This window comes from Micrasema longulum, unplaced genomic scaffold (genome assembly GCF_059751315.1).
Source record: "Micrasema longulum isolate JH-2025_06_02 unplaced genomic scaffold, ASM5975131v1 h1tg000501l, whole genome shotgun sequence".
Lineage (NCBI taxonomy): Eukaryota > Metazoa > Arthropoda > Insecta > Trichoptera > Brachycentridae > Micrasema > Micrasema longulum.
The window spans coordinates 1,089,247-1,211,142 of record NW_028277698.1 but is presented as its reverse complement, the minus strand read 5'-3'; the positions used below and the strand labels follow the sequence as shown (position 1 = coordinate 1,211,142).

The 121,896-nt window shown below is 30.8% G+C and overlaps 2 protein-coding genes across 12 annotated transcripts; both read left to right on the top strand.

The window, feature by feature from the left end:
• Nucleotides 1–272: 272 nt before the first annotated feature.
• On the top strand, nt 273–2,616 carry DCTN6-p27 (dynactin subunit 6). The gene is made up of 4 exons (XM_088227350.1): nt 273–428; nt 515–685; nt 763–944; nt 2,173–2,616. The coding sequence occupies exons 1-4, from the start codon at nt 418–420 to the stop codon at nt 2,379–2,381; spliced, it is 573 nt and encodes a 190-aa protein (XP_088083476.1). The 5' UTR covers nt 273–417; the 3' UTR covers nt 2,382–2,616.
• Nucleotides 2,617–8,326: 5,710 nt separating this feature from the next.
• Nucleotides 8,327–100,204, top strand: LOC148281053 (uncharacterized). 11 transcript variants are annotated; one of them, XM_088227393.1, is made up of 6 exons: nt 8,327–8,554; nt 18,652–18,965; nt 80,399–80,459; nt 82,718–82,789; nt 89,986–90,252; nt 99,604–100,204. In XM_088227393.1, the coding sequence occupies exons 2-6, from the start codon at nt 18,854–18,856 to the stop codon at nt 99,728–99,730; spliced, it is 639 nt and encodes a 212-aa protein (XP_088083519.1). In that variant the 5' UTR covers nt 8,327–8,554; nt 18,652–18,853; the 3' UTR covers nt 99,731–100,204. The 11 variants fall into 11 exon arrangements, with proteins under 11 accessions (XP_088083519.1, XP_088083524.1, XP_088083522.1 ...); XM_088227398.1 differs by having other exon boundaries at nt 8,339–8,457; nt 18,636–18,965; XM_088227396.1 differs by having other exon boundaries at nt 8,344–8,471; nt 18,636–18,965.
• The last annotated feature ends 21,692 nt before the right edge of the window (nt 100,205–121,896 follow it).

The following is a 121,896-nucleotide window of genomic DNA, read 5'->3' as shown; positions in this document are numbered from 1 at the left end:
ACAACATAAAATTTCTAATGTAACCCTAACGGGGTTTTTAAAATTGTAAATAAATAAAAAATAAATATTTTGACAAAAAATATTTTTTTGAAAAACATTTGTAACCAGCTCTTTACATTATTTAAAAAAAATAGCTGATAAAAAACATTACTTATTACGGAATAATAACGCAGATGTGTCAGATTGTGTGTGTAAATGAATAACTTTACATTTTTAATTGAGCCATAGACAATTTTTATTTACCATGACGTTCTCCATAGAAATACAATGTGTGTCGCTTGTCACTTCGTCACTTGTCATTTTTGTGTTTTGTGTAACTTGTCATTCTCATTTGTCATTTACCATTTTTTGTTTGCTATCATTTTGCTTTTGTTTTGGTGTTTTTTATTAACTAGTATATATTTCTGTAATCTCAATATGTCTTCGGGGTCAGTAATATTTTTAGTATTACATTATAATCCTACTTAATTTTGTTATTCAAGTATGTTCAAAATATTTTTTCTTTCTGTTTTAGAGTAAAAATTATGCCCGGTGCCACTGTTTGTGAAGATTGCGTTTTAAAAGGAGACATTACGATAGCCGGAGGAACTGTTATTCACCCCAGAGCAACAATTATTGCTGAAGGCGGTCCAATAATAATTTCGGAGTACTGCATCGTTGAAGAATACGCCACTATTGTGCACTTGTAAGAAACGTCAACATTATAATCATTATACAATTGCAATTTCGTTTCGAGCCTAATTCTGACTTTTATTATTTTAGAACTAATCCTGATGCTGAAGAGAAAGTCGGAATACACAAGCCTCTGATAATAGGAGCACATAATGTGTTTGAAGTTGGTTGTAGAGTTGAGTCGTACTCTGGTCATATTGGAGAAAGTAATGTCTTCGAATGCAAATCTTTCCTGGGCCCTAAAGTTATTGTTGGGAGTGGATGTGTCATAGGTAATTATCGCCCAAAATAATATTAAATTAAAATAATATCGGACCCCATTTTTTCGAAAATTATCGAAGGCAAGTCATTACTGTGAACGGTGTTTTTTATTGGCGCATGCTTAACGATTATTTTCTGCCAAAAATGAGAGAGTTCCAGCAAGATGGCGCCACGCCTCACCTGCTACAGAGACGATGGAGCTTCTTCGTGATTTCTTCCCTAACAAATTGATAAGTCATTTCGGTGACATCCCCTTGCCACCCAGGTCGCTGGATCTCACCCTCATGGACTTTTTTCTGTGGGGATACCTCAAAAGCAAAGTCTACGAAACAGACCTCGCAACCATCTCAGCACTAAAAGAAAATATCGTTCGCGAGGTTAATGGCATCTCAACCTCACTTCTCCGATGAGTGGCATGGAATACTGAGGCCAGATTCCAAGAATGTGTCCGACGTGACTGTCAACATTTGGACAAAATAATTTTTAAGAAATAAAAACTGCACTTTTTTTCTTTGTAATAATTATTAAAATATTCTTTATCTAGTGTAGTTTTTTTTTTATTTAAGTCTGTAAACCTAATTCTGCCACCGGACACCTTTATATTATTTTTCTATTGGTTTTCAAGATACTATTATTTTGTATATTTGATTATGTATGAATCTTTTTATTATTTATGTTTTAATATTTATATCTGATTTTTTTACATTGTATTCTTTGGAATTTTATTATTTATACCTGGTTTTTCTGGATTGTTATTATATTGCATCACGTGTTATTATAATTTAATCTAATTAATTTTTGCTATGTATTTTTTATTTTTAATTGTTATGGCTTGACACGGGTACAGCCTAAAAAGCCTTAATAAGTTAGTTAATATTTAAACGAGTGTAATTTTAAATGAATAAATAAATAAATAAAATTAATGTAAGCCTTTTACATAAAAAGCAAGGCAAAAAATAAGAAACGCCTATCTAAAAAACACCAATTCTTTCTAATATTTGTAAAATTAATTAAAGTTATTTTGAGTAAATATTTTTATGAAAAATTTCTGGGTTGGTAATTTTTATGTTTTGTATTAGTGTGCATGCATTACAGCTACCATTTAAATAGAGAGTAAGTCTAAATGTAAGGAGTGTGCAGATTAACCACAATAGCCCAGCAGGGGTCGCCAAAGCAAAGCAATTTTTCTTATACAATGTATAAACATTGAAGGGTTAAGTGATATATTTTTTCTTGTAGGTGCCGCTTGTAAATTAGAAGACGCTACATTAGCAGACAATACAATAATATACGGAAGTGACCACATCATGAGAGAAGCAATGGAAAAACAACCATCTCAAATGTTACAGTTAGATTTCCTAAGCAAGATTCTTCCCAATTATCACAAACTGCGCAAACCCAATGTACAAGTAAAGAGACATCCCCCCAAACCATCTCCAGATAGTTAAAGAGTTTAATTATTGTTTATTTAAAAAAAATCTCTGAATCTGTCATAAAATAAACATGCTTTTAATTATGTATAAGCTTAAGTTTTATATAAATCTATTAATATATATAATATTAACAATGAAGTATTATAATTAAAAACTGCTGTTTAATTATCAACACATTAATATCAGCATACTGCGAAGTTTCTCAAAAATGTACAAAAAAGTGAATAAAAATAAACTAATTTGAAGCATCGCAGGTCTTGTAAACAATAACCAATCAATTATAGCATTATGTGTTGTGATGGATTTCCATTTTATGGGGAGCCATTTTTTTCAACATTTAGTGTATTTTGACAGCTACGGGGTTTCACTTTGAAATGGCAGCACAACTTACCGACGACAACTTGCGATGTCATGAGCGGAGTAATTTAAAAATTACAAAACTGAAAAACATTGGCAATGATACAAAAAATTTGGCTTTTAAAAAAAAATATTTATTATATAAATAAAAAATGAAATGAAATATTTTTTTTTTATATATATACAGCCTAAGTCAATTACAACATGAAGTAACATACAACAAACTGAACAAAAATAAAACTATGCGGCACAGACAAACAGGGGAAATAAAATAATGGTATACAATATATTCATAAAAAACGATAAACACACAAGACTTCGAGCTAAACCATGCCAATCCATCTTCGTCCCACACTGTTTTAGTGGTGAAGAGATCTTACGAAAAGCCAGAAAATCTATCCCAAAGAATCACAAGTTATGTGACGAATCGACTAATCTCCACATTCCGGACATTGGGGCATAAAAACGGTTGCTCTTAAAATATTTAATAAATAGCAGATTTTGACTTCTGGTGACATGGTTGGGAACGTATTTTTTTTTTATTGCAACAGAGATGAGACATCACTTATAGCATTAAGTATTTTGAAAATGCATAAAGACAGGTTAAGATATTGCTCTATTTCAAAATATGAATAATTACCTCTTTGCAATCCGAGCAACCATGCCACTTTTCTTATAAAACGGTGTTGGACAGACTTGATATAGTCAATATGAGTCTTATAGAATGGAGACCAAATTAAAGAAGCATATTCTAGATGGGATTGGCTTAGTTTGAGTCTATTATAAAAATCCAGTGAATTTTCATTAGAAGATTATTATTGGATGACGTCAAAGTTCAAGAAGCATTTATGTTGCAAAGTTCACCTACATATTTATAACAATGATTTGATTTAGTTAATAATATTTTCAGGGAGGGAGAAACAATAATTAAAAAAAATGTATTCCTACTACAGTCAGTAGGTAGATACTAGTACCTTTTTCGCCTATATAACAATCTCTGAGTAGATATGTTTAATTTTTGTATGAAATAATGAATAAATAATGCTTAACGCATTAAACATATAAATATACATGTACGCTGTATATAATATCATTATATAGCTGTACAGTTACATATTATGTAATTCATATTTCCATTTCATGACAAATCTGTGTTGATAAGGTAAAGAAAGTTAATTTAATAAATATATTTATTTATTTATTTTATTTTATTTGGGAAATCAACAGTTCTACATACATATTTTTAGTAAACAAACAGATATAATGTATAAACTCAGAACTAATAACATATTTCCACATAGTATACAAAGTTAGTAAAGAAAATATATTACATATCAAATAAATGCATACAATTTTTACATTTAAAAATGTTATATTCATGTACTCAATAATCAAAGATTTTTTAAATATTTATTTTAAGAACATTAAGTTACTGTAAATTGGGCGGGATAAGGACAAAAATGCTTGAAGAGAGGATAAGGAGGGGAGGGGAGATGTACATATTTATTATTATAATGTCTACTAAGTTACATAATACATTTTTTGTGTAAATTTTAAATCTGACAGAGTGATGTTTGTGTAATCTATATTTTTAAATTTTGTATTGTACATTGAAAAAGTCCTACGAAAAAAAGCATTTTTAACATACGATGTTTTACTTATTGGTACATGAAACGGCTGGCACATGTATTGTTATTAAACCAAGCAGCTCTGTACAGTCAACCATTCCTGTCATAATTTTGTAAAGCAGTAGTTGGTCCGCACACACTCTGCGGTATTGTAGAGAAATGATTCCATGGAAGGTGGAGGCAGTGAGAGTAGATACATAAGAAATACCGGTTTTGTATTTAAGGTACTTTATAAATTTGTTTTGAATATTTTCTATTCTACTTATATATATGGCATACTGGGGATTCCATATCTGAGAGGCGTATTCCAAATGGCTTCTGACAAATGTATAATATAATGAAATAAGGGCCTTTGGATTATCAAAGTGTTTACTCATTCGAATTATGAAACCTAACATGCTCAATGCTTTGGAGGTAATTTTATTGATATTTATTTATTTTTATTTTATTTTATTTTATTTAGAAAACATACAGTCATACAAAATCAGTATTAAAAACAACAATTTTTTAACATAAAAAGACCAATTAAGTTTTCATAAATTAAAAAGATATAAACATGCGATATGCGATTCAAAAAGTAGTTTTGAGTCTAAAACAATCCCAAGATCATTAATTTCGTGCTTTCTCATTTGTACATATTATAGTATATTTGTAAATGACGTTTTACGCCGGGATTCCGTTCCGAGAGACACCGGCGTAAAATGTTAGGTTCTAAGAACAATCAAAATGTTTATTTAATGCATATCCTATATATATATTAAAAAATAATTATAAATGTATTTAATAAATAAAGTTTAAATTCGTTTACACAATAAATAATGATTTTTTTAATAATAAATACTAACTCGCCAGTTCGTCGGTACTAAATCAAATTCTCACAATTAAAAAAAAAAAAATCCAATTTCATTTGCTTTGATTGTTGCTTCCTTTCTTGTAGGATTATCGCATAAACTAAAAATATTTGAATATTCTTTTAATTTTAATAATAATCAAATAAAAAATATAAATACCTTTTTATTTTTCTTAAAAACAAGACAAAAAATAACCCGGAAACAATTCCACACACACAATAGGCTGCTCGCGTCTCGCGTACACGGTAATACAATAAAACTACGCGTAAAAGTGTGTCTGCTATTAGAATCGCGGCGCCTACTATCGTGTGGTGTCGGCCGAACCGGGAAATCCCACGCCGGCACCAACCGGCGTAATTGTAAATCGAACCGGCACAAAATGAGTTTTACCTGTATTCATTGACTTATCTCCCTTTTCCTTATCAACACAGAAATATACATTCATATTATATGACCTTACATTTACATACTATTATGTAATTCATATTTCCATTGCATAATGAATATACATTCATATTATTTGGCCTACGTATCTTTATGTCATTCATATATCCATTTTATAACGAATATGCATTCATATTATTCAAAGCGAAAAATACCACTTGAAACAGCTTTCCAGTTATTTTAATATTTTATTTACAAGCATTTGGCTAAACACAGTTTCATTTCCTTTTAACCAAGAAACAAAGTCAATATGATATTTTATTCTACCTCCAATGTATGCATTGTTATCTTAATTAAGGTAAGAGGTAAATTGTTTGTATTTAGAGATGAACTCGATGAAAATGGCCCCAAATATATAAATATTCGGGTTGATCATAAAAATGCAAATACTTTTTTTATTAAAAAAAAAATTGTGTGCTAAAATAGGTAGTAACGCATTATTAAAAAATAATTAAAAACAACGTGTTGTAACAGAAAAATAATATTTAAGAGAAAGGAATATAGAATTTGGTAATATATCCAAAATAAAACAAGTTTATTGAATTATAATTCGACTTTTTTTTTTTTACAAAACGAAATCAACAAGACGAAACGCGTCACAATATACTCTTTGTATATTAAAAAAAAAGTAGAATTATAATCCAATAAACTTATTTTATTTTAGATACATAACAAAATTTTATATGGAATTCTACTAATTGTCTGCATACACAATAAATAGGAATATAGAAGTCTAGACAAACTCAAAATACCGTTAATTCAATGTTTTTTTTCATAAAACGAAATTATGTTTCAGGATTGTTCCGGGTATCTAATTTAGCATTTTCCGATAGTTTAGAAAAAATCTCTAACCGTCTTTCAGTTTTATTGTATTTGTTGCCGATCGTTATCATTTTCATGCCAAACATATTTACTTAACCGATTTTAATCGAAAAATTCAGTTATTAAAAAAATCAAATAATTTATGTTGTGACCAACTCAATAAACTTGAACGACTTAAAAATACACGCATTGGAAATCCCTTCCCCCAAGACTTATTTTCTAGGAAGAGAAAGAAAAAAGAAGGCTGTGGGCTTGCAAAGTGCACCCCCCTGATGGTTGCGCTTCTGACAGTCGCCCGCATGACCAACCCCTAGGTAGGACGTTGTTCATAGTCCTAACGCACCTATATACCTCTGTGAAAATGTCAAGGCTTATCAGTTCATGGTTTATCTTTTCGTTCTCATTCTCAACGCGCCATCTTAATACCCACCCACAATTTCTCTTTCTTCTCTAACTCATAAAGTGTCTATGCGGCTCGACTGTGGAATCATCTCCCACCCACTCTCCAAGATCTCTGTTTAGATCACGTCTGAAGAAACGTCTCCTTTCTCTTCCTTACTCTCTCCTCCTTTCCTCTTTATTCCCTGTTTCCATTGAGAAATAGTATTGATTTAGGTTAATTTACATACAAATATTGTATTTCTATTTATGTGTATTTGTAGCTTTTTATTTGATTATAGATTGAATACGTTTTGTAGCTTAAATTATATGAATGAAACTTTAAATTTAGTGGTTGGTTGGAAGAAATTGCAATTTGGCAATAAGGCCGCCAATGCGCAATTTATATAATGCTCGAAAAGTTCCGTGAATAAATAAAAATTATCACCTTGTTTAATTTGTCAAATAAAATAGAGAAGCCGATAAATTATCTTATACATTTGTTGTATTTAAGTAACTTAATTAAAATTATTGTCTTAAGTGTAAATAATTTTTTTGGTGTGTACATGAGTGTTCTACACTAATATACAAAACAATGATAACGTTTATGTACATACTATTTGTTTACCCAATAAAATAAATAAATAAAACACATATTAATATATTACACCAGAGATGAAGAACATTTGAGAGAAGGTAATATAGAAGTCTAGGCATCTACAGGGCTTATGGCTGGTTAATGGCTGGTTTAAGTGGCCACTTTACACATTGTGTAACATTCACCATTCTGACCATATTCGAAAATCTATATTCCTTCAATTCTTTCATCTGTTGATGTTTGTGAAGTTAAAGAGCTGAAACCTTTATTTATACGGGTGAGATTCATCTAATTAAATTATTTCACCTACTTAGTAGGCAACGCCTGAAAATCTTTTTTTTTTTTTACATCTATATTACCTTCTCTTAAATGTTCTTCATCTCTGTTGTAATATGTTAATATAAACAGCTCCCCAGAGAGTTGAATCCAGTCCTTGTCTACAAAAATTTGGACAAACTAAAAATATTGTTGAAAATACATATTTCAAATAAATCGTAGAAAAGTGTGTTAGTAGGTACTGGTTTAAAAATATGCAAATGCGTATGACAGATTTATGATTTTATTGCAAAACTAATCATTTTTTTAATACGAATGATTTAAATGAAATTAAAATGGTACTATAAAATACTTAAGCGCCACTGATATTATTCGGTTCTCGTTTATATGGAAACTATTTGCGCACGCATCGTTTCTGAAAAAAGTGAGACATCGTTTAAATCGATGCACAGCGCGAAAAGCTCTTACCGGAAATACTGTCCTCAATGCTGGCACAACGTTTAGTACATGCTTTTTTGGATTGACGACGCGTTTACAGCTAGTAAAGTTAAGTGTGAAATTTTCCAAGGAAAGCTTTTCCGTTCGTAATGTGCCAGATTTGTATTCAGTACATTTTCATGCGAGCAGCAGGGCGGTCCTCGCTGTGATAATTTGTTACATTTGGCGGGAAACGCGAAAAATTTCGTCTGCGTCTAACTAAAAAAAAACTTGTCAGCATGGTACCTACGTTTATAGTGGTGAATATTTGATAGTAAATCGTCAGTTGAAAATATTAGGCATAAATTAACAGTGTGTGATTAATATTCTTGCATGAATAGTAAAAAAATAAAACATGTAGGTAATTTTGATAATATTTATATACATATGTGATTTTTAAACTTTTTTACGTTTTCGTAGGTAGGTATTTAAAAGTTACATATACAAAAAATATTTGAAATCATCATCATCATCATAATTCCATTTCCTCACCTAATGGTGCATAGGGAATTGCATTGGTACACCAATCGCAGCGTATCTTGATCATTTTTGTTACATAAATGTAAGATGATCAGTCTTACGCTTCAGGTACCAGCCCAGCGACTATAAAATATTCTAGTGTTAAAACACCCTTTTAAATCAAAATATTTTTTCATTTTTTTTTTATATCCATATTTATATATTTTAATGGTTTTTACCATGTTTTCACTGCATTTATTACTTTGTTTTTATTATGTTTTTGCTACGTTTTTTTACTACATTTTTACTATGTTTTTACTACATTTTAATTATGTTTTTACTCCATTTTTTACTTTGTTTTTCACTTTGTCCTGTATCTTTATAACTGTTTCTATATATTGATTATTTTTTAAAATATTTTTTTGACTGTCTTAGAACGGGGTAAATAACCCTAGTTAGACAGTCAAAGCAACTTTGCATAAATTATAATTTTGTGTTTGTAATATAAGGATAATAAATAAATATTTCGTATAAACCATGTCAGGAATCGAACCCGAGACCTCTTGCATGGTAGGCAAACGCACTGAGCATTACACTACGAGGCTGACTATTTAAAATCACCGTAGGAGTATATCTGTACCTTCAAAGACAAACCACGGTAGTCACATTGCACGAAATGTTCAGGAAACAAGATTTTGTTGTTGCGCGATTTCTAAAACTTTTAAACCGAATGAGATAATTTCAACAATGTTTAAGCATGTCCAAATGTTTTCTGACTGCCTGGACTTCCTCCCAAGGATTCATATCTAAATAGCAAGAATTTGGACGTACTCAAACGTCGTTGAATTAACTAACTGGCAAAAGAAGAAGTATAAAAATTGGAGAATTGTTTTCAGGCGTTGCCCTAGTAGGTGAATTGGTTCAGCCGGATGAATCTCACCCACATGATAAAGGTTTCAGCTCTTTTACTTTACTTAAGTCAACAGATGGAAGAGTCGAGGAAATTGGGATGTTTAAACATAAGCAGAATGGTGGATGTCAAACCGTGTGTAAAGTGGCCATTAAACCAGCCAATGACAGGTCATAAGGCCTGTAAATGCCTTAAGTTCCATATTCTATTCCCAAAAATGTTTTACCTCTCTGTTGCAACTTGTTGCAACAAATTTACTGCTGACATGTTTAAGTAATAGTACTATTGCAGTTTATTTACGTTAATGAGGAAGTTCAGTACTACGGGAAATTGGTAAGAAAAAGTGTTTTCTTACAAGCGATAAAAATTAGAGCATTTAATGGTACGGCGAAATTTCTCTAAAATGTATGAAAAACCTCAATAAAAATTATTTGTATAAATACGAACTACTTTGAACGACGTCACAAGTTTTTCTAAATTAACCAATGATGATAGATTTCCGGTTTCCGGCAAGCCAACCCACCAATCAGGACAACTCACCTAAGACAACTAGTGATGTCACGCGCGGAGTAATAAAAAAATGCGAAACTAAAAAAAATCATCATCATCATTCCATTTCCGTACTTAATGGTGCATAGGGCACTGCATTGGTACACCAATCGCCACGTATCTCGATCATTTACTTGACTATGAAATATTCTAGAATAAAAACACATTTTTAAATAAATATTTCATGTCAGCCATGTCAGGAATCGAATCCGAGACCTCTTGCATGGTAGACAAACTTTCTGAACACTACACTACGAGGCTGCCAAAAAAATCGTAGCGATGAAAATATGATTCTTTGAGAAAATTAAAAAAAAAACAACTAAAACCACTTAACTTCTTCGTTAAAATTTGGGCAAATGTGAAACATAAAAATAATAATGGTGAGGGGAGGATACGAAGAGAAAGAAAGAAAAAGAAAAAGGAATCAAGGGCTCTTTATTTTTTTTTAAAACACAATTTAAATCTACCCACGTAATGAGGAAGCTTGTTGGCTTGGCTTCTCTGATCGTTTGAACACATCTTTGTAATTGAAGACACGAGTGGGTAAAGATGTCATGTGACAAAAAGGAGAGATATCTGGGGTTAACTTTTTGAACACCTGTACAACTGTTGAGAAAATAATACCTTCGCTCGCTTTCAAAATCGTTTTTCTGCTAAATTTTGATGGTGTAGTTGCTTTATGAGAAAAAAAATGCGACATAACGCCTTCATCCACTCATGTCTTCAAAATAAATAATATTCAATTTATCCACTAATAGGTGTTGCTTTTAGCGCACCGGAATAGGTCTTGCTCCTAGGTTCGATTTCACAGTGAAGATTCTAAATAATAAGACTTTAAAATTACATTTTTTTTTCTCCATTTGTCAGAAGTAACTACGCTTGAAACTGGGATTTATGTTGAAAGAGAGGGGTGTTCAAACCTCTGATTATGATTCAAACCTATAATTTAATCAAATTTTTAAATTTGGGGTAATTTTAAACTAGCTGCAAATAATATTTTTTTAAATATTTATTTTATTTATAATGGATCACAAACAATAAACAATACATACGAAATTGGTATAAGATTCACATGTTATGTTTAGATATTGATCATCAGTTATTTAAAACTTCAAGTACAAAAAATAAGTACTTTGGCAGACTTATTGCTGAAAGCAAACTCTTTCAGCCAACCAAAAAACAGACTTGTCAAAAGAAGAGATTGCTCAAAATTTTGTACTAAAAAAACATAAACATAAACACCATAAACATCAAAAGATACAAACATAAGTTATTCGCAATAAGTTAATCGAATAGCAGCTTGGATGGAAAAGAAATGGGTAAAAATTACCGTGCTATGTCGTGTGTTATATGTAGACACAACATGCGTAAATTTTGTGGTAGAAAATTAAATCAAGTCATAATAAAGGCGAGCTCAAATCTCAGATCTCTGACTCATGAATCCCGATATTTTTTATGTTTACTAAAAAAAAAGTAGTTTGCACTGCTGCATTCCACAATTTCCTTAACTAAAGCTACTGAAGCGTGACATCTGGCTTTCATGTAATAAATGATCTGCTGGTATTTAGATACGCTGTAATTGGTGTACCAGTTCGGTGCCCTGTGCACCTTTAAGTCGCATTACTACCAGTAGTAAAAAGTGAAACCTTTTAACCTTTCCGAGCTTGAAGGTGAAAAAAATCCTCGAGTGCCCGAGGGAGGTACCGCGAATATCCCAGCTAAAATGCTATAGACACACTTTAAAAAACGTACATAATATATACAGGGTGTTCTTTAAACCCTGTCACATCCGAAACCACGATGATCAGTATGAGCAAGAAGACATATTGGCACATCAAAATATTTTTTTTGAACGAATAAATCTTACAAAAATGAAATATTCAAAAAACAAATGGTTGCTTACTTCTGCAGGGGAGAAACGAGGAGGGGGAGGGGAGAGTCTGATAAACAGTCAACAGCGCGGCCGCGCTCCCCTCGCTTCTCTCCTTCAGAAGTAAGCAACCATTTGTTTTTTCGAATATTCTATTTTTTTTAATTTTCTTCTTTCTAAATATTTTTTTTAATGTGCTTATATGTATTCTTGCCCATACTGATCATTATGGTTTCGGATGTGACGGGGTTTAAAGAACACCTTGTATATATATTGTTATGATTGTCATAGTAGGGTTTAAATTGTAAAACTGGTTCATAATGTTTCCAGTTTTCTTCGAAATTAGTACATTTTTTCATAAAACACTGTTGCGAGAGTATTCTATATGAAAGCGCGCTCCTCTCGCTGCTAAGTTTGGAATAACACTAATTTGTCACGCCATCAGTTAGCGGGGTGGTTCGGCGGGGGGTTGGGAGTGAAGAGGCACACGTGCAAACTAACCGAAGTATCGAAGATGACTAAATTGTGGAGTAAATGAATCGTAATGCTTGCTGTTTGCGCAGGGGAAAAGCAAAGACAAACGTGAGTTATTATTGAAACAATTCGGCTGAAAAATATTGAAACATTTACGATACATTCTTAACATTATGCGGTAGGACAAGGAAAAAAAATCAATATGATGATTTAAAAAAAGTATTGAACAAATATGCTACCTGGGGACCCTAGATACCCCTAAAGCAAGGGAGAGTTAAATATCGTGGTATTTTTATAATAATAAGAGGAAATACGATCTCACTTTTATTCATACAAACGTAGTCTCGTATTTTCTCCCTGGAAATTATCTAGTGTCATAACACTAGAGCAATGATTTTTTTACTCACTATACATATTTACCATTGGCGCTTCTCTATTGTTTTGATTTTTCGATCAATTGTTTTTTATGAAAGCTAGGACCATACAAAAATCCAAAATAGCGCCCAGTTTTATCTGCCGTCTTCAAACGTAGGATAAAAAAAAATAAAACAGATTTTTGGAAATTCTATAACTCTTTCTAAAAAAACATCAAAATCGAATCAGTTTTTATGTGCGGAAAACGGGACAGTGAAACATCGATTTTGTCGATTTCAGTTGGCCAAAATCAGGCCGCCGCGCTATGCAGTTATTTTTTTCCCACTATATCAAGTACCTATTCGTCAAAATTCTTACCTACCGCATAACCTCTTAAGCTAGGGTTTCCTAGGACAGCGGTGCCCGTATTTTAACGGCCGTAGTGAACGGTGATGCGGTGGATAACCGTCGTAACGGTGACTAGAGTGTGGTTTCCTAGGAAAACGGTGTTATCAACACCATTTAACACCGTTTCCCTAGGAAACCACTCTCTAGTCGACGTTACGACGGCTATCCACCGCATCACCGTTCTTTACGGCCGTTAAAATACGGGCACCACTGTCCTAGAAAACCCTAGCTTTATCAAGAAGTAAATGTCGACGCTGGAAAGAAAATGTTACAAAGCGACATCTAGCAACTTTTCAGAAAAAAATGATAAAGACTCTCGTGTTTAAAATTTTCATTTAAATTATGTAAGAATCACGCCAAAATAATGCATTTGTATGTTTTTTTTATTAATTAACCAATGTATTTTTTTTAATTAATAAAAAAATTCATACAAATGATTCCTACATAATTTTAATGAAAATTTTAAACACGAGAGTCGTTATCATTTTTTTAAACTCTTCTGTAAAGTTGCTACATGTCGCTTGGTAACTTTTCCCTTTCCAGCGTTGATATATTGAAAGATGCGGAAGGAACATGTTATCCAAAAACTTATCGTCAGAAATCGATAAAATTATTGTGAATAATAGGTATGTAAATTTCTTAATGTCGAAGTGTTATTGAAACTCGTCGCATCGGAAAAATTGAGATAAATCTAGTTCATGGTCAATCGAAAATACACAGGCGAGTACCTACATATATATATATGTATGTATTTTTATAATATATAAAAATGAATAGCGTGTTTAAAAAGTAATTGGCTAATACATATTGTAACAGATGAATATTTGTTTATATAAATTTATGAACTGCGGTTTTCTTTTTGATAGGTTTTAATAATTTTGATAAATGTCTGAATCAAGGTCTCTTTGAAACAGGCAACAAAAACGTGAAAAGGTTTCTCTGTATGAACTGTTACATAAAGGCCGGTGGATAGCTGGAGACGGCTCTGGTTTTCCCGATCGGACTTGTTATTGCGGTTTACTAACAAGCTAATGAACTAACATACTCTGTTGGCCTTAGAATTGGGAAATTTAGATTGAAGGGGACAGACACATTGACTATATGTATATACAGAGGTGATAGCGGTACTGAAAGCGGTAAATATTCTAAAAAACGCGAATCTTTTACATACAAATAATATCTCAAAGATAAAATTCAACGGTCAAATATGTTTTTGTAATGAGCGGATATAAAAAGAGGACACAAGATCTTTAAAATAGATCCGTGTAAGTGGTAAAGGCTCTAGATGTTTAATTGTTTAGTTAGCTAAATTTTTTGAACCTCTATTTAGGATCAACCAACAACTTTCTCAAATATATTAAAAAATATTTGAAGAGATTTTTATTTTTTTGAATATGAACATTAGGGAGAGATGTCTAAAAACTTGCCTTCTGGATTACTCGGAAAGCAAAATATATTAAAAAAAATAATTTTATACTACTTTTGCCCCTCAACCAGAGCTTGAAGTTTTTTGATTTATTGCGCTAAATCATTTTGTATTGTAAAAAAATCAGTCCAATTAAATTTTATAAGGTGCATTAAATCTTATAGAATAAGCATCTAAGGGCGTGAGTTGCACTTTGTTTTGTAATAAATGGGTAGCATTGTTTTAATGAGCCATTGTTTTCGTCAATATTAGCCAGGCGCTCGACGGAATCAGTTCCGCGGAGTGTAAATTTTTGCATTTCGGTAGTTTTAAAACGTGTTTGATTTGTGATGGGATTGAGTTATATCTTTACTACTAAAAAAATAAATTATCAATATCGATAATTAACAAAATATTCAGACGGTTATAAACTTCAAACCTCGGTTGAGGGCCAAAAGTAGTATGGAATATTATTTTAAATAATGTTTATGTTTAATGTGCTCCAAAATGCAAATTTTTAGATCTCTTTCACTTTGATGTCTAAATAAAAAACTTGATACATCATCGGCTTACTCTAATGTAACAAGTAGGTACTGACCATGTCCTTGAATCGTAATATAGGATTTGGCGACATTACAGGCACTTTAAAAAAAGTGGTGTATCAGCAATAAAAGGCGGCTCCTTGATGAAATGTAAGACGTTTATTGTGGGAAGAAAGGGTCATAATAATGAGGGTTTTTGTGTCCTATCTCACAAACCAACGTATGAAATCGGTTTTTGTATCTAAAATCTAATCAAAATCAAGATACCGAATTCAAGAAGAATAATCAAACTATTGATTTAGTTTCGAACAACTACAATGAAGTGATGATAGATTTCCAAATGAATTTCGTTGAAAAAATCTGTCAAATTCAATTTTCCGTAATCAAAAATATATATCCGATTGGTTAATGCTTTCCTAATGCGCAGTTAATCTGCAGAGTTCAATGAGCTGTGAGCGAATTAGAACTTACATGATTTATGTGAATGTGAATGTACCAAAAATATTTCGAAGTGCTTTCTTTTATAAGAAATTCACAGGGAAACAAACACGTATCAAATACGAGTGGGTACATAATTTATTGTGTTTCTTTATACGTTTTAGACGCTTTTACAATAATTTATCGATGGCTGGAATAAATAATTAATAAAAACAGTAAACATGTATAATAAACAAAACCAGAACACATTAAATATATCCATTCATACGTTAAAATACTTGCATAATTTTATGTATTATATTATGGGAACTTAAAGAGTTGAAATGATTTTAAATAACTGTATTTAGATTATTTAATAATATTTAACTAAAACATCTCTCCATACTTATTACAAAGTCGGTGTAATCTAAAATTAGACTCTAAAGTATAGGTACGCTATGTATAGGTATTTGTATATTGTTTATACTTAATACTCATATTGTTTTTTTTTTACCAAATAATAATGTGAAGTATTTCGCGCCAGACTATAATTTTGATATTATAGTTTAGAATGCCGATTAGATGACTTAAAAATATAAAGATAACAACAGAAAATTATCTATCAAGTTAACTGGAGTTTTAGAATGTTTCATAAACTAGACAGTTTATGAAACGTACCAATATTATAATAATACATAAAATTAGAAACAATTTTTTTACTTGAACGGGTTGCCAAATCGTCAAATTATCAGTGTTCTTCGACGAAATCGCGACCAGCAACAAATGAAATTAACAATGTTTTAATAATGTTAACATATTTGTAAACAAACGCTGAATTTCATGTTGCAGCAATCAATATAAACATATTTTAGACAGCCGATGAAGAAATATTGAATGAAAGTTTATATTTAGAGGGATTATATTCTGTTACTGACCCGTTTACATTGTGTAATGTAGGCAGGTTGTCAACCTGAAAAGCCGACGCCAAGAATTTCTGCGCCTTTATTTTTAAAAATATTTGTTTGACCTTATGTGACAAGAAAACGAATTGATTTGTTTTTCTAAACGTTGAATTTATCCTCATCTTGTTGAGAGAATCGTCGGTACCGTTAATTTAGTCTGTGTCCAATGTCCAAAACGATATTTTTAGTTTCTTAAGCGGCGCTGACCATGTTTCTATTTTTACTATGTATGTAGGTATTTCTGATACGTACGTTGATTACACTGTACCTACACATAAATGTAAATATGTATTACTAAAGCCGAATTCGATAATTGAATTAGTCATTAAAAAATACTGCGGTAATGACAAAAAAACAAACATTCAAAAACATATCTAGACATTAACAAATTACAACAGGGATGGAGGATACCTTAAAAAAGGGAATATGGCAGTCTAGGCATTTACAGGCCGTATGAACTGTCATTGGCTGGTTTAAGTGGCCACTTTACACTGTGGAAAATTCACCATTCTGCCTTTGTTTGAACATCCATATTTCTTCAATTCTTCCATTTGCTGATTTTAGGGAAGTTAAAGAGCTGAAACTTGTTTGTATTGTTGTATTGTTGTGAAGAGATTCAACTGGCTGAATTATTTCACATACTAGGCAACGCCTGTAAACAATTTTCCAATTTTTAAACTTCTTCTTGGACCAGTTGGTTTCATTACAATATTTGAGTTTGTCTGAATGTTCGTAGACAAAATACTGGATTTCACCCCCTCGGGAGTCATTAAGATTAACAAATTACAACAGGGATGGAGAATACCTAAAAAAAGGGAATATGGCAGTTTAGGCATTTACAGGGCTTATGACCTGTCATTGGCTGGTTTACGTGGCCATTTGTGGGGGTGAAATCCAGTCTTTAGTCTACGAACATTTGGACAAACTCAAATATTGTAATGTCTAGACATCATTATGAGACAAAAAAAAAATCTTAGTTCAACTAAATTTGAATATTGTTTTTCCGTCACTTTCTCGTAAAACAAAAAGTTGTTATACAAAAACAAACTAAATATCTCGTATTCAAGAAATATTTTAATGTAATTGGAAATTTGTGGAAAAGGGTGTACCACAAGGTAGTATTTAAGGACCTCTACTATTTATAATTTACATTAATGAACTACCTAAAATTGTTGAAACACGCTGTAATATTTTTGCGGATGATATATCATTATTTTTTGACTTCAGAGGGGATTTGAATAATATTTCCATAGATATAAGTGAAAAATGTCTTCCAGGTTTGCATCTATAAACCTATCTATACAGAGAAAACAAGAATTAACATTTTTCGGTCAAACCAAGCATCCCCATCAAATAAAAATATAATGATTAATTTTAAAATAGTAAAAACCAGATTCACACTGTTTTCTTTAAGGTATTAAATTAGATAACCACTTAAACTGGAAAGAACACGTGAAGACTGTTGTCGCTAAAAAAGGAAACCGGAAATCTATCACAACACGTAGCAATGCTGATTGGTTTTATTGTTCAAAAGAACCTGTGACGTTTCAAATTATATCTTTGTTATTAATTTTTTCATGTATTTTTGAGAAACTCCGCATACAATTAAATGCCCTAATCTTTACCGCGTGTAAGAAAATATTTTTTATACTCAATTTCTCGTAGTAATGAACTTCCTTATTGTGAAAAAATCTTTCTTGGATTTTTTCTTGCAGTTGTCAGGAGTCAAACCCTCGGTAACCAGTTTCACAGTTGGCCGTCTTATCAACTGCGCCACGGCGCCTGTCAACAATACTGTCCACTTATCTACAACAATATGCACATACAATATTGTTAATTGATTCGTTTTCCTCGTGCAATAAAATTTTATGTATATCCTGTGATCACACATTTATTTATCATCACACTTATTTTTTGTGAGAATTCTATGATTAGCATTATATATGTATAGCATAGACTATCTAGCAACCAAAAGGTTTCCAATCCTTGGGCTAATAGTTATTTACCTGTAACATACATGTATACGAGCATATACCTACATTTTTCATGTAATATTTTTCTCGTGACATAAAAATATTACCATAAAAGTGATTAAATAAATAAGTGCAGTGGCGTCATTTAAATTATTAAAACAATCAAAAAACGTTGAAGTGAAATATATTGTTGAAAAAATAGTGCGTTTGATAAAATTTTAATTAGTGTAAATAATTAGTGTTGCATTGGATCATTAAACTGGGAGAGTAACAGTTTAAAAGTTCAAAATGGCGGAGATTTCTAAACGTCAAATGCTACGATAAACGCCAACCATGGAGGGAAAATCACGCTCAAACTTTGGGAGATATGGCGACAGCGCTTGTCCCACGTTCTGGGAGCTTCTAAAACCTTTCACACGCGTCTGGGGAGTCGCAACGTCAGTTGGTAAGTACTCTAATACCAGGATTATGATAAATAATATAATGTTATTCATGCAGTTAATAAAGGACGGGGCTTTGTCGCTTTGTTCTTGTTCCCTCCGCGAATGTACATCTAACTTTAAACATTACCAAATTGTTTCCCCTAAAGTCAAATATCACTGGGTTTTGATTTATGAAAGCAGTTTAGTTGACCTGCCTAAATGTATTGTTTTTAAATCTTAGCTTTGCTATCCTTTTCCACAGTGGGTTTGTATGGGTATTTTTATTTACAGTTTTGGAATATTCACGAGACATTTACAATGTTTTTACTTGGCATTGACATAATATTATGACTTATTTGGTGCAATGAAATTGGTAGATTTTATTTGCGATAGCGAAGAGTTGTTTTTTTTTTACCGACACATAAATAGAAATCATACTTAAATATATTAACCTCTTTCATGTTTTTATATGACGTTGGTATTCAAAACACAAAGCATTATTGCGAGGATAGGTTGTTTAGTTTAGAAAATGTATTCAAGACTCTACGTGATCCATTTAAAATTTCAAAGCTAAAAGTTACTTGCATGATTTAGGAAACTAAAAATAACGACTTAATATAAACACATATTGTTTTATGCTTAAGTTTAACAATTCTATCTAGTAAATATAGTTTAGTAAATTAGGTAAGTAGTAAAGCATTGAAAAATGTATTGTGTAATATGCCTTTTTATGTCAAAATATTATAAAATCAAGGAAAAATGTGTGTTTTCGAGTTGAATGACACCACGTAACCTTTTCCTTTCACATTCATCACAATCAATTAAAATAAATTAAATAAATAAAAAAAATTAAAAAAACAGAAATATAATATTATGTAGGTATGTAATACTTCTAAGAACAGGTTTCCCGAGTGACGATGACTCAAATTTATTTTGTATAAATAATATTTTATACAGCAGGGGTGTACTTTTCACTATCAAGAGTTCATGCAAACTACCAATGATTTATTAAGAATTTTACCGTAAACTTTGCCAAACATTTAATCAAAAAAAATATTTTTTAATACATGCAATACGATCAACCAAATATGATTTTGATAGGGTAGCAATATTGATTAAAAAATATATCGCAGCGCGGAGTAAGAATTTTATTTTCCACTAAAATACGAATCATTTGAAAAATCTAGGCAAATTATTCTGACATTATTGAACTAATCACAAAAAATGCATTTTAAATAATTTCGTCTAGGATTTACATAAACGAGTATACTACCATAAAATGGAGGGTATTGCTAACATCTGTTACAAGTTGTTACTCATGTTTTTATTTATGAAAGAATGTAAAAAAATATTATATACGTTGAAAATATTGTAAACGATTTATCACTCCTAAGTATAATTACTCAGGCGAAAGGGCTTATTGGTCAAATAAAACAAAATAAACCAATTAAAAAAATGATATTTTTTAAAATTAATAAAAAAAATCTAGTTTAGGGTATTATTTTGTACTAATTCTAAAACATAGTGTTGGATAAATAATAGGTAACACTTTTTTTACTTTCCATGATGTTATATAAATAATATATGTTGCCGTTAATTTTATTTTGAATATTCAGAAGTTTATTTGTTACGTTTATTCATTTTTTTATATAAATCTGAAAATATTCTGACAAATATTAAAAACATGAAAATTTATATTAATTTTCATTAAAGTAATAGGTTTAAAGTTTATATTTGAAGCACTAACTTTGTGGTTATTCATTATAATAAAATAAATAAAAACAACTTTGTTTTTAACCACTAATTTTTATTTTCCACCGACCGGTTTCAAAGCAAACAAGTTGTTTTATTTATTTTATTAAAAAAATAGGTATTGGTAATTTGACTTGAGCTCTGTTCCTACAAAGAAATTTCCTCTTTGCCCAAAATTAACAGACGACACAATATTCTAATGAATGAAATACATAATTTTAAACATCGACAAAATGGTGAATAATGTTACACGTTGTTAATCATTTGAACTAACCAACGAAAGATCACAAGCCCCGGCAACGTCTACACTTCGTATTTCCTTCTTAAAAAAGTTCTCTATCTTTGTTAAAATATACGTCTAACATAGTGAAGAGTTTTAAAAATATCCAAGCATTTTAGTAATCAATTTCAAGCAAGCCATATTAATATTTAAGGTATCAATAAATGTAATGCTTTAAAAATATTGTTTTCAGTGAAGCCTTATGGAAAATTATTGGAAAAGGATTACACCGGAAGTCAAACTAAGTTCTACGATTTTCATTTAGATCAATTGGGAGTTCCACAAATGAAATTTCCGGGAAAGGTTTTCAACAATTATGATCAATGCGGAAATTTGAGGATATCAGCGGTTGCTTGTTGATTTCCAATTAGGGAGAAAGACGACCTTCTATATGAATTTTATTCGAGTAGAATGATTGAAAAAAAATCAGATTATTTTATTTCGGATTTAATAACAAGTTTATAAATAAATCCATTTAGTTTTGTGTCAACTTTACCATTTTAAAAATGACAAGAAACTGTGTTGTTATTAGAGAGCAAAACTATGAGCGCAAAATTTTATTCGATTGAAATTTATGTCCAAATGTTTGCAGACAAGGCTGGATTACACTCCTTAGGGAGTTTATCAAGATTGATGTATACTGCAACAGAGAGGGAAAATGATTTTGAGAAGGAAATATGGCATATGACCTTGCATAAATCCGCCAATGATAGGCCATAAGTCCTAATGTCTAGACTTCCATATTCCCCTCTAGAAAGATTTTTGCGTCTCTGTTGCAATAAATTTCAATCTTGATTACTCCCTAAGGGGTAAAATCCAGCTTTGTCTGCAAAAATATCAACAAACTCAAGGTTTGATTAGTTTGTAAATCAATTAAGTCATCGAGCCAAAAATAATTGTCCAGGTTTCTGGTTTGATTTTACAAACAGAATTGCATTTTCCATTTTGACCATTCACTGGAAATTCTATTATATATTATACTGATAGTTTCTTATTCGAGTAAGTTCCCGTCAAACCCGGTAATCTTGTTCTAAAAAAAAAGTTCTCGAGCTCTGACACCATTCTTGCTGATTCTTATGTTAAATGACTTCCTGAATCAGAATATACCACGTAAGAAGGATGATTTTAGTTGCAAAGAATAATAAATAAAATGTTAAATGATAAAAATGAAAATCAAGAAAATAAATGTAAAGAATAATAAATACAATAAATAAGAAAAGTAACTTCATTTGGTGCTCGTTTTCGATGGTCCAGGCTGTGGCTCAAAGAGTGATAAAAATAGGAAGGGGAAGGCCATACTGAAAGCGGTGGACGATGGAGGAAAACGGATTCAGAACATTTTACACAAGAATTAGCAGAAATGGTGTCAGGGCCGATTTTCATGCAGACCAGTGTAATTAATCAGTATTCTTTTGATCGCTTAAAAACAAATTACCACTCAAATCAATTAAAAAAATAATGATGGCGTTGAAACCGACTTCTATGGTCAATAAAATATACCTTAGTTTTGTATTTAAGGGCTTAGGGGGCGGTTCGCCACACAACCTTCATTATTTATTATGTAAGTAAGGTTGGAGGTTCCGGTTGGCAGTTGGAAGAGGTAACTAGTGTTGCCACCTTAATATATAATTCAGAGTAGTTAAATAAAGTCGTTAGACTAAAACTACGATCCGCTTGAGTAGTGCTAAACACACGGTTTTACGCTGATTCGGAGTGATGAATAGCAGTGTAGTATTCGTGGAAACGAAGTGTGGAATTAGGAAGTTCAGTTTATTTTTTTATCTAGGCTATTAAACTAAGCCAAAAATTTGTAAAAAAAATATGTTTTTGTGCATTGTATTATCAGCGGTATGGTTTTTTAAAGTTTTGTGATTTTGAAATTACTCCGCGTGTGACGTCATAAGTTCTCTTCCGAGAGTTCTGCTGATTGATAAATTGGCTTCCCTTTAACCGGAAACCTATCACAACACTATAATTTGTTGATTTGGAAGAACCGTTGACGTCGTTCAAGAGATTTTTTTATATTAAAATAATTTTTATTATATTTTACATAAACAATGTTTTGAGTTTGTCCAAATTTTTGTAGACAAGGGCTGGATTCAACCCCCTAGGGAGCTGTCAATTTCAACTTATACAACAGACATAAATAACATTTTACAGAAGGGAATATAGAAGTCTAGGCATTCACAGGGTTTATGACCTGTCAAAGACTTCTATGCTCCCTTCTGTAAAATGTTCTCCATGTCTGTTGTAATATGATAATATTTTACAAACATTTTCAAAAAACTACACTTTGCTATGTAAAAAAACATTTTTTATATTTCATTTCCCGTAGCACTGAACTTTTTCATTGGAAAAGCATGGATGAAAGTAGGTTGGATGCTGTCGATATGCGATCTCTCCAAATGGGTGGTAAAATTATGTATGTTAGGTGCGCAAACGTCAAGATCCGTGCATCATGTAAGAATGAGATTAGTATCTATTATCACCAAAATCAAGAGAACAGTTTTGCGTTAGTTTGGCCATGTAGAGCAACTGGACGGCAAAAGAACGGCTTAAATGTTTTATTGATGCAGGAAGCGAAGAAGACCAAAAATGTAACGGCATGACCAAATCGACCAAATACTTGGAGATGGATACGTCAAAAGTTGAAGTAATCGCGGGGCATGCATGATAAGATGACATGTATTACTGTAGAGAGAACGCTTTCAGATTATTTTTTTTCAGATTTCAGAAAATTCATATGTGTAAAAAATATTTTTTCGATCAGCTAAGATAAGGATTAAATGGTGGCGTAGATATTCACGGCCACTGTTATCAAAATGTATCGTTTGTTTTTAGTGATCTCTAGTAGGTTGGATTCGTTCTGACGTTTCAGCTACGTTGTTATTAACCATGAAAACAGCTTCTGCCATGGTAGTCGTAACGTCATCACCCAAAAAATACGATATATTTTGAGAATCGTACCATTATCCGCATGGACACATACTCCAACCCAAGTAACACCACCAAATTTAAATGTGTATTTGTTTTTGTCTGAAATAAACGCAAGACGAATAAATTAATTATTAAGAAATAAATTGAGAAAATATGCGGGAAGTTTTACAAATTAATATGGCCAAGTGAATTTTAGCTTTTTCCTCACGTGACGAAATTTCTTTTGCATAGTTATGTAACCTAATAAGTTGTGTTTATTTAGAAATGATTTTCTGACCCAAATTACAAAATAAGGTGACTTGTTTTAACAAAATAATTTTTTTTATTGTTGTATTTTATTTATTCACACAAATACATATATATTACAAAAATATAATTAATATAGTTTAATAAAATAAATCGTCTAATTTACATTAAAGTCTATATTTTTGTAGGCTTAAACAGAGAGCCAATAATAATTATTTAAAAAAATACAGAAGTTAATTGTTCAATAAATGTTATTATGGTAAATATTTGTATGTAACCATATAATGACTTTTCCATGTCTACAGGTATCGTCAAGACATTTATTACACTTACATGCAAATCCTACTATACACACCTTAACCGTCATAGTTGTACAAAAATATAAAACCGATGGGCTGATAGGACGCATGCTACTAGAAGCTAGCACCAACGTGTACTGATTATACTAAAAATGTTAAATCTTGTGGGAGCAACAGTTAAAATAGGCCAGAGGAAAAGGGCGGCATGTGAGGTAAAAGTCGACGATGAACTTTAGCCCTACGGGAAATTGGACACAAAATTGTTTTCTAAAACGCGGTAAAAATTAGAGCATTAAATTGTACGGTAAAGTTTCTTGAAAATGTTGATTTCCTCTATCATAATCCACTAGTTCACATTGTCAGTTTGGAGAAATTAATTTATCGTCAGTTATCGCAAATTTATTTCATACGCAAAAGGTGAATTCTATTTACACGTTTCACCGGTAGGTATGAGGTATTAAGTTCAATTTGCGATTAGAAAAGATATCAAATAGTACCTACGAAAATTGTAAGAAATCGAAAAAGATGAAACCCTTTTTTTGTATTTCCGTTCACCTAACGTAGCATTTTTTTCAATCACCTGCAATAAAATTTTATGTTAGTGTTTTAACTTTTCCAATATGCCGGTGTTGGAATGAAACAGGCTATAAAAATCTTTGGATTCTACCTTTTTCATCGAGTGGTGGATAAAATTGATTAGATCCCTTTTGAAATAATTATTTATTAATTGTACACTTTCAATCTGGATCTATCAATGATAAATCCTTCGTTTCTGTTGAGATATCAGTCCACTAGTCTATTACGTTGCTCTTACTTTTATTTATTTGTAACTAAGTACTAAATCAACTGGTATTTTAATAATCATACGATTTTTGTAAGGGGCTGTTATTTAAATCTTTAGTTTGGTTATTCATTATTAGTGACCGGCCAAAACAAAATTTTTATCCGAAACTGAAACAAAATTTCGGCTTTTGTTCTAGTTTTAGCCAAAATCGAAACCGAAACTCATTTGAATAAGTTAAAAGTGACTTCAAAACGCCCAAAATTATGCGTTTTTATTGTTAAACATTACGAGTTTATTAAAAGAAGTGTTAAATAAATGCGAAGTGAAATAAATGGTTCGATTCCCGGCGAGAACACAAAAATTTAAATGAGATTTTTCTCAAGCCTAGGTGTTCTGTGATGTAATTTGTCACTGTAATTAGGCCTCCTGGTCTGTTGTGATGCAAAAAAAATTAAAAAATGAATTGGTAAATTTGTTTATTTTAAGCGGGTTTTGGTTCGTTTCTGTGTTATACATATAACTTATATGTAACAGTTTCTCAATGTACGCTATAGGAATTTTAAATTATAAATTATAAAGGAGTTACAAAAATATAAATGTAAAACAAAGATCTTAGAACTACTAACTTTAGTCAACAAATCAATACAATAACTTATTATTTAAATGGACAACAATCCAATATCTCCAATTGTGCTATTTTTTTATATTTAAATAGTAATGTGAAAGCCGATACAAAATAAAGGTCACAGATTGCAGGTCACGCGGCCAAGGCACAAGCCATAAGATGCACCCGAGTACAACCAAACGTAATCCGACATATCCCGACTGCAGGCCCGACATATTTCTTTTTTGAGAATCTGTGGTCTAGACATAAAAGAACGATCACATGTTAATGTATGTATAAGTTTTCGCATAAAAAGTGATCAAAATTGAAAGTAAAAGTAAAAAAGAAATACATTACAAAATTATAAGGTCCTGCCTAAACACAGGAAATTCCTAGCCAGTCGGAACCTCAAATGAAGAATCTCTGTAAGTTAAAAAACAATGAAATAAATAAAAAAACAAATACCCACTTATAATTTACTTTAGTAAGATAAAAAAAAATAGTTAGTTTATTTTAAAGCCTTGACAAAGCAACAGTTGTGTTCTGAAACCGGTTAGAACATGAGTCAATAAATCAGTGATTTTACGCAAACTAAATACCTAGATGTTGAATTGTTTATAGATAGACTGATGTGATTGAAAATGGAAAATAACTTGTGGCGTTAAGGAGTCTAATTCTGTTATATGCAAAGTGAATTTATAAAATTTAATCCCGCCGGATAGGGCTACGTATTATTAAAATTTACAGAACATAAATTTATACGGGAGGACGCAATGCTCTCACATAAAACATAAGTTCCTAAGACAGGCTGTCACTGTACATTAAATCGGAGACTATCTCGCCTTAACAAGATCCGTGGGGTGTTTGGGGATGTCGTAATTCGGAAGATTTAGAATTTAAATTTATCTTTCTGGCAGTTTAGAATGGAAAGAAAGATTTGTTTTTTATTGCGAATTCTTTGTAGGAAACCAAATTGAATGTGGTATAATTGTGTATGCGTATAAATGTTTTTTTGTTGTTGTGTACTTCCTAAGATTAGGCGTAAACGACTATCAATCCAACCAGCTCACAGTTCGGCCATCAGTCCCGGCCCTGTGCACTGGGGAGCAAATCTTCAGCACTCTGCTATGCTGTCCACAGGCGCATATTTATCAGCCACGGAAGATTTTTTCGGCCAATACTTCTTTTCCTTCAAAATTCAATTAGCAATCGAAAGTTTTTATATTTATTTCCCCGTACAATGTGCGGTCAATTAACCTACTTATTAATTGTTTAAGTCATGTTTTTTTTCTGAGATTTTTAAAACTGCTCTTTATATGATGGATGGAATGGATGATCTAGATATTCTATTTTAATTTTTAAATTTATTTTTTTTAATTTTAAATTTTGTTTATTCAGAAAAACAACAGCAATACAAAAAAATATATACAACATTATTTAAAAAAAACATAAAATAAAGCCAAATCAGTTTTCCACACAAATACAATTATAAAAATCCAGTTCAGTTAGATATTAATTCATAGAAGTGCATGTGTGCGAGTTTTTTTGGGTGAGGATGCGTGTGTAAAAAAGTGGAGTGAGGTTTTGGTAGGTATGTGAATATGTGTGTGAGTGTATATGGGTATGAGGGTTGGTTTATGGACAGGGCGAGTGTGTGTTTGATATGAGTGAATAGAAAAAACTTAAATTTATGATGTAAAAATATTTATTTTTTTATAACGAAACATTTTTTTTTTCATTTCGTTTTTTAATTTTTGTTTTAAAAGTGAGTTAATTGCAGTTAAATATGTCTACGTTATTGAAAAATACAATATAATTACGCGCCAAGCGAATCAGAGGAGAGTTCTGTGCATAGTTGGTGCGAACTGTAGGTACATGGAAAAGAGATAGATTTGTGTGACGGGTGCGGTAGCCAGGTACATTAAAGGCCAACTCAGAAACCAGAACAGGACTATCAAGACGTCCAGGAAAATCCCCATATCTAATACCAAACGACGATCCTCAAGACTAAGTATATTATGTTTATGACAAGAAGTTTTATAGTTAAGGTCCGTAAATCTGGATAAAGGCCATAAACTGCGGATGCCTCCTGAGAGCCTTAACTACGCTTACCTACTTTACAAGGCATCAGATTTTTGACGTCCTGGGCGTCCACTGCTGACTGTTTGTGGGCAGTTATTGTCAAAATTTCGGGACAAGAACCTGACTTGGACGCAAAAAAGTTGGCAGCCGAAAGAGGTGCATGAAGTATCTTTAAGGATACCCTATGCTCCAACTAGGGAGAGGACATAGCATGATGATGACGATGTTTTATGTTTTCTTTTCTTTTAACCATATTATGTATATCTTGTTAGTTAAATACTCTTTTCATACCAATCTAAAAGAGTTCATTTAATAAACCTGTCGATTGGTTTAAAAAATTAAAAAACTTTCATGTTGATTATCTTTCCTGTCCAAAAGATTTTACAATTTATTTATTTTTAAATCTTTTAAGTTTGTAAGTGAAAATTCTTGATGGAAGTTCATTGTCATTTATAGTTCATTATTATTATAAAAATAAAACACGAGTGATACTTTAATCCACAAATTTGGAATATCCAGTGACCGGTTTCATCGCTTTCGCGACATCTTCGAGACTGGTATCTTTATTTAAGAGTTAAAGACCTAACCTAACCTCACCTAACCTAACTCTTTAATAAAGATACCAGTCTCGAAGATGTCGCGAAAACGATGAAACCGGTCATTGGATATTCCAAATTTGTAGATTAAAGTATCACTCGTGTTTTTTTTATATAATATTTATTTTTACACTAAAGACTGACCTCTTATAAGATACTTAGAATAAAGTGGTATATACATAGGTATACTACCAGGTTTAAGGTATTTATTATATCATATTTAGAATTAATAATAAGTCTTATATCATAAGAGCATCGCATTCAGTCTTCCACGCAGATTTTTAAAAATGCAATATGTTTATTATCTTAAAAAATAACATATTTTTTAAGGTTTCCTAGTCAACACAAAATATGTGTCCTATAAAGGGTTAGAGCTTACTTAGATTTATAAACTACCATTTCTTAATTATTTCTTATTACTAAGTTCTTACATTTACTGTACCTTTCGGATACTTATGTTTTTCTGAGTTATTTTGCCGTAAATACAGAAGCGCAAATGGCACTGCGGTTTGATACAAATTCCTAAGAAGACTAGCACGTTATTATGTTTGAAAGCACATCAGCTGAAACAGCTTATAATGAACGCTGCGCTGTTGGAAATATCGCCGAGATGGACGAATGACGCACTTAATAATAAGTAGGAATAAATGAACTTTAAATATTCACAGTTTAATGTAAAGCCAAACAGCACAAGTCAATTACTTGTATTTTGTCGTGTACACAACACTATTGATTTAGAACATGTGCCGAGGAATACATTACCTGATGATTACTGCAATGAGTGTAATCATAAATTAAATTCTATTGATATTAATAACGTGTCTTTAACTTCATTAAACAACAAAATTTTTAAAGAAAAAAACAAGCTATGATGTTGAGCTTGCAGGTTATGTGGAATAAGTGGACACTGTATGGTCAACTATAGTTGTAATTTATATTATAACTAGCGGACCTGACAGACGTTGTCCTGCCCGAACGTTAGCTTACCTGCTATTAGCTAGTAAAAATACTTTTCATTGATAAGTAGGTACCTAGGTACTTGTTTATAATTGAATTCCAAAAGTAAAAATTATTGATATTTAAATATTGAATTTAAGTAGGTACCTAGGTACTTGTTTATGGTTGAGTTCCAAAACATAAAAGAATTCACTTTTAAATATATAATTCTTTTTGCAAATGTCAAACTCGGCTGTTCTCAACAACAGGGGTGCACTTTATTCATGAATGCGATTTTCAAAAATGTATTGAATGTCAGTTAATATTATTTTAGTACTTCCAAAAATCCAGTTAAAAGAAATAAATGGGAAGAAAATATAAGGAATGTAAGGAAATAATCTGATTGGGATATATAAAAACCGAACGTTTATGTAAACATTCAAAAACAAACTTTTTTTAAACACAAAAAAACAACATCCTTCCATTTTTTTTGTATGTGCATTCTCGTCGAATTCAACCCTGGTCGGTCGATGAAAAAAAGATTTATGCTTCTAATTTTTTTTTTACCGGTTCGATTGAAAATTTTAATAATCGTATCTACGAACACTCACAGCGTAAAGATCTACATTTCTCTGAAAACCGCAGATAAATCGGTTGAGTCGTTTAGGAGAAGTTCAGTGACATCACACGTACGGATGAATATTATTTATAAAGATTGTATCTTTATAAATGTCTGAACATTTATAAATGTCTGTTGACTTTCCAATGAAATAAAATAAAAATTACTTGATTTAGAGACGCTATTTTGCAAAAAATATTATTATGTACTTCGCGTTGCATCGAATGAAATAAAATTAGCGATCCGTAACATTTGACATCCGATTAAGATCAGTAATTATGACTGGCAAACTAATTAGTGGACACATCTAATATCGACGAAGACCGTTTCTTTGAGAAGTGGAAAAGTTAAAACAATTTATATAACATTACAATATTTGAAAAATATTTTATTTTTTTTATTGAAAAATTGTTTTTAGGCGTTGCCTAGTATGTGAAATAATTCAGTCAGATGAATCTCTTCACAACATTAAAGGTTTCAGCTCTTTAACTTCACTAAAATCAACAAATGGAAGAATTGAAGAAATATGGATGGTAAAATGGCGAATGTTACACAGTGTGTAAAGTGGCCACTTAAACCAGCCAATGACAGGTCATAAGCCCTGTAAATGCCTAGACTTCCATATTCTTTTATTTAAGGTATTCTCCATCCCTGTTGTAATTTGTTAATTTTTATAACGTTTTGGTGCATTTTTGAGAAATTTATATTAAATTAAATCTTCGATTTTTTATAATGACCAAGAAAAATACATAAATTCCAATTTCGGATGACACCAAACTCGTTCAATTTATTATCGACCCTTAACTTAAAAACTCTTTTCATCCTTTATTTGCCATAGTTTATTGACAGTTCAATAGGTGTCGGCCTTTCGTCACACTTAATAAACATAAATTTATTCATTTATCACAAAGCTGTGATATGACGTACACGTATACTCGTATACGTCACATAACGTAATACGGTGGGATGATATATATTTCGCTGGCAAAAAATAAAGCACCGTTATTCGTAACTGTCAAGAACACATCTACGATATATTTATGCGGAGAATAATTTTGAAGTGGGATCAAACAATGAATAAAAAATATCCCCTTAGAAGATAAACCACGGAAACCTGAATTTTAATCATTGTTACAAAAAAGCTTGAAGCAATTTCTAACGATGGACAAAGGGTTCAAACTGGTAATTAGGTAGATTTTTTTAATCAATTTATTTACAGTGTATCATGAACAGTTTTTTCTGGGTATTTAGAGTGATATTGCAGCGTCCATAATCGGAGTTAATATATATTAATTTTATTTTATTTTATTGAAATAAACGGCACTTAGTGCCTTTTACATATGATTTACAAATACAATTGAATATACATACATGTAAGCATAATTATAAGTAATACAGATTATTTAAAACAATATTATTAATTAACAAATTAAGAAAGTCTAAAACAGATAAACCATATAAAATAATAAAATATTACTAGTTATAGAATTATCGATAAAAAAAAGATAATTTGTTATAAGAAATACTTTGAACCAGTTAAAATTAATGAATAAATTAATGCTTTACTCTTAAAAAAACTGCGAACAGTGATGTAACGTCGTGTTATAACGTCGGCTTCGAGTTCGATTCCCGACATGTTCAACACAAAATATCTATTTAAAAAGGTTTTTTTTATACTAGAATATTTCGTAGACCCTGGACTGGCACCTAAAGTGATCAAGATACGTCGCGGTACCAATGCAGTACCCTATGCACCATTGAGTTGCACAACAGTGGATGGTCGAATAATTTTACCTTTTTTTATTGGAACAAACATTTTTGTTTTATTATTTTTTAGTATTTTTATTTTATTTTTCAATACGCCCAGGGGGCATTTACAAAAACAATACAGGTAAGTACTTTTTTTAAAAATCATGTTAAAAACCAAAAAAGCATAGTCCAATGCAAAATCAAAAGTAAAAACTTTGCGTAGCAAAAAAGAGAAAAATATCGATATAATATAACATTAATAGTTAGGTATAAAAACATGCATTAAAAAAATATAATAACAATGAAAAACAGTAGGTATATAAAGTGAGCAACAAAAATTAAAAAGCATATTGAAAATAATCACTTCCTCTTTTTTCCCTTTTAAATAAAAAAAAAATGGTATTAAGAAATACCAGTGAGTGTATTAGATAATAATGGTACACATTAAAAATATTTGAAAAAATAATTTTAGATTGAGTATAAGACAATAATAATACACATCAAGAACAGAGAAAAAAAGTATGAAAAAGAAAGTTTTATATCGACTTCAATATTTTATATTTTTTGAAAAAAGAAAAAAAGCGTTCTTATAATTTACCTAATTATTTAAATTTTGGTGGCCATTATCAAAGAGTTGTAAATAAGACTTTTATAAAATTGAAATCAAGTTGGGGTAGAATGTGGGGTTTCAACCTTGGACCTCTGATCCGTGAGTCCGGAACACTAGCCACGGGACCACAACCCGATTAGCTTTAAATTGTCCATGTAAGAACTTCTAAATGAATAATTATTGCCGTATGAAAAATATCTATACCACAAGTAAATTTGTTGCCTAAGGAATGTAAACGCGGAATCTTTTTTTATTTTATATTTTATTATGTTTTTATTATTTTATAGCGTAATATTATTTTTCTAATTTAAAAATTATGATTATAAAAATGGTAGGCATTGTATCATTATAACATTCCAAAAATAGTTAAGTGCAACGTTTTAAGTACAATAAATACATAATTATTTTTATTACAATCAAACTGCTTGAGAACGTCGCAAACACGAAAAACTGACTGTGAAGTGGCATGGTTCACATTAGTATAAACAAATCGTCTTTAAAACCTATTGGCTAAGTTTTTAACGAATCAAATTTGAAATCCAAAAAGAGTCGCCCTAAGCAAAATACGAGATATTTTGAAATTCATATATTTCAAAACAAAAAAAAAAGGAAGTATACTGTTCAATAATCTCTTTTCCATAATTTATAAAAAATATCATATAATTTTGGCCGGTTATCGCAAAATAAGACTTCATTAATATACTATTGTTTATTTTGCAAAAAAATGTCTGCCTTAAAACAGGTTGTACCTAGTTAGGCAGACTAGACATGATCCAGAGGAATCTATTACCTAACTTTGTATGCAGTAGATAAAGTGATTGTTATTTTTGTTAATAAACCATTATTATTATTATTATTTAAGACAAATATGAGAGATCTAGTAAAACTGAAATTATACGTATTAAAGAGTGCTAATTTTATCGCTTTTGAAATAATACAGCGAATTAGAATCACATAAAAAATTTACTTAAATATGTCCAGCAATTTTATTAAAATTAACATTAAAAAATTCTTTATTTTTTTCCTGATAACGATTTAGATATTTGGCGATCTGAATGACTGGAGTTCGGATAAACGGAGTTCCACTGTATATCAAGTCTTGTATTCTATGTAGACTTACGTGCATGTCGTCTTAGGCCATTCAGGTACCTTTGGACACATCATCAGGCCAGTAGCCCTAGGCTCGTGCCGCACGAATATTTTTTTTAATTTTTAAAGGAATAACCCGCTAAGCCTCTATTTAGAGGCTTGTCATCAGGTGAAATAAAAGGGATATGGAAGGAGGTAATGGAAAATAAACCACAACACCCAGACCAATTGAGAAAAAATCTTGTAGAAAATACTTCCCTGCTTATGTGACATCATAGACAAGAGTTAAGATTTTCAGTGTCGCAATCATTAGTCATTATATGCAGCTTATTAACCTGGAATCTATGTTGTAATATGGTCTATTTTTTTTATTCTTATATTAATTATCTACTAACCAGTAAATTAAGAGTTTTGATTTTACTTGTTGATAGGTACTTGTATTGTTATTGGTGTGTCAAAGCAGTGGCCTATGCAGTATTAGAAACGGAAAGGAGATGATAATATTATTAGTGATAAAATCTAATGGAATTAATGCGACTATTCTAAAAAGTGAGAACCCTATTTTAAAAAATAATCCAATTAGTTAGAACACGGAAACTAAATTACCTATTCAAATACCCTGGGTCCCTTAATTAGGGCCTTTTCGGCACAAAAAATGAAGATTTATTTGTGTAATGGCTAGGACAATGTATGCAAATTAATTAAATATAAAACCATTGCGATTAAAGAAAATAAAACCACGGTCGAAGTGGAAAAGCGAGCGAAGACAAAACGGTGTACTTGTGCTTTAATAAAATCTGTTTTCATACGGAATGGACGCAAAACTTTCTGAAATGTCCCCGTAGGCTATCCGTGGCACATATATTAGGGAAAACTGGGGCAAGTTGATTAAAATATCATGCTACCATTTTAAATCTTAAATTAACTTAAAAATATTTTGAGTACGTACAAATCTTTGTCGATATACAGTGGATTTTATCTTCTAAGGAGAGATATTTCAACAGATATAATTTTTTTATTTTCACTTTGTTTATTTTATTTTATTTATTTTTTCTAATGTCTTTTTTGCTTTTGCACCACAACAGGCCAAGAGGCCCAATTATAGCTTGCCCACAACATACCGCACACCGCATCTGAGGACATCAGTCTCCATGGCGGTGCCCACATATACGGAAAATTTGCTCGTTGTAACACGAGAAAAGCTGCCCGAAGGAGCTTTTTGAAATCTGGTAGCCTTAGCATCTTTATACTGAAATAATGTAATCCAAAAGTACATATTATGTACTTCATTGGATAGAGAAAAGAGGTAAGTGAATTCTTCACTGACTGGGATTAAATTGATTGGACATGATCAATTTGCCGAAATGATTAGAAAACTTTTTAAAAGCCTTGAAATTCTTTTTGGAAGCCATCAGATTTGTAAATCCAACAAGACCTATAACAGGACCACGGATAGTAGCGAGAAGCTCCATTCGGTAATCACAGAGAAGGGAAAAGGGACAAGAACACAGGATGTGTTCAGAAGATTGGTTAGGATATCCACAGCAGCACGAAGGGGAGTCAACAATATTAAATACAAATATTTTTTTATTAAACGTACCATGATCTGATAAAAACTGCGTAGTCCAGTGATCGGGGATAACCCAAGAGGCCCAATTACAATGGTTAATTGCAGCACAGAGACCCAGGCTAGAGAAAAATTACGTTGAATTTTTGTGGTTTCGCTGGGAATCAAACCCGGAACCTTCTGTTCGTGAGTCAAATGTTCTAATAACTACATAATGGAGGTGATGATCTTAAAGTTCAGTATTATAAACCGGCTAGAGGCTTTCGAAATGTGGTTGCATCCTAGAATGCTACGCATTCCATGGACCGATATGATCACCAAAGCAACAGTAGATAAACAGTTGCTGACTGATATAAGTCCGGAAGGTGTTCCAGCTAGGGCATGTGCTTCAAGGTGTGGGCAGAAGGAAAATCTCCTGGCTCCGGAATATACGGGACTGGACTGGGATTAGGACAGTCGAGGCGCAGCACTGTTTAGAGCTTCTGAAGTCAGGGACACCTACTCTTAAGTGATAGTCGACGTCAGGGGGACCTGAAATGACACATAAAGAAGGAAAAGCTTTCATATAATATTGTTAGATAAAACTAATTCCTAAGCAAAAATTCGCATGAATTGGGAAAGAAACGTGAAGTAAGCAGACGCGCTGACCATTAGATCACAAGGCGGAATCATAGCATGGCTTCAAATATTCTCTAATACAAACTTTAATAACAACTGTCGTAATATGAAGACATAAAAAGTTGAGGTATTCACATTTACATCCTACACTAGACAGGGTAAAAAATGTGTCAATTTACCCTACGTATTTGCTATACCGGTTCTTCTGTGCGTAATTTTTCCTAGACCTAAAGTGCGTAGAGTTTTTTTATCTGAACGTTCTAGTTTCCCCCGGTTCAGTAATGAGGTGAGACTGACATTAAGCCCTTCGCCCTGAGTTTGGATAGGTATTTTCCTCAATTATTAATAAAAAACAAGCAGTTACGTTTGTTTACGAAGATAAATGTTTTTTACAGGCATCCGCAACGGCTTTATGTTTACTGTTACACGCTTGGTTTATCCTTTAATCCTGTAAAGTACGCTTACTTTTATGTTAATGCGAAATAGGGTCTTAAAATAATTTGTTTTATTTTTTACAAAAAAGTGTTCCTGTAAGAAACAACATGATTGCGTATCTAAATTAAGCAATAAACCAATACATTTATTTAAAATTTATTTTGATTTATTTATTGTTACACATGCTTGTTTTTTTATTTAAAACTGAAAAAGTATATCAAATCAGTACAATTTCCAGTAGTTATCCAAAATAGAGAAAACTTTTGCTTAAAAATAATAATTTTATAATATTGTTATTTTTTTAATCCGTTTCAGTCGGATGAATCTCACCCACATAATAAAGGTTTCAGTTCTTTTACTTCACAAAAGTCAACAGATGAAAGAGTTGAAGAAATGTGGATGAATTAACATAGGCAGAATGGTGAATGTTACACAGTTTGCAAAGTGGCCACTTAAACCAGCCAATGACAGGTCATAAGCCCTGTGAATGCCTAGACTTCCATATTCCCTTCTCAATAATGTTTTCCCTCTCTGTTGCAATTAATTTAAATATGAATAACTCCCTAGGGAGGAAATCCAGCCAGTCTGCAAGCATTTGGACATACATAGAAAATAGGTAATAATTAAAATGTATAAAATGATTTAATTTTTTATGGATTATTAATATGCAGAAAAAGTACTAAGCGTGTTAGCAAAGTACCTGTCGAATGAATTTTTTTAATGAATTTAATCTAATATTGATCTGTCTTCTTAAAAGCGCTTTTAAAAAATGTTTGTCGTTACAATTTTTACGATTTAATTCATCAAAATCACCTGGTGCGAGTACATGCAAAATAATGCATTACTTTACCTTGAAATATAAAACAAAACGTAAATTTAGATATAAATTACCTTTTCAGTTTGAAAATATGAATCGTAATAAAATTCCCTCTGGGACTCTGTATAATTTATTGTCAGAGGCGGTGGGTGGTCGTATAACAAGTGAACGGAAGAAATCCTTTTGTTTATTTTCGCAAAACACGAAGGAATGAAAGGATTCTTGTGTTATTATATTATGAATATCCAAGAGGATACGTTTTCAAATAGGGTAATGATTTCTGGATTTTATTTTGCGATTTCCCACAATTTTTAAAGCCAAAAGTAAATTGATTTTATTTATCTTTTTGGATAGATAAACTCGTATAATCTGGTATCTTGTGACAAATAAATAAAAACGTTCGTAAATAAATTGTAACAAGTATCTGCTTAAGATATACGTGGCTGTTTTGTTGGCATTATTTATTATTACTAGAGTCAGTTAATCTTAAATGGTACTTTATTTCCACAATTAATGTTTTTGTTCAATTTTTATCTAATTATATAATATTTTTATTAACTTTTCGCACCTAATGGTGCATAGGGCCATACATTGGTACATCAATCGCAGTGTATCTTGATCATTTTTGTTACACGAAGGTAAGATAATCAGTCTTACTTTTCAGGTACAAGTCTAGGGACTATGAAATATTCCAATGTAAAAACACATTTTTAAATCGATATTTCATGTCAACCGTGTCGGGAATCGAACCTGAGACCTCTTACACGGCAGGTAAATACGCTGACCACTACACCAGGAGGCAACGAGGAATTTTCAAGAATACACATATTTTATTCTTTGTAATTTCTACTTTGTACTGATTGGGTATTGCACAACCCACTTAATATAGCTGTAATAAAAAAGTGTATCATTATTATATACAATATACTCGTACACATCATATTGCTTTAATTAATATGAAAATTTACTTTTTTTATTTTATTTATAAATTGCGATACAAAAAATCATTTTTATTGGGTAAATATGATAAAATTATAGTAAAAGTACATTAAATTAATTTTTAAAAAGGTATTCACATCTGCTTTTTTTTATCCATAATTTCAACAATAAATATTTTTTAAATATAATTTCAGCAACAAATTCAAATAATTAATCTCTATAATAAACATTGTCCTTATAAAATGCATTGAACAGTTTTGGTTCTATAAAAATGAGCGCCTTTGCCCGAGTCTGGATTTTCAGTAAACTATTCAATCTTTGGTTAGAACTATAAAAAGTGTTATTAATAATTCACTCATAAATAAAAAATACTAAAATTTGCATAATTGTTATTACTTTGTACTTAAAGTCTTTAAATTTAAACTCGTTTATTCCATCATCATTATCATCATCATTCTATGTCCGCTCCCTAGTTGGAGCATATGGTGTCCACGAAGATCCTCCAGGCATCTTTGTCGGCTGCCAGCTCCTGAGTTTCGTAGTTCTGACATAACGAACAGTCAGCAGTGGACGTCCAGAACGTCAAGAACCTGATGCCTTGTAAAGTGAGCAAACGTGGTTCTCATGAGGCATCCGCAGTACATGGCCAAGCTAACCATATCGCCTTCTCTTGATTACAGTTGTCACTGGAGTCAAACCACCGCACGCCCAAGATTCTTCTGAGACACCTATTCTCAAAACTCAGTATCTACGGTGAAAAATGTTGAAGTCAACGGAATATAATTTAAAGATAAATGTATTCGATAAAACCTTGCACATAACAAAAGCAAGGTACAAATAATTTGCAACTACAAAAAAAAAAAAAAAAACTCAGTATTTTGCTGTTTTGGGCACTACCAAGGTGGCACGATTCGCATCCATAGAAGAGAATAGGTGTTATTCAGGCGTTATATAGGCGGTCCAATAAGTATATAATACCATGGTTGACAACCCTTGCTTAAATTTGTATATAATATAAGAGTTTGTATAGTCTTCCACCTGTCTGACGCGGTTAAGATGAAACCCGGCCACTGGTAATCATTGTAAATAAAAGTGGAAGAAAACTATATCCGTATTTTTATTATTATAATGTAAATTAATTCGTAAATAATAAAAACGCATTTAAATATGTTTTAATTTATTTCTAGCTGTAAATTTAGCTCAGTTGCTGTAATATGGCAATCAGTATGAGAACAAGGCTGATATATTTGATTCTGGACTTGATAGTTATAAAACGAGTCTGATTTCTTTTTTTCTCTCGCAATATTATTCTTAAACTTTTCTTTTTATTTAAAAATGTTTTTCCTTTTTTGTTTTTTCATATTTATGTATTTATTTCGTTAATATTTTTGGTTGCTTATGTGTATTTTCCTACTTGTTACTATTGTTATAGTTATGCAATTTTATAATCTTTTGTTATGTTTTTATATATGTATTTTTTTTTCATATTTATGTTCAATATATGTTAAAGGCAATTTATGCCGTTTATGTAAAATAAATAAATAAAATAAAATAAATAGAGTCCAGTATTATTTAAAGGTATCTGGGTACGTAGTCTGATGGGAAGTTGAAATTTATGTTCAATTTTGTTTACAAAGTAGAATTATATTTTTTGTACCTATATGAAATATAGAATATGTTTATATTTTTTTTCTAAACACGATGACAATTTCGATTTTCGTACAAATATACTCACGGATCAGAGATCCAAGGTTCTTCTTTCTAATACTGAGTTATTTATAACTCTTTGAAAATGCCCCCGAAAATTTAAATATTTGGGTAAATTATGAGAAATTTATTTCAACAGAGAGGGAAAACATTTTTGAGAAGGCAATATGGAAGTCTAGGCATTTATAGGGCTTATGACCTGTCATTGGCTGGTTAAGGTGGCCACTTTACACACTGTGTAACATTCACCATTTTGCCCATGTTTGAACATCCACATTTCCTCAACTCTTCCATCTGTTGACTTTTGTGAAGTAAAAGAGCTGAAACCTTTATCGCGTGGGTGAGATTCATCCGGCTGAACCAAATCACCTACTAGGCAACGCCTGAAAACAATTTTCCAATTTTTATACTTCTTCTTTTACCAGGTAGTAGGACATACTCAAACATTTTTAAATTATAAGAACGCTAATAAAAAAATAATAATGTATTTTTGATTCAATCCTTTGATTAATTTAACACGTTAGTTGACTGTCTTAAGTTTGCTTGCCTTACCTTACAAAGCAAATACAGGCTTGGCCTCTTCTCTGGATCATTTATCCTGCAACTCGGATTCCGCTGAAATATGAGGCGAATTAATAATGCAGATAAGCCAAAAGGGTGAGAGTTATTATAAGACAGAAGTCATTCATATTAATGAAATAACCAAGTCGTTAAATAAATCTTTAGACAAAACATTTGATAATTCAACTCCGTTTACTAATTATTGTCACCCGAAAATTGTCTTAATTTGTTTACTCTACCAAAATAGATAAGAAACGTTATTTTCAACAATGTTTTAAATGCGTCCAAATGCTTGCAGACTGACTGAATTTTCTCCCTAGAGAATTATTTAAATTAGTTTCGATGAATAAATAAAATAACATTTAAATTAGTTGCAACAGAAAGGGAAAATATTTTTGAAGGGAATTTAGGAAAAACTTAGGCAGAATGGTGAATGTTACACAATGTGTAAAGTGGCCCCTTAAACTAGCCATTGATAGGTCATAAGCCCTGTAAATGCCTAAACTTCCATATTCCTTTCTCAAAATTATGATTCCTTCATGTCGCAATGAATTTAAATGTTATTTTATTCTTTTATTGAAACTAACAACCATACGAAACTAAACAATACATAAAATTCACAACAAAAACTATATATACTAATATAACGTATTCCACAAATGATTAATCACATAAAATATAACATACGGTTTCCCAGAAGCAAATTAAACCAGAAAAAGGGGAAGGAAGACATAATAAAATTTGTAGTAAAAAGTTAACATAAAAAAATATAAAAAAATATCCAGTAAAAAGTAAAAAAACTAACCATTACAAATTTTGCTTGTGCAGTGTCTCTATAGCTATTATTACACGTTTTTGCTGAGATTCGTAATTCTAGTGTTAAAACAATTTAGTGACGTAAACGTTTTATTTATATTTATTCATATAAAGATACACGTTACAAAAAAAACGTATCCCTAACTCTGAGGCCAAGAGCCCGGTGTTAATGTTATATTATTCATACGTCTAAAGTCTGCTTGTATTCGGTTCAATAATACTCTATTTATGATTACTATTCCAAAAGAATTGAAAATAAATTTATCATTTCCAAAATAAGTAGCTACACAAAAATACTACGGAATAAGAAGAACGTGTCACATTTATCTAAGCCGTTTCTCTGCAAGATTTTGGAGCATTGAGTTATCCAAGAGTTGTTTGGTCTTCCTAAGGATGACTGTCGACGAAAATCCACAGACATTGCCTGATTTATCGCATGTTCAGAAACAAACTGAATGAGGAAGTTCAGCCCTGCGGAAAATTGGATATAAACATGTTTTCATAAGTGCGGTAAAAAATAGAACATTAAACTGTGCGGCCAAATTTCTTGAAAATGTATAAAAAAATAATAAAAATACTTTAATGAAAACGTACTACTTTGAACGGCGTTACTAATTCTTATGAATCAACCAATAATACTCAGTTGTCTATACAATATTGAGGTGACAGGTTCAGTTAACAGAAATAAAACTCTTAACTACCTACAATCTAAAATGAAGCGCAATAAATGTAAAGGCGATATGCCAAACAAAAACTCAAAAGTGCTTCAGTGCAAGGAACCATGTGGAATTTTCTTGGACCTGGGAGGGAATCGACTTTTCGGATACAAAGGGACACCTGGATATGTAACAATTGCAGGGAATCCACGTCCAGCGCAAGCTCCAGTGTAACCGCCAGCACAGCTCCAGGGAAGGAGAATAGTGATGGTGAAATTGACCCTAAAACTTGCAAAAAATGAAATTATTTGAAGTGCAGAAGGAACCAGAGGAGATGAAGAAGGCAAGGGACTTTATATGTGATCAGCATGACTTAATGTGTGCGAAACTTGAAAATTGTACCAAAGTGTTAAAAGAAAACCAAAGGACCTGGTAAAGGTCGGTTCTGACAAAAAAAGTGCAAAGAAAAAGATAAGGTGATTGATAAATTAAACCTTCAAATCGCAACCATCGAGCAAGACAACCGTTCTAAAAATGTGGAAATTTATGGCGTAAAAGTTTCGGAATTTGAGCTACTAGCTCAGCTTCGGGCGTTCAAGCTATAACTGATACTCAATCGGTAAATCCATTGATTGTAGATATTAAGAGAAAAAATTAAGCATCTAAAAATAAGAGAGATGATCATTCAAATATGCTGGATAAGAGGACATGCTGGTATCGTAGGAAATGAGAGAGCGGATGAACGAGCAAGAGCCGCAACTTGTAAAAGAATGGCACCTTTCTATTCAGAATTTCCCCTTAGCTTTGCTAAACGCTGTATAAAACCAAATATGCAACAGCGTCGGGAGGATTATTACCACGCTTCTTCTACAGGTAAAATCACTAAAAAAAAATTCCCAACGCTGGCTGATGCAGCAAACTTCAGTCGTCATCACTAAAGTACTTTCGAAACGACCCAAATTTTTACCGGACACGGAGCTATGTGAAGTTATTTATATAGGTTTAAATTAACAAATGATGAATATTGTCCATGCGTTGATATTTCTTCACAGAGTATCGAACATCTGTTATTTCAGTGCTCATTTTTTAGTTTACCGCGCCATAATCTCGAAGCAGTTTAGTTATCACGCGCCATTGTTCTTGAACTTTGCAACAATGATGATTGGACTAATAAAGGTAATAAACCAAAATCAGTGATCGAACATCCCATTTCCAAGACAAACAAAAACTATTTTTTCCAAGTACCTTAGCCTTGTACATGACACGTAAGGCTACTAAATACAAGGGTCTAAATATATATGTATATATAAAACTAGCTCAGCAAATCCTAGAAAAAATCTGCAATAGTCTTGATTGACGTTAGTAACTCTGTCGATTATATTTACCGTAACAAATCCAAAAATCCTAAAAAGGATGGCACTATAATGTTTTATTGTTTTAATGTTTTATTTTTCGTTTTAATACTAGTATTTTACACGTATCTTAATTTTTAAAAATTATAAATGGTTTATTCCGTAATTTATTTTTGTTCTTCAATTTTTAATTACTAACGATATATTTTCAAATTTGTATTTAAGCTTTAATTTTTATTATTATCGGTATGTTTTCCAATTTATATTTTTGTTTAATTTCTTTATTACTAATTTTATATTTTATAATGTGTATATGTGGTTCAATTTTTATTATTATCGGTATATTTATAATAATTATGTCTCATTTATTTATTATTAATGGCGTATTTTCTAATTTATTTTTATGATTCAATTTTTATTATTATTACTTGCATGTTTTTCAATTTATATTCATATTGATTTTTTCTAATGTTATTATTATTCTTTGAATTTATTTAGCATCATTTGATGATATTAAAAATATTAAAAAAACACATGAAAAAAATAAGGTCCTTCCTAAACACAGGAATTTCCTAGCTAGTTGGGACCTGAAACAAATAAACTCTGTACATTTTAAAACTGTGAAATACATAAATAAATAAATAAATAAAATAAATAAATAATAGTTCAATTTAGTGATAAAAAAGTGCGAGATATGCTCATAAATAAGAAGAAAACTACAAATGAGATATTCAATTATTTTTTTAATTTTATTTTTATTTTATTTTTGCACCACAACAGGCCAGGAGGCCCAATTACAGCGGTGAATTACATCACAGAACACCCAGGCTTGAGAAAAATCACATTTAATTTTTGTGTTCTCACCGGGAATCGAACCCGGAACCTTCCGTCTGCGAGTCAAGCGTCTTGACCACTACACCACGGAGGCCGCCGCAGTTAATAAACACGCAGATCCTATCTGATAAAGGAACATATGACTCTATTTTTTAAGGATTTACTCTAGAAAACGAAGAAGAAACTGCCTACCTTTAAATTTTTACGGTTTCGTGGAGGTAAAATACTCGCCAGAAAAAATGGAAACGACAAAAACATATTTCGAATTCAATCAGATAATGATATAAATATGTTAAAACCCTAATTTTTAGGAAATCCCACCGAAGTGCAGCTTAATAAAAAATTGTATACCATTCACGATGGAAGGACTAGGATCAAAAAATATGTTTAGATGACGACGAACAGACCCGTGTGTGCGTTACAGTGTCGGAATATTTCGATCAACTAAATAAGAGTTATGAAAAATGTCCATACTGTCGGTTTATTTACCAGTCAGCGGACCGATCGGCAGAACTGACCGAGAAGAAGCGGAAGAGAACTGGAGACACTGATTGAAAACGCTGATTATGCGATATTAGCGTAGCGATGCTTAGTTTAATAGTCTATTAACAAATAAAAAAAAACACCAAACTTCCTCATTCAAAATATACCTGGTCTTTGAAAATTCGTTCTTCTTATTCCGTAGTATTTTGCTGTAGCTACTTATTTTGGAAATGATAAATTTATTTTCAATTCTTTTGGAATAGTAATCATAAATAGAGTATTATTGAACCGAATACAAGCAGACTTTAGACGTATGAATAATATAACATATACACCGGGCTCTTGGCCTCAGAGTTAGGGATACGTTTTTTTTTGTAACGTGTATCTTTATATGAATAAATATAAATAAAACGTTTACGTCACTAAATTGTTTTAACACTAGAATTACGAATCTCAGCATTTTATAATATTTATATGCTCTTACACAATACAATATGGGTTACAAAATTCAATTTCTCGTTCAATATTAATCCCAAATTCCTGAATTTGTGCACATTATTTATTTAACATGATATGAATACGTACTATCGTTACATTTACGAGTGAAAGAATAATTGATTATCGTTACAGTAAACATATATTAAAATGCTCTTGATCGTTTTGTAAATCTGAAGCATCTTGCGGAAAAGTAATTTCAAAAAACGATTTAAATAATAATTGAGAATATTATACAATCACCATATATTTATGTACATAATATTATATCAGGGGCAAATTGTCTGCATAAGTGATTACGCGCAGTTTACCATTATATTTGACTATCAAAAATAATATTTTAAAGTAGTAATTTGTAGGATAATAAATGTTATTTATTAGAAATTACTGTCAGAGTATATACATTCCTCCAAAAATAAATATTAATATCAGCACCCAGCGCTTAGCCCGTTCCCAGTGAACGTACAAACTAGCCGATTACATCAGCTTATTTCTACGTACAAATATGTATACTGTGTTTAAATTCTTAAAACCAAGTTGGTGTTTTTCCTTCTTGAGTAAGCTTTTTTACAGATACTATTTGAAGATTGTATATTTGAAAAATAGTATTTCGAACATGATTTTCTATGGCTTATTTTTTAAATATTATACAGTTGATATATGACAAAGGTCATGTGGCGCTCGAAGCGACCCCTTTTGGCATTATTCATTAGTAGAAGGACTCGGCGCGGTGCTTTGTGTTGGCATTTCAATCATAATGAAAATAATACGCACAGAAAGTCATTGTAGTATTTTTTAATAAACTTTTGTACGAATGTTGTATTAAAATAGTAAAAAATATAGCTACATACATATATCATACATACTAATAATACTGTTTGAGTTGCTTTGATAGATAATTGGTAATAATCTTCTGTTGTCAACAGCTTAAGCAGAAAGATGATGTTGACAGAACCACAGAAAAAAACCGCTTACATATTACCTATAATATGTACCTATCAGGCGCGTTCCACACCCCCTGAATATTTGAAAATAATATGTATTTTATTATTACAAATAATAAATAAGAAAAAAAAATCTAGAGATATTCCTAAAACGGTCGCAAAAATGTTCGAGCGCACGTGATTGACAAATTCAAACAATATTTTCAGTATTCATTCCTACCCACGTACCTTTGAATCTGGATACTACTCTTCATTTTGAGTCCAGTCCTATTATGAATCTTCGTATTTCCGCGCACGCGCATTAAAATTCATAGCGTTGTCATATTGTTCTTCTAGACTCGTAGAGATAACAGCATCCAACTCGTGTAATGCAAAGAAATAACTACTCTTATAACTTAATATATCATAAATATTAAAATAGCGTATAATCGTAGTAACATCTCGAGTTTAAGGTACTGTCCTAATGTTTATTCTCCTGTGTAATTAAATATTTAGAAGTAAATTTATGGACGATGAACTGTTAATTATTATTATTATAATGGAAATTATATATCATAATTTTCGTAATGTAATACCTCGAGAGCACTTTACAAAAGTGATTCTATGCCATATTGTTTTTAATTAGATATTTTATTTTATTTTTTATTTTATTCAGAAAACAAACAGTCATACATAATTAGTATTCAAAACAACATTTTTTTAACATAAAAAGACCAATTAAGTTTTAATAAAATATGCAAAAGATATAAACATTAAATGTGACAAAAAAATTTAAATAAGCAAGAAATTCAAGTAAGAAAAAAATAATTGTGAACATTTGTAATAAATTAGAATAAATAAAAATACCGAATGCACACTACGAGCCATTCACGCACCTACCTACTAAAATTAAGACCATGATTATTTTTCGTCAGCATCCCTACTGATGATATTCACCGCACGCGCCTGGTATGTAAGTACAAATTAATGATCATTTTTTGCAGATTACCATTAAAAAAATCACTGCTCGCCACTGATATATTATATATATATATATCATGCGCGGTCCGTTCATAGAACGCATGGAACCATTGGTTCCCCTATATTTTGGCAAATAATGTTTATAAAATAACATATTTAATAAATTCATTATCTGTCATAATACCTAACATAAAGATAACTGTAAACAAATTATGTAATAATAATTTGATTAATTTGAATTTTACTATCGCCTTAAAAAAATATGTTAAAAAGCAACGTAGCCTCCGGCGCACCCATTTACCAGCGCTGTCAAGCGCGTACTGATCGGCAAGTACTTGCTACTGGCTGGCTGGGTATCGATTTAAAGAACGATCGCGATGGAAGCAAATTCGAAATTCCGTTCCAGCGCTGTACTGAACGCGCAGTCCGGGCGCGGGCGGAGACTTAAATTCTCACTAGGCAATGGAAGCAATCGAAGAATAACAATACATTATTTTCCATGTGATCCGAACGCAATACCACGCCGCGCCACACAGCACAGAGATGCAATTTTGGTATTTTGGCGCTGGACATACTAGTTTAATAATTATTTTGTAGTAGAGTAGAGTAGAGGAATACAAAATTAAATCTAGAATTCAATTCAAACATAACATGCATATAATGTTGATTTGTTATAAGAAAAAAGTTTATAATCTACTACATACAAATACTGACCAATCAATTCTCGTTGAAAAGCCATGTTTTTTAACAAGATAATATTTATTTTGGTTTCACTGCATTTTAGTCAAATAAAATATAATTTCACAAAATACTTCGCTGTTTTTTGTGATAGTATTATAGTGAAATTGGTTAATTTGTTATTACAATTTATTACTAGATATGTAAAATTAATGTTTTTATTTCTAATCATATGTATGAAGTATTTAGTTTGTCTTTATTTTTTTAAGGGCAGTGTGTATTATTATGTACCAATTACTTATATATTAATTGCTTCCCTAATCAAAAACCCCACCGCACGCCTCTGATATATATATACACACCTATATATAGGTATATATATTTATGACATTGGTGATTGTATATGACATACAAAGGTTAGTGGTATTGGCACGGAGAAGTTTTGCATATCATAGTTTGTGACCATTGGTCCTTGAGCACTGTATTGTGGCTTGTTTGTTGTTAACGCAGGAACACAGGCGTGAATTTTAGGGCAATTTAAGGGCTATTCAACACAATATTATTGCTAAGAAGTTATATGAATTATTTGGTGACCTTCTGTATTCTATAATATTATTTCTCCTTACTTTATAGGTGTTATGGTGTCTTGATAAGAATTCAGTCACGTCCCTAAATCACCTCATTTCCGCAATTCCATACACAACTTATTTATCTCTGACGGGTTCCATATTTCGTTTTTCCTAAGTAAATATTGAACAGTAAAGACAGAGTGTTTATATTTCCTTTGGCATTTTCACATGCATCTCCTATTATTTCGCCGGAAACTTCTGGACAAAACAAGAAAAATAGAAATGAATTGCGCGAATCTCTGTTTTTATCAGTATATCATTTGCTTTGTGTACTAATGGAAAACACTTTCTGTGAAGCTTTGTTAGGAAAATAACAATCATGATTTTCCTGTATTGAGGCACAGCAATTGGGGTTTTAATTTTTACTGATATTTTTAATTGATTGCGGATAATTTAAGGAGAATAACAAAACTTGAAAGTTTGATAAAAAAATAGAGGGAATTTCAGTAAAAAAAAAAACTTTAACTAATGCCGTCGAATGGCCAGTATGAATATTATTTTTTTTCTCAAATAAATTGTAGTAATTACATATTCTTGAGAAAAAAAAACATACAGCATTCCATTGAAAACCGCGAGAACTTTTTTTTTGTGGATCATATACGGCTTAATTTGAACTATAATTTAGGAAAAATACCAAAAATTACGTTAATCGGTTGCTCTGTTGAGACGTAAAGGAAAATATACACCTAAGCATTAATAATATAAGTATGGATTCATGCAATGAAACGATTACCCTTAAATGAGATTATTGTTTGTATTAGAGAAGCGAGGGTTTCGATATTAAAAAATACATTTAAACTTGCAAATCATGCAAATAAAGAAACTAACCTATTTTCTTCCGGAAACAAAAGGCTTTTTTCAGAAGAAAAACAATGTAAATGATAATAAGATTACTTTTCATTGCGCCATTTCGCGAAAAACAAAAACATTTTTTACTTTTTTTGATCGCGTGATATACGCAATCTTCTATTTTTAATTTGACAATAATTTCTCATGCCTTTCACTAGTGCGATGTTATTTTCACAATTGTTTTTTGACATTTAATTTTACCAAGCAAGTACGCAGGTTTGGTATGTTTCGTGGTTATTATTATTAAAAAAATAAAATATTTTTATAAAGCCATTTTTGGAAAATCCCCCGAAGGGCCCAGTACAATAAATATGAACAGAGCCCATGAATGGTTGTCATTGGAGTTTCCCGTCTCGGATTATGGTAGCAGGCATCATGCTATTTTTTAATAAACTTTTGTATTTTGTATTGTAAAATAGTGTAACGCAAAATAAATGATAATTGCTGCTTAAGTTGATTTGATAGATTATTGGTAATAACCTTTTGTTGCCAACAGCTGGAGCAGAGATATGATGTTCATAGAACCACAGAAAAATAGCTATTTACATATAACTTACATGTACCTATATGTTGGTATACATTAGTGAACATTTTTAGCAGATTACCTATAAAAAAATCACTGCTGGAATTATACAACTGTTGAATAATCTGTATTTCATTTTGACCTAGTATAGATTAAAGTTCCAGACAGCACGCATTGTGTTAAAAGTTTCTCCGGAAAATTAGGCGGATTTCAAGATCTTTGTGGATAACACCGTCCTCAGTTATGTGAACTCCCAAGTTAACTTTCTCGATCCTCTGCCCATTATTATGATCAGAGAGTGATCAGAGTCAGAACAAGATTTGTTGCACATAATCTAGGACTTTTTGGTATTAATATTAAGACCCAGACAAGCGGATTTTTCCTGAAGTATGTTAATCGTTTCCTGAAGATCATCAATAGGTTACGCAAATCAATTCCACTCGACCAAGGTACAGAAATGAACTTTTCCTTAAAGTTGTGCGACTTGGAGTACGCAGTGGATGCGCTAAATAAATTGCTATTACATGCTGATCTATTTGAAAGAATAATATTAAGGAAGATATTTGGCACTGTCAACCAAAACGAAGTGAGAAGGAGACGGTTTAATCATGAATTAAAGACACTGTATGACGACTCCAACATTGCACAATTCATCAAAATAAGAAGATTACAATGATTGGGCCATGTGCACAGAATGAATGATAACCGCACCCCAAAAAATATTATTTATACCACTCCGAAAGGCAGACGAAGCAGAGGCAGGCCAAAATTAAGATGGCTGGATAATGTGGGAAGTGACATTAGAGCGATTGGCCTGACGAACTAGAGAAGAGCCGCGGGGTGCAGGGACGAATGGAGACAAATTCTGGAGGAGGCCAGGGCCCACAACGGCCTGTAGCGCTACTGATGATGATAACATGCTGATCTCATATTATGGTAACATAATATATTTTATGACGTGTAAGTTAGTGAAGCGAGAACAAAGTACGCGTAGGTATTGTTAACTTAAGCTGCTGAACATTACTTTATCGTCTTGGTTTTATATTTGAAGAAGCTTTTGATAGAAGCTAGCACTCAAAAGTATTCAGACATTTTATAAGTATTTTAATTAAGTATGAACTTGTAAGACCAGAATATATTTTATTACAAAATTCAACTGATAGAAAGTTTTATTTTAAAATTACGGATTTTTTTTTATTTATTGAGTTCGTGTTTATTTTTTTAACTCCATATAATAATTATAATATTAAAACCGAATGATGATTTAAATCTATTAATTAATTTATTTCTAAAAATATATCATTATTACTTAAGTATCTAGACTTGTATAACTGTATGTAAGAGCCATCAGTCAACTTAATCTTCATATTGGTTTAAAAATGCCCTCACAAGGTGAAACAATTGTCCGATTTTATGGTTATTGCTTTTACAAAAAAATTGTATACAAAATTAGAAAACTCAGATTTTAATATTCAAGTTATATATTATTAAATTTCAGTGATAAATTTGCTCAATGAATAACTGATGAATTATGAATGACAATGAAAAGGAGGATCAAGCCTTTTTTGTACGTAAAAAAATAAATTATAGCAACATCTAAAATACCGATTACCTAGCACGGATGCTAAATTGGTGACAGCAAGGAAAACAGAGGATGACCTCAATTCCTCACTTGGAAGTAAAGAGATCCGTATGGGCAACTACTAGAAAAGCAGTGTTACTACACCCATAGGTACTATCAGTGTGGTAGTTCAGTAAACTTCAGTTCATCAGTTCGGATAGATCTATTACCAATATTTTTCAACACGCAATAAAAAAAAAGCATTCCAACAGGCCAGGCAATAACAGTGATGAGTTACAGCATAAAACAGGCTTAAAAAACCTTTTTTTTGTGTTCTCACCGGGAACCGAACCTGAAGCTTTTCGTGCGTGAAAGTCTTGAGCGTCATGACCTCTACATCGTTGAGGCCGCCCACATCTATATAAACAGAATAAATACACATCAAAGCATCAACATAGTTTATTTCTGTTATCTAAAACTGGTGTAAGACCTTTCATTATTAACAAACAAGCATATATCCCTGAAAGGTTTCTTTTACTTCCCAAAAATTAACAGACTATGGACCGCCACACACGCCTATATTAAGATACATCCATAGCCTCTTTCAGATTTATACATTTTGTCATAAAAGACATTTTTGTTTTTGACCCCGGTTGTGTCAGCTTTTGACATGATTAGATTTGAGATTTTGGTTTATCTGATCAGGCCACGTATTTCTTTGTCGTCCTCGTCCTCGTCCTACCTTACCATTTATTCTCGACATATACATTGTTTTTATCGCTCTTTTGTTATCCATTCATAACATATGACCAAACCATCTCAGTGACCCTTTTTTAATCCTATCAACTATGCCTGTCGATTTCCACTCTCGCCCAATTTCATCATTCGTCTGCGAGATCTCATTTCGACCACGTTCACTCTGCTTTCACCCTTCCTTTGCAAGTTCCATGTTACATTTTCATTTGATAATTAGTCTAATTTAATCAAATGAAAATGTAATAATTTACACCATCCGAATAAATTGGAATTTTCAAAGTCGTTGTTATTTGGATGAGAAAATTTGGAAATCGAAATCACAAGATTTTGAAGTCAAGTTGTAATTACGAAACTCCCTGTCTATCGTACCAAACACAAGCCTTTTAGGTTGTCATATAATTTGTATTACGGGGTACTTCATGGCTCCCTTTGTTTTATTAAATTAATATTTTACCAGAAATCGAATTTGAAATTAAAGTTATTTTCGGAAAATACCCTTAGAAAGACAAATCAATTTGTTAATATTTAATGTAATAAAAATTCCCCTATAATCGCAATTTATAGTCTAATACACGAGTATATGGCAGGAGTGCTTTTGACTCGCTCCTGCTTTCAACTTCTTTATTATAATTCTTCTTTTACCAGATAGATTCAATAATGTTTTGAGTATGTCCAAATGTTTGCAGACAGGCTGGATTTCCTCCGTAGGGAGTTATTCCGATCTAAACTCGTTGCAACAGAGAGGGAAAACATTTTTGAGAAGGAAATATGCCTAGACTTCCATATTTCCTTCTCAAAAACTGATAAAAGAAGAAGTAAAAAAAAGGAAAATTGTTTGCAGGCGTTGCCTAGTAGGTGATTTGGTTCAGCTGGATGAATCTCACCCACATGATAAAGGTTTCAGCTCTAATGCGTAGACTTATTATTTTGAGAATTAATTGAATACTCTGTAATGTTCTCAATGTAACTAAAAATAAATAAATGAAATATTCCCTTCTAAAAAATGTTTTCCCTCTCTGTTGCAACAAATTTAAATTATATGCTCGTTATCGAAATAATTTCTAAACCACTATTCATGAATCTGAATAAAATAAAACAAGTTACATTCATATTAAAATAATTGAATGGTAAAAGGATTAACGAAAAATATCAATGAATTCATTATTAAGAAGGTATACTTAATAAGAGTAAATATTAAAATGCACAAGAACAATTCAAATACGAGTTAGTGTAACCTTTTCAAACATTTTTTTTATAAATTTAAAATGTTGTCATGTCTGACATGATCTTTTATGTGTTAACATAAGTTGCGTCCATTTTTTTATAAATATTAAAATGAGCACCAAAATCAAAAGTAAGAAGAGGTAATTCGAAGTTATTGTGTTTGCTTTATTAGGGATAAATTGATAGCCTAATAGTCTTCCCGTTTAAAAAATGTTTGAACTATTTTTAGACCAAATAAAAGAAACCATTAAAACACTTTTTCCAATAAGCTGTTTTTTTCAACGAAATATCAAAGTGAAACAATCGTCAATCCTGTTTAAAACCTATGCTCGTAAAATAGGTTTCAAAAATAAAAGAAAAACATTATTTTGGAGTATTGTTATCTTCGAGCAAAAGAGGACTAATAGATGTCGGTCATGCGAACGTTTCAAAATGAAAAAAATAATGAAAATGTAAGCACAGCAGTGCGTGTACAGTCTAAAAACATCCCCTTTTACCATCCCTTCCTTTACTATACTTTTACCCCTTGTTTTCAGACAAATACGAGCACATAATGACGAGGTAGTGATATTTTTAATGCGCTCGGCCGGAAACATTATTTTTGAAGGATTTTTAGAAAAGTGCTTTTTGTTATTGTGTGCAAACAATAATGTAAATGCATATTAATAATTTGTACTAATAACCAAATATCACATTACTCTTGACATTTATTTCAAATTTCAAGTATAAATAAAAAGTACTTTAGCGGGACTTATTTCTAAAAGCAATATCTTCCAGCTAACCAAAAAACAGACTGGTCAAAAGAAGAGTTGGTCAAAAATTCGAACAAAAAAACTAAAATATGAACTAAAAGATGCATAGAAAAAAAACATAGTTAATAAAAAACAACAGCTGTTTTTTTTATATTTTTTTTATAAGACTTGCATATATTACCTTTAAAATGTGTTAGAGGATGAGGAATGTGGAATCAGAAAGTGAGTTTTTAAGGAGAGATAAAGAGGAACCAAGGAAAAAATAGGGGTAAAAATATGTATTTTAAAAAACTATAAAATACAGGGAATCGAGGAGTCTAAGGATATACAGTAATGTTTCGGTGTTTTTTGAAGATGGCTAGAGAAAGTGCATGTTTTATATGAAGAAGTAGCTTATTCCAAAGTCTAGCACCTTGAAAAGAAAAGGAATAGCTAAAAAATTATGTGCTATGTCGAGGAATGAAAATTGTTATCTCCTGAGAAGAGCGAAGCGAATGACCACGATCAGAAAGGTAAATGAAATTCTCAGCAAGATATTTTGGAGCGCAAGGGTTGTGAAGAATAATTTAAAGAAGTGTAAAATGTAAATACTAACCATAATGAGAAAGTTTAGTAGTTTTAAACAACATATTTGTCAATAGACTATAAAAATAATTAAAATAATTATTTTTATGTATCGTATTATTATCGCTAAGATTTTTTGATGTATTGTAATTTTGAAATTACTACGCCCATGAATGACGCCACAAGTTGTCGTTCATAAGTTATCTTGACAAAAGGTGAACCCCGTACGTATGAAAACACGCGAAACATGGCTTCCTAGAAACCGGAAATATATTGAAACAAATAATTGAATGACGTTTTAAAGTAGTTCATTTTTATTAAAACGTATTTTAATTATTTTTTCATACATTTTCCAGAAACTTCGCTGCGTGTAATTTCCCGTACCACTGAACATCCTCATAGAATCCAAATGAATATTTGAAGCAATAGACAGAACACAGAATATATAAAACAAAAAATTAGAAAACTTTCTCATATCTTTAAGTCAATACGTAACATCTTATCCCTAATAAAACTCAAGCAACTATATTTTATTTTATGTAATTCAATTATAACTTATGGCATAATAGGATGGGGAGGCACTAATAAATCGAGAATAAAACCTCTCAAATCGATCACTAATATAATTTTAAATAAGCCCTTTCAGGTACCCCAGCGTCAAGTTATTTGAGGAATTCGAGATCTTAGCTTTTTCTTAAACAAGCAGAATAAATATATAAATAACTTCCTGGGGAGGAAATCCAGCCTGTCTACACACATTTGGACATTATCAAAACATTATTTATTTCATATTCAGTCAGTTCAAGTCATTTGACTACGATTGTTTCATTGTCAAGGCTTAAAATTATGTTAAATAAATAATTCAAAACTTATGTAAAAAAAAAAACTAATAAATTAATATGAAATTGATTCAATTTATTATATAAAAACGAATAACGTAGCTAAACTATTTATAATTTTATTGTTTGCTTATTTTAATACTGTGTGAAATGATTTCATAGTGTTCTTACAAGGCTTACCTTTTTAACGAAGATTTTGGATAGTTTTTTTTAAATATTATCCATGTTCACGTCACTCATACGAATATTCAGGGGTTATAATAATGTAAGACTAAAAACTTGAGTTTTTTTTTCAAATTGCATTTAACTTAAATTAGTTTATTTTATCAACTCTTTTAAAAACACCTTTTCTTCTTGTACACATTTTATTTGAAAACAAAACGTAGTTAATTAATTTCTGCCTAATTTAATAGGTTACCAATTTAAAAAAAACAATTTGTCATTTTAGTTTATTTTGTTAACTGTCTTAACCGCATTTCCTTTTTAATTTTTTGGGTGTAATATGAACGGAATGTCTTCTATTTCTATGTTTTTGTGGTATTTTTCTGACTTTTTTCAATTATGAAATAAATAAAAAATATCATTTAAGTACAGCAGGCTGGTATGGCAACATACATATTTTCTTTGCTAATCTTTGCAGATGGTCAATTACTACCTTAGAGTAGATGAGATTAGGTTGATTTATTTATGACAAAATACAAGGTTTTTAAACATTACATATTACATTACATTACATATTTTATTTGTACGAAATATTCCTAATCAGCAAAAGTCCTGGTATAAGGAGATATAATATATAATAACACAATAGTTTAAATAAAAAGTCGATAAAATAACATCACATATTACTCGTCACACGGGCTGTAAAAATTGTTTTATTTAGGTGTTTTTTAAGTACGTATGTGTTTTGTATTTGTTTTAGGTCATTTGAAAGTGAATTGTAAAAATTTATTGCTGTATACAAAAACCTGTTACTTTTTCTGTTGGTCCTAGGTTGTTCGCAAGTTAAATTATTTGATGCTGTTCTATTTATTTTATGTATGTTGTAGTATAATGTATATACTCTAAGATTACAACCATGCACCCAATATTTAAACGACATACAAATAATTTTCTAGGAAAAGTTCATATCTTACGAAATCAATTATTTCCATTGTTTTAAATCTCGTGCAAGATATTTATGGAAAAAACAGTATTAGTGTATTCTTTAAATCAGCTCTTCAAATCTGGTAGTTTCAAATTAAAAAAAAAAAACTGATCTACAGATAATTGAAGAATAAACAGTAATAGAATCAAATATATCGCGTGTTTTCAAAAGTAATAGGGCATGCTGAAAATCAATGTACCTTTAAAAATTATTGATTTAAAGATTCATTAATATTTTTACACGCCTATTTGCAAAAAATAATTTGTCAAATAAATTGGAAATATATACATAATACCTCAAAAAAGACTTATCTGAAAATGTTGCAATGTTGACGGTTGAATTAAAATCATCGGACAATGCCTTGCAAGACGGAAGTAATGTAAACCTTCCACCATTATTTCCTCCCCTAGCCGTGGAAGAAAGAAGCCTACATCCGTTTCCGGTTCTGTGAAGACTACGATATACTGCAAGGAAATGCTTTAGAGTTTTTTCAGCCTTTTTATGCTTTGAGCTTTTTTTATTACTCCGCTTTTACTCTTTTCACGTCTGCTGTCATTAGAGGTTTACGACATACATAATACAAAAATTAGAAAGTAAAAAAACATGATTATGTAGATGTTACAATCGAAATGTGTTATTTAAAAAAATTCAAACAGCTTTGACAGTGCGTTCTAATGTTGGATAGTCTATATCAATGAGTGAGTGAGTCGAGTAAATATAGATTTAAAAAATATATATATAGTCTTCTTTGGGTGATCTCTTGTAGGTTAAAGGCAATGAATCCTTACTATCATTTTTATTACTCAAATATGCCTGCTGACAATTTTTTTTTTGCTCTCTAAATTATATTTGACCTTTCGTTAAACTAATATTAATTTTCTTCCTCGAAGAAAATCAATCAACCTTTAATGGAATATATACACGAATCTTTATATTTATTCTGCCAAAGTGTTTTTATTACATTAGGACTTTTTTCTTTTAGAGAACTTTTGATAAAGGAACGGAAAAATAATACGGTTTACGTTAGACAAAGTTCGTTATAAATTAATAAATCATATTCTTCAAGATTGATAAATCGTATATATTATGTGGGGCAGTGACATAAAAAAATAGACTATCCCTTTTATCGGAATTTCTTGTTTCCTCAAGAAAATACAATAATAGCACTGAAGAAAAGGAACCTGATTTCCTTGCTCGATTTCGTATCCCCGATATACAATAAGCTTTATAAAAATTAAAAAAAGTTGTAATATTATATTTCCTTCATTTATTATTTATTTTTTTGAGATTTAGGAGAAATATTCCATTTGTAATTCCAGTCATATAAACAATTACTGATAAAACATTTCAATGCTACTATGGAAGCACTGAATATTTAGAATAATGAAATAACAGGATAATGTGTGTATGGAATAGAATCAATATTATAACTATATTCTCAATAATAAATGTTATTTATTATTACATGGCGTATTTTATAAATTTTCTAAATACAACTGATTTTTTAGTATAACCATATTATTTATTTATTTTATTTATTCATTCAAAATAACACTCGTTTAAATATTAATGTACTTATGGAGGCTTTTAGGCTATGCCTGTGTCGAGCCATAATAATTCATAATAAAAATACATAGAGCAACTAATTAGATTAAATTATGATGACATGTGACGCAATAGAATTACAATCTAGAAAAATAAGGTATAAGTAATTTATAATAAAATTCCAAAGAATACAATGCAAAAAAAGATAATTAAATCAAAATAATACAAATTTAGATTCATACATAATCAAATATACAAAATAATGGTATCATTTAAATCAAAAGAAAAATAATATATATATGTAAAAAACAATTGAGATATGTTTTCTAGAAACTCACTCTATACTATAAAAAAATATATAAATATTTCTTATATTTCTTACTAAAGTTCTTTTTTCCCTTTCTTTTTCCTTAAAGTTATCTTTATTTTGTAATTTTTGGTTTATTATGTTTTTGTGAATTTAACTTTATTTTTTATATTCTCTCATTGTAAGTTTTTTTCTTTTGTATATATTTTTGATGTGCAAAATACATACATTACTAAAAACATATGCAAAAGATACCTGTACCATGAACATTGAAAAAAAAAAAAAAAAAAAATAGCTTTAAATACATTTTCCTTTGATCCGAATGCAAAAATGGATTAAACATAAGTCATAATATTTATTCCATATAAAGAAGACTTAGTAACAAAAAATAATGAAAAAATTTTTTTTTTAACAAAAAACTATTTTACAAATTACAACAGGGATGGAGAAAACCTTAAATAAGGGAATACGTAAGTCGAGGAATTTGCAGGGCTTATGACCTGTCATTGGCTGGTTTAAGTGGCCACTTTACATACTGTGTATCATTCAAAAGGTTTCAGCTCTTTAACTTCACTAAAATCAACAGATGGAGGAATCGAAGAAATATGGATGTTCAAACATAGGCAAAATGGTAAATGTTACACAGTGTTTAATGTGGCCATTTAAACCAGCCAATGACAGATCGTAAGCCCTGTAAATGCCTAGACTTCCATATTATCTTATTTAAACTCGTGAAGGATTACTAACTAATTATTACTATTACTAACCCAGTATTATTTTGTTGAATTTGAGTTATGTGAGTGTTGCTTGTATTATTTTTTATTTTTCATAAGGTTTGAATATTTTAATAATATTGTTGATTTTAAATGGGGAAATTCAGTGGTTTTATAAAAAAAATATTTGTTTGACTATCAAACTAAGCCAAAATAAGAAATTCCTTTATTTTTATGTATCGTATTGTGAATCTCTATAATTTTTTAAAGTTTTGTTATTTTGAAATTACCCCGGCCGTGATAGCACAAGTTCTCGCCGGTAAGTTCTGCTGACTGGTAAGTTGGCTTCTCGGAAATCAGAAATCTATCACAGCGCTTTGTCACTGGTTGATTTGGAAGAACTTGTGACGTAGTTGAAAGAAGTCCGTTTTTATGAAAATGGTTTTTATAATTTTTTTCATACATTTTCTAATAGTTACCGCGTGCAAGAAAACATTTTTTATCTCAAATTTCCTGTGGCACTAAGCTTCTGCTTTCTACATATCCAAGGGAAGTTGTTCTAAGTGTGTTTCATAACTTTTCAACTTCTGCTCCTTCTGAAAAGATTAAAGGTTTGTACGAACTTAAACTTCTGTAAAATGCATAATGAACGTTTTTCCTCTAAAGTTTCCGTGTTATTTTTTACATAACTTTGCATAGGAGACTTGGAACTCCTTTCGCTTTACCTGTTTCCCAAAGAAGAGAATAGTTTGCTTTATGTTAAATTCGAACTAGGTGACGAAGCTCATGAAGCCAAAAATTTCATCTATTAATTCATTATTTTTTTGTATTTTTTTAAATTTATTTTTTAACTTTTTGTACATAATGTTATTTGTACATTGGCGGGCTTATTTCCAAATGGTAATTTCTTCCAACCAACCAATAAAATAAAAGTTTTATTTTTATAATTCAAGTTACAGAACATATTCAATAGAAAAAAAAAGATTGAAAAGTTAAAAACATATGAAAATAGAAATAAACGTATTTGTTTATAAATTACCTTAAATCAAAACTATTACTCAATGGGAAAAAGGAAAAAAGAGGAAAGAGGAAAAAGGAAAGGAGGAGAGATTAAGGAAGAGAAAGGAGATATTTCTTCAGACGTGATTTAAACAGAAATAATGTAGTAACATCTTTGATGGTGGATGGGAGATGATTCCACAGTCGAGCCGTATGGACACTATATGAGTTAGAGAAGAAAGAGGAATTGTGTATGGGTATTAAGAGAGTGCCTTGAGAATGAGAACGAAGAGGTAAACCATGAACTGATAAGCATTGAAATTTTTCACGCAGGTATACAGGAGCGTTAGGACTATCACATCTTCATAGTGTAGTGTTATTTTTTTTTATATTTATATTTATTTTTGTTAATCTTTGCTTTTAATTTTTGTATAAAATTGTAAGATTCAATATGTCCATGTATTTATAATTTTCTCAAACTGAACGGTTTGGGTAGGTAGGAAGAAATTGCCTTAAGGCAATATGCCCTCCCTTATATGTATTGTATATGTATATAAAGTGTCAAATAAATAAATAAATAAATATTTACTAAAAAGGGTGTTTTCACCGTAGAATATTTTATAGTCTCTGGACTAGTACCTGAAGCGTAAGACTGATCTTACCTTCATGTAACAAAAATGATCAAGATGCGCTGCGATTGGTGTACCAATGCAGTGCCCTATGCACCTTTAGGTGCGGAAATGGAATGATGATGATGATGATGATACATACAATTATACATTTATACAAAGTTGCTTTGACTGTCTAATAAGGGTTATTTACTCCGTTCTAGCCAATAAAAAAATAAGGCTCCCAGATTAAAGAGCTTCTACGGGCAGCTTTTCTCAATGTTTTCGTGCATGTGGATACTGCGAAGAAAACTTATGTCCTCAGATACTCTAATAAACATTTCGTTTTAAAGTGTTTCATAAAGTTTTTTTTAAGCTATACTATTTAGTATTTAAAATACCTAAGTGGGAACAGGGTAAGTTGAATTTAGAGGACTAATACATGTGCATAATATACAAAATACATGGGTAATTTCCAAAAAGTATATTTCGATTATGTTTTTGAACCCATATTGCATTTAAAAAATAGTTATTTGATTCTTATCTAGTTATAAACATTGAAAATTTTAACGTAATTAAACACGTGAAATGATTAATCGGAGAAATTCTTCATGTAACGCGACTTTTCCACGACAAAAGCAATCTAAGCGACATACTTAAAAGGGTAAAATATTATAACTTCAATTTTCTTTAACTAAATATGTTGCGAGACTTTTTTGTTAGGTTCCAATGTTTTGCTATAATTGAGTATCTAGGAAAACCACGGGTCCTCAATCGATAAAAATTTTAGTTTTATTAAACTTTCTCCTTGAACGCAGTGGTACGGATTCAATAGATTAATTGGTTTAAAAGGAATTAATTAACCACAAACCTTTGGGAATTTGAATATATTTTTTCTCTTACTAATTTGAATATTTAAGATGGGAGAAGTTTTGGTAGACGGATTTGCATTGAATAAAGCAGTTATAATGGTTTCATTAAAATACAATGTTTTATTAGCGGAGACACACTGTTAAATACTGATTAAATAAGTAATTGATACAATAGGGAAATATTACATACTACGGATACCGAAAAAAACATGTGAAATGGATCTAGAAAAAATAATTGTATTTTTGAAAGCAATATGGCTATTAACATATTAAAACAGAGATGAAGAACATTTAAGAGAAGTTAATATAGAAGTCTAGGCATTTACAGGGCTTATGACCTGTCAATGTCTGGTTTAAGTGGCCACTTTACACACTTTTTGTTTACTTTGCCCAGCTGTATGAAACAGTACTTATGATTTTCTTGTTGTATTACTTTAGAATGTTTTATTATTTAATTTTGTTTTTTTTTAAATTTATTATTTATTTTATTTAGTTCTATGATTAACATAGTCTAATATATATTTACAACACAATATTTACATCTATACTTATTCTAACATTATTTATCACTATTATACACTTAATATCCTAATTTATAATATTCACTGTTTCATATGTACATTTTCATTAATTATGTTCACTATTTACACTATATATTGCCTAATATTTATATACTTTTTACATTTAATTTTAAATATATTTTTACATTTATTCTTGAATTGTTTAAACTTTCTACTGAATATGATGTATAAGTTTTAGGTTAACTTTTTCAATAAAAATCTTGTATAATTTTTAGGTTTAATTTTTTTTATAAATCTTGGGTCAAAGGAAATTTATGTTTAAAAAAAAATAAAAAATACTAAGCCAAATATGTTAGTATTATAAATTTTGGTAAAAGGCAGATTTGCCGTTTATGTTAATAAAATAAAATAAATAAATAAAAAATCTTTGTATACAAGTTAGTGATCATCTACATATACATAATTATCACCCTTTTCTCACCCAATGTTGAATTGGGTACTGCATTGGTAAACCAAGCAAAGCGAAGTTCGAAGGTGATCAGTCTTAGGGATCAGGTGTCAGTCTAGTAGTGCTATTCTGAACCACTCTCGCGGCCGTAGACAATACTTTTATTTCGCGTATTTTGTACTCAAATACGCGAGATCCTTTTTCTATGGCCGCGAAAGCGTTTGGAATATTACCCCTGGAACAATGATATACATATCCAGATATAATTCGCGCATTGCACAGATAAGTATAAAACGTATAATGCTTGGAATAATATCAAAAGAAAGAAAGAAAAAAAAACATTGGATGTCGTGGAAAAGATTGGTTTGGAAAATTTTAATGTTAAAGTTTGCACTCACTTTAAATATTGCAGAACTCCTTGCCAATTAATTTTACTCCTTAATTAAGGAGTGGAAAAATATTCAGATGTACGTTATCCAGATGCTTATTCTGAATTACTGGACGAGTTGGAATGATTGCTAATTTTTTTTTGTTAAAAACAAACATTCTAATACTTAGGTAAACAGGTTGTCATCGGAAAGCGTCTGGATTTTATGTTTTTGGACAATTTTTTGTTTTGGAAATTATTTATATATATATATATTGTTTATTAGTTTAGGTATAACATGTTGTTCAAATTTTATTTGTACAACTATCTAAAAATAAATACATTACATTACAAAAGTTTACTTAGAATTACACAAGTTTTAAACAATTCTTTTTTTATACTTACGCACCCACACACACGCACCCTCTCCTTCATTCATTCCCACACGCACATGTATCCTCTCCCTCATTCATTCACGCATACACACATTCACATACACATGAATACAAACGTCACACAAATACAATTACTAAACTTTTTTTCTTATATATTATGTGTCATTATATTTACAGTGGATTTTTTAAATTGGCTTTAGCATTGTTAAGATTTTTCTACTTGTTTTGTTTATGTAATAGCTGTAAAAATCCCAAATAAAATAAAAAGTGTCGCAATTAAAAAATATCTCATAAATCTTTTCGATATTGATAATTATTAATGTAGTTTATATAAGATGGTGTTTTATGTTTCTTATACAATAATGTTTTCTTTTTATTTCGGATGTATTAATTTGTATGATATTATGTATTGTCAAAAAAAGGTTTTTTCTTATGTACGGTCCCAAATTAGTTTCTAATAACTTCTAGGAGTATAATATGTAATTTTTGTATTATATGTTTTATTGATATTAAAAAAAACAAAAAAAAAGTTTGTGTACATTTTATATTTAATTTTCGCAAACTTAACCATATAGCCGAATATCATACCCAACCACACTGGTTTAGTATGAAGTTTAGAAGAAATTCTTATATTCTATCATTTCTTTACAATATTGTAAATAATCCCATTTCGCTTATTTATCTGAGAGAGCTTTTCTAACCTCCATCACGGCATGAACTATATTTTTGTTCTATTAACATCAGAACCCATTTAATACCCATTCACCACTCCATTTTATTGCCTTTTTTTGACAGTAGTTGCTAATCGATTGTGGAATAATCTACCCATTAATGTCAGAAATGCCCCACCTCTTCTTTTTCACATTCAAATCCCGATTGATATGTCACTTCCTGAATTAATTCAGTTTCAAAGATGATACAAAGGTGTATGTTTGTGATTGTTGTGAAAAGTGTGAGTGTAGACAAGCGAAAAAACTTAAAATTGAATATCGTAAATCAATTGCAACAGTAATTATACTATACGTTGAAAGCCCTCACCAGATCTGTTTAAGTGATCTTGTGGCCTCTTTTTAGAGCAGCATAGTATAAAAAACTATTTGAAATTCCTAATCAATCTTTAAAAAAATATGACAAGTTTGTTCGCGCCACCTATCGAAGGATTGATTTTGCAAATTACCTTTTTAACTGCCCTGAACTCCAATACAAAATGACAACAGAAACTCACCCTATATAGGGGTACCCTACCTTATTGTTTACTTATTTTCGCGGTCAAACTCGCTGGGATGATGGTTTGAACAAGACATATGCACTTGAATAATCGCGCGCGAGGACACGATGGATTTGTAAAACTATATAAATAACAAATGAGTGAGCGATGCAAGGATCCGCAAATTACAATTGCGATAACACAAATACCATAAACCAAAAAGAAAAGAAGAAGATTGGCGTGCACGCCAAACTTCCACTTCCAAACAAAAATTAATCCTATATTGAGATATGCATATCTTAATTTAAAGTAATGATGTAATTTTTGCCATCTTAATTTGCCTAAAATCTCACTGTTTTTCTTTCTATGCCTTTTCATATCGTTGGAAAACTACTCTTCCTAATGAAAAAAGGAGGGAAAACTTTCGTCTAACGAAAGTGCAAAATATTTTCATGAAGAGTAGAGCTTTGCTTAAAGCGCGCATGATTTTGAATCTGCATTTCGGGATAGCAAATGTAAGCTTAGATATTTTGAAAACGAAGATGAGTATTTTTTTCTTTTTATAAGACCTTTTACCAATTGGAAAGCAAAACATTGTAATTAAGTATTTCGATTGTTTGAAATGTTAGAAAAGAACTGGCTAGTTTATTGTATTTATATGAAAAAAATTATGTCCGTAATATCCTCGATCAAACAAATCTTATTGTTGTATTGCAATATGGTTTATTTTTACTCCTTCACAAGATGCTGAGATCTTATTACAAAATTTCTCCAACGATTGTGTAGATGTCTTCCTACGTCAAAGACTATTATTTAAAAAAAGAGCAGTTCTATCATTAATTACTTAATGAAGAAGTTCAGCGCTACGGGAAATTGAATATAAAAATGTTTTCTTAAGCGTGATATAAATAAGAGCATTTAATTGTGAAGCCAAGTTTCTTAAAAATGTACGAAAAAATAATAAAAATGATTTCAATAAAAACGAACCACTTTGAACGACGTCACTAGCTCTTCCAAATCAACCATAGACTTTTGATTTACGGGAAGCCAATCCACAATCAGCAGAACTTACCGAAGAGAACTTGTGACGTCACACGCGTAGTAATTTTAAAACTACAAAACATAAAAAATCATAACGCTGATAATACTATGTATACATAAATTTATTAAAAAAATAATTCAGCTATTCTTTATAGTCTATTAACAAATAAAAATTAAATATAAAAATCCACAAAACTTTCTTATTACTGATATGATTAGTTTCAATAATATTTAGTTTTTTGTTTGGCTGGAAGATATTGCTTTATGAAATAAGTCAGCTAAAGTGCTTTTTCTTTGTACTTGAAGTTTTAAATAAGTATGCCACCCCGAAATACACTTTTCACTGTTTTTATATAAACCTTATTTATCTATGTAAAATGTCAATTCATATGGGAATATGATAAAACTGTAAATTAGAAAAGAAAAAAAAGATTGATAATTTATAACTAATAATAGTAACACTTAGAAATATTTCGAAATACAACAGAATGTCACCTGCACCATATAAAAGTTTCAGTTTTATTGCATAGCAAATTATCTATTTTTTACGATGGATAAATAAATAACACAATTTTTATGAAAATCGCCTTAAGGGTACACATCACAATAAGTATCCTAATACGTCATGCAGCTACAGAGCGCATGGACTGTATGAAATGTGCTTCATAATTAAATTATTTAAAAATTAGATTTCGTACCAGGTTGAACAATTTTGATCCTAAAAGAAGTCGAAATTATGGATGTTCCAGTGTGTAAAGCAATTATTTAAAAATATTTAATGACATGTCATATTTTATTATTTTCACGCATCAAAAAAAATCCTTTAATTTAAATAGTTTTAAATAGAGGTACGTCATTGTTTTGATAAAATCCTTGCCTAATTAAAATCAGCGTTCTTGTATATTTTTGTTTTTTATTTGTCAGACTTGTGGTGTAGTGAACAATTATTTTATTTTTATTTATTTATAATTTTAAAAACATTTTTGGTTCATGTTTGGACCTTATTACAAAATTTCCCCAACGATTATGTAGATGTCTTTCTACAGCAAAGACCATTATTTAAGAAAAGTGCAGTTCTATCAATACTTATTCAATGAGGAAGTTCAGTCCTACAGGACATTACAAATAAAAGTTTTCTTACGCGCAGTAAAAATTAGAACATTAAATTGTACCACAAAATTTCTTGAAAATGTGTGAAAAAATTACGAAAAATATTTTCATCTAAACGTACTATTTTGAACGATGCTACTATTTCTAACGAATAAACCATTAATAAGATAGTTGTGAGAGATTTCCGGTTTACTAACGTACTGCCGGTTTGCTTACCAGTCTAATCGGCAGAAGTAACCGAGAAGAAGCAGAAGAGAACTTGAGACGTCACACGCGGAGTAATTTTGGAATCACAAAACTTTCAAAAATCATAGCGCTGATAATAAGATACACTAATATATAAAAATATATAAAGGCTTTGTTAAATAGTCTAATATCAACAAATAATAAAATTTAAAAAAACACCCGTGAACTTCCTCATTGTGGTTTAATAAAATTGTGTATTCAATAAATAAAAAAATAAAAATTATCTTCCTGGATATACTCGTAGACTAGCTTATTATGAAAGTTAAATAAAAACATTGATTTTAATACATATTTCAAAGTCGAAAAGTCTCATGAAACTTCTGGCACGAATAGATTGGCCCGATTCAAAAGTTTATTAGTCGTTAATTTACATAAGTACACATAAAACCCATATAATGTCATTGTAAAACTTACGTTTGAACTACAAAAGTTTTACAAGAACTTTCATATTCATTACTTTTATTTCAAAGCTAAAGTAATTTCAGTTCGTTTGGTTTACCTCGATTCATCGGACTGACAGCATGATGACATTTTAGTTAATCGCAGTTCGTGTAACTTGAAATTTTAACTTTATATTGCTCTACCTTTGTTTCGTAAAACGAATGACTAATAAAAAATCATTACACCTCACAAATAACTCTTTCCTCAGTGGTTCTTTTAAATTTGTGGTGCGGTGTTTTAAAGGGAAATACTAACGAATAATCTAATTAGATTTCAGCTGTCACTTATTTTACATCCCGTGAAACCTTTCAATTTTGCACTTAATGGATATTTTGCCCATTGAGTCTAATCTATGTTCAACCACTAAAAATATAAATTTCCATTTGATTTCGGTAAATTTGGTACATTGAGGAGGAAAGCATATTTATGTCACTAACTTTTCTCAGAAGCTTTTGTCACTAACTTTACTCAGTGGCTTGTCAAAACCTGTCAAAGTGCGCGTGTCGTTTGTTGCGGGCCAATTACGACTCGGTGTTTTTGAATATACTGCTCGATGGCAAAGACAAAGGTAAGTTTTTCTTGTTGCATGATACAAACAAAAGTTTTCAAATCATTTTCTGTTTATATTATGTGCTGTCAGTAGCTTATATCAAGAATTATGACGATGCGCAAATTAACCCGCGTAAGTTGAGTCTCAGTGCCCAATGAAGAGTGTTCAATGTTTTACAAGAGCGTATTAAGCTCTCAAGAACAAAAAATATTATCAAGAAAGTAGTTAAGGACTGGATTTTCCTTAGTGGGAGGGATTTGAGTAGAAAACTCCTTGATGATTTTCCGAATGTTTGAGTTTACTGTTTACCATATTGATGTGCCATATATATATATGTATTGTTTTTTAAAATTATTTTTTATGTTTCTGATCCTATATTTGTGATTATATAATCATGTGTCTGTGTCAACTAATTGCTTGTCCCATCTCAACACAGTACTTTTAGTCCCATGGAGTTGGGACTTATGTCTATAATAATGTACAATTAACTTATGTATGTTAATGAATTAATAAATAAAATTAATTTAATGAAATTTTCTGAGTTGAATTTATAAGGAATCCGATGGTCATTGCGTTACCATCCGGAATCCATATAGTAAAATGAGGTCGGATACCGGATAGTTACAGGATATTCGTTTCATTTCTTATTACTAATATATTAAATTTAAATTTTATTTTGATTTTAATCGCTTAAATATTTCTACTGTTGTGAGTTAAAAGTGAAAAAATATTATTTCCACCCTTTTCCATAAATCATTGTGATCTTCCTACTAATGTTAATATCATTACACACAGAAATGGAAAACGATATAAATCATTGTGTGACCCACCCTATCCGGAACTCCATACAGCAGAAAATTGTTTATCTTATAGAATATAAAATCGAATTTTTAAAAAATTGTTTTAAATAGTAAAAATAAAATGTAAATAAAATATAATACATATTTATACTATATAATTTATATATGTATAAATAAATATAAATATAAAACGAACCCCCTCTGTAAACACGAGTTTTCACTCTATTAGAGAGGTAGAAACGTAATTATTAATTATGAATGCACAAACCATTTGTAATTTTATCCTTATTTTGTAAACATTTTTTTTAATAAATAAAAAAAACTGCTTGCATACTAAATTGAAATTTATATGTAGACAAAACTGCTTATTAATGTAGCCGCGCGCAAATAATGTTTTTATGAATTCGAATTGAATGAAGTGACGCCTGCAGACACGTCAGCAACCAAAGGTGATCGGAGGAGGTCTGGTTGTTTGGAAGACGTAAGCTGGTCGCGTTGTGCGCGTTGATTTACGGTAGCTTGACGGTTTTTCAACTGCGGTATTTGGCGGCCAGACAGTCCCACAGTTCTAATTACGTATATTTGATTGATCACAAATTGACAATACCGCAGTGCGGGATACAATAAAAGCCTTTCACGTTTCTATGTTCTGTTATTTTCGCGGATAGAATGTAAAGATATATTAATTAGTTTTAAATTACAGTGAATGTGGAAACTGAGGAAAGACACTAGTCTTTGTAAGCAGTTTCGGGAAAGGGGTGGGCGCTTTAACTATTAAATTTTTGTGAGGTTAAAGAGCTGAAACCTTCAGGGATGTGAGAAATTAAATGGAATTTTTTTAACTGGCAACTTCGAGACAACGCCTAAAAACACTCAATTTACTACACGTTCATTTTTTTTATATAAAAAAACATCACGCCGTATCATTGGGCAGAGAGGATAGGACGCCACATTAATCTATCTCCCATATAGACTTTGCTTCCGCTACATTCATATATCTTCTCATGCACGCACTCCGATTAATCCCACTGTTGAAATGTCCATCCTCGTGCAATTTATGAATGTGTTTGTGCCATGTCTTTTTCGATCTTCCTCGATTTATAATTTCAGCTGTTCTTTTGCTGTCCATTTGCTTCCAACTTACATATTTCTGCTAAGTAATTTGGTTTTAGATGAAATCTTTTCAATAAACAATATTGTTAAAAATACAAATGAAAAATATGTCCTTATCATATAAAGAACTAAAAAGCAAAAAAAAAGTTATTTTCAGTAAGGACCTCCTCCACAGAACTTTTAAAAGCCTTTGATGTGCCCGGAAAATTATCCTGGTAGACAGATTTGGAGATGGACATCGTCATCCCCCTGATCAGGAACATAAATATATAACAAGGGCAAGAAATAATTATACTGTCAATATTTCCCCCTTTAACGTAACATTTGGACGAAGATCCAAGGATTATTTTTCTACCAAACTGTTTGATATGCTTCCACGTAAAAGTAAATTAGCTGATGAGAAATAATATTTCAAAAGAGAAATCAATATCTAACAGAAGAAAATTAGGATAAAAGTAATTGAATGATATAATGACTTATGAAACATGTAAAAAAATATATTTTAGCACCGTGTACAGTCCTCTTTATAACAGGTTTCCCTAGCGAAGAGGACTCGTAAACTAATTTTGTAAAAAAATATATATTTCAAAAATAAAAAAATAAAAATTTACCTAACAATCATGCTTGGTCAATTTAATCCAAGTCAGTGAATAATTCATGGCCCCTTTTTCTTTTATACAATGAAAAACATATTACTTACTTCTGGATTATCTTCTTTCATTACAAAGGTTCTAAGGCTACCAGATTACGGAGACCTCTTTTAGGCAGCTTTTCTTGTTCGGCAATGAGTAATTTTTCATTGTCTATGGGCACCGCCAAGGGGACTTCAGTCGTCAAATGCGGTGTGCGGTGTATAGTTAGCACTGTCCATTTGCTCTACATATCAAATTCAAAGCAAAGTTCTTTTCTCGTTTTTGTTGATAGTGCATTTCAGCCCTACACACAATTTTCGAAAAAAAAAATGAAAAACTTATGGTAACATTTTTACAGCTTTCCCACCACATACCGCACACGGCCTTTGAGGACATAGGTCTCATTGGCGGTGCCAACACACGAAAAAAATTCTCGTTCTTGAATGAGAAAAGCCGCCCAAAAGAGCTCTTTAAGATCTGGTAGCCTTAGCATATTTGTGCTGAAAAAAGGTAATCCAGAAAAACGTAATATGCACTTCATTGGATTGAGGGATGTGAATACTTCACTGACTGAGATTTAATTGATTGGACATAATCGATTCGCGGAAGTAATTGCAAAACTTTTTAACAGTCTTGAAATTCTTTTTGGAAGCCATCAGATCTGTATATCTAACCGGACCTATTACAGGGCCACGGATAGTAGCAAGACGCACCAGCTGGTAATCATAGAGAAGGGGAAAGGGAAAAGAAGACTGATTAGGATATCAGCAGGAGGAAGGGGAGTCAATTTGTCATTAAATTTACCATGATTCTATAAAAACTGCATAGTCCATTGATCAAGGTTGACCCGAGAAGGTTTTAGGCACTGACCGATATACAATTTCTCACACCATTTAATACGAATATCATACAATCAAAATGCAAGACATGGAAACAATTTGATGAGGGATTTTGTTAAGCACATGTCACAGATAACGATAATTGGAAACATGCGTAAACTTTTGTTCCCTCAACAAGTAAATGTACAACCCGTGTTACTTAATATTTGGTTTTTATCGTTTTTATTTGCTTATTGATAGAAATTAAAAATATATTCACCGAAAATTTCATCATCATCATCAAACCTTCCTTATATCCGGTGGTGCACAGGGCACATGAATATTGAATCACCGGCTCCACAAATGTATAGTTTATAAATTTAATTAATTTTAGTTTATGTGTTTGTTATTTTATTGTGGGTTTTATAATATAAATAATATAGGGACACATAAATTAAAATACATAAATACGTAGTGTTTAAAACTGTTTGAACATTTTGTTATTTCTCTCTGTATATTAAGACTTCTTTGCATATTCTCACATGTAAAAATATTTAAAAAATATATTGTTTAGTGTCCTCGGCACGAAACCCCAGTGAGGTCATAATTTTGTTATTATTAATCATTGTTTATAATGCGAAAAAAAAGAATAAATAAATAAATGAAGCGTATCTCTACCACCTGTTAAAATAAGGTTAGGGGATTGGTATTACGCTTTAGGTGCTAATTTATTTATTTAAATGTACAAAACTGCCAATTGCAATGCACATATATTATATTTTTAAGTAATTAAAAAAAACATATTAAAAAAAAGCACAATAGATTATTTGGTCCTGTGGCTAGTGTCTCGGACTCACGGACCAAAGGTCTGTGGTTCGAATCCCACTCTACCCCAACTCGATTCCCATTTTCTAATAGTGAGTTATTTACAACTCGTTGAAAATGGCCATCAAAATGAAATATTTGGATAAATCATAAGAACGAAAATATTTCTTTAAAAAAAAAAAAAACACTTGTTGCAACAGAGAGGGAAAACATTTTTTGGTCATTGGCTGGTTTAAGTTTATGTTATGAGTTTGTTATTGTATTGTGCGTTTAATAATATAAATAATTTATGTACACATCAATTAAATATAAATATAAATACGTAGTGTTTAAAACTGTTCAAACATTTTGATATTTATTTTAATTTTACTGTTCTTATTTTTAAAATTTATTTTGTTAATATTGTCATTAATTTTAATTTAAGTAACAAATTTAAATATAAACACCCTAGGGAGAAAATCCAGCCAGTCAGCAAGCATTTGGACATACTCAAATCATTGTCAAAATACAGTCCATAAAAACAGTAGTAAAAAAGACGAATAAGTCACTAATAAATATTATGATACATAGTTGGAGACGAAGAGTCTAAAATTGGTAATCACAGCATGGAAAAGATCCATCTCTCTCGGTAGGCTATTCAACACACCAATCATTCTCCCCACAGGCATCATCAACGGTAAATTCGTTCAACTTTCAGGAAAAACAAATGAACGTCGTTATGCAGAAAACAGCTAGTCCACAATTTCGTAAAAATGAGATATTGGTGTTATCTGGTGCAGTAAGGTCAATTTTATGTTCTGCTAAAAACAACATGGCCGTTTTCATACAAAAAAACTGTTATAATCACCTTCTGAAAATAGTGTTGATCACAAAAACTACATTTTTTAATTTGAAGAAAACACCCTAAATATTTTTATGATGTAGATGCTGATGGGAAGATTAGTGCCTCCAGAAATCTAGTTTTTTCAAATAAATGAAAGTAGATGAATACAAAAGTATTTTGATTTTATAAATTCATTACTTTAAAAATACCTCGTAAAAAAATATGTTTTAATACGAAATGTCACCTCATACATTCAAAGTTTGAATGAGGTATCATTCAATATTAGGTCTGGCTGTTTTCTGCGAAATGCATATTTTAGGTTGTGTGGTCAGCCAGACTTCAAAAAATCACTTTTTTTTTAAAAAGAGAAATACCTGAGTTATTCTTCACTCCAATATTTAAATTTTCATACGATATCCTAAAAGTCGTAAATAACTTTTTCGGATCTTTGATCCATGAGTCCAGAGTACTACCACGGGACCACAACCCGGTTTACTTCATATAATTAACATAATTATTATAAAATAGTTAATAAATAAATAAATTATTAAAGTTATTATAAAAAATTGACAAAATAATTCTTTACAATTAAGTGCCCTAATATAAATATAAAATAACGTGTTCAATCCAAGGCGACACAACATATTTCAGAGTTTTACCAGGGCTGGCTGTTTTCTGCAAAATGCACATCTTAAGTTGTGTGGTCAACCAGACTTTAAAAATTATTTAAACTAGTCAAATACATAGTAACATTATTTTTTGAATTATAAAAAAACGAATGTATGCATTATTTATCATTTGTCAAACTTTAGTTTTTAAAAAGTTCCAACTGTTTTGTAGATTTGATGTACGTAGATGTTTGTGAAGCTAAAGCCGTTGTTGATGTGGGTGAGAGGTTCATCCGATTGAATTATATATATGTCACTGATTGAAATAAACCAGACAATGATATGTCATAAGCCCTATATATAATATTGAAAAATATTTTTAGCCGTTGCCTAGTTTAAGTCAGATAAAACTCATCCACATCGATAAATATTTCAGGTCTTTAATTTCACAAACATTAATAGATGGAAGAATTGAAGGAATATTTTTTATTTTTAAAAAATATTTTTTTTATCTTTTCTTTTGTTCAGGAAACATACAGTACGGTTACATAGTTTTATATTTTACAAAGTTAGACTTAACTCTAATGGACCAGGGAAGTTTCCACATTATATAATAATTATGTGTAAGGTTATCATAAATTAAATGCGTTATCATAAATTTGTAAAAGTAATTAAAAGGTATGAATTAAAATAAAGAATGAAATACATGCTGAGGTGTAAAAAAAAAAACATTTTTAAAAAGGAAAAACATAAAAAAAACACATACATATTTTATGGGATTCAAAGAAACAATGAGAAGAATCTTTAAATGAAATATAAGACAGTAAATTTAAGTAAATTTAAAAAACATCTTCAAAATTAATGACACATTATAGTAAGAGCAGCAATAAGCAGAACGACAAATGTTACACAGTGTTTAAAGTGGTCACTTAATCCAAACACTAGCAAAATGGTTTATCAATGCCCTTGTACGGTCTTTTCTTTCTTTAATAATTGGATGGGGAGGAGCCTGTAATAATAATACTAAGCCTTTAGAAACTTTACAAAAACTAATTATTAAAATTATACTTCATAAAAATTCAACTTCTCCCTCCAACCAATTATCTCAGGAAGCTGAACTTTTAAAGCTACTAGAAATCTATTGCCAGCAATGTCTAAAGAAATTTATGATGCGCGAACATTTACTTTCTAAAATTTTCAATATATTTATTCATTTTTATTTTACACTTTATATACATATCCAATTTATATACATATAAGGGCGGGTATATTGCCGCAAGACTATTTTTTTCCTACCTACCCAAACCGTTCAGTTTGAGAAAGTTACAAGTACATGGACATATTCTAGGTAATTATGTAGAACATAATAATCTATACGAGTATTTATGAAAATTTGGTTCCATATGTTTGTGGCCGCAAATCTCGGAAAGTAATCGATGGATTGATTCAATTTTTTTACAGATGATTTTATCAGAAAAGTGTTTCTACTCGTAAATATTCAGAAGTTTCAACGGAAATGGGACATTCTGTGCGTTTTAAATAGACGCATAATTTGTCATAGTTCTACAGTGTTGTCATTTTATTAATTTAAGCCAAAGTTACGATTTTCATTCCTTACATTCTACAGCATAGTCCCAGCAACGCAAATTAAGATATTAAATTAAGCAATGTGTTTTCTCGGTAAATGTATAGTGGCTTGACTATTTTATTTACTGCCCTTAAAATTCATATCAGACAAAGTCACAATAAATCGTGACCGGGTTCCGCTAGATTTATAAAGAAAATAAAACAAAAATTAACTAAAAATTTACACTAAACTAGATCTAGTCCAAGATATAATATTTTGCTTGAAATCCCTTTAAGTAAATCCATACTCGGACAAAAACACTCATTTTTAATAGCTCCAAAACGGTTCAATGCGTTTCGCAAGGAAATAATACAGATTATTTTTTAAAATTTGTTTGGAGTTTTTGATGTTGAAATAATAGATAAAAAGCAGATATAAATACCTTATTTTTTAAATGAATAGCAAATTCTTTCATTATAATTTTCTCGTTTTTATTGACAAAATTTTTTTGTTTTAATACTCGTATAAGCACTTACTTTTAATTTTTTGACATTTATCGTATTCTTCCAGTATCATTTTCAAAAATTTAAGATAAAATATATACCACAGGCCACGCCTTTGTGGAATTTTTTGTGTGTTTATTTCATAGTGTTTTTCGTGTTTGTACGTATTGTAAAATGCAAAGAGAAAAATATAATTTCTTAATGCAGCCAATGATAAGAGTCATAAGCCCTGCAGACAATTAAAAAAAATAAAATAAAGAAGAATACATTGTTAACTAATTTGTTCTAATTTATGTATTGCTGTATCATCTTGTTCTCTTCATTTGGGATAAAACAGACATAACTTACGTAAACGCAAAATTTTATTTTAAAACTAACTGACCCGACAGGCGTTGTCCTGCCCGAACGTTGTCATGCCTTGGAAAAAGGCTTTTAATGGATAAGTAGGTACCTAGGTACTTGTTTGTGATTAAATTACAAAACTAAAAATTGTTAATATTTAAATATTGAATTTAAATAGGTACTTGTTTATGGTTGAATTCCAAAACATAAAATATTTTTTTTTCAAATATGGCATTCTTTTTGCAAACGTCAAATTCCGGCCTTCTCACCAACAAAGGGGTGTACTTATGTAGGAATACGATTTTAAAAAATGTTTTGAATTTAATGTTATTTGAGTATTACCAAAAATCCAGCAAAAATAAATAAATCTGTAGAAATTGTAAGGAATTTAAGAAAATAGTCTGATTGAGATACACAAAAAACAAATGCTGTTTGTAAACATTCAAAAACATTTTTTTTTTATTTACAAAAAAACATTTTTCAATTTTTTTGTAAATGCGTTCTCCTCGAATGTAATCCTGGTAGATCGAAGAATAAAACATTTATGCTCCTTACTCTTTTTTTACATATTAGATTGAAGATTTTAATATCTACGAACACGCACAGCGCAAATATCTATATTCCTCTGAAAACCGCACGTAAATCGGTTAAGCCGTTTAGGAGGAGTTCAGTGACATCACACGTACAGAAAAAGTATATATATAAAGATGTCTCCGTTCCATTTTATTCAATCGTAGATTACTCAAAGAAACTTAAAATTAAGTATTTCTAAAGCTCTTAAAACATTTCCCCGAAAACCGTTCAATTTTATAAAATCGAAACAAAGAAGTTTCAATGGTTTTGATTTTAAGTACGAACTGGTTTTGTATCTCTAGCACCAAATTTAGATTATCTCTAACTGTCTGATTATACTCAGTCAAACAAGAACGAGCCTTGACACATTTTATCGAAATCTTATTAAAATCTCGACATCTCAATTGATGAAATTCGATTGTTATAAGAAATTGAAATATTTAAACGATAACAAAGATACGAAATAATATAATTTAGGAAGGTTCTTTTGTGCTACGACGAAAACATAATTTGCCTTGAATAATGTATTACATATTTCCGGTTCCATATAATAAATGTGAATTAGGATGTGAAAGGGAAATCTAAGCATTTTACTTTGATTTCAACTTGCCACTCTGTTGCATGAATTATTACTTTTGAATATTAAAAAATCAATGAAACATTTGTTAAAAATGGGTTACATACACTATACAATTTTTTTTTGGTCTATGGAATTATTACGCGGAAGATAAAAAAAACATGACAATGAGGAAGTTCAGTGGTTTTTTTAATATTTTTTGAATAAACTCAAAATATTGCTGAACGTTTTTAATGCTAATAAGTAATTGATTACTGTATGGAGTTTTTCTACTGACATTTATTGGTGGAACTGCATTTTTAATAATAATAATAAAAATACGTAAATAGTTTTATTCCGCTTTTATTTATAAATTTTTACCAGTGACAGGGTTTGTCTGTCTGACAGTCCAGTCTGACGACGTCGGTCACGACGAAACCCGGTCACAAGTAAAAATTTATAAATAAAAGTGAAATAAAATCATATACGTATTTTTATAATTATAATCAATTGATTACAGTTTTTTTAATATTTTTTTGACTGTCTTAGAACAGGGTTAATAACCCTAGTTGGACATTCATAGGAACTTTGAATAAATTTTCATTTTGTGTATGTAATATAATATGATAATAAAATAAATAATAAATGACCCATTTTTACTTTATTTCTGTTCTATTTATAATTTCAGTATTTTATTAGACGACGTAAAAGATGCATTTTGTTTTTCTTATATCAGAAGTTACGATGTTTTCCTTGTGTATGCACCAGTTAACTAATTAACTTAGTATTTGTTATTAAAGTTTAAGTCGGGCAAGATAGGGTCGAGTACATAACCAAGTTTTACTTCTGGAAATTCCTTTATGTATACATATATTATTTACCCACGTATAAATTATTATTATTTGTTTGGAAGGCTGAAAAGGGTACCCAGTAAATATAAGGAATATTTGATAAAGGGAAACTTAAATAAACAATACAAATAATTGTTTACTGTATATTGCATAATATGTAAGTTTGTATAAATATTTTAGTAAAATAATGAACGCGGTTAAAGTTTAATTTTAATCTGAAAGGCAGTTCAAAGTTGTGAGTATACAAAGTATATGAATATTTTGTCTTTTTTAAATTTGTTGCAACAGAGAGGTGAAACATTTTTGAGAAGGGAATATGGGAGTATAGGCATTTACAGGGCTTATGACCTGTCGTTGGCTGGTTTAAGTGGCAACTTTACACACCGTGTAACATTCACTATTCTGCCTATGTTTTAACATCCACATTACCTCGACTCTTCCATCTGTTGATCATAAGCCCTTTAAATACCTAGACTCCCATATTCCGTTCTCAAAAACGTATTCCCTCTCTGTTGGAACAAATTTAAATATGAACACCTCCCTAGGGAGAAAATCCAGCCAGTCTGCAAGTTTTTGGACATACTCAAAACATTTTGAAATATTTTGTCATTTATGGCAGTATTCTATTAATTTTTAAAGGAAAAATCACGTTGATAATCTACACAACAATGACCCACCGTAATTTTAGTTTTGTTTTTGGCCAATTTTATTTATTTATTATTAAAATATAATAATAAAAGTATATTTTTATTTCAGGACTCACCAAGTCAATTTATATAGCTTGTCGGTGAAGATCTTTTACATGAAAACATAATATGATCACACTACATAATTGTATAATAATATTTACTACTAACTTAACTATAAGGAGCGAAAAAATGTATTAATATGTATTTTTTTTAAAGACGATATTTAAAAAAAGTGTTAAAAAAGCAAAAAATAAGTAACCCATATCGTAATTATGAGATAAAAAATAAACACGAAATCGGAATACCAATATTTAAAACAGAAGAGTGTACATAATTAATAGGCGTAAACCCCTTTTTTTCAAAAAAAATTTTTTTTGTATCTAATTCTATTTCCATTTCCATATCCTAATAATAATAAAATGAGTTTTGGCCGCAGTTTTAATATCGGTAGAAACTTGACCGAAATTTTAGCTCAGCCGAAACCTGCTGTTGGGATAAGCTCGGCTGTACTCGGGTTCATATATTCATATTCATATCCATATTTGTATTTTAAAAAACACAATTACAGATATTCGATTTTTGTCAATTCAAATAAGTTATTGTTTTACCATTGTCTAATATAAAAATAAAAAGCTGTTCTGATTTTGTGATTTTGCAACTATATTTAGTGGTTCTAAAATCTTTCATATTTATATATTTTTTAAATTTAAAAAAAATATTTTTTTATTTTTTCATAAAAACAAAACACACCATGGAATGTATACAGTGGTAACAATATGTCGGTAGAAATATATACATTAAATGTATCTCGATTACATTATCAGTATAATTTTTATTATAACATAACAATATTGACTCTTAAGTACTAGTTTTAGTCACAAAAAATTTGGTGTATCCGTTTTATTATTGTACATGTTAGTGAGGGTGAGTATATATGTGTATGGGTGTGTGAGTATTGTATGTATGCGAGAGTGTGTAGTGTATTCACTTATTATTAAGTGGACTTATTGAACAATATATTGTAATTTCTTTTATAGTTATAAAATTAAAGTTCCTTTAGTGAACATTGAAGAGCTGTTGCATGTAACATGCATTGTTTTACACACCCAGAAGTCGTACAAATGTAAGTAGTTATTGCAGAAAGCAGTCAGTCTACAATTTGGAAAAAAATAGAAATTGGTGTTATCGGGTGCAGTAAGGTCCATTTTATGGTCTGTCGATAACAGCTAGGCCACTTTCATACAAAAAAAACTGTATTAATCACCCTCTGAAAATAGTGTCGATCACAAAAACGGCATTTCTCAATTTGTAGAAAACACTCAAGACACTATAAAAATCTTACTGTACTTTAAAATCATTAAAACCAGTAAATACGTAATTAAATTTTTGTTTGTAAAATAGTAAAAAAACTAATGTATTCAACGTTTAACATTTTCGTCAAAAGTAGAAAACATTCCAGCAGTCGTGTAGATTTGATTATTCACTCTTTTCACAAACTTGCTATTACCTCAGTTTCACTTTTCTATGGCTGGCTGCTTTCTGCATGATTACGTTCAAATGCAAGTCAGAATTCACCCATTTGTAAGCCAATTCGCTTTCTGAATACGGCTTCTGCAGATTATGTTAAACATCCAGTAAAGCAATGCAGATTACAATTTGTCAAATAAATAAATAAGCTATATGAATAAGATAACGACAACCAAAAAGCGCTAAAAATAAACAAATTTACTCATTAAATTTATGCCTTTTATTTTAATGTGTATTTTATTTAACGATTATTAAAATGAGCTTGCAATGTTTAATAATGAATGATGAAGAACATTATAGAGAAGGTAATATAGAAGGCATCTACAGGGCTTATGACCTGTCATTAGCTAATTTTAAGTAAATACTTAAATAATTTTAATCATGTAAATAGTTCGCGTATAATTGATTTGTTTATAACACTGTTTATATTTTACTATTCTGTATTCCATTACCAATAAATTTAGTTTAAAAACATTAGTAATAAAATGGCCTAAAAGTTATTCAGTATGCCCTTGGTAGTAAATAAAGCTATTTCTCTATAATTAATGGTTTGACTTTGTATTGTTCCAGTAATGTGTGGAGTTGGCGTCGAGATGACGGTTTATCATCACCCAGCGGGGATTTATATATTGTAAGTTATTAATTATAAATTATAAATTACGCACGTGCAAAGCTCACAATTCAATTAAAGAGATTACTAAAACAGTCGAGTTAATAACAGCTGACACACAAGCGATTGATTGCGTAAAAGTAACAACATTTTCATAGTTGTAGATGATTAAAATAGCAATGTTGGTGTTAAACAAAAACATTTAACACATCAGCAGAGATGGAAAACATTTTAGAGAAGGGAATATGAAAGTCTAGGCATTTACAGGGCTTATGACCTGTCGTTGGCTGGCTAAAGTGGTCACTTTACACTCTGTGTAACATTAACCATTTGGCCTATGTTTGAACATCCATATTTTTTCAATTCTTCCATCTGTTGATTTTAGTGATAGTTTCTCTCAAATGTTCTCCATCTCTGTTGTAATGTGTTAATCTTAATGATTCTTTCTAGGGGGTGAAACCCAGTTTTTTGTCCACAAACATTTGGACGAACTCAAAATATTGTTTAAAAACTTGTAAATTTAATTTACTGTACAAAAGATGGATTTGTTTTTTTTAGTGAATCGACAATAGCCGAGAAAGACGTTAATGAATATTTTTTTTGTTGTTATCTATTTATTAAAAATAATTAACAAAATTCTATCGACAAATTATTATTTAATTAAAATAAAAACACTTTGTTTTTAACTACTTAATATTTTTGTAATTACCCACCAGTTTTAAAACAAAACACGTTAACATATCAACGTTTAATTTAGTAAGTTAATAAAAATAAAATATCAGGTGATTTTAAACTAAATAAATTAAATTATGTAACAAATAACCACAAAGTAAGAGCTTTATTTATTTATTTAATCTTAAATTATTACATTTTTGGTGTTTTTAAGTATAAACTAAGGTCGCTTTTTTACAAATGAAGAAGACAGGAGGACACATAAAAAAACTACAAGAAATTAGTCAATAACGTATTCTGCTTCATTATTTTGCTACAAATTAGTCAATAATTCATAGCGTTTTCACAGTACACTGCGCAAATATTGCAAACAGCTTTGGTAACTTTGTTCCTCGGTTGAAAATATTTACTTTCGTCTAATTGACATTCCATTTTGAAGGTTTATAATCAAATAAAATAATATATGTAACGTAAAAGCAAACACAATACCTTGAAGCGAAGAAAATTTTCTTTCGAATGGCGTACCCATAGTCTGTACTTTTTTTTTGTGCTCATTTTCAAATAAATAAAAAAAACGGCCGCAACTTATGTAAACACCAAATACAAAATATTTTTTTTTTTGCACCCTTACAGGCCAGGAGGCCCAATTACAGTGATGAATTATAGCACAAAACACCCAGGATACAGAAAAATACATTTAGTTTTTGTATTCTATTCGGGAATAGAACCTGGAACCTTCTGTGCGTGGGTCAAGTATCCTAGCCTGGCTACGGAGGTCACCTTGTTTATTTTTATTTATTTATTTATATTATATACGCTCGATGGGCCTTTTTATGGACACACAGGGAATGAAAACCATAGTTAGTTCTATGGTTATCGGTATGAAAGAGTAAGTTCTTTCTGAGGTTTCTAGTTAATATATTTATACATTATCATATGTCCGAATATTAACTTGCGTCAATCTAAATAATCAGAAAACTCATGGAGCAACCACAATAAACAATTAATTAATTTGTTCGCCACATATTTTTTAATCACAGATAAAAACAATGTGTCTTTTTTATTTTCTTATATCTATTGGCGGATTTTCTAGTAGTTATTTTTTATTTTCACATCTTATTTGATGGTTACTTCATAATTTTGCAGTGAATTCTTTGTTTTATTACTTTAATATATTATACATATTATAGTATTTCCGATGTACAAATATTCAAACATATTTTTATGTGTAAGAATTCTGTGTTCTGAGATAATTAGCATATTAATGGTTCTAAATATTTTAACTGCCACTTTTATAACGACCCGTGACACCAAATTGAAATTTGCTTACTCTATATTAAGTTTACATTTTTCTTAAAATAAAATACATATTATTTATTTTATTATGATTTAAACTTTATGAACGTTTTCGCTCATGCGTCTATCTATTATAAATGCTGTAGATTTGTTTTTTAACGTTATTAACATAAACATATTTAATATCATGTTTGTTTATAGTTTTAAAATAGAATTAATAGATAGATGTTTGAATATTTAAAAAAATATTTTGTGTATTCCGCCTCGGTTTGTTGATATATCTCATTTTTATTTTTATTTTTTCTTTTCAGAATAGGATCCATAGTGGTGTTCTTCCTAGAAATAATGTGGGTTATAACATTGTTCATCGAATTATGTACAAAGTAAGTAAAATTTAAAAATTGGCTTATTTTATGTATTTATTTATACGTGCATTTAGATATATTTTAATGAGACAAAATGGAACAAAAAACACTGTTAAAATTTGCTTGTTCTAGGAATCGACCCCATATTATTTGCTCAAATTATGGTTAATAGAAAAAAGTTTTTTTTATTAGTGATAGTTTCTAATTTTTCATAGTGTAATATGTAATGTTTTTCAAGTAAAATTATTGTTAATGTAGGTTATGTATGAATAATCGATGCAATTTATAAGAACCTGCTGACGAGTTTTATGTATGCAACTCAGCAGGTCTTTAATTTAAGACTATTTTGTAAATATTTTTGAAAAATAATAAATAAAATATTAAAAATACAGAGGGTTTGGCAAGCCAAAAAGTATTTTACAAGAAACTTTTTTTAGTAGTGCTAATTTTAAAAAGTCTCAGATAAATAAATTTCTTAAAGCCTCCGTCATGATGATTTTCATGTAAAATAAACAATATTATGTAATCGCCTTTGCTTCGCTAACTACATAATTATATGTCGTAAGTAGACTTTGCATTAAATTATTTTATGTTCATTATTTTAAAGAGTGGTTAATGAAATTGTTATAATAATTAAAAGTATGACACAATGAGTAAGTTTGGTGCAACGGGAAATAAGATTTAAAAAATCATTTTCTTGCACGTTGTAAAAATTAAAACATTTTATTGTACGGCTCCATTTAAAAATATCAGAAACAAAAACACAAAAACCAATTGATTGTCGTTCCTAAAAATGCATCCGATCATATCAAACAATGTCGCAGAATCCCCGCAAGCCAGCGATTCGAAAATAAACGTCAGTTAAACCCATGTTTTTTTCTTCTTGTCAGTTATGTTTCACCCTTAAGATGTGTTATTTGATCATTCATTGACCAAAGCTCATGACGTAGCGGGCGCGGATGGCATAATTTTAAAGTTTCGGTGGGGATTTTCAAAATCACAAAACTTAAAAAAAACCATAGCGACAAAAATACGATACTTATTTTTTTGGCTTAGTATTAGACTATCAAAGTCTATATAAAAACTGATGTTCCTAATTTTTCACTTTTTGTTACCATAATAGTTTTTTTTGACTCGACATTTTTTCAAATATCTTTTTTATGTATACTATAAATCTTCATTTCATGATTCCATCTCGACCTCCCTATTCGTTACCCGCCATCCATCATAATATTTCTCAGTCCGTTTTCAGGAAAGCTGTCTTTTTACCACGTAGAAGTGTATCCAACCCTCTAACGTTGTAGAACGCCATTGTTAGTGATGTCAAAAGCAATCGGTCGAGAATTTTCGAGGCGCGATGTGGCGTCAGGGTGGGCACTTCACAGCCCCTGTAAATAGACCTACTAACAATTTCTGTCCCATAAATTTTCCCGGGCGCGTTCCATAAACAATTTTGGTAATTCGGTATTTTTCCCAACATATTTGAGACATAAACCATATGATTCGAAGCTAAACAAAACACACCCTCGCTAACCCAAAGTTTATTTTTTCCCTTGAATAAAACTATTATATCTATTATTTTTATTAATAGCTTCGTTTATGTTTTTTTTTTATAAAATGAGTAGAAGCAAGCTGGTGGTCGCCTAATTTTTCACATTGATTATTGTTTCAGATAATTTTTAAAAATATAATTAAAAGTTTGACGAGTGCCGTGGCGCAGTTTGTTAGACGGCCTAAAGCCAGTTTAGTTAAAAGAAAATATTTTTTCTTTCTCAATTGGTTTGGGTAACTAACTTTCTTCCAGATTTTCCCTTACCCATCTGCTGACAAGCCTATAAAAAAGAAACTTAGCGGATTATTCCAGAAAAAAATAAAAAATTTAATCGCAATGGTGGAGAAAAGTTTTTTGTATATTTTGTAATTAATTTTTGTTTTTTAATTTAAAAAAAATATTTGCTGTCTTATGATTTCATATCAATTTTGGGGCCATTATCAACGAGTTATAATGTATAAACTATTAGAAAATAGGAATACAATTGGATTAGAGCGGGGTTTGAACCTCAGACCTTTGATCAGCGAGTCCGCGACCTGGCCATGGGAACATAAAACAGAATAACTTTTAAAAGTTTTTGTCTACGCCCTTGATTTTTTTATTTTTTTAGGCTCAAAATAAATTTTATAAAAGGTGTAGCCTATGCACAGAGAATTTTCTATTTATTTTAAGATTGGATTATTTTAGATTTTTAAAAATACATTTTTTTTTCATGGGGTTTACATAATGTTATAGGCTTTTTTACACAACAAAATAATTTCTTTTATTGTGTTTTGGTAATGAGATGACCACATTATGAGCGCAAAATAGGCAAACACGGTAAACCTTGGGTGTAACTACTGGCATATCTTAATTTTAAAGGTGTGGGTCAGTGCTATAAGCTCCTGACGTCACTGCAACCAGTGAAGATCTGTTCTGACTGGGCCCCGTGACTAGTTCTCGCCCTCCAAGCCCAGGGTCTCGATTATAATAGGAAGATAAAGACGCCATACCTTCACCTTGATGGTATAGTTGAAGATAAATTCCCTCTTACGATTACAAAGATATACTACTGACTTCACTCCCCCCCCCCTTCAAGTTTTGGGGAGGTACATCGATATGAAACAAAGGGAAGCGTACGTTACGGTACACATACCTGCGCTCTAAACTGATAAAGCTTCAGTATGACGTCATAGCCGAAGACAAAAGTCTCCCGACCGACTATTAAGATATACTACCGATACCTTCCACCATCAAATTTTGATGTAAGTACATCGGTTTATACCGACGGGTTTAAAACCCCTCGATACGTTTATCTGCGCATTAAAAGTGTCTAAATATTTGCTCCACCGAGCAATTTTTCCTTTAATTATGATTTATTAATTTTTTATATCGTTTTGAGGTTAGCACTTTTTTTATAAAAAGCCTATTAAAAATTTGAGAGAGAAATAAGAAAAATTTAAAGTCGAATTAAATTCCGACATACCTGTCAGTTTAATGAAACAAACGCATGGATGCAAAAATAATGTCGCTAGGTTATGTCCTATTAAAATATAAGAGTATCTAGGCGTTAGAAAGTAACCGTTAGTGTAAAAAAATAATTTAGTTATTATATTTTTTCCATCTGTTTTACTATTTTTCTGAGAGAACGTATCGAGAGTGGGGCTTTTAATTGCTCAGTACTACATCAGTAGATAAATGCAGATCATCGTTAAGTACATCGTTTTGGCTATGGTTAAAAGCCATAATAAAAACATATTTAAGTGATCTTTTTTTGCTTAAATTAGGATTTATTGTAGTTTATAATCGCTCTGAAGTAGGCACTTTCGATCACAGAAGCCTATTCAAAATATACTTTAAATAAGAACTATTTTAAATGTTAATGACGTAAAGAACGCGGACTGATTGTTTGCGGTCATTTATTGGCTTGTTTCTATCATATGATGTCCATATGACAAGTAGGTAGAACATACCGAGGTAAGATACAGATAGTAGAGAAGGTCAGTATACCGTCTATATATACAGATGAAGATAGCGTTCATAATCGAGGCACAGGTCTTTTAAGAGCCTGGGTATTGTCTTATTGTTTTAATTTCCCCCTCCAAGCCCAGATCAGTAATGTATCGAGCTGTTAAATAGGGGACAAGAGCTTTGACATCCTCAGGTTTTACCAGTACCCCGAGAATGAGGCTTATTTAATGATGTAAAGCATCACATTCACATATATGTATAGGTGTTTCCCCATTCGCACTGCAGAACCCACATCTAGAAGTTACGGAAAGGTTCATTCTAGCAAGGTGTTTGTGCTGGCATATAGTTAAGTATTAAACCATAGAATTAAGAGTAGTCCAGAAGGAGCGTAGAATCATATTTAAATACATCGGACTGTGTCCGAAAATTTCCCCACTATGCCCCACTTTTACCGCGCGCATTCGTGATGTCGCCAGGTAAAGTTGCACGATGGGAAAAAATATAATCACAGCACAAATGAAAGGTAAAAAAAAAAGCAATCTGTTAATTTCTCTCATATTTTATTGTGCACGCGGAAATATTGATTGACACAACAGAGTAGATAAGTAAAAGGTCATTTCTTTCTTTCTTTCTTTCTTTCTTATTTTTCTTTCTTATTTTTTTGCACCACAACAGGCCAGGAGGCTACATCACAGAACACCCAGGCTTGAGAAAAATCGCATTTTTAAATTTTTGTGCTCTCACCGGGAATCGAACCCGAAACCTTCCGTGTGTGAGTCAAGCGTCTTGACCACTGCACCACGGAGGCCGCCTAATATTGAGTAATTGAAATTATGAACTTTGAACTTAAAATTTAAACTTAAAATATAAAACAAATTTTATTTGACATAAAATGGATATTTTTATATGGTGTTAAATAATATTTGATGTTTTAAAAATAATATCGGTCAAATATCCACCACAGAGTTGTTTAATTGGAGGTCCAATTTCATTAGTTTTCTCATTATATAAGCAAAGTAGGGTAAAAAAAATAAATTAACCTGGCAACACTCACGAAATGTTCATTTTGATTTTTTCGACAATCTGACAGATGGAAAAATAATTCAATTTTTAAGTAATGTTTTTGGTACTTACACATTCATTTGCTTACTACACATGAAATGTGATGGCATCCTGTTTTTTTAAAAATCCCAGCAGTATTTCTACACTTTAAAAGAACACAACACGGCATAGTTGAATTCAAATCAGGAGTTCCGTACTGAGCGACGTCTACAAAGAAACTAAAGGGTCCAAACGTAAAACTACTCATTTATGAGTTGTTTAGTCACCTTCTGTTTGATGCTCGTATGTGGTTTCTGGACTATTCTTAATTCAATTTATTAACTATTAAAAAAAATATGCATACTAGAAAAATAAGTAAAACTTCCTATTATTAACCAACTATTATTTCTAAATGTAATACACAGAAAATCATACCTAAATATGTGACAAAATGCTAAAAGTTGCCTTAACTGTAGACAGAATAATTAAGTCTTACGTAATATAAAGAATGTTTTAAAACCAATATAAAAATGTATTTGTTCTGTCCTTTGCATTCTTCTTTTTCATACAAATTTGTAAGGCGTGAACTGAAAAAACAATTATTTTCAGTCGAACTCAAACTTACATAGTCTTTAAAAAATATTTAGTCTAAGATAAATATCGTAGCCGAATAGATGTTTCGTCGCTTGAGGTATTGTTTATACATCTACCTAAGAAAAACGTACTTTTGTGCATCGTTAGCCTACTGCCTCTTCTTAGTATCTACTATAAGCCATTAAGTAATGTTCACTTGTTTTTTTTGTGAATTTAATGAATTTTCTAATGATAATATATAAAATCATAATTGTTTAAAACCATTATTCAAGCAAATCGAATACCATTAATATAATTTTTTTCTTATTTTAAAATTTCCTTTTACGAACATCATTAATAAAATATGGCCTAATTTGTTATTCAAGGGCTGAACATTGTTTACTTTTTTGTAAAATAAATATTTCCAACACTTTTTTCCAATTAAATTTAAGGCGTTAAACATTTGTTTATTTTTACACCCACTCAATTGATTTTTCCAGCGTTATCAATTTATCAAAGTGATTTAACGTGTCAAATATTTTATCGAGAAGATCAAATAAAAGGGAAGTATTTAAAAGCTTTTCCTATTTATGTATTACGAATTGGTTTTGAAATACATGGAAATTTTACGTAATACAATTTTATTCTCAATTTTTGTTTTATCGTGTATTGAGCTCATAATAAATGTTTCAAATCCATATTCACATTCAGGTTAATGTTACCACTGACATTCTTCATTTGAAAAGTTGACAAATCGCGACCTAGCGCCGTGTATAGAAATTGATATAATATCAATATTGCAATAAAAATGTTAATAAAAACAAATAAAACATTAAAACACTAAAACACCACTATTGGGATAAGGTCCGTTGGAATATTGACCCGATTTTATGCAAATTAATATGCTGATTATGTTTGTCATGACTCGATAAATATGTTTTTTTTTTACTGGGAGCTTTAGAGATTGCTGAATGTATTCGTTGGGAGGCTATCGGAGTGAAAAAGAGAACAATTTCTCTGAAGATCTTTTTTTTATCAACTTTTGTCATCACCCTCCGTTGGAAGGTATTGCATTTCATGCAAGGATCTGCACATGACTCCCCCTTCTAGCTGATTTTGTTCGTAGTTTGCTTAAATTTAATTCTATAATATAGGCTCTTAATTATAATATTTATACAACGCGGATTGAATCGGTGTAACGTAATTTTTTAAAATTGTTAATATTTAGAATTGGATCAAATACTTTCATATTTAACTATTATGATCGTCTGGAGTACTTTCATATCTTCAGTTTAGAATGCAGAAGGATTTTTGCTGGTTTTATCTTCTTGTACAAATTAATCTCTAAGTGTTTAGATGCCCATGATATCCTTGCTCAGATAAACCTTAATGTACCACGCCGTAACTTGCGTACCAATGCTGTATTTGCTATGGGAAATTATAAAACCAAAATCGAATTCTTTTCTCGTCTGTAAAAGATCCTCAGAACACTGAAAAGAATCTCATAAAACGATACTGTCGATGTTTTCCTACAGCAAAGGCAAGCATTTAAGAAGCAAGCAGTGTTGTCACTCCTGACTCGCGATGACACACTTGCCATATCCACCTAAATTATGCCATAATTATACATTTTGTTAATTTAAATTAATTTTATGGTTAAGATTAAGTCTTATTATATTTATATATATATTTATATAAATATATACTCTTAAGCCTGTTGATTGGCTAAAAAAGTCATTAACATTATTTCTATTGGACTGATGCAAAATTATGTTTCCAATATCTGACCATTTTTATTTAGATTATTAGTTTAATTTTGTATTCTTGTTATTACTATTTATTCATATAGTATATATAGCTTTACAGCAGGTATTTATTTATCAAGTGAAGCTGCCAGGAATATTTCCTTGTAATTTTTCATATCAAGCACTTATTTTTATTTCATTATTTTTTGTACTGTAAGTTTTCCACTTTGTTTTACATTCCGTGCTCATATTTAAATTTAAAAAAAAAATCGAGCACAACGTATGTTAACAACCAATATTATTTATTTTTTTTGCCAATAAACGCCGTATTTCAGTACTGAAAATGTTTGCAGTCAAAACGAGTACACGCTGGCTCTGCGCTGCTGGGACGCCGTGGCGTGCCGCGCGGGCTGGCGGCGCTGCCCGGCGTACGCGGCCGGCGCGCTGTGCCTGGCGCTGTGGCCGCGCTGGCTGTGGCTGGCGCGCGCGGCCGGCGGCATGCTGCTGGCGCTGGCCGCGCTGCACGCCGCGCTGGCGCTCGCCGCGCCGCCGCGCCGCGCGCTGCTGCCCGACCAGCACCACCACCTGGTGGCGGACACGAGCGATTGCGGCACGGACAGGTATAGGCATTGACCCTATTTTTATATATTTTTTAAAATATATTATAAAGTAATGACTCGGAGGAGAAGACCCGTGCTAAGGCAGACTAACATATATGTTTATTTATATATCTCCATATACATACACATACACTTGTGCACCCTTTATAAACATTCATACACATACACACATATATGCACATACATACCCACATTATTGGAGCACATAGGGGAATTTGCTTATGTGTGCCCTACTTCAAAGTTTAAAGTTACTGTAACATTAGTATCATTTTGCTTCTTTGAAAATAAACAGAAACAATTAATACTAAACTAGGTACCACCAGAATACACACTACATAAACACCACATCTTATACACATCACTCCATACACCTCAATCCACGCACTACATTTCATACTCACAACAATAAAAACACAATCACTAGTAAATTCACACAAAGCACAAATTCTTCTTACATCTTGTTGTACTGTTAGATAGTTGTTTCATATATTGTGTTGTGTACGTAATTGGTGCTGTGTTAGGTTTATTTTTTGTTCGTAATATTGTCTAGATTTATATTAACATAGCACTGTGTGCACAACATGAAATTTTAACAAATAAACAAATATACATGCATTTACACATTCATATACACATACCCACATGCAAATACATACACACATACATACACATATACATACACAAACATACACATATATATACAAATATATAAACATATATATATATACATATATATATATATATACATGCGCATATATATGTATGTTTGTGTATGTAAATGTGGATGTTCAAACAAAGGCTAAATCGTGAATGTCACATAGTGTGTGAAGTGGCAGCTTAAACCAGCCAATGACAGATCATAAGCCCTGTAAATGCCTAGACTTCCATATTCCCTTCCCAAAAATGTTTTCTTTCTCTGTTGCAACAGAGTTCTAAATAACTCACGAAAATCAAGTTATGGTCGAGAGGGCTTTGATTCGTGAGTCCGTAACACTATCTACGGGACCGCAACCCATAAATAAAACAAACTGTATTTTGAGTTTATCCGACTTTTTGTAAAAAAGAACTGGATTATTTTATTAATACTAGTTATCAATACGAATATATTACAAATAACTTCACAAAGATGAGCAGATATATGAATTGAAGAAATATAGATGTTCAAACATAGGCAAAATGATTAATCTTACACAGAGTGTAAAGTGACCACCTAAACCAGCCAATGACAGATCATAAAGATCATATATAATACCACTTTTGGACAAACGGATTTTGAGTATTATTAAATTAAAATCTATAATCGACTTCCACTATCTATTGAAACAATTAGTATCGAGAAAATGTTCAAAAAGGCCATAAAAAAATGGATAGTGGAGCTAGGTAAAATAGATTGTCAAACCAATATTAAATCAACTGTTCCACAAATGTAAAGTTTATGTTCAGTTTTTGTTCATTCATTGTGCGTTTTGTAATATAAATAATATGTATGTACATAAATTAATTATAAAAATAAATTCGTAGTGTTTAAACTGTCTGAACATTTTGTTAATTATCTCTGTTGATTAAGTCTTCTTTGTTTATTCTAAAATGTAAAAATATTTTTAAAAAGTAAATTGTTTAGTGTCCTCGGCACGGGTAACCCCAGTGAGGTCACATTATTTTTCTTAATAATTATAGTTTATAATGGGAAAAATATGAATAAATAAAATAAATTAATAAAGAAGTCCTGTAAATGCCTTGACTTCTATACTTCCTTGTACAAAATGTTCCTTATCTATGTTGATATATCAATAAATTCAATTCTACGAAAATTGAATGTAATAGAATCTAACCAAATTTAATTGAATAAAATCATATAACCGATCAAAGGTTCAAGATTCGAATCTTCCTCTACCACCGCAATTTGATTAGCATTAGAGTACAACTCGTTAAAAGTGGCACTGAAATCGAAATATTTTGGTAAAACAAAATAAAAATGATACACGCAAACAAATACATACATAACAGGTACGACCTCTCTTTTTCTTACGCAATAAGGATGTGTGACCTCACACATTTGGTGACGAATTTTTTAGTAGAATTGAATACAACTTCTACTTCCAATTTTTATTTCTGTTTGGGACATAATAATTAATTGTAGTTCAAAAGTAGGAAATTCAAGTACCCACCTACTTATTTCATGATATTTTCCTTCAACTTGAGAAATGACACTTGTGGAGTGACGCGACGGAAAATTCAAGGCAAATGAAACATAACGTAGATACTTTCAAAGACTCGAGTAATTTATATATTTTTTTTATTTAGTTGTCTTTTTTTCGCAGGTGAAAGCCTACGTTTTGGTTGCAATAGTATGGGCAAAGTAAAAACAAATCAGATCCATGACCGATGACGTATAATTGAATAGACGAGTTACTACCAAGTAATAAATGGCAATGTAATTGGTTAGTTGTCTGCGAGGGTAATTGCCTTCCTTGCATTCATTCTGCAACTATCTTTCGCCGAGGTCAGATGTGACGCTACGCTTCTGCATAAGAACGCCAATGCAAGAATTTATGAAAATAATAAAACGGAAAAAAATGATATCAAGACTCTGGGCAGCCTTTGGTAAACTCGAAGTTCCAATAAACTTTTTTGAAAAAGTCTTCGACACATGTATCCTTCCGGTGATAAAATATGAGCTGAAAATTATGACATTAACTTTCAACACAATATATATAAATTAAAATGCACACTGCGGTCTATGGAACGACAAATGTGTCTGAGGGACAAAATTACAAATAAAGAAATCAGGCGCCGAACCAAAGTCACCTACATAGCAGACCGTATCGCTAAATTAATATGATGGGCGGGTCACGTTGCGAGACAGAGAAACGAGAGATGGACACTTGCTCTAAAATGGAGACCGTAGGAAAACAAGACACATAGGGCGATCCTAAAAAAGAAGGGTAGATGATGTGATTCGAGTCGTGGAAAAAATTCGAGAAAGCACACGATAGAAAAGAAAAAATATATATTAGAAGAGGCTATATCCAGTAGTGAAGAGATGGCAATGAAATAAGAAAATTATTCAACATGGAAAATAAAAAAATTTAGTGCTTCAAATATGATTTAATTAAGCTTACATTAAATGGGTCAATAAAACTTGTATTACACCAGATGAACAGACTTGGTTACAGAAGCGACTGGCGTCCCTTTTCACGAGGCTTCCAGAAGCACTGAAGATAGAAACGGATGGAGACGGATCGTAACGACGTATTTCCCTCCTGCCAACGTGACCACGACTGCTTTGCCACGAGGAAACGACTTTGAACATGAATCAGAAAACAGTACTAGATCTCGCGCAAGCTCTTATGCCGTTTCTTGTACAATAATTATTTTGGAAAATCTTTAGTCACGTTATTTTCTGTTTTACACGGGGTAGTTTCTGGGATTTAAATTGGTGCTTGAGCTTGCGCAGTACGTACGTAAATGTTTTCGGTGCCATTACAGATAACAAACAGCTGACAAAACTATCTTGTGCAACACGACTACTGACAACTAACATTCTGCGATCAACAATCATAATAATATATTGATGTTTTTTCTTGATAAAACTCCATAGTTAATGATGAAGATAAAATTATTAATAAAACTTCTTGGTTTTTTTTTTTTTTTTTTTTAAAAAAAAAGAAATATTTGCGTTCTTATGATTTACCCAAATATTTAATTTTGAGGGCCATTTTCAACGAGTTGTAAATAACTCACTATTAGAAAATGGAATCAAGTTGGGGTAGAGTGGGATTCGAACCACGGACCTTTGGTCTGTGAGTCCGAGACACTAGCCACGGGACCACAACCCGATTAGTTTCACTTTTATTTCATTTTGACCAACGAATGCTTTCGCCTAAGAAGGCATCATTAAGACTGGTAAATTGTTTACAACATATAATATAATTTTATCAAAATCATCAACAATCATACATGTTTTTCACGTCGATTAAAAGTCCTTAGCCAGCACTCATTCATAACAAATTTTAATCTCTTCGGTATTTACCGACAAGTGCAGCCGTTGTAATAGATACACTAGTATCTAAAATAACATAGATCGTGAACTTTGTTGGAGGGACGCAGAGTGGAATGCTCTGGCAAAAAATACCTGGGGAACCCCATACGAAGGAACTGATAAAAGAATACTCGCAAAGTTTTGCTTTTGACCTAATAAAGCTCAGCCGAAATCAAGTGAGGGTTATCACTAGAGCCCGCCCAGGGCACTGCAGATTGAACAACCACCTTGCTAGAATGAACCTTTCCGAAACTTTTAGATGTAGGTTCTGCAGTGCAGAGGAGGAAACACGTATACACATTCTATGTTGATGTAATGTTTTAAATCATAAAAAGAGCCTCTGGTTAAACCTGAGGATGTTAAAGAGCTCGCCCCCTACCTAATAGCCCGATACTTTACGGATCTTGGCTTGGAGAAGACGATTGAGCAAAATGTAAACTCTCGCCTTTCACACAGTAGCCAGGCTCTTTATAAACCTGGGCTTGGAGGGCGAGAACTATTCACGGAAACATTTCATAATAGATCTTCACAGGTCGCGATGACGTCAGGAGCTCACATAGCACTGACCCCCATCACTAAGAATAAGAAGAAGAGCCTTGTTGGAAATCAGTATTTTCAGAAAAAACAGGCTAGTATGAAGTGATATAAATAAAACCGAGGATTAATAAAGAGATACAAGCAACAACAAATATGCGTTGATGATTGACAGTATCATAGGCGTTAAATCTCGGTTTAAATATTTTTTGAAAAATAGGAGGTGTTTTATATTTTTTTGAATTTGATCACAGATTTTACCCAATTTGTTAACTACATGACAATATTCATTAGGTAAAATTTTGCACGAGATCTTGTACCATTTTCTGATCCACTGTTTGTTCATTTTTTTAAACAATATATAATTTGACTAAATTTTAAAATACATTTTCACAATATTAAAGTACATGAATAATCACACGGACAGCAAGTATCGTATTGTGACAAGTTACACAAAACTATACTCGATTAATTTGAGATGAAGTTAGTAAGAGAATAACGCGTGTTTATTATACGACAGTGCTTATTATATACTTGTATATATTTGTTTATTATCTAATAAAATAAAATATAAAGCACAGACAACATTTCAATATTTCATTTATACATTTACACTCTGAATAAATTATGCAAATTGCGTTCTTTCAAAATTCGTTGTAAAATCGTTTTTGCGATGTATTTAAGGAATAATATTGTAATCAGGTCACGTGAATCCACTTAAATTTTTATAGCAACGTCAGTTTTTAAGACGCAAATTCAACATTTTAAGACGTTGAAAAAAATGAAATAAATTTCAAGAAAATAAAGCAAACGTCTATACAAGTGCGTTCATGTGTAGGTGCGTGGATGGCTCGGGTAGTTCATTAGGTATTTTTATTTATTACCAATGATTACCTCTATGGAAAACGCAAATGTTAACAATAATTTTGACTAACGAGCGCTTTCGCCTAAGTAGGCATCTTCCACCAGTCTTGAAGATGCCTACATAGGCGAAAGCGCTCATTGGTCAAAATAAATAAAAGTAAAACTTAACAAAGAAGTTTCCTTGATAAGTTTATTTATAATTTTATCATAATTATTTTTAAAAAATCGTTCTTAATATTAATGTAATCAACAATACATTTAATATTAAATCATTATAATGAAATGACGTATGAACCACAGCATTGAAAAACTTTAACAAAAAAATAAAATAAAAGAATTGTATGTAACTCAAAGATAAGAAAAATAATCAGGGACAAGATAAATTTTAACAGTAGAAATTACAGGGCGTTTTTGGAAAATTACAATTTAAGGATGGTCCAGCTGTATAACACAAATAAATAAATGGATGTTTTTATTCTAGCTAGCCTCGGTTTGAATCCTACTTTAGTCCCATAAGAACCTTGTGGGTTCCAAAAGAATCCAGTCTTTCACAAGATTTAAAGTTAATTATGTCCATTCGATCTAATCCTATTCGGTAAAGAGTTCACTTCTACCTGAATTCAATTAAGTACGCCTTTACTTCTAGATTTTTTTATTTCTACACACCGTTGGTAAGGATTACAAAGAACACCTTTGGCCAGCTTTATCAGTTGAAAAATAACGTTTTTATTTATATACAGGTTTCACTAAGGAAATTGGTCGTCTGTTGTAATCAAAAGCTGTACTAACCCAATGCATTACAGTATAATTGTAGAATCGACATAAAATTACACTATTGCAGCATTAATTTTTGGTATTTATATTATAAAAGTTTATATGAAGCATTTTTTCAAAAAATGCATGAGTACTTTTAGTTAGGTAGCGTGTGACTATTATACAGCCCTCATAATCAAAAAGGAAGCTTTTCAACACAATTAATTAAATATGAGATAATTGTTCTATAAGGAATTTCCAACCATTTCATTTAAAACAAAAAGCAGTCAAAAAAACATTTTTGTATGAAAACCGATAAAGTAACACAGTATCTAGAGATTCATAAGCAAAAACACAGTGTAGATGTTACACAAACAGATTTTATACTTAGCAACAATTGAACGTAGTTATACAGAAAGCAGCCAGCCATAGAAAAGTGAAACTGATATAATAGCACATTTGCAAAAATAGTGAATAATCAAATCTACACAACAGTTAGAATGTTTTTGACTTTGACAAATAATAAACAATTATAACATTAGTTTTTTAAAAAATATTATTAATAAGAATCGAATTACGTACTTACCAGTTTTAATAACTTTTCAAGTACCGTAAGATTTTTCTAGTGCTTTGGGTGTTTTTTGCAAATTGAGAAATGCCATTTTTGTGATCGGCACTATTTTTAAAATGTTATAATCACAGTTTATTGTATGAAAGCGGCCTGGCTGTTTTGAATAAAACTTAGAATTGACCTTGCTGCACCCGATAACACCAATATCTCATTTTTTCAAAATTGTGGTCTGGCTGCTTTCTGCATAACTACGTTCAATTGACATACTGTGTTTTTACTTATGATTATTTACAGATTTTTTAAATTTGCATAGAGTTAATAAATAATAAAAAGTGCTAAAGTCCTATATCACAATATATTATTTTTGCGGATTACTGCCTTTTTGCTTATGAAGATATAAGGATATTTCGCTTTTTAGTAATAATAAGTTTATAAATACTTAAAAACGCAATATCTCAAAATATGAATTTTGCAAACAGCTGCCTTTTTGCTTGTGAAAGCAGTTTACACGCCGCGTCGTTGCTCCGCTAATACAGACAAAGAAAATATATAAAAAAATAATTCACTATATATGAACGTTCCTAACTTCATTACTTTGATACACTTGTCTCATGCGTTCGATTATCTTTTGATACTAAATTTCTTAGATTTTCATGGCAGTTTTTTTATTTTTTTAAATTTTAATTAGATTTTTTTGTTTTTTTTTTACAATCAACATAAGAGGTAAAACAGAGTATTCAAAAAATAAAGGATAATTTCATAGCAATAATATACATATTAATAGTAAAAATAGTAAATAAAAAAATCTCACAAAGCCGTGGCTTGTTCGTAGGTTTGCAAGAAAATGTCAATGAATTTTTGCTCCTATACTAAATAGACAGTTGTAATTTTTGTGTAAAATAAGAATGAGAAAGTAAATATTCCTTATTATTGAAGGGCAACAAAATATATCAAAGAAAAAAAGAGTTCATATAATTGAAGTTATTTAGATCTAAATTTGTTAAAAAAGGGAGGGAAAACATTTTTGTGTAGGGAATACAGAAGTCTAGGCATTGACCTTAGCTTATGAGTTGGCTGATTTAAGTGGTCACTTTACACACTGTGTAACATGTTTGAACATCCAAATTTCTTTAACTCTTTTGTCTATCATGTTTTGTGAAGTAAAAGAGCTGAAACCTCTATCATGAGGGTCAGATTCATCCGGCTGAACAGATTTACCTACTAAGAAACGCGTAAAAACATTTTTTTACACAATTTTCCACACGATAAAGGCTTCATCTCTTTTACTTCACAAAAGTCAACAGATGGAAGAGTCGAATAAATGTAGATGTTCAAACATGTTACGCAGTGTATAAAATGGCCACTTAATAGGACACTTAATGGGGTCTAGAATTTAAACCGTCCATGCGCTCAGAAGCTGCAAGACTTATTGTTATCTAACTTCTAAATTTATAAATTGGCTTTTTATTTCGTTTTTAAAATATAACTTAAACTCTTAACTTCATTGTCAAATAAACATTTTAAAAATAAAAATGTAAATAGGGGCTAGATTTCTTATTGTCCATGCGCTTTGTAGCTGCAAGACGTTCTGTTATCTAGCTCATATATATCATAATTGTAATATATCATAATTGGAGACGAAGAACTAGAATACCAACCGTAAATGCGCTCTGTAGCTGCAAGACGTGTTGGGATATTTATTTATTGTACAGCGCCCTTGAGGTGATTTTTACAAAAATGGCGCTATATAAATTATCCAAACATTATTATTATTATTATTATTATTAAGATGCATAGTAGATTTTTTTGGTTTATTGGGATGATGGACGCTTTTTAGCGATCCAAAACGTTGGAAATGAGTACGAATAACTTACGGCATAAAATCATATTAAAGTACCTACATTCCATGAAAATATTAAATAAACTTTGCTTATGTGTGGGTTACAGAATGTTTTCAAATAAAATATTCTAGTGTTTTTACTATTACTTGGTTTACCGACGGGCGCCAACACATTAATATAGGTTTATTGAACGTTCGAACGCATTGTACTGATACATTTAAAAAATATATATATATATATATATCGATGGTAGAAAGGAAAAAGTTCCTAAGCGACACGGAGCCAACTTTACAGAAGAGCCAATGACAGTTTTTTTAAAGAATAAAAAATATCTTTTTTTTAAAAATTATGTAGGAATCACGCCAAAATAATAGGTAAATATGTACATATTTTTCCATCAATAAAAAAAACAACAAAAAAAACTTTTATTAGCTCTTCTGAAAATCAGCTACACGTCGCTTAGGAAATTTTCCCTTTCCAGTGTCGATATGTATTTGTGATATAACAGTTTTCCTAAATATTTCATGTTTTGAGCCATTTTCAACGAGTTGTAAATCACTGATAGACAAAACAAGTTGATTCGGGTAAAGCGGGGGTACGAACCTCGAAGCTCTGATTTGAGAGTTCGCGGCACTACCACGAGACCGCAAACCGGCTCGTTTTCATTTATCAACTCTTCCTGTTATATTCCTTTCACACGTGCCACGAATGCCCGACTAAACATATTTTGTTTTGTTTTGTTCTAGATACGATGACTTGACAGAAGTAATGGACGATTCGTTCCCCGCCGCAATTAACAACTCAAATACAAATCGTAACAATGCAACAGTGTCGCCAACTGTCAAGGAACAGGACGCCATAATTGAAATATGACCCAAGCAAAATGGCGGACCACAAAGGGCGCCAAGAGGAGAAAACGAATTGCGGAAAGGTGACGTCATCATAGAAGAAGACGAAAATCCACGAGATTCAGACGAAAACGGTATAAAAAAGATCCCGGTAGATTCGGGGCACTGGAGTGAAGAGGACGAATTCGGATTCTCTTAAATAAAACGTGTCTTAAGAGTTTTAGTACCCCTTTTTCTTTGTTGTAAATATTAGGATTAAAAATAATAATTTGGAATTCTCTTTAGCTAATCTTGTTATATAAAATCAGTAATAAGATAAAACTATAACTTTATATTTGTTTGATGTATTTATTCATAATTAATACGTTTATTAGTTGTTTTGTATAAATAATATTTAAAGCGTAATTAAAATAAGAAGCATGAGATAATAAAATGGTTAAAAATACTAATGCATGTATCAATTTAATTTTGGAAAATAAATTTATTACACAAAAATAAACACACGTTTTTCTTTTAGAAAACCATTCATGTATTTAATACATATTTTGTAAATAAAAATAATCCGGTAAGCAGGTACCCAAATATTTCATTTATTATAAGTTGTCGTAAGCGTCTTTATAAGTACATAAATGGTAACTAATTTAAGTTAAACTTGAATTATATTGGTCAAAAATTGATGCAATATCTTGTTCAATATCTGACCCAATTAATATTGTGTCGGGTGAGATCTGTTGTCAATTCAGAAAAATTAGAACACGTTCTATTTTTGGACAAATATTTGAACCAAGATCTACGAGCGCATTCAACATGTGCGCGTTCGTACCACGCTTGTCCGTTGACGTTAACGCGTATTTGTTGTCACTTTAATCACATTGTTATCAGCCTCGTGGTGTAATGGTCAGCGTATTTGCTTACCATGCAAGAGGTCTCGGGTTCGAATCCTGACATGATTGACATGAAATATTCATTGAAAAATAAAATTTACATTATAATATTTCACTGCCCTATGCACCATGAGGTGCAAAAAGGGAACGATGATGATGATGTGTCATTTTATAAATCCCCAGTCAGTTTTTCCACTGCACTCTTTCACTTTATACTTGTCTTTCTTTTCTAGGAATACTAATTTTCATTAAGGTTTACGATTCATATTATTTTAGAAATTGGATGTTGATTGTTGATCGCAGAATAATATACGAGTCTTGTTAGTTGTCAGTAGTCACAATATAGCTTGTTTTGTCAACTGTGTAACTGCCTGTTATCTGTCATGGAGCCGAAAACATCTACTTCATAATGCGGATGCTTACGGGCAATTTTTAATTTTCAAATAAAATGGCCTAAAATTTTGGCACAAAAATTATTGTAAAAGATAGTGCCCAATATCTTGTCCCATTTTCTAACCCATGTAATTTGAGCTTAATACATAACGTGAAAATTATTGTGTCTGGTTACGAACTGTATATAACGTCAACAAAATTGAATATTTGAATCAAATCTTATACAAAAAGGTGATTTTTGTTTAAAGTCTTTTCATTGATTGAAAATTTCGGTGGCATTTAACATCAAAGGGATGTTACATTCAAATATTAAGTATTTACCTAAGTAACATGAAAGAGGGTGTTTTCCCTTAGCGAGAAAATGTTTATTTCCAAGATTGAAAAGTGATTATATTAACATAAGCTAGATTGTAGATTTACAATTTGCCACACACATACCTACGCGCTGTCACAAAATGTTGAAGAGTTTTCATTTAACAATCCTTTAAGTGTGTCTAAAGGTTTGTAGACCGGCAAGATTTTCTCTCTAGGGGGTTATTTAGAGAGAAAACATTTTTGCGAAGGGTAAAACCATAAAAATAAATACGTATAAAAATTGTTTTCAGGCGTTGCCTAGTAGGTAAAATGGTTCAGCCAGATGAATCTTACATCTTACCACATATCTGAGGTTTCAGCTGTTTTACTCCACAAAAGTCAACCTATGGAAAATTAAAGAAAATGTATATATTTTAACATAGGCAGAATGGTTGGCAGAATGTTACACAGGGTGTAAAATGATAAGGTCATAAGTCCTGTGAATGCTTAGACTTCCATATTCCCTTCTTAAAAATGATTTCCTTCTCTGTTGTAACAAATGCGGTTTTCATTTCAATCTACGAGTATGTACGTATGTTGAACTACAAAAGGTGTATTATTAGGTGTAATATTTTATATGTAAACGTAAGTTTGGTTATTTCTTTTCAAATTCAAAAATAATTACCAAAAGTTTAAAAAAAATGGTAAAGGTCATTCATGATTAAAAAAAATATATCATCTCCAAAAGATGTTATAAAATAAACGAGGAAAATACATAACTGACTTGTTTGTTGCAATTTTTTTTCATTAAAAAAAAACGGACAGAACTTATGTTGACGCAAAAAATAGTCAATAATGTATTCTACTTCATTATATTACGCATTAGTCAATAATCATCTTCACCGTACACTGCGCAAATATCGCGAGCAGCTTGAACATATTTTTTGTGACGTGAAAAAAAGGTGGTGTCGAAAATGCTCATATTCGTCTTATTGACATTCCGTTTTGAAGGCTTATAATAAAATGAAATACTGTTTGTATTGAAAAGGAAACACAACATCTCGTAGAGCAGAATTTTTTTTTTCGAATGAATAATTTCCATGGTATTTTATTTACTTTTGGTGCTCATTTTTAAACTCGGAAAAAACGGACAAAACTTATGTTAACACATCCAGTGGTGCATAGGGCACTGTATTTCTAAACCAAATGCGAAAATTTACTAATCTGCTTTCCTACCATTCTTTTCTCTTTTTTTTTTCACTATTTATTTTAGTATTATTTAATTTAATACGCAGTCGTTTTGCATATTATTAATTACTTAAATTTTTTACTATAGATTGAGTTAATAGAAACAATATCTTAATTATCATTTTGTATAATTTTCTATTGATTTCAATGATTCTATTTTTTTTTATATTTGATAATGTATGTAACTAAATTTGTATGATTGATATTTTAATATTAACAAACTACAACAGGGATGTAAAATACCTTTAATATGGGATATGGAAGTTTAGGCATTTACAGGGCTTATGACCAGTCATTTAACATCGCTAAAATCAACAGATGGAAGAATTGAAGAAATATGTATGTTCAAACATAGGCAAATGGTGAATGTTACACAGTGTGTAAAGTGAACACTTAAACCAGCCAATGACAGGTCATGAGCCCTGTAAATGCCTAGACTTCCATATTTCCTTCTTTAAGGTATTCTCCATCCTTGTTGTAATTTGTTAATCTTTATGACTCCCGAGGGGGTGAAATCCGGTCTTTTGCCTACAAACATTTAGGCAAAATCAAATATTGTGATATTTCAATACTTATATCTGATATTTTTTTATGTTATATTCATAGAAATTTGGGTTATTATAATTATGCTTTGTTTTTCTGGATTATTATTTTATTGCATCACATTTTATTATAATTTAATTTATATTACTACGTATTTCTCATTATTGTTTATTATGACTTTTTAAGGCACTTAAAAAGTCTTAATAAGTTCAGGAATATGTAAACGAGTGTAATTTTGAGTGAATAAATAAATTTAATGAAAGGTGATCCATCCTAAAAGTTAAAGTTTAAACTTTAAAACCAGTATTTCTCGTCCACCCTGCCAGGAAACGTACTCAAGATCTCAACAATGGTATAGGAACGTGCCAACCACTATACAAGGAGGAGGACTTATCTCCACTCGACTTCCTTATTCAAGAGCTGCATTTTTCAAGGGCACGGTCTAACAAAGATTTAACATATTTATATTATTAAAATGTTTCAACATAAAAAAAATGTTGAAACAATGTCTTACTTAAGCGTCTCTGTCTCGTCTGTGTTATCATTAGAATGTTTATTTTTCAGCATTTTGATCTTCACAGGTGTCACTAAACTTAAATAACGAAGTTCAGTGGGTATTTTATTTTTTTATTTGTTAATAGACTATGAAACTAAGCCTGTTCGGACCAACTTCAAACCACATCCATACCTACCTACCCGTCCATCCCATTTCCTTGCGCACTCCATGTAACAATAATTCTACGTGTGAGTGCCGGAAAGAAACATTATATTATCAGTACATAAATAACATTCTACGAGTGAAATGCGTTTTCTTTAATCAAAATCTTTCATCAAACGAGCTGTGTGAGCGTCTATTTAGATCGCCAGCTCCATACAAGTTGTGCCAGCATTTCACGACCGCCAGTTTCACCAGCTAGGTTCCAGGACCTTGATTATGATGGAAAGATAAAGACGTAATACCTTCACCTTGACGGTAAAGTTGAAGATAAATTCCCTCTAGCGATTATAAAGATATACTACCGACCCCCCACCTTCAAGTTTTGGGTAGGTACATCGATATGAAACAAGGGGAAGCGTACGTCGCAGTACACATATCTACGCTCTAAAATGACACAGCTTTAGTATGACGTCAAAAGTCTCCCGACCGACTATAAAGGTACACTAACGATACCACCATCAAGTTTTGATGTAAGTACATGGGTTTATACCGACGGGTCTAGAACCCTTCGATACGTTTATCTACGCATTAAAAGTGTCAAAAACTTTGTTCCACCGAGATTTTTTTTCTTTATATATGATTCATTAAAATTTTTAATCGTTTTGAGGTTGGCCCTTTTTTTTTAAAGCCAATTAAAAATATGAGAGAGAAAAAAGTAAATTTTGAAGTTGAATTAAATTCCGACAGCTGTCGCCTAAAAAAATGAACGCCCGGGTGTGTAAATAATGTCGCTAGATTATGTCCTATTGACAAATAAGAGTATCCAGGCGTTATAAAGCTACCACTCTAAAAAAATATTTAGTTATTATATTTTTTCTATCTGTTTTACTATCTTTCCGAGTGTATGTATCGAAACCTTGAAGGAGCTGGCTTTGTAGTCATTTGGTAGATACATACAGACGATCGTTAAGCGTACCGTCTAGGCGATTTCCAAAAGTCATACAAAATTCATGTTCAAGCGAGCATTTTTTGCTTGAATTGGTATTTATTGGAGTTTATAATCGCTTTGAAGTGAGCACTTTTTATTACAGAAGCCTATTTAAACTATAATTGAGAACTATTTTAAATGTTACTGACGTACGAAACGCGGACTAATTGTTTGCGGTCATTCCATTGGCTTGTTTCGACCATATGATGTCGATATGACAAGTCAGTAGAACATACCGAGGTAAGATACAGATAGTACAAAGATTATGTATACCGTCTCCATATATACAGATGAAGATAGAGTTCATAATCTAGGCACAACATGCATCACGTCTCATCATCAGCAGGTTAGTGGAGTTGCGCAACCTTCCTTACTAACAATACGGTGCACTTAAGAAATTTTCCACCTCTTAGGACGAGATATTCTCAACACCTCGTCCACTCCCCAACAAAGCCAAACATATATTTCAAAAAAAAAATTGTATCGTATTATCAGCGCAACGTTTTTATAAAATTTTGAAATTTTGAAATTACTCCGCCTGTGACGTCATATCTTCTCTTTGGTGAGTTCTGTTGAATGATGGGTTGGCTTCCCTCAAACCGGAAATCTATAACAACACTATCGTTTGTTGATTTGGAAAATAATTTTGAATAATTTTTTTAAATACGTTTTCAAAAAAATCGCCGGACAATGAAATGATCTTTTTTTATACGTGATTTCCGGTAGCACTGAACTTCCTCACTATAAATACAACTCATAGCTTATGATGTGATAAGTATAATCAAACACAAACATATATATGAATTTCTGAGCATTTTGCGCAGTAACGAAGCGTACTAGATTATGCTTAGACATAATTCCTTTATCTATTTTTTTTATTTAAACGCCTTGTAGGCTTTTACATATACATATGTTTTACATATGCCTATGTTCGAACCTCCAGGCAAAATTCTGAATGTTACACAGTGTGAGTGGCAACTTAAATCAGCCATTGACAGGTCATAAGCCCTGTAAAAATGCCTAGACTTCCGTATTCCCTTCTTTACGGTATTATCCATCCCAGTTGTAATTTGTTAATCTTAATGACTCCCAAGGGGTGAAATCCAATCTTTTGTCTGCAAACATTTGGACAAACTAAAATATTGCAATATCTAGAGATTAATAAGCATAAACTCAGGGTAGATATGACACACACAGGTTTTATGCCTAGAAACGATTGACATTTTAAATTTTTTTATTTATGATTATTTACATTTTTTTTTAATTTGCATAAAATTGATAAATACTAAAAAGTGTCATATCTCAAAATATAATATCGTATCTCATTTTTAAATTTGGAAAAAAACGGACACAATTTATGTTAACACCCAATTTTTCGTCATCATCATTTCTCTTTCCGCACCCAGTGGTGCATAGGGCACTGTATTGGTAAACCAAATGCTGCGTATTATGATCATATGTTGCATGAAGGTAAATCTTTTCAAAGTTGGAGGCAAGTGATTTTTTTTATATTTTCAAATTTAAATTAAAAACATATACATAATTTTCTATAATATTTCCAAGAAGTTTTCTTTAAAAAACTGTCTTTTTGCTCATGACGGTAGATTAGCAGAATTAGAAAACCGTACTAATACTCAAGCCGGCTACATATGAAGTCCGGACGGATTGCCGACTTTTATTATTTAAAAAGAAAATGCATCAAAATAAGAAATGTTATTATTGTTTTATTATTTGGTTATTTTTTTATGATCCCATTATTTTAACTAAGCTCTTTAATTTAGTTATTTCCTACTTATTGTTGATAATAATTAATATAATTTCATTCATTGAACGCTTTCTTCACACCTTTGAACTAATCGAAAACTATGAATTGTTATAAAACGCTTGGGACAATCAAACTCTTGAATCTAACATTGAAACACTCGATGTCATTCACATGTTGGGATGATTTCAATCAATCACATGTCAAAACTTTCATTGTGAGCGCTTACCCAAAACACACAACAATCCCTCAGAACATAAATCACGAAAAAACATTTCTAACCATCGTTTGTTTCCCTGTAAAATAAACAGGATATGTTCTGTCTTAATAATTTCCAAGAACCAAAAATACAAGGGAGAAACAACCGTATAAAATATTCAGCTCTTCTAGACATTTTATTTATTTATTTGTTGTATTTATTATGGTTTACAAACAATAAACAATACTTACGACATAACTGTGGCCCCTAATGAGCAGATAATAAATGTATTAATGTTAGAAGCAACTCTGAAAAACGCGAAAGAGTTTGTGTACCTTAGAACCAGGATCACCTGTGGCTCATTCGCATAACTATCGACATGCTTTAAAACATGCTAAGCATTTGAACGATCACAATGAACAATAATCAACATTTAAATTTATTTCAACAGAGAGAGAAAACATTTTTGAGCAGGGAATATGGAAGTCTAGGCATTTACAGGGCTTATGACCTGTCATTGGCTGGTTTAAGTGGCCACTTTACACACTGTGTAGAAGCCCTGTAAATGCCTTAACTTCCATATCCATTCTTAGCCGCACTCTTAGTTATTTTTAAAAGCTGCCAAACTACATATTATATATCTTTATATAATTAATTCTTATGTACGTGTGGTGTCACTGAATTCCTTCTAAACAGCAGAACCGATTTACGTGCGGTTTTCAGCGAAATGTAGATCTTTGCGCTGCTCGTGTTTGTAGATATTAAAATTTTCTTAATATTAAAAAAATAATAAAAAAACCGATTTATAAATGGCTTTACTAGAGTGCTGTACATAATAATCAATCATAAGGTAATAAATCCGTTACTTGAATTAAAACATATTTATTCATTATTTTGATGTCATTTGCTGGAAAAATATAAGATTTTATGGATTGTATATTTCCGAAGATAACATTGATGTGTTTTTTTCCAGTATTCATTTGATACAATTTAAAATACAAATAAATGATAACAGAGATGAAGAACATTTTAGATAGGAGAATATAGAATTCTAGGCATCAACAGGGCTTATGACCTGTCGTTGGCTGGTTGAAGTGGCCACTTTACACACTGTAACATTTACCATTTTTCCTATGCTAAAATGTTATCCATCTCTGTTGTAATTTGTTAATATTAATGACTCCCTGAGAACTATCCAGTTTTTGTCTACAAACATTTGGACAATCTCAAAATATAGTAACTGGTCCAAAACCGACTGGTCCAAGAAGATGTTTAAAAATTTGAAAATTGTTTTCAGGCGTTGCCTAGTATGTGAAATAATTCAATCAAATGCATTTCTTAACAACAGTAAAGGTTTCAGTTCATTAACTTCACTAAAATCAACAGATGAAAGAATTGAAAAAATATGGGTGTTCAAACATTATGGGTATTAAAATTTGAACATCCAGAATCACTTAAATCGTGACAAAATGGTGAATGTTACACAGTGCGTAAAGTGGCCACTTAAATCAGTCAACGACAGGTCATAAGGTCTGTGTGAATGCTTAGACTTCTATATTACAAAATATTGGTTTCGTTGTCCTCTTCGCTATACTAGATTAAATTCCCTTTTTGATGTACCAACTTGTAAAAACAATTATACCTCGAATTCATTCATTAGACGTACCTGTAGAAATTATAACGGACTCAGTATTGATGTAGACATTTTTAACTGCACGTTGCATTTGTACATAAAATTTCTTCATGGGGTCGATTATTTGGGATAGTTGCTGAATGTGCATCTTGAGTGGTTTACGCTATGTAGGCACATATGTGCCGCATGTAATGTATGTGTTTTATTGACTTGTATGTATATGATGGCTCGGAGTGTACATTCGGTATTTTTATTTATTTTAATTTATTAGCTCCACGGAAAACGCAAATGTCAACAATTATTCTTTTCTCACTTAAAATTCTTATTTATTTTTTTGTCACATTTAATGTTTATATCTTTTTAATTTATGAAAACTTAATTGGTCTTTTTATGTTTAAAAATTGTTGTTTTTAATACTTATTTTGTATGACTGTATGTTTTTTGAATAAAATAAAATAAAAAAATAAAATATTCCCTTCTCTAAAATGATCTCCATCTCTGTTGTAATTTGTTAATATTAATGACTCCATGAGGGGTAAAATCAAGTCTTTTATCTACAAACATTTGGACGATCTCGAAATATTGTAAATAAATTATATATTACTGGAACAAAAATATTACTTTTCTAATCATATGAAATTTAAAAACAAGGTAAAGAAAATAAATTTTAAACGTGAACAAATTGAATGCATCCAAGCAGTGGAAAGGTTACAGTAAACAGTGGTTTATTTTTCCAAAAAATTTAAATACTTTTTTTTATTTTGATGATGTATTTGTAAATAACCTAATCTATTATAACCAGCATATCGTGGGTATTCTGCGAAAAAGCACGAAGTCAAAATTACTACTTTTGAGATAATAGAAGTTCAAAGTTTGTGACGAAATAACTTTTTTTTATACTAAACATTACTAAGTCAACTTGAAAAAATGGTAAATTCATCTATTCAATAGTTTAATAAATAATAACTGAACTTTCAGAACATTTTTTTCAAAATAATAGTGGATTGACAAGACTCGCGCGCATTTTCGCTGATACATAATACCACAGTAAGGAATTCAAATTGAAGTAACATTGAACCTACTATACTCAATTTTGTGAGAATTTTTTTTTTCTTTAATTAAAAAAAGATCTTTTTATCCAATGTACAGTACCTATCACATTAGGTAAAATAATAATCAATTAGTAAAAAGAGAAAATAAAGAAAATAATAATTGCCACGTTTGCCCCTGAGTGAAGCATGTAGACATCCCTAACTGGACATCTCCAGGATATCATGTCGCCGACCAACAATCTCACTTTTTTTCAAGTCAGTACTCCATAAGCTCCGCTGAATACGTCCGAAAAATAGTTATTGATAATCCACCAGTACGGCGTCCCTTGTCCCTTGGTGCTTTTTTGCTGAACGGATTTATGTTATATTGACTTATTTTAGAAAATATCTCGACTTGTAGTATTGATAGGACTTAGTGCGTTTTTGCAGATTGTAGAGTATTTTTTGAACAGTATAACCTAATCATTAAGTCAAAACAGCAAAATTTTGACTTGGTGCTTTTTCGTAGATTACCCACGATATTATATATCAACCAACATAGACTTAACACAGGCTGTGCATAAAAATCCTTACTCAATAAAAGTTTATGTAATTTTTTCATTTCATAAATAAATGAATCTAGGCAAAAACATTCTAAGAATTTTAATGAACCACGCATCGGATGATTTGTGACCGGTTTTAGGATATTAATAAGCCATAAAACTAGAAAAAAAATATTAGAAAAGAGAATATTTAAATAAATGTGTTATTTTTAGAAACGATTATTATTACAGGCTTATTCACACATTACGTTCAACCTCAACTAAAACAAAACAAGATGATAAATATATCAAATTGAAAGTTTTTGAATTTTATGTATCGATGAAAAGTAAGTTTTTGGCATTTATATCACGTTAAATTTACGCGTATGGTTTATTTAACTGACTTTTCGATTTCCGTACCCTTTGTCCTGGTTCAATGATATCTGTAGGAATTTTATTACCTTTACAGACCGCTACATAAAAGCCATAAAAACGGAATTTACAACCTCTTGATCTTAACCGTTTATTTGTAAATAAGGCGTAAATAATATTTCAAATAAACTTTTTACTTAGTTAACGATTTCTTGGGTTATTTTATAGTTTTTGAAAATCCGAAATGTTTTTGTAAGCAGTTTTAATGTAACAATTGATTTTAAAAGCCGTCTGAATAATTTTATTTTAGGCCTTTCTTTAGCTTCCACTTAATCATTTATTTTTTTATATTTTTTATTTTTTATTTATTTATTCACACTCTTTATCAAAATACAATTCCATGTTCACTTTGCCCAGCTAACAAGGGTACATACCCCGTTCCAAGCTAGGCAATTACATTTTATTATATTATAATAGTTAACAAATTAATATAGAGCACAGACAAACAAAATATAAACTTATTCGGATACACATTTTGATTCATATACATACAGACATACACATATATACACACATATATATAAATATACACATATATACACATGTACATACACACATACGTACATACACCCATGCGCATAAAAACATAGACAATTTATTTATGCGAAACTTCATGGTTGCTATCTATAAATTATTTTTTTTTTAAATTATTCCTTATTTTTAATATTTTATTTTTGACATCCAGTAAGGTCAAGCCGTGGCATGCATCAACTTTTCTGACTCCCTACGACCTATTTTAAATGGTTATTTTTAGTAAAACAAATATTTAAAGCACCAAATTTGTAATGAAAAAGTTAAGAGTTTTCTTTTGTGTTTTATTTGTTAATAGACTATAAAATTAAGCCAAAATGTTTTATTTATTTATTGTATTATCAGCGCTATGATTTTTGAAAGTTTTGAATTTCTAAAATAACACCACGAATGACGTCAGAGGTTCTTTTCCGCTTATTCTTATTCAATTCTTCCCATTGCATCCATTGCAAGCAAACCGATAATCTTCCATAGCGTGATTAAATAATACATACTATATATATCATAGGTTGATTTATATTGTAACGGTAAGTGTAGGTTGAAATAAATTATTTGGTCCCAGTTGGGCGACATTAAAGAGGTAGGTTATCAAAAACCAATAAGCAAATTTTAAAGATTTATAAGAATAATGCAGATAACCAAACAAAGTACCGACAAACAACTTACCTTTCACCAATTTCGCTCAATCGGCAAGAACATGAGAATTCTCCAAAAGAATATGATTATGTTGTATAAATTTAATTTTATGAACGGAATTAAAAAAACGTTATATATAAAATACCTTTCTGTAAAATGGAACAAATATGACTTAAAGATTTGGATTTTATGAAATAAACAACTCGTTAGTGAATTACAAAATTTTAATAAAAGAAGCAATTCTCTACAAATGTAACAAGATTACTTAATTTAAAAAATCAGAATTCTGTCTAGCTAATATGAATAAATGGTTGACAATAAATTTATCTAAGAAGCAAATATTCGTAACAATAATAATGACAACTGAAATAGATTCTTGATTGTTTTCTTTTCGAGATGATATGAAATAATGTTGATTTTACAAAATAAAATCCGCAGATGGAACTCGATATGCGACGTCTTCGGTTGATATATTTTTAACTCATGGTTGGCTCAGTTGATGATTTCCCAGAAGATTGTTTGTCGACATTTTAATTCAGTAAATGATTGTCTGCTTCATTGCATTTGTTAATTTGTGTCTCATGATCTTGAAGAAAACTTTAAAGTCTGACACCGAGTTTTCCAGGTATTTACGAATAAACTTCGTAATAATTAGTGATCCATTCAAATCATGGAGTAAATATACTACATCGTAAAATCTTTATCATCGGACAAAGTAGATAAAAGGTGGAATAAATAAAAATAGAATAACGTGGAAAAATGGAAAAAGATAAAAAAGGTAGAAAAAAAGGGAACCTGTATAAAATACAATCTCATTAGAATATGATATCTCTCTCTACAAGAATTTTGCCAAAAAAATAAAAACAAATAGGTTTACGTTACGTTGAACGTTCCCTTTTTTGAAGGACTACATTTTTGAAATGTGCGGTCACCTCTCTTTGAGTCCTTGCGCAACAGCTGGACTGTTCGTCCCGAGTTTTCAAATGGAAAAGGAATTTATTTCTAACGCACGGATATCGCATGGATGAGTTACTACCGCGTCCGTCAGATGGCGCTAAATCAGGCAACATAGAATTATAATCTAGTACTAAAATACTTTCAAAACGGGGTACGTTGGACTTGTTTTTTACAACGTTACAATATAAACCAGTGACGTCATTCAAATTAGTCAGATTTATTATAAAAAAAAACTCTAGGGCTGAAGTTTTTTATTGTCCGTTTTAAAATATATTAACAAATGTATTGACTATTTGTAAGATTTACCCAAAGTAAATGCGTTGTTGTATAATTTCATATATTTATCGCTTTATTTTTACTTATTGCTCATGTGCATTTTTTACATATGACCAAGTTCAATAGGTACATTATTAATGCATATTTATCAAAGTTACTTATTTACATAGAGGATATTTTTAATTAAATACTGGAAAAACATAATGTATATAAACGAAATGAAAAAATGATGTGAAGTAAGACCATGTTTTTTTCTCATAGGCAGATGCTTTTATTTAAAATGTACTCAATTTAAAAATTACTACAATTTTTTTTTAAATCAGAAATGTTCACTTATTTTAAAACTAACATTTATTTATGTGATAGTGCAATAACTATCCCTTGAGTTAGATCTGTTATCGACGAAATGACAGATCTGTTATCGACGAAATGTTCACATAATTGAAATTGAGTTGTAGCTTTTCTCAATAATATAATATCTAAAAGTATTACCAACATTAAACAGTAAAAAAATACTGATTTGTTAACGCAAATAATCAGCACTCTGCGTCGGAAAAAAATACAACCTTGTGAAATCCTATTATTATTTTAAAAGAGAAGCAATTTTTAGATGACTTTTGTAAAATTTCCACGATAATAACTTCCGTTTTAGTTTCCATTTCTTCATTTCCTTTTTACTCTCCTACTCGTTAGCAGTTTTTTATTTGAATTGACGTTAACGTATACAATGATAATTTGCAAGAAAAAATGTGATCCAAAATGAAATTTCCTGCAAGAATTTGAAATGGTAAAATTTGGCAAAAAATTATAATAAAAAAACACTAACATGTGCATGTAAAGACGATTTTCAAAATAAATTAAGTGGTTAGGAGTTTACTTTACGTACAATCACTTAGTTTAAATTTACATAACGACCGGTTTTTAAACATACTTTTTCTATCATAAATTAGTTGTTTAATTCAAACCATATTCGTGATAAAAATTTTCAGAGTTTTTATTTTCAAAAAATTCAATAATATTTACACAATAACCTTAAAATGAAAGTCCTACTGAATTGTTAGCATACAACTCATCAGCATGTTCTTATATATTGCTTCGATTTTTTCATACTTAACATACATTAATAATATTTTTATTTGAAAAACAATACATATTATACAATATTTTATATTAGTAAAAATTAAAACACGAAAAAATGAATAAAATAAAAGATACGAAAAACTTTTTTCCATTAGCCATAATTTGAGCACACGTCTCACTCGTGTATTAAAATCACTATTCTTAATATTGTTTGGTAGCATGTTACATATTTAAGGTACAGTGTATTGTAGTATCCGCTTGCCATATTTATTACATTATCTAGCCCTTCCATACTACATAGTAAACTTTGAGCCTTGCTCATAAACTTGTTTTCAGGCGTTGCCTAGTAGGTGATTTTGTTCAGCCGGATGAATCTCACCCGCGTGATAAAGGTTTCAGCTCTTCTACTTCACTAAATTCAACAGACAGAAGTTTCGAGGAAATGCGGATGTTCAAACATGGGCAGAATGGTGAATGTTACACAGTGTGTAAAGTGGCAAGTTAAACCAGCCAATGACAGGTCATAAGCCCTGTAAATGCCTAGACGTCCATATTCCCTTCTCAAAAATATTTTGCCTCTCTGTGGAAATAAATTTAAATACGAATTTTTCTTGCTTGTGATCAATTGATAAATTTTAATCATCAATTTATTTGTTTATAATTCCTTTACGGCAAATGAATGCCATTTCATCGAGTGATTAGTGCTAATTTTCTAGGAATATGCTAATCTAGAATTTTGATTCAAACTTTTTGAACAAGCGTTATTCGAGTGTTATGATAGGAATGTATTTTAGACCATAGATTTATATTATAAAGGAATTGTTAAGTAGTTACAACTTTTTATTTCATTAACCCGAGGGTAATACAAAACTTGATAATAATTGACCATTTCAATAATATTCTCATGTATTTTTTTTTGTACAATGTTTTATTAATTGTTTTATTGAAGATGGCCCACTCTTAGCAGGCATCCCTTAATTTAAATTGGGGTTTTTTATGCTCTTGACTGGCGATGCTGGTGAATGCGTTGATAAAAGTCAGCCAACCAATACTTATTATATTATAATTTATTTTATTTATTTATCACGTCCAAATTGGTATTTATGTATTTCTTTATTTATTTATCTATCTATTTCAATGATTTCCCTTTTCTTTTAGTTACCTATTGAAGTTCTTGACAAACGGCATTAAAAACTAAAAACACTTAATACAAATATCACAGAATTCATGAAAATTTACAATCTTAAAACCCGGATAAATATACCATTAAAACAATTTAATATTTACACACCTTATCAGAACATAATATCCCGTTGTTCATTGATAACAGGGTGGCATTTTATTATTGTACGAGTCAAAAAACAACTACGAAAATAAAAAAGTTTTTTTATAAAGGAAAGGTGCAACTTATGCCACTTCATCACTGAAATAACAAAAAATATATTATCGATAATTTATAATTGACAACAAACACAACCGTATAAAAATCAATTAGTTGATTAAATATTTACCCTGATTATTATACTTGAGTTGATTAATTTTCCCGTTTTATGTATCACACTTACAATAAACAGACTTTATTCGAAATACTGAAAGCTGAATATGTTAGGAAGGTAATAAGCGCTGTAAATTCCAATAGAAACGTTAAAAGTCGAACGAAAGAATACTGAAAAGCACAAGGGGAATATTAAAACAGTCACGTAGTAACGGAAATGCGAAATCGATTAATATTTCGTTAAAAAAATATGAATGTACAAAGTCAAATCGAAATACAGCATTCGTGTCGGAAACATACGTGGAGATTAAAAGTACTGCCGTGTTGTGTTTTAATTATGAGTAAAGACCATTTCAAAAAGCAAGAACATGATAAATTGAGAAAATTAAGGACTCTTTAAACAATGGAGATGCTCGATGTTAGTCCAACCCAGAAACTACTGGTTTAGTACGTGTATTTAGGTATTATGATTATACCTACTTATTTTATCAGATACACAAATTCTTCGAAATAAGGCGACGAAGATTATACTAAAAAAAATGTGTATCCTCATATAGAAATAATACACAATGAAATTGGCTTGCTCACAGTAAAGCAACAAATAAAATATATTGTAGCAATTTTGAGAACATTAAATAATAAGGGGATAAATAAATTTAAAAAATTAACAAACAATGTCATACATATACCGTTGATCCCTTTTTCTCTTACATCACTTCACATTACATTACATATATTAATATTGTTATTTTCAATCAAATTTCTCTACTAAAATTTGTATTACTGCTAAAATCGATTTAATGAAATTTTATCAACTACCTTTAGTTTAAAATATTCTCCTTTCATTGTTTTTTTAAATTTTAAAGATTACTTGCTATATCTGTTATTCTTTTTTTCTTCTCTGCTGCATTGACATGTTTTTATACTTTAAAACTACTTTTAATTACTTATATTATATATGTTTATAAAATAAATATATTGCCAGTCATCAATTTTGAAGATGTTTTTTAAATTGACATAAATTTATTGTCTTATATTATTTTATTTAAAGATTCTTCTCATCGTTTCTTTGAATCCCATAAAATATGTATGTGTATATTTACGTTTTTCCTTTTTGAAATAGTTTTTTATTTTTTTTATATCTGAGCATGTTTTTCACTCTTTATTTGAAATAAATTTAATAAATTGAATTTTTTTTTGAAGTAAACAAATGAATAACTATCCCTTTGAAGTAAATATAAACCTTGTACATTACAAGCAAGGTAAAATAATAATGCAACTCACGTATTTAAAAAAAAGTCCTTATTTTAATTCTCACATTTTAATTACTTTTACAAAAAAAAATTCTTCATTTTAAATAATATTTCTATTTGTAAATACTAACTAAAAACTTTAAAATAACTTTTTTTACTTCAATTTTTAAACAACTTCCATTCATGTTTTTTTTTCTTTCTCTTTTTTTGTAGTTTCATTGATAAGCTTACATATAATTATTATATAATATTGAAACTTCACTGGTCCATTTGAGTTAAGTCTAACTGTGTAAAATATAAAACTATGTAACCGTACTGCATGTTTCCTGAATAAAAGAATATTAAAAATATAATGTGAAAAAAAAAAAAAACTAGGGATAAAAAAAGACAAAATTACCGATGAGGACAAAAACATAGTCTGAAAACTCATTGTGAAAGGAATTGAAACTGTTGGCTCTTCAACAAATGAAAGAATTGAAGGAATATAGATCTTCAAATATGGGCAGAATGGTGAATGTTACACAGTGTGTAAAGTGGCCACTTAAACCAGCCATTGACAGGTCATAAGCCCTGTAGATGCCTAGACTTCTATATTACCTTCTCCTTAATTTTCTTCATCTCTGTTGTAATATGTCATCATTTAATAGTTTGTAAATATTTATTGCTTAGTTCCATGTTTCATTATTTATGAAAATTCTTCACATATATTTAAATGTCGTAATATATTTTTCTTCCTTATATAGTTCAGTGACATCGCCCTTATTTTCACAGTTAATATGATTTCAATAAGTAAGTGTAAGTCAATTATAATTATTATTATTGTATTGTTAGATGTAAGTTAAGATTTAAGATCGCGTAGTAATAAGGATTGAAAAGGACAACAAACCAATTGTGAAAGAGAAGTACACGCTCGGGTGGTCCCATAAAAAGGGCCGCAGCCCTTAGAACCGTATCAGTAATCGGTTAGTAACTCATTAGTTATCAGTTAACTACGTGAGTTCGAAGCTCGTCGCGGGACAAGTCGGACTTATCCCAGCACTTCAATCTGATCTCCAACTCAGCTACGAAGTACCCTAGCCCTGTCTGCCACACCACATGGCTGCCCACCGCCACGTCTATTTCACCCGCTTACCGCCAGCATAGGACTTACTACTGCCACTGTCGCAGTCCGGCACCCCCGTCGTGCCGACCTCAAGCCGGGAGCTCCGCCTACCGCCAGCGTAGGAACCATCTCCACTATATGCCGCTGCCCAAGAACGCCACTCCATCCGCGCACATCGCGATGACTTACTCATGCGTCATCAGACCCACCCACGTCGTGCCTACGCACACGATGTCGCCTATGCGTTAATTGTGACGCTAACTGCACTCCTCGCCGCAGCTGAATGCTGACATGAAAACAGTCTCAGTTATCTATCTAATTAAAAATGTCTTGCTATACAAGATGATATTGATTCTTTTCATGTCTGGTTTAAAATAAATAAATTTCTTACCGTAGATCTAAAAAAATATTACTTTTGACTATAAACTTAATGATAATGCTTTGGATTTATCTATAGAGCTACATCCAATTTTAAAAATGTATTTACTCTATGAACACTTTACTGCTCGTTGGTTCGTCCCATTCTTAAATACGCCTCCGTAATATAGTCTCCTTCAATTATTATTTTATAAAAAGTTTTTATTAGTTTTATATTAATGAATGATTTTTTGAAAATAATTTAATTTTGATAATTTTTATTGTTAATTTGATATAAATACGAATTTTATCAATGTTTATTTTATTCAAACACCTATTTTATTAATGTTTATTTTATTATTAATTCGTACAATTTTTGCAATTTTATTTCAATTTTTATAATAATTTGAATTCGATTTAATCATTTATTTTGCTCATTTTATATAAATATGTATTTAGCTAGTGTTAACATATAATTGATGAAAATTAAGTAGTGTCTATTTTTTTTATTGTTTTCATTGTTTTTAAACCAAATAAATACCTAAAAGCGGAGAATTTTTGATTAACACAATCTTAAGAAAAACGGTCTTCGGTTAATATAATTAAAGCTATAACATTTAAGCATTCCTTTAATCCAGAATAAAATCCCGACTGGGCTCGTCAATTGAAAAGAGAAATGGTCTACGAAAGAACGATTAAATTTCGATATTTTTGTGATCGTCATTGGAATCGTTTGATCGTTTCAGTAATAAAAAATAAAAATACAAAAATTATCGATTTTCATATCATGGAAAAGTCCCTGGAGCACGGAACATTAAGGAATCATAATTATAACATTCGTCTGCATTAATGTGAAATCCCGTGAAAAATCTCTTGTCATTTCTACAGCTTTTAGGAAAATGCTTCGTCATTTGTTTCAATAAGGGATGGTTTTTGAAACGAAGGATCAGACCCGTAAATTGTTACTTATTACATTATGTGAGAGGCACATTTAAAAACGATAGAACTTTTCTTAGAAATAATGCTTTGTTAAGTATTGAGTGTTAACATAAGTACCGTCTGTTTTTTCCAGATGAAGAGAAGAGGATACACAAAAAAAAGGCAAATTAGTAATTAATTCATTGCATCTTAACCGTACACTGTGCTAGCAGCTTTGGCAGCTTTATTTATTCAATTAAACGCGAACAAAAAAAGTGCTAATAATGCTCACTTTCGTCTACTTGACTTTTCATGTTGATAGCTTGTAATCAAATACAATTATATCTCCATCATCACCATCATTCCATGTCTGCTCCCTAGTTGGTGCATGAGGTGTCCACAAAGAGCCTCTAGGCATCTCTGTCGGCTGTTAGTTCCTTTGCGTGTTCCCATGTCAGGTTCGTGTACCGTCGTTCTAACACAAACTGCCGACGAACAGCCAGCGGTTGCAAATTATTTTTTTTTAGAATGACGTAAGCATAACGTTTACCATTTGTTTTACTTTTAGCGCTCACTGCAACCTAGTGACAGGTTTCAGTTATTTTTTTATAAATCATGTACCTATTCAAATAAATAAAGAAATACACAAAAAAAAATGAAAATAAAATATACTAATTATTAAAATTTGGAAAAAACGGACACAACTTAATACATCTAATACTTTATTATTTTACGCCAAGATTTCATTTTAATAGGTAAATAGTTATCAGAAATAAAGTTTATTTATAACAATCATGTCCCGACTGCAGTCGATTGAAAATTTGAGACAAGATCTAGGCTTTTTGGGTGTAAGTCAGTTTTTTTAAACATTCACTGAATAAAGTCAGATTTTGTCACGAAGCCGTTAATTTTTTTGGTCTTGGGTTGAGTATTCTGTACTTTTTTTTTATTCTTTGAATAAAAGATATTTTGTTTTGTATTCAGATTACTACCATCACCACAATATAGGCAAATGGTATGAACGAAAATATTTTATCGCACGCTTTGTTTAAGGAATGACACGACCTTTAGTTATAAGCATTCGAATATAATTAGTGGTTAACGAAGGGCTGAAAGACCGAAAAGTACATGGTTGACCCCTTCTTAAAAAGTGGCCTACACTATTATTTTTTATATTGTTATTTATTTTATTTTTTTCTTTGCATTTTACAATGGCAATACAAGGCATGGCCTGTGTGTGAGTATACATTTTATTTTAAATTTCAATTAAAGGCTACTGGAGGAATACGATAGATACAAAATATATATAAATATATAATGCAAATATTAGAAAACAATATTAATATCAATAAAAATTAAAAAATAATATGATTTTCATTAAAAAAGAAGCTGTTTAAATCGGCCCTTTTAATCCATAATTTTAATAAAAATTATAATCGATACTAATTCAAAGAATTAATCTCTACCATATTATTGTTCTTATGAAATGCATTGAATAGTTTCGGAACTGTGAAAAACAAATGTCTTTGTCCGAGTCTGGATTTGCAATAAAGGATTTCAAGTAAACTACTCAATCTTTGACTAGATGTATATTTTTTTTAGGAAATAAATGCTGGCGTAAGGACATAGACATTACTGGCAAAAGATTTCTCATAGCTTCAAAAGTTCAGCTTTCTAAAACGATTCCTACATTGAAATTTTATTTGATTATATATATATGGTGTGAAATGAACGTAGTTATGCAGAAAGCAGCCAGTCCAGAATTTTGAAAAAATAAGCTGTTCATGTTATCGGATGCAGTAAGGTATGAGACTTCTTTATTTACATTTAAATCAAGATTGAAATGTTACTATTTTTTTAAAAGGGAATAACCAACCCTCTAAGCCTCTATTTTGAGGCCTGTCAGCAGGTGGAATAGAAAGAAATGTAAGGAGGTTATAAAAAATGCATCACAATACCCAAACCAATTGAGAAAACATGTTTCTTGGATTTTCTTCTAGCAATTGGCGGGAATCGAACCCGCGACGCCAGTTTCACAGTTGGCCGTCTTACCAACTGCGCCACGGCGCCTGTAATATTAGAGTTGTTTATATAAATATAAGAGTTGTTTTTTTCTCATTCTTCTTTCATTTTCATTCCTTCTCTCTTCATTGTGTAAATTTTTAGCTGATTTTTGTTTCAAATTTGATTTATGATTCCGTATTTATACCTAAAATATGACCAAGCACTTGTTATTTTCTCAACTGAATGGTTTGGGTAGGTAGGGAGAAATTGCTAAATAAAAAATGTTAAATAAATAATTTTCAGAAATTGCTAAAAATTTTGATAAACCGACATAAGTCTTTTTATTGTATAATACAATATATAGTATATATACTGAGATGATATTATCATAGTCGCAACATTATAACTGAGGCGGATGTGACGTGATTAATGATAGGACGCAGGCCAGCAGGACGCAGGACATAGGATCCTTGGCGAATTATATAACGTGATATTGGTATACGTCTGCTGGTATAGACACCTACGTAGGTTCTATCCTGAAACGTAGATCATAAAGATCGCTTCCGTTAGGATGCGTATTGCCTAACAGTACCGAAATAGAATAGAGTTGTTAGGCAATCGATCACACATTTCCCTGCAAATAACGAGTACACTGTATATCAAAACAGATAATCTCAGTATGAACAAACATACCAGTTTGACATAAAATTGTACACAATATTGTATTGGTAAACATACAAGACGTTAAAATAATATTTACAAAAAATACTGACATACACAAATACTGGCAAACGCAGGACAGTCTAAAATAGCACAACGGACTTAAACACTACTATGCCTTACCTTACGACTTGAAAAATTTTATTGGAGACAAATTTTAATTTAACCTGAAAAAGCTCATGATGACTACACTAACCTGACTTGACCATTACTTGACTATTCCTTTTAATATTTCGGTAGTCAAAGGGCAGATGG

Excerpts from the sequence above, each read along its gene's own strand:
- LOC148281053 (XM_088227393.1), top strand. The coding sequence starts at position 18,854 with ATGGAGGGAAAATCACGCTCAAACTTTGGGAGATATGGCGACAGCGCT. Across the intron at positions 80,460-82,717 it reads CCAGCGGGGATTTATATATT|AATAGGATCCATAGTGGTGT; the intron begins GTAAGTTATTAA and ends TTTTCTTTTCAG. Across the intron at positions 82,790-89,985 it reads TTCATCGAATTATGTACAAA|TCAAAACGAGTACACGCTGG; the intron begins GTAAGTAAAATT and ends AAATGTTTGCAG.
- DCTN6-p27 (XM_088227350.1), top strand. Across the intron at positions 686-762 it reads TACGCCACTATTGTGCACTT|AACTAATCCTGATGCTGAAG; the intron begins GTAAGAAACGTC and ends TTATTATTTTAG. Across the intron at positions 945-2,172 it reads TGGGAGTGGATGTGTCATAG|GTGCCGCTTGTAAATTAGAA; the intron begins GTAATTATCGCC and ends TTTTTCTTGTAG.